Source organism: Hoplias malabaricus, chromosome 8 (assembly GCF_029633855.1).
Source record: "Hoplias malabaricus isolate fHopMal1 chromosome 8, fHopMal1.hap1, whole genome shotgun sequence".
Lineage (NCBI taxonomy): Eukaryota > Metazoa > Chordata > Actinopteri > Characiformes > Erythrinidae > Hoplias > Hoplias malabaricus.
The window spans coordinates 43508040-43613039 of NC_089807.1; the positions used below are offsets into that span (position 1 = coordinate 43508040).

At 42.6% G+C, this 105000-nt stretch overlaps 2 protein-coding genes and 1 long non-coding RNA gene across 4 annotated transcripts; all 3 read right to left on the reverse strand.

The window, feature by feature from the left end:
• Window positions 1-3114: 3114 nt before the first annotated feature.
• Window positions 3115-16434, reverse strand: LOC136705263 (ATP-binding cassette sub-family E member 1). Of its 2 annotated transcripts, none has more exons than XM_066678677.1 (18): window positions 16278-16434; window positions 13534-13696; window positions 13282-13367; window positions 13064-13161; window positions 12870-12987; window positions 12344-12481; window positions 12160-12229; window positions 10858-10954; window positions 10383-10472; window positions 9834-9955; window positions 7673-7894; window positions 7311-7370; window positions 7156-7214; window positions 6959-7069; window positions 6713-6855; window positions 6498-6620; window positions 5167-5278; window positions 3115-3518 (listed from the first exon to the last, which is right to left on the reverse strand). In XM_066678677.1, the coding sequence occupies exons 2-18, from the start codon at window positions 13634-13636 to the stop codon at window positions 3471-3473; spliced, it is 1800 nt and encodes a 599-aa protein (XP_066534774.1). In that variant the 5' UTR covers window positions 13637-13696; window positions 16278-16434; the 3' UTR covers window positions 3115-3470. The 2 variants fall into 2 exon arrangements, with proteins under 2 accessions (XP_066534774.1, XP_066534775.1); XM_066678678.1 differs by lacking the exon at window positions 16278-16434 and adding an exon at window positions 16178-16269.
• A 6723-nt stretch (window positions 16435-23157) lies between these two features.
• LOC136705099 (uncharacterized) lies at window positions 23158-25058 on the reverse strand. The gene is made up of 3 exons (XR_010804005.1): window positions 24962-25058; window positions 24742-24816; window positions 23158-23621 (listed from the first exon to the last, which is right to left on the reverse strand). It is a non-coding gene; the product is annotated as an uncharacterized lncRNA (long non-coding RNA).
• Window positions 25059-45092: 20034 nt separating this feature from the next.
• On the reverse strand, window positions 45093-85899 carry hhip (hedgehog interacting protein). Its single transcript, XM_066679073.1, has 13 exons — window positions 85272-85899; window positions 79518-79710; window positions 73373-73517; window positions 70449-70650; window positions 62323-62474; window positions 61059-61232; window positions 60613-60756; window positions 60313-60434; window positions 58028-58151; window positions 57352-57482; window positions 55795-55879; window positions 48498-48646; window positions 45093-48346 (listed from the first exon to the last, which is right to left on the reverse strand). The coding sequence occupies exons 1-13, from the start codon at window positions 85530-85532 to the stop codon at window positions 48150-48152; spliced, it is 2079 nt and encodes a 692-aa protein (XP_066535170.1). The 5' UTR covers window positions 85533-85899; the 3' UTR covers window positions 45093-48149.
• Window positions 85900-105000: the final 19101 nt, after the last annotated feature.

Below are 105000 nucleotides of genomic sequence, written 5' to 3' on the forward strand. Positions count from 1 at the left end.
TGGTTTCCTCCGGGGTGACTGTCTGTGAGGAGTGTGGTGTGTTCTCTCTGTGTCTGTGTGGGTTTCCTCCGGGTGACTGTCTGTGAGGAGTGTGGTGTGTTCTCTCTGTGTCTGTGTGGGTTTCCTCCGGGTGACTGTCTGTGAGGAGTGTGGTGTGTTCTCTCTGTGTCTGTGTGGGTTTCCTCCGGGTGACTGTCTGTGAGGAGTGTGGTGTGTTCTCTCTGTGTCTGTGTGGGTTTCCTCCGGGTGCTCCGGTTTCCTCCCACAGCCAAAAACACACGTTGGTAGGTGGAATGGCGACTCAAAAGTATCCGTGATTGTGTGAGCATGTCTGTGTTGCCCTGTGAAGGACTGGCGCCCCCTCAGGGTGTTTTCCTGCTTCGCACACAATGATTCCAGGTAGGCTCTGGACCCACCGCGACCCTGAAGTGGATAAGGGTTACAGATAATGAATGAAAGTATGAATGAAAGATTTGGAATTTGTTTTGCTCATGAGCTCCCCCTACAGTTGCTGTAGAGAAATTCACTTTTACCAGCACTGTCCTGAAATCAAGGGGGAAAGGGGAAGGGAATGAGGTGGAGTTTCACTAGGATTTTAAAGCTGTTAGAAACACTACCTAGCAATAAATGAAATATTGAAAAATGAATAAAAACAACATTGTTACACTGTTCAATGCATGAGATTTTTTTTTAAAATAGAGATTAAATGAAGATGTATTTATTTATTGCACATGCACTCTATGTCCAAAAGTCTGTAGACACCACCTATCATCGAATTCATTTAAAGTGCATCTGTTGTGGACACATTGTTCATGCACAGCTCGTGTAATCACCAGGATTATTTACAATGACTGGAGAAGCCACAAACGAGAGTAAGTTCACCCGTGGGTTGTGGGATGGAGGGGTACACATTCCTCCAGCATTGGGCTGTGTACGAGTGGAACTACGTTCTCTGGAAAGTAATACGTTTCAGTATCTTTGGATGAACTGAGGTGGTGTTTGTGATCAGAGCTCATCCTCCAGAATCAGTACCTGTCCTTTCTAATGTTCTTTGTGTGCTGTGTGCAGTCAAATATTCACAGCAGTGTTCCAAACTGTAACATGACGCCTTTTCATAAGGGTAGAAGCTGTTACTACTTACCCTCTACTGCATCCAGAGAGCTATGATGTCACCCTCCATTGATCCCTCCACTGCCATCACAGTCACCATAGCGCGGTAACTATAGCAGCAGAGGTCGGAGGTCATGCAGATACGACAGTAAACTGCCTTAATCGAAGGGCTTGTTTCTGAGAGGGCTTGTGAGTATCAGGTTTACCCACAATCCCCCTCCCTCTCTCCTCCTCTGTCCTGCCCTCCTCCCCTCATTCTCTATGTCTCTAGTAGAGGAGAGCCATCGATCAGCGCCAATTAACCATGGCTCTCTGAGGACACTGAGACAGGCCTCACACACTTGCGCACACACACACACCGCCACTGACCAGATACTGGCCTGTGATAACCTCCCCCTATTATGGATGTCACTTTGTAGCAGTCTGGTGGTGATTGGTTATGTGCTCAGCATGCTAACTGCTCATGGTTTTTTATGCTGTACATTGCATTGTGGTTCCTATACGCAGTCATGAAAGAAGCTAGTGTGCAGAGATATCTGTGCTCAGCAAAACACAACTAGGCAAATGTACTATAAAATACACTCTCTCGAGGTCCATATTGAAAATAATATAAAAAGCCTAGGGGCAATACAGGGGTAACGTCACTGTATCGCTAAAAATGGATTGTGAAATCATGTTCTTTAATGGGTACTGAATACTCACCCTTGTGTGAACTATGGGTAATGTTTTTTCTCTGAGACTATGTAGAACGTTGCTACATTCCTGGTTCTTTCAACAGCTTTTAATCTCATAATATTTTCCTAAAAATTAGCATGCGTTTCCAGTTAGCGCCATTGCTCCATGTAGTCTACAGACAACAGTGTAATCTACCCATAACAAAACAGGTTACTGAGTCACTCTGGTTTTGTACAGTGATTAAATCAGTCATCATTTCCATTCGGCAGAAGTTAAACAAGTAATAATGCTCAATGAGGAGAAAGTAAAAGCTAGCACAGCTAGCTGGCATAGCTAGCAAACATGCTAAAACATCTACCAAAAAAATTAAACCAACTGAAAAGAAAAAAATCACCTGCCAAATGCGGTTTACTGTTTAATAGTTTAAGTAAGAGTTTATTAAATAATATTTTAATCACTATCCCAATCCCAGAACACACAATCTGGCAACAAGAAGCAGCAAGATGCTACGTCTGTTCAAAAGATAAACAGACAGGAAATAGTGTACAGAAATTGTGGGCACTGTGTTTGAAACAGTGGAAGAAAGGCTAATTGAGAACACTCATTTATGTTGCATCCAGCCCTGGCATCAGTGTAATGTAATCTCCACCTACAAACAGAACTGTGTCTTAAACGAACTGGACACAGAAGACCCATCCGGTCCACTTTAAAACAGCTCAATAAATGACCATCTACAAAACCAAGCCGAGGACTGACAAAACTTAACACAACTAGAATAAGGTGTATGTAGATGGACAATTAAGGAACTGAAGACAATTCTGGTTTGGTACATATTTGGATTTAGCCTTTCTTTTAATAAACCAACTCCTAACATTTACATTAGCACATGCTCTTAACCAGGGTCCTGAGCGGTACAAAGGTAGGCTATGTTTCACCTTATTAGGAGTCTTGCCCGAGGACTCTTCCTGGTTTAGGAACTCAACAAGGACACGTTGTTGATACTAATCACTTCAAAGTCACATATGTGTTACATGTCTGCTGTTAAGAAATATTTATTCGGTATTTATCCCCAAGTTGCAATGGGAAATAGCTTCTAGCTTCTGTAGAGAAAACACTTCTAAACTCACGAAGAATCTTCACTTCTTTAGTCGCATTATATTTTCCATATTGTTAACTGAATAATTAATTAATAAAACATATATATATATATATATAGTTAGAACAAAAAAGGTGATGCTGTTTTGCTACATAAATTATTATAAATGTATAATTCAATACTCTACAGAAAAGAAACCACAAAAAAAACAAAAAAACAACGCAGGTTCCCATCCATACAACTTTTATTATGACAAGTTAAGAGCCATATTTATGTAAATGTAATGCCATTACATGTAGTCAGTCACCCCCTGGTGGTCAAACACTGAAACTGCATCAACAAGAAAACCATGCAGAGGAGATGAGTACACTGAATGAGTTTCCAATAAAATACCATGAGATATATAATGAATCTTTATGAATGATGGTGAAAGGCTATGTCCGAGTAACAGCAGAGAGGCAGAAACAGCTTTAAGCAGCAGGTCCTGGGTCCATACGGAGGACTTCATAAGCAGCAAACCTATTTAATATTTTTCCTCACTGAAATACATGACTCTGGGGATGGACGGTGGGCATTGAGAGATACGACGCTAGTCATCAAGGAAGAAGTAGTTGCCGCCTTTCTTCTGCTCTACGTCCTGTGAATTATAAATGAAACAAAACACCAGAGCATTCAAAACTGAGAGACACGAGGTTTAAATAAATCTAACGAGGGGGCCTTCCAATTGTGGACCTTTAACTGATGATGTATTGCTAGCTTCTGCTGCTAGCTGATGATATTCAGCGGCTCCCAACTTACACTTATCTTCATCTCTAATATAATAACATTATCACCCCTGCCCTGTAACACTTCAGAAGTTAGATTTCTCTATAAATGTGTTCTGTTAGTTATTTTCTGCCTAAAATACTGTTTATATCTTTACAGTTCGGCTCCGATGGACCACTGGCTGTTTCAGACTTGTAATTGTCACATTCCCTGCTTCATAAGTTTCATATTTTATAAGCTATACTCATGACGAAGGTGTCATATGAAAGCCATTGGAGTAGTGTAATTTAATGAGTAATCTGCCTCAGGCAAACCATCTTCTGTATTAAGGGGAAATGCACAATAACATTTATTATTACCCCAATTTTTCAAAAAGGACCAATAGTTACACTCCTACTAAGTCCATTATTGTTTGTTAGCAACTGCCCAGTACGGCTTTTCATTGTCCAAACATAAACCACGCAATGTATATTTGTATTAATTCATAATACAAGCATTATTATTATTATTATTTTTTTTTTTAAATCAAAAATGCCCCCCCAAAAAAACAGTCACTGCAAACGATCCTGGATTTAGACTTGAATTAAATACATTGGGAACACACTACAGTTCTACATGAGTCCACATCTGTGGATCCCAGCTGATGTCACTGAACTCATTTCTAGTGTATTATTAATAAATATATAAATAAAACAAAACAAAACACAGCGGGCATCAAATTGTTTGTCATTTAGAAGTCAGTTGGAAGTATATGCAAACTTTCTTAGGGTCAAACCCCACATTTTTTACTTTATTTCATTCATTTTTTACCTATATTAATTTATTCCATACACAGGGGTTAGACAGTGAAACTCAAACACACCTGTCATTGTAGTGTGGGAGGTGTCATGGCTAAATTGGAGCAGCCTGGTGGACAATCTTCATTAACTCCACACTGCACCAGTAAGACCATGTGCATCCAATGGTTCAAACACTGTGTCCTGAAGGCGGTGCCGTGTCTCAGGACGACGATGCACCAATACACACAGCGAGACTGGTGAAAGACTGGTTTGATGAACATGAAAGTGAAGTTGAACATCTCCCATGGCCTGCACCGTCACCAGATCTAAATATTATTGAGACACTTTGGGGTGTTGTGGAGGAGCGAGTCAGGACACGTTTTCCTCCACCAGCATCACGTAGAGACCTGGCCACTATCCTGCAAGAAGAATGGCTTCAAATCCCTCTGACCACTGTGCAGGACTTGTGTATGTCATTCCCAAGACCAACTGACGCTGTATCGGCCGCAAAAGGAGGCCCTACATCACACTAATACATTACTGTGGTCTAAAACCAGGTGTTTCACTTTCATTGTCCAACCCCTGTATACAGGAAGTAATATTCATTCAAATTTGACCATGTGATTTCAGATGGAAATTAACTAACAGGTTAAAAGTCATATGGAATGTTTTTAAGTAAACAACGCTTTAATTAAACATATATATCATTGTATATCTATCTGTAACTGATTAGAACCTCACCTTAATGGAATTCAGTTTGTTGATTCTTGGTCTGAAGTTGTTGGGGTCTCTCCTGAATGTGATCTCCAGCAATGAAAGGAACTTGTTCATTCCAGCAAGCAGAGTCTGTGGCCTGGGAGGATTAAGAAATGCTTATGAGGACACTGCCAGGGTAATCTCCAGCAGAGAAAGACACATTCTACTACAAGCCATGTTTGAATTAGACGCCCATTATTTATTCATTCATTCATCCGTCATCTGTAACCCTTATCCAATTCAGGGTCGCGGTGGGTCCAGAGCCTACCTGGAATCATTGGGCGCAAGGCGGGAATACACCCTGGAGGGGGCGCCAGTCCTTCACAGGGCAACACACACACACATTCACTCACACACTCACACCTACGGACACTTTTGAGCTGCCAATCCACCTACCAAAGTGTGTTTTTGGACTGTGGGAGGAAACCGGAGCGACCGGAGGAAACCCATGCAGACACAGAGAGAACACACCACACTCCTCACAGACAGACACCCGGAGGAAACCCACACAGACACAGGGAGAACACACCACACTCCTCACAGACAGTCACCCGGAGGAAACCCATGTGGACACAGAGAGAATACACCACACTCCTCACAGACAGACACCCGGAGGAAACCCACACAGACACAGGGAGAACACACCACACTCCTCACAGACAGTCACCCGGAGGAAACCCACACAGACACAGGGAGAACACACCACACTCCTCACAGACAGTCACCCGGAGGAAACCCATGTGGACACAGAGAGAATACACCACACTCCTCACAGACAGTCACCCGGAGGAAACCCACACAGACACAGAGAGAACACACCACACTCCTCACAGACAGTCACCCGGAGGAAACCCATGCAGACACAGAGAGAACACACCACACTCCTCACAGACAGTCACCCGGAGGAAACCCACGCAGACACAGAGAGAACACACCACACTCCTCACAGACAGTCACACGGAGGAAACCCACACAGACACAGGGAGAACACACCACACTCCTCACAGACAGTCACCCGGAGGAAACCCACGCAGACACAGAGAACACACCACACTCCTCACAGACAGTCATCTGGAGGAAACCCACACAGACACAGAGAGAACACACCACACTCCTCACAGACAGTCACCCGGAGGAAACCCACACAGACACAGGGAGAACACACCACACTCCTCACAGACCGTCAACCGGAGCGGGAATCGAACCCACAACCTCCAGGTCCCTGGAGCTGTGTGACTGCGACACCTACCTGCTGCGCCACCGTGCCGCCCCCTAGACGCCCATTATAATCATGATATTTCCTCTCGTGTACTCACGTGTTCGCAGTGGTCTTTTTCGACGGAAGACCATCGAACACAATAACGCGGTCCGCCAGGTACGTGGCCATGATGAAGTCATGCTCAACAACGAAGGCTGTCTTCTTCGCGTGGAGGATGAATCTGATGAAGCAGATAGAGAACCGAGTGGATATTCACTTTATCCTGTGGAATGAGTAAAACTACAATACTAAGGCTTTAAATGGTAGAGCTACCGTTTGATGACTCTAGCAGCCATTAGACGCTGCTCTGAGTCCAAATACGCCGAGGGCTCATCTATCAGATACACATCAGCTGGTTTCCCCAAACACAGAGCCAGTGCCACTCTCTGAAGCTCTCCTCCAGACAAGTTCTGAACCTATAAAACACACGGAAGCCCCGGGAAGGTCATATTTCTTAAATATTCTTAAATGTGCTTTCCGTATCTTTTTTTTAATACTTTGTATGTTGACAACACCCACGTCCTGATCGATGATGCTGTCGATCTGCATGGGCTTCATGACGTCCGTGACGAACTGTGGGTGTGTGTAGGCGTCCCTGATCTTCTCGTGAAGCAGAGCACGCACGCTACCCTGCGGAAACACACAGCCAGCTTTAGGGGGTCATTACGAGAAGCACAAAAAAAACAGTCAAGGTCTGGAGTATCACAGCAGCGTACTTTGAATTTGGGGCTGATCTTTTGAGGCTTGTAGCTGACGTTGAGGATGGGCACCTCTCCTGAAAATGAAATGGAAGAGGTACAGTTTTACACTGTAAAATAATACAAGTGTTAACTCACCATCAGTCGGGTACTAAAATAAATAAATCACTCACCTCCATCATCTGGTTTCAGTCGTCCTGCAAGCATCCGGATAAAAGTGGTTTTGCCGGTCCCTGAAATTATATTATTATTTATTAATTACATGATTCCACCTGAGAAGCTTCAGCAGAAAGAATAAGACTAAAATATGCATCAAATTTGCTTTAATCTGAAAGAAATGCTGTTTATTTCCAGGTTTAAGTGAAAAAAATAAATAAAATAAAGTTTTAAATGTGCTCTTAGAGCTCTGGACCGCAGTGTTTTAGTAATAATTCAGGTTGATCACCCTAACGTTCCAGCATTAAGCAACGGAATCATTTTCACTCGAGTCCCTGAGCCGTACAAGTCCCATCGAAAGACCCCAGGAGTGTCTCACCGTTCTCTCCGAGCATGACCATGATCTCAGAGTCTGTGAACTCGCCCTCCACGATCCGCAGCTCAAAGTCCCCCATGACCTTCTTCATGTTGGGATACTGGTAACGACACATCTTCTTCACCTCCTCCTCGTTGGCCGTTTCTGCCACTTTAAACACCAGGGAGGTCTCGCGGAAACGGAGGTTCTCCGTAGGCACGTATCCGTCCAGAAAAATGTTGATGCCTGAGAACAACAGTAGGTTTAGGTTTGTTTCTGGGCCTGTACCTAGCCCTCACAGGACGGAAAACTAGAGCCACTAAGTGCTACTGTCTCCTATTATTTCTGCTAAACTCATTGACATTTCATCTTGTTAATTCCTATATTAAACCTAAAGCTAAAGCTAAAGCAGGATCAAAAAAATGTTAAGCGACTGCTCTTACAAAATTTAAGATGAGGTTAAACTAATAGTCACATCCATCCATTGGTTCCCAACTGGAACCCTTATCCAGTTCAGGGTCGCGGGGGGTCCAGAGCCTACCTGGAATCATTGGGCGCAAGGCAGGAATACACCCTGGAGGGGGCGCCAGTCCTTCACAGGGCAACACACACACCTACAGTCACTTTTTGAGTCGCCAATCAACCTACCAACGTGTGTTTTTGGAATGTGGGAGGAAACCGGAGCACCCGGAGGAAACCCACGCAGACACAGGGAGAAGAACTATTAGGCAACTTAATAAAAACCAAATTTGTACCCATCTCACTTGTTTACTTTCTCCAGGTAATCCAATATAACAACACCAACATTTAGAAATAAACATTTCTGACATCCAAAAACAAATCAGTGACCAGTAAAGCCACCTTTCTTTACGATGACACTCCAAAGTTAGTTAGTTAGTTATAGTTATCGTTACAATTATATAGCACCTTTGTAGATACCCAAGGACGCGTTACAATTTACACTGATCACAACGCTCAATTCACACACACACACACACTGGCGAGAAGCAGCAGCCAAACGCGCACAGTGTACTCTCAACCAGGAACGACCGTCCACCTGGAGGACTGCATCAGGCACTAGGGTTACACCCAGGACAGAGCGCCAATCCATATCTGGGCACACACACATTCACTCACAAACCAGGACAGTTATTACAGAAGCCTATTCACCTACCCTCCATGGACTGTGGGAGGAAACCCACGCAGACACGGGGAGAACATGGAAACCCCACCCAGATTGGACTTGAACCCAAGATCCCAGCGCTGGGAGGCGAACGTGCTCACCACCAAGCCACCGTGACGCCCACAGAAAAGCCTTCCATCCATAGATTCTGTCAGTTGCTTGATCTGTTTACGATCAACTTTGCGTGCAGCAGCCACCACAGCCTCCCACAGACTGTTCAGAGAGGGGCACTGTTTTCCCTCCCTGTAGATCTCAGATTTTATGAAGGACCACAGCTTCTCTATGGGGTTCAGATCAGGTGAACAAAGGGGCTTGTTACTGGCCAGCCACGCTGTGGAGTACTTGGATGCATGTGATGGAGCATTGTCCTGCATGAAAATCATGTTTTTCTTGAACGATAGCGACTTCTTACTGTACCACTGCTTGAAGAAGGTGTCTTCCAGAAACTGGCAGTAGGTCTGAGAGTTGAGCTTCACTCCATTCTCAACCTGAAAAGGTCCCACAAGTCCATCTCTGATGATACCAGCCCATACCAGTACCCCACCGCCACCTTGCTGGCGTCTGAGTCGGAGTGGAGCTCTCTGCCCTTCACTGATCCAGCCTCTCGCCCATCAAGAGTCACTCTCACTTCATCAGTCCATAACCATAACCCTAACCCTAGTTGCCTAATAATTACGCACACCCCATATAGGGTGTTGATGTCATTAGACCACACCCCTTCTCATTACAGCGAGGCACATCACCTGATTTACTTCATCGGTAGTCGGCTTTCAAGCCTATTACAGCTTGGAGTAGGACAACGTGTATAAAAAGGATGATGTGATCAAAATACTCAGTTGCCTAATAATTCTGCACACACTGTGTATAAATGACTTCACATCACGTGTCACGCATTGTTTCCTTCTGTGTGTCACTGGTATTACTGGTAAAACCATGTCTTTAAGCATCACAAACAAACCATGTTCACAATGAGGAATCTTTTCATGTGAAAGAGCCGGGTACCTTCTCGCACGCTGAAAGGCATGGTGACGACGCCATACGCACTGGGCACTCCATACAGACAGCAGATGAAATCTGACAGGTAGTCCAGAACACTCAGGTCATGCTCCACAACGATAATGTACCTGGAAACATGACACCGATGTAAGACTGAGGACAATAATGTAGAACATTATAATAACATTTGTAGAATAATAACAGTAAAAACTACAATTAAAATTGGGTTCAGAGCTGAGAATCCTTCTGTACACTTTTACATTTAATTACGTCACATTAAGACAGCTCCCCCGCTTCCCTCCTTTTGGTCTAAATTAACCAGGCTTCCCATTAAGAACATATTCTAATGTGGCAAACAGCAGGAGACACTTGAGGGAAAGGAAATGCCCAACACTCCACAACTTTACACAGTAACAACTGAATCACAAGTCATTTTGAAGCCTTGGTCACTATCTTCAGTCATAAAGCACTAGGAGAGGGCCTTTAAAGGACGACACAAGGCAGCAGCGATGACTGGAAGGGTAGTGATATGCGGCTAAACTAGGCCCCACCCACCTGTCTGGAGTGATAAGGGAGCGAATGGTGATGGCAGCTTTCAACCGCTGCTTCACGTCCAGGTAACTGGAGGGCTCATCAAACATGAAGCTAACACCAAACACACAGTAAGAATGTGATTAATGAGCACAACAAAGGAACTACATTCCCAAAACGTTCACTGTTAATTACAAGTACGTTTTAAACGTTTAGTCTAAATCTATCATGAGATGAAGCTCTAAACATGCATCACACACAGAAACGCTCCTCCAGGACAAACCAGGAACACAGAGCTGTGTCGACAGTGTAGTAACTAGCAGCTTGGGTCTGTGTTTCTGACAGTTAAGTGACTTGAAAGTAGGATTTACCTGAAACTTTTCAAGGTGATTTATATGCACTTATTGATGATGTGTAGCCAACACCTACTACTTAAGTTACCCACTGAAGCAGAAACGAGCAAACAAACAAATGAACAACAGCCACGCTAGGACCTTACATGTCTGCCCTCTGGATGCACACCACAGCACAAGCGAAACGCTGCAATTCTCCTCCTGACAGATCCTCGACGTTCCTGTCCCTGAGATGAGTCAGGTCTGTTTCAGCACAAACACACACACGTCAAATAGGCGCAAAATCATTTACATCCTTATAGCATTAATCTGGCAAAAATGTACGCACATTTATTTATTTATTTATTTACCCCAAAAATGGAGATCAGCAAAATCAGGTTCAATGAAGGAAATTGGCTTTTTTTGTTGAACTAGAACTACAAGGTTAATGTAACTTACATGCAAATGGAAAAGTATTCATTCATTCGTTCATTATCTGTAACCCTTATCCAGTTCAGGGTCGCGGTGTGTCCAGAGCCTACCTGGAATCATTGGGTGCAAGGTGGGAATACACCCTGGAGGGGGCCAGTCCTTCACAGGGCAACACACACACACACTCACACTCACACCTACGGACACATTTGAGTCGCCAATCTACCTATGGAAAATTATATTCCACTAAATCTAAACCAGGGGTCGGCAACCCACGGCTCTTTGATCCCTCTGATGCGGCTCAGCTTTTGAAAATAATTAATAAGTATTTAATTAAAAGGTATTTTGTTTTAGTTTGTTCATTTTCAAAATGTAATTCTCTAAAGATTATGGTGATCTTGTGCGACAGCCGTCAGTGAGCAGTTTCTTGAACTTTTTGACAGCTGACGGCGCCAGTAAAATAATGACGGCACGCAGAGAGAGGACAGCATTTTTGTTTGCTGCCAGTGGATAATTTAAGTTCTGCGTTTTTTTCCCCCCCATTACCACAAGGACTCAAATAGACGTTGAGTATTTCACTTAACCGTCAACACAACGTCTTTTTTTCGGAGTTAAAAATGTTTTGTTGCCTGCGGAATTATTATTTTATTTTCTCTGCAGTCGTTCATTGATTTCATAAATGTATCACAGTGTAGTTTGTTTGCAAAAACCCCTGTTATGCGCAGTGTTATTCCATTTAGAATTTCCAAAGGGTTTTGTGACTCCCAGTGTTTTCTTTACTGTGTGAAACGGGTCCAAACGGCTCTAAACTACCCCATTGAGCTGTAAACTATCTGAATCACATTATCTTACGTGGTATGTGAAAATGTAAGGCATACAGTTATCATTTAAAGTGGGCAAACGTAATTGATGTAGCTTAAAACATTAGTAAAAGCTTATAATGCACATTTATACAGCGCTAATGTATTTTTGCACATTACTGTGAGAAAACTGTGCTAACATGCTAACTAAGTGCATGAACTGCCTTCTGAACATACCCAGCTGCTCACAGACCACTGTCTCTGTTTTAGTGTCGTCCTTTCTGCTCAGAATAGAGCCCACACTGCCCTAAAAAAACAGTTACAGATCAATAAACAACATTGATACCAAAACCAGAAAATATAAAACCAGCAGAAACAGGCACTGGATAAAACATGCATTTTCAAAACCTCTGCTACTGACCTTTACAGTTTTGGGGATCTGATCTACGTACTGAGGCTTCACAATGGCCTTCAGGTCGTCCTCCAGAATTTTGGTGAAATAGTTCTGCAGCTCAGACCCTCTGAAGTAGGCCAGGATCTCCTGCCAGTCCGGAGGAGCCTGTCAAAAATAACAGGCGTCAACATCATCATCTCATCAATTTTATAACAGGTAGTGACTTCTGTTTCTGAACAAACATCGTTTCAAACAACTACTTCCTGTAAAGAGGAGCGTTGACACTATGTATTATATGGTGGCGGCAAAACATCTCATAGAACTAGCTTCTCTCTGTGTATCAGATAAACACTGAGATGTAGCAGGAGTTATTATCAGTCGCAACAACGCAGTGCTTCACACTGATGAGTGTGTTATTGTTTCTGTGAGTAACTCGTGTCTCTGTGATCATGAACAAATCGCACCAACCTTAAATAACGCCTGTGAAATTAACCTTAAAACCAAAAGCCTAAAATGATTACTCCCCAGACGTCCTCTCCTCTCAGTGACTCACATCATATTTCCCCAAGTTTGGCTTCTGTTTTCCTGCTAGGATCTTAAGTGCAGTCGATTTCCCAATTCCATTTGTACCGACTAGTCCTAAAACCTCTCCTGGTCTGGGGATAGGTAACCTGTTTTGACGAAAACAAGGCAGTTTTAGTTTAAGCATTCGTGCGATTTTACTGCAATCGCATGCAGTCATCGTACCTGTGTAGTTTGAAAGAGTTGGCACAGTATCTGTGAGTAGTCTCTTTCTCCAGGTTGCTGGGCAGATTGACAATGGCCAAGGCCCCAAATGGACATTTCTACAGAAAGCAGTACAAACAATATTTTGTAAAAGCGTTAATTTGATAATTACAATCACCATCCGATATTAATTTGATAAAAGAGTGGTGAAAAACAAAGCTTTAAAAACAAACACATACCTTAATGCAGATACCACATCCTATACAAAGTGATTCTGAGATCCAAACAATTTTGCTTTGTGGCGTGACCTCTATACACAGTTTGCCTGCGATCAGAAATTACAATTAGACAAAGTGGCTACCACAAGGCATCACAGAAATAACAAAAATACAAAAATATGAATAAAAGTTGTTGCTTAAATTGCACTTGGAATACAACGAAATGTCTACAAATGACACCCTGAGAGCGGTAGACGCTCCCTCTGTTCTTACCCATTCGAACCACTGGGCAGCTCTTCTTGCATTCCTGCCTGCATTTCTTTGGCTTGCACTTGTCGTGGTTGACTATAGCAATGCGAGTTGGTTTTTCAGACATCTTGTCTGACTCTCATTAGAACGGGCTGAACAGCCCCTTTCTGGATCGTAGTTGAACACTCTGCAGAGACAACGTACGTTTCAACCACAGGACAACATCCCACCATCCTCCTTAAACTGTACACCATCTTCCTGACTTTTCCCAAACACTCTCTGCTTTCTAAACAATGAAGCAGCAGTAAATCACTTTCTCATGCAATTAACGTGGGTGATGTGTACAGCAGTTTTGAGCGTGCTGTTTTTGACTGTATATTAAGAAGTCCATTACTGTACAGCGGGAAAAAAAACAACAACAAACAAAAGTTTACCATAATTATTATTTAGAATTTATTCAATTATGACTTTCATTCATTATTCATTAAATATCTGTAACCCTTATCCAGTTCAGGGTCGCAGTGAGTCCAGAGCCTACCTGGAATCACCTGGGCGACACACACTCAGACATTCACACCTACGGACACTTTTGAGTCGCCAATCCACCTACCAACGTGTGTTTTTGGACTGTGGGAGGAAACCGGAGCCCCCGGAGGAAACCCACGCAGACACAGGGAGAACACACCACACTCCTCACAGACAGTCACCCGGAGGAAACCCACGCAGACACAAGGAGAACACACCACACTCCTCACAGACAGTCACCCGAAGGAAACCCACGCAGACACAGAGAGAACACACCACGCTCCTCACAGACAGTCACCCGGAGGAAACCCACGCAGACACAGAGAGAACACACCACACTCCTCACAGACAGTCACCCGAAGGAAACCCACGCAGACACAGAGAGAACACACCACGCTCCTCACAGACAGTCACCCGGAGGAATCCCATGCAGACACAGAGAGAACACACCACACTCCTCACAGACAGTCACCCGGAGGAAACCCACACACAGACACGTGGAGAACACACCACACTCCTCACAGACAGTCACCTGGAGGAAACCCACACAGACACAGAGAGAACACACCACACTCCTCACAGACAGTCACCTGGAGGAAACCCACGCAGACACAGAGAGAACACACCACACTCCTCACAGACAGTCACCCGGAGGAAACCCACGCAGACACAGAGAGAACACACCACACTCCTCACAGACAGTCACCCGGAGGAAACCCATGCAGACACAGAGAGAACACACCACACTCCTCACAGACAGTCACCCGGAGGAAACCCACACACAGACACGTGGAGAACACACCACACTCCTCACAGACAGTCACCTGGAGGAAACCCACACAGACACAGAGAGAACACACCACACTCCTCACAGACAGTCACCTGGAGGAAACCCACACAGACACAGGGAGAACACACCACACTCCTCACAGACAGTCACCTGGAGGAAACCCACGCAGACACAGAGAGAACACATCACACTCCTCACAGACAGTCACCCGGAGGAAACCCACGCAGACACAGAGAGAACACACCACACTCCTCACAGACAATCACCTGGAGGAAACCCACGCAGACACAGGGAGAACACACCACACTCCTCACAGACAGTCACCCGGAGGAAACCCACGCAGACACAGGGAGAACACACCACACTCCTCACAGACAGTCACCTGGAGGAAACCCACGCAGACACGGGGAGAACACACCACACTCCTCACAGACAGTCACCCGGAGGAAACCCACGCAGACACAGGGAGAACACACCACACTCCTCACAGACAATCACCTGGAGGAAACCCACGCAGACACAGGGAGAACACACCACACTCCTCACAGACAGTCACCCGGAGGAAACCCACGCAGACACAGGGAGAACACACCACACTCCTCACAGACAGTCACCCGGAGGAAACCCACGCAGACACGGGGAGAACACACCACACTCCTCACAGACAGTCACCCGGAGGAAACCCACGCAGACACAGAGAGAACACACCACACTCCTCACAGACAGTCACCCGGAGCAGGAATGGAACCCACAACCTCCAGGCCCCTCTATTTCTCACTATTACAAGGTGCTATAGTATTATTATGATGTACACAATCACATTTCCCCTGCAAATCTTATTTGGAAAATAAATAATTTAAAACGATCAGATACGAGATTTAAGGGGTTTTCAACGACCACCAGCAGGGGACAAACACGGTCAGTATATTTTCTGGGGGAAAGAATCATTAGTTACATTTCAGCCGTTCCACCTTAAAATGGTGCAGACAGTAACGTGCGCTACAATGTAACTGCAGCACCATTTAAGGTGGAACGGAACATTTTTAACAAGAAGACTCGTCTCCACTGAGCTGTCACTAAACTAAACTTTAAGCACTTGCTTAAAACATCTTAAGTATGTTTCTAGAGACATTTATCTACTTTCAAACGTCTCATCTGTCCACTGTCACTGAGTACTGGGTGTGTTTTAGAGACAACAGAGCTCTATAAATTGACAGAAAACAAGATAAGACCGAGACGGGAACGGTTTCAACTCACATCACAAACTAAATGCTCTTAAAGAAGTTATAAACTCTGAAAAAACAACCTCTTTCACAGTTACTAACAGCTGGGAGTCTGAAGCTAAAAGCTAACCTAGCTCACAGCCACACGTCACTCCCGCTGAAAAAAAACCAGAACTCAACATCGTTCCCACGAAAAGCTCTCTGTGCGACCCACATCCGAACACACTGACCTCCTCGGTACGAGTCCTTCTCGCTTTAAACGTCTTTCTGATTTTCTCTTCTGCAACGTGGATCCACCATAGACTGGATGGGAATATGGTGGTATGGAAAGCCTACAAGGCCAAAAGTGATCACAAACCAACTTCGCGGTCCTTCAGGGTAGCAAATGATGTCACGGCAACAAGGAAAATGGCGTTACATCTTCAGCAATTTCCATATACAAGACACAAGAAGATGCTCAAACTTTCTGCTATTAACTATGGATTATTAATTGTGCATAAAAACAGTCTGTTACTAGACAATGACACAGCACATTACAGAGCCACCAACCAAAATAGAGACACGTACACTGGGTCATTGTTACATTTTGCAAGATTTCTACAGTAAGTCCTCTTACATAATTAAACTTGCAAGATGTAAGAGTCCTTGTGTTTAACTGGTGTTTAAATAAAAGCCATTCATGAAGGAATACAATGTTGCTGTCCCATCTATTACAAAAATAAGCCACTAACCAGACACTCCAAAAACTCGTGTATTAACGTGAGTCCTGCAATAATTTGACATCTATTGTAGAGAACAAATTGTATAGCAGTCAAAATTGTCACTGTGCAAACAAATAATCTGTATCTCCAAAATAGTAACTTTATAGGAGAAGGAAAAAACCTTCTTCACATTCAAAGGAAGTCAATATTAAATATATAAATAAATAAATTTCAAGTTATATTGGGACTATTGCTCCCAACAGAAACAGAATTTTTTTTTTTTTTTGGGGGGGGGGGGGGGGGGGATAAATTAGACTTCAATTGGCATACATCACAAAATAAAAAAAAAAAATATATATATATATATATATATATTAAAATTAAAGAACTATATCACTATATAATTTGCAGTGACTGAAATTTGTTTTTCAGTGCTTAGGTTTAAAAAATTTACTTTTATAAATTGATTATGTTTACAGGGGGTCCTCGACTTACGACGTTGATCCGTTCCTACGTCGCGTCGTAAACCGATTTTTGGTGTAAGTTGGAACATACTTGTACGTAAATAACACAGTGTATTCTTCCACCACGCCGCGCACACCAAACACGAAGTTCACGTTATGACGTTTACGACACAAAACCACTTTTTTTTTCAGTATTGTGACCAGTGCTACTAGCAATCATCTGACTGCTGTTAATAATAGATCCGGATGGATTTCTTGAAGATAATACTACATTCTGATCTAACTACAATGTTGATATAATACATTTGACAAAAAACTGTTTAAATGTAAACATTTCAAGCTTTTAGTGAAGTTTGATTATTCTCAATTTTATAATCACATTGAAAACAATGTCTGTAAACAAATATGAACAATGTCACTTTTTTCCATTCTATTTGTCTACCATTTTCAATCCATTTTGTGGATGTCATTTGTTTCTCCGTCCACTAGAGGGCGACATGTGCTAACTGTCATTTGTAGCCTCAAGCATGTATTTGTTTTATTTTTTATTTTTAGACATTTTGCTATTACATTTACTGTGGAAACTTGTGTTTTTCGACTAAGACCTGAACAAATTCCATTAAATGATTTGCATTAATAAAGTCAGCATGTTGCAGTAGAAAGAATAAACGAGTCTCAGGATTTTAAGACATTCAGGGTTTAGCTGTGTACAGTGATAAAGCTGTTGTGGGCTGGGAAAGGAGTGGCTGCAGACCGAGGTGTTCTTGAATATTCCTCACAGGCAAACTCTAGTTTTAGTGTTTAAACCTTTAACCCATGTACCGCTCACTTAATTACATCAATGTTCCCCTGCGATTTTACATATTGCTCAATGCTAAAATATAACAGTACTTTATTTTGCAGCCCAGGATTATATTATTGGACATGTTTAAATGTTTCTGTTCATAACTGTGTATAATCTCAGGACCAGAATGCTACTTCTGTTTTTATGCGGGTGTCTGGAGCCTGTTGACCCTGGTTCTTCAGATATATTTAAGAGGAAGCTGAAGCGCTATTGTGCATTGTTTGTGGGCAAAGAGAATTCGAGTGGAGAGTGGTATCTCAGTAAACATTGGAAATGGAGTGTGGACTGATGCTTTTTACTGAAACATTCCCTTTATCCCTGCGTTTGTGTATGAATACTGTAATTGCACTTTACAGATTTAATAAGGTATAAAATAAATGGCAGTGTTATAAGCTTCCCAGAGCTTCAAGCCCATGCACACCTGAGCTTTGCATGCAGTCAGAGGGCTCCAGGGCAAAAGAGGCTTAGATCTTTAACAGAAAATGGGGATTGAGTAATACGGCCTGCCAGCCAGCCAACCATCCAGACTTACGTTGCAGCTGTTCCATCTTGCTCCACAACGCTTCCACTGTTTCACTTCCAATACAGCACTAATTAAAGCTTCGCCTATCGCAGCTACTGCCAGATCCCCCCCCCCCCACCACCACCACCCACTCTCTGAGAGCCTACCCAACCTTCCCAACAACAGCTGCCCAGGATCGCACATTTCAATTGAGTTATTGACCGGCTCTTTTCTAAACTAAATTTACTGCGTTCACCCTTTTCCCTCCCCTGCCTTTTAATTTAATCTGGGCGTAATTGATCTCTTCACTAAGGCCGCCCCCCCCCTTTTTTTTGTCATCTACCCCATCCCACCCCCTCCTCTGTTTTTCCACCAAGGGCACCATTTAAAGCAGAACTTGCGCAGGGCGGCAGCGACGCGGGGAGGGCGAGGGCCCGAAAGAGAGATCCTCTGCTCTGCTGAGGCATCTTCTCTATGGACGCCCATTGAAACCCAGATGGGCCACCAACACGGATGTTTCAAATGCTCTGAATTGTGATTCAAATTCCTCCACTCCTCTCTGGCAGTGAATGACTCGCCTTTACATTAGTGCGAGTCTCCTTCGGTGATCCAGGCAGAAACGGGCAGGCGGTATCAAAAGCAGGAATCGTCTGGTCTGATCTGGACAAATCACTGCACAAAAGAAAACGGTTCCAACTGTGGCTCCTCTCTTGGCCACTTCCTTTCCCCTTAAAAGCGAATTCCCGTCCAAGGAGCATACCGTTATAGATTAGGTTTGAAAACCTTTCCTGTTTTTGGTGGGATAATCCCCAGGGCCCAGCTGCTTTGGGCACGTCGTTCTGGTTTCCGGTCAGCACGGCCACCCCTCGTGTCGGGCTTTTGGGTGTTCCACTCACTCCCTGCTTTGTGGGAGCGAGCCGGCTTTTGTGGCAGGAAATTCAGAGGTTGTTGGTACTAACCCACAAGGAGATCAAAACCGTGGCTTTGACATGAGTGATTCATACAGGGGTTTCTGTTAAAAACAATGCATGGGCCTATTTTGGGTTTGTGGCTTTAGAGTCGGTCTCCCCATGGACCTGCACATAACATAATGTGGTACTAGAAAAAGACAGCCTTAGACATACATTTAAACATCTTTCTCCAGGCTCCAGGGGCTTTCTTCCCATGCCACCCACAGTTTAACTATACATTGCTGGTAATGGCTGAAATTGTACCAGAGGAAAAGTGAACTTGCATTCCAGTACAACTCTCATGGTGCAGACCAAATGCATCGGAGCAAATGATTACTCAAAAAATATAAGTTTTAAGTAAAATTTATTTAGAAATAATGAAATATGCAGGGCGGCACGGTGGAGCAGCAGGTAGTATGTCGCAGTCACACAGCTCCAGGGGCCTGGAGGTTGTGAGTTTGATTCCCGCTCCGGGTGACTGTCTGTGAGGAGTGTGGTGTGTTCTCTCTGTGTCTGCGTGGGTTTCCTCCGGGTGACTGTCTGTGAGGAGTGTGGTGTGTTCTCTCTGTGTCTGCGTGGGTTTCCTCCGGGTGACTGTCTGTGAGGAGTGTGGTGTGTTCTCCCTGTGTCTGCGTGGGTTTCCTCCGGGTGACTGTCTGTGAGGAGTGCGGTGTGTTCTCTCTGTGTCTGCGTGGGTTTCCTCCGTGTGACTGTCTGTGAGGAGTGTGGTGTGTTCTCCCTGTGTCTACGTGGGTTTCCTCCGGGTGACTGTCTGTGAGGAGTGCGGTGTGTTCTCTCTGTGTCTGTGTGGGTTTCCTCCGGGTGACTGTCTGTGAGGAGTGCGGTGTGTTCTCTCTGTGTCTGCGTGGGTTTCCTCCGGGTGACTGTCTGTGAGGAGTGTGGTGTGTTCTCCCTGTGTCTGCGTGGGTTTCCTCCGGGTGACTGTCTGTGAGGAGTGCGGTGTGTTCTGTGTCTGCGTGGGTTTCCTCCGTGTGACTGTCTGTGAGGAGTGTGGTGTTTTCTCCTTGTGTCTGTGAGGGTTTCCTCCGGGTGACTGTCTGTGAGGAGTGTGGTGTGTTCTCTCTGTGTCTGCGTGGGTTTCCTCCGGGTGACTGTTTGTGAGGAGTGTGATGTGTTCTCCCTGTGTCTGCGTGGGTTTCCTCCGGGTGACTGTCTGTGAGGAGTGTGGTGTGTTCTCTCTGTGTCTGCGTGGGTTTCCTCCGGGTGACTGTCTGTGAGGAGTGTGGTGTGTTCTCCCTGTGTCTGTGTGGGTTTCCTCCGGGTGACTGTCTGTGAGGAGTGTGGTGTGTTCTCCCTGTGTCTGTGTGGGTTTCCTCCGGGTGACTGTCTGTGAGGAGTGTGGTGTGTTCTCTCTGTGTCTGCGTGGGTTTCTTCCGGGTGACTGTCTGTGAGGAGTGTGGTGTGTTCTCCCTGTGTCTGTGTGGGTTTCCTCCGGGTGACTGTCTGTGAGGAGTGTGGTGTGTTCTCTCTGTGTCTGCGTGGGTTTCCTCCGGGTGACTGTCTGTGAGGAGTGTGGTGTGTTCTCCCTGTGTCTGTGAGGGTTTCCTCCGGGTGACTGTCTGTGAGGAGTGTGGTGTGTTCTCTCTGTGTCTGCGTGGGTTTCCTCCGGGTGACTGTTTGTGAGGAGTGTGATGTGTTCTCCCTGTGTCTGCGTGGGTTTCCTCCGGGTGACTGTCTGTGAGGAGTGTGGTGTGTTCTCTCTGTGTCTGCGTGGGTTTCCTCCGGGTGACTGTCTGTGAGGAGTGTGGTGTGTTCTCCCTGTGTCTGTGTGGGTTTCCTCCGGGTGACTGTCTGTGAGGAGTGTGGTGTGTTCTCCCTGTGTCTGTGTGGGTTTCCTCCGGGTGACTGTCTGTGAGGAGTGTGGTGTGTTCTCTCTGTGTCTGCGTGGGTTTCTTCCGGGTGACTGTCTGTGAGGAGTGTGGTGTGTTCTCCCTGTGTCTGTGTGGGTTTCCTCCGGGTGACTGTCTGTGAGGAGTGTGGTGTGTTCTCTCTGTGTCTGCGTGGGTTTCCTCCGGGTGACTGTCTGTGAGGAGTGTGGTGTGTTCTCCCTGTGTCTGTGTGGGTTTCCTCCGGGTGACTGTCTGTGAGGAGTGTGGTGTGTTCTCTCTGTGTCTGCGTGGGTTTCCTCCGGGTGACTGTCTGTGAGGAGTGTGGTGTGTTCTCTCTGTGTCTGCGTGGGTTTCCTCCGGGTGACTGTCTGTGAGGAGTGTGGTGTGTTCTCTCTGTGTCTGCGTGGGTTTCCTCCGGGTGCTCCGGTTTCCTCCCACAGTCCAAAAACACACGTTGGTAGGTGATTTGGCGACTCAAAAGTGTCCTTAGGTGTGAGTGTGTGAGTGAATGTGTGTGTGTCTGTGTTGCCCTGTGAAGGCCTGGCGCCCCCTCCAGGGTGTATTCCTGCCTTGCACCCAATGATTCCAGGTAGGCTCTGGACCCACCGCAACCCTGAACTGGATAAGGGTTACAGATAATGAATGAATGAATGAAATATGCCGCTGAGCTGTAACAGGGAGAACAGAGCCTCTGCCACTACTACTCGGGGCTCAGCACTGCAGGAACTGCACTATGTAACTTTCAAAGGAGGGTAGAGACCCAGTGCGTGCTGACCAATCACGTTCATCCCCAATAGGCAGCCAGTTACAAACCATTTTGAGTAGCTAGCAAGTTTTGCTAGCAAAGTCCCTGGCTTTGCTCACTCTGCGAGCTAACTCGGTGTGATTAAAACTTGACTGGCCCCCTCTGTGTGCTACAGTGGTGTGATCACAACTCAATCAGCCGACTCAGGGGCGCGATTTAAACGTTAGTTACAATTTCCTAGTTTAACTGTAGCTCCTGTTAGTTCTGTTATTAAATTTGAGCTTCATTGATAGGAGCAGTGAACCTGGTAAATGGTGGTTAGATTTGTGTTTGAGGAGACACTCTTCCTGTGAAGTGCCTGCTTTTACAAGAAGCTCTGTATCATCATCACCATCTCTCTCTCTCTCTGGGTTTGGCTGTCGGAAACACTGCTATGCGTCCTATGGAATGGATGCTGAAGGACCTGCTTTACATCCATTTTAGTGAAAGGGGCAGTCTGGGTAATGCTGGAGGTTTCTGTGGTTTTACACTTCACTACCTGTGTTTTCATCGCGCACTCTTTGCAGCAACGTGGGTGGCAGGTTATACTACCATGACACACACTCCCTCCTCTGTGTGTGTGTGTGTGTGTGTGTGTGTGTGTGAGCGCACAGTTCCGTATTGTGGTTGGCTCTCTGCACCCCTCCGAGTCATCGCTCAGCTCTGTGCTCGGAAAATAGGGAGTTTGTTTCATGATGAAAGCCCAGTTCCTAAAGAGGCAGAGGTCTAAATTAGATTTACATATTGATTGTTTTCCCTCCTGCATGGTGCATCACAGCGATGCTGCTCGGGCGGTCTGTCCCGGGACCCCTCGCCCGACTTCCCATAAAAAAAACGAGAAAACAACTGAGTACAAAGTAAGGAACACAACGTGGACAAAGTTTCCATTTCTGTTAGTTTTCTTTCTCACTCGACACTCTGCACTCTCCACGTTCACTCACACACACATATTATGTCCTTTTTTTTCTACTTTCCCTCTCTCCCTCCCTCCCTCTTGTTCCCTTTATTTGCAGTGCAGTCAGTGCTTGGCATTAAATCTTATTATTTTTCAGTAAATAAACTGGTTTCTGGTAGGAATTACACCAAGCTTAGTGTGAGGTCCGTTTCATAAAAGGGCCTGGAAGCTTTTATGCGTGATGTTTTCTGTGCTTTCTGTTTGTGCTTTAGCAGAGAGACACTTTCTGACAGCTTAGAAAAGAAAGAGTCCAGGTTTTTCTCGCGGTGAGTTTGGGTTCTTGTTTTTTTTCTTTTCCCTTCCACTCCAGGCAGCATTGTGGTGAGGGTTATTCGAAGGGGCTGCATTTTTTCTTGATTTCACTCTTTTGTTCTTGACTGTTCTGTAAGTAGTTCCAGGGTTCCAGGGTGTGTGTGTGTGTGTGTGACTATGTGAGTGGGCCCGGTGTGACACCTGCTGTGGTGAGAATGAATGGGGGGTCAGGGACGGGCTCTAGCTGCAGCTGCTCCTTCCCACTGCTGTCTCTAGAGGGGCACATACACACACACACACACACACACACACACACACACATATACACACAAGCATGCAAGCAGTCATTCAGAAATACTTGAATAATATCAGTCAAACTCAGACTGGAAATTTATAGATATTCTCGTTTCATTTACACTACCCCAGTAAACAATTAGCCGTTGATTCAACGTTGAAATAACGTAATGACTGCCGTCTAATCAACGTTCTCTTAAGGTTGAAAATGAAAGTTGAAAAGACGTCCAAACACAGACATTGAAAAGACGACTATTAGACGTATTTTGGACGTTCATTGACGTTATTAATTGGTCCCGAAATAAATTAATTGTATAAAACACGTTTTAGACGTCCACTGACGTTATCGATTGGTCACCACTTAACTAAATTATTAAGATGGATTTTGGACGTCCATTGACGTGTAAAATATGTCCTTGACGGACAGACTACTTTTAGACCTATTTTGAACGTCCAGGAACGTTCCTTGTTTACTGGGTAAGGCCTTGTTAAATATTAACATTTTGTGGCCAACACACTACACCGACTCCCTTCCTGGTGTAAAAATTCTGATAAATAAATAATCAACAAAGCCACACTTTCAATGCACATACTTTCCTAATATTTCCTGAATATTGACAGCAATCAACCAACGTATCCTTTAGACATTAACTGAATTGAGAGCATTTTTTACAGCTTAAATAATCAAGATCCACGTGTTTACGTCACTCATCTCCACCTATTCAAATAAGAAATTAATACTGTACTCTAGACCCAGTGAACAAGGGACGTCCCTGGACGTTCAAAATAGGTCTAAAAGTGGTCTGTCCGTCAAGGACATCTTTTAAACGTCAGTGGACGTCCAAAAACCATCTTAATACGTTAGTTAAGTGGTCACCAATTAATAAAGTCAATGGACGTCCAAAATACGTCTAATAGTCGTCATTTCAATGTCTGTGTTTGGACGTCTTTTCAACTTTCATTTTCAACCTTAAGAGAACGTTAATTAGACGGCAGTCATTACGTTATTTCAACGTTGAATCAACGGCTAATTGTTTGCTGTGGAATGTTTAATACAAAACTGGTCTTGAATATTTGAACAAATGTATTAAATCTCACCCTAAAATGTCACCAGTAAAGGCTGGTATCATGAGAACACCGATGGTGTTTTGCAGAGTGGAGGTATCTTCAAAACTAAAGTCAGGAGGAGGTGACGGGACACGACATTGTCTTAAGTGGCCACCAGAGGGCAGTGTTTTATAAATATATCATTTAATCGTATCTCCAAAATCATTTTATAATATTTTTTTTTGTATGTATAGAGTTGAGAAATACGTACGTACGAAGCCATTCGCAGCACGCTCCTCCAGTCACAGAATGCTTGTGTTGTGATGTAGGCGACACAAAGAACAGTTCATGTGGAGTCCGCTGTTGACGCTCGGAGGAAGTGACGACAGTGTTTGTACATTATTATATACAGCACTGTGTTAACATCTTAGGCGCCTAAGATAATGATATATATTTAAACTAATGCCTTCTGAGTGAGTGTGGGGCTGGTATAAAGTTATTTATAATCACAGTAAATACAAACAAACAAAAACAAATAATAAATATAAGATCATTTTTCTTTCTATAAAGCAGCAGTTGGGAGTGAGTTTGAAGAACAATGTTTTTGCTCAGATTCTCCTTCATTTGCATGAACTTGTTAGACCCACAGCACTCATTATTTAAAGTCATTATTTATTAACCATTAAAACTAGGTACTGGATGATAACCTCAAATAATACAGACTCCACGAGGAGAGATTTGGACAAAGTTAAACACATTCACACACAGAGGATCACACGGCTGAGATAAAGAGCTGTTTAAATCTCCTAAAACCTTTGCACAGTACTGTACACCGGAAGATTTTATTAATATCCACAATTACCTCTGCCATATTATTAATGAGAAAGGCACCAGCGTGTCAAACCAGCACGTGTTCATAGAGGCATTATACGGTAACTTTTTGAATTATTAATTTTTTCACTACACTGAAATTATCCTTAATGTTTGTGTTGAGTTTGGAATCTCAATAAAAATCCAACAGAGGCTTAATATTAACCACAGTTGCTGAGTTCACGAGGAGTGTTTACAAACACTCCAATAATGTGGTAGTAAAAATAATAAAGTAATAATGTAAAAAGACAATAAAAATATTTAAAAATACACGTTTGCTCCTTTCATGGCTTTGTCTCTCATTCTTCTTTGTTCTGAGAGTTTATTCTGGACGTACGCAGCGATCTGTGGTCTTCCTCTTGTCCTCTTCCAGCAGTGAAGGCCATCTCCATCGTAGTCATCTTCACAGCGGCAGGTGTATGAGCCTATGGTGTTGACACATTGTGAATGGCGGCTGCAGTGGTGAAGGCCTGTCACACACTCGTCTTCATCTGTAGAGAGGAGAGCACCAGGTAAGAGACAGAGATTCAGCAGATATTTAGAGGTATGTTCTCAATAAAGTCATGACAGCAGAGGTGCTCATTAGGCTGATGCTGCCTTTACTATTTTAGCTGTAAAGGTTTTATTCATTCATTATCTGTAACCCTTATCCAGTTCAGGGTCACGGTGGGTCCAGAGCCAACCTGGAATCATTGGGTCCTTGGGACCAGTCCTTCACAGGGCAACACAGACACACACACACACATTCACTCACACACTCACACCTACGGACACTTTTGAGTCGCCAATCCACCTAACAACGTGTGTTTTTGGACTGTGGGAGGAAACCGGAGCACCCGGAGGAAACCCACGCAGACACAGGGAGAACACACCACACTCCTCACAGACAGTCACCCGAAGGAAACCCACGCAGACACAGAGAGAACACACCACACTCCTCACAGACAGTCACCTGGAGGAAACCCACGCAGACACAGGGAGAACACACCACATCCCTCACAGACAGTCACCCGGAGGAAACCCACGCAGACACAGAGAGAACACACCACACTCCTCAAAGACAGTCACCCTGAGGAAACCCACGCAGACACAGAGAGAACACACCACGCTCCTCACAGACAGTCACCTGGAGGAAACCCACGCAGACACAGAGAGAACACACCACACTCCTCAAAGACAGTCACCCTGAGGAAACCCACGCAGACACAGGGAGAACACACCACATCCCTCACAGACAGTCACCCGGAGGAAACCCACGCAGACACAGAGAGAACACACCACACTCCTCAAAGACAGTCACCCTGAGGAAACCCACGCAGACACAGGGAGAACACACCACACTCCTCACAGGCAGTCACCCGGTGTGGGACTCGAACCCACAACCTCCAGGACCGTGGAGCTGTCAGACTGCGACACCTACCTGCTGCACCACCGTGCCGCCCCAGGTTTTATTCAAAGTTACCGAAATAAACTGAAAGTGTGTGCTGTGTGGTTTTATGGAGTGTGATTAAAAAAATGTACTGAGAAAATTCTCAAAGGTAAATTAATTTTGTGGCTGTCTCCTCCAGAAAAGCATAAGTGGATCTTCAGAAGTACATTAGGCCCTTAACTAGTATTTTGAGAGATCATTTGCTGTTCATAGAGTCGTTACATTGGAAAGAATTGTTCAAGGTGATGTTTTCTAGCAAACGCTGATGTTATTAGTGAGTGTGTAAGCAGTGCATGATTTCACACTGCTGTAGAAACGATTTATAGCTTGTAACCAATCTAAGGTCTAAGTGGGGCTTGGGGGGCGGTCTCTTGGTGGGAGGTCCGACTCGGAGGTGACCTACATATTTATGAATACTGTTTTCAGAATATATTTTTGTGAGGTTCACCACTGCCATTTCCCCCCAGGAATTACTAGGTAGGAGTCTTTAAACATATTTACAAAAATAAAATTTTACATTATTACTGGACTGTAAATGACCTCACAACAGTTTTTTTTAAATTATTATTTACTCAAATTAAAAAAGGAGGTATTTCTCATTTCTTCAAAGAAGTCTACGCTGAAAAGTTGCCTTACATTTTCTGTGACGTGGACTGAAGAGAATAGGGTGATTATGGGTATTCTGGCACTTTATTTTGATTATATACTTTTTCTATCTGAAAGAAGTGAGCACAGTGCTGCCCTCTGGGTTTTTACAAATGAAGGTCCATTTTGTATGTACCTTTGAATGTGATTCAGAAATGTACCTAAAGTCTTTTTTTTCCCCATAATACCATGTGATTTAACGACATCACTGCTTCATCCTCATGATTCGGAATGCGTGAGTTGTGCTAAAAGGTGTTCAGCAACTGGTATGGCAAAAAAAAACTTGGTATCCTCGCTGCTGATCTCCAAAGATTGTTAACATTATTAAAGAAATATTCTGTAATCAAGGACCTTTAGTACCTCGGCATGTGATAGAATTCCTAAAGGTTCCCAGCACAAAACCGGACCTGCACACACACGTATAGCTCCCAAAGGTGTTCCTGCAGGCCTGGCGTTCGGAGCAGACGCGGGAAGGACCCTCACATTCATTGATGTCTAAAAAATAAAGAAATGAACAGTTTACTTAGAGTTTCACTTGCAATTTAAACGTGTTTCTTTAAAACAAAATAACTTGCTGTTGAATGGATAATAATTGATATATTTGCTCAGAGTAATACACATCTACCAACGTCTGTAGGAAGAAACTAATTCTTACTAGGAGATAATAAAATGTTACACAATGTGCACCTGGATACACTCGCCAAGACATGTGCATATAAACACAGCGTCTTGTTCTGCCCCTCTTTAGTGATCAAACGAACACAGAATTGAGGTTAATGACCCCTTTGTCACTCCTTTGAAATGTACACCACTGTAAAGGACAAGGAAAATATATATAGTCTAGTCTCCCTCTCTCTCTCTCTCTCTCTCTCTCTCTCTCTCTCTCTCTCTCTCTCTCTCTCTCTCTCTCTCTCTCTCTCTCTCTCTCTCCCTCTCTCTCTCTCTCTCTCTCTCTCTCTCTATATCTCTCTCTCTATCTCACTCCCTCTCTCTCTTTTGTCTTTGTCTTCACACAGAAAAGATTACAGACCTGCAGCATGTTAACTGCTAGTATGAATTTCCTTACCCTAAAGCTTGTCTTTTTCCAAAGTAATTTGTGACTTCTTGCAGTTAACTGCCACGTCATAAGCCCTAATTTTCCACGTGAGAGGATATGAATACACAGGCTTGGAGCTTCTTGACAAAAACAGCTTGTCTCCCATGACAGCAAATAGTTTTGAAAGATGTCAGATCTTATAATCAGCCATTGTTTAAAAGGCCAGCCGAGTTATTACTCTGAAGGCCAAAAGAGTTTTACTGATGTCTTTATCGGTGACACGGTGACGCAGCAGGTAGTGTCACAGTCACACAGCTCCAGGGACCGGCAGGTTGTGGCTCCGGGTGACTGTCTGTGAGGAGTGTGGTGTGTTCTCTCTGTGTCTGCGTGGGTTTCCTCCGGGTGACTGTCTGTGAGGAGTGTGGTGTGTTCTCTCTGTGTCTGCGTGGGTTTCCTCCGGGTGACTGTCTGTGAGGAGTGTGGTGTGTTCTCTCTGTGTCTGCGTGGGTTTCCTCCGGGTGACTGTCTTCGAGGAGTGTGGTGTGTTCTCTCTGTGTCTGCGTGGGTTTCCTCCGGGTGACTGTCTGTGAGGAGTGTGGTGTGTTCTCTCTGTGTCTGCGTGGGTTTCCTCCGGGTGACTGTCTGTGAGGAGTGTGGTGTGTTCTCTCTGTGTCTGCGTGGGTTTCCTCCGGGTGACTGTCTGTGAGGAGTGTGGTGTGTTCTCCCTGTGTCTGCGTGGGTTTCCTCCGGGTGACTGTCTGTGATGAGTGTGGTGTGTTCTCTCTGTGTCTGCGTGGGTTTCCTCCGGGTGACTGTCTGTGAGGAGTGTGGTGTGTTCTCCCTGTGTCTGCGTGGGTTTCCTCCGGGTGACTGTCTGTGAGGAGTGTGGTGTGTTCTCTCTGTGTCTGCGTGGGTTTCCTCCGGGTGACTGTCTGTGAGGAGTGTGGTGTGTTCTCTCTGTGTCTGCGTGGGTTTCCTCCGGGTGACTGTCTGTGAGGAGTGTGGTGTGTTCTCTCTGTGTCTGCGTGGGTTTCCTCCGGGTGACTGTCTGTGAGGAGTGTGGTGTGTTCTCTCTGTGTCTGCGTGGGTTTCCTCCGGGTGACTGTCTGTGATGAGTGTGGTGTGTTCTCTCTGTGTCTGCGTGGGTTTGCTCCGGGTGACTGTCTGTGAGGAGTGTGGTGTGTTCTCCCTGTGTCTGCGTGGGTTTCCTCCGGGTGACTGTCTGTGAGGAGTGTGGTGTGTTCTCTCTGTGTCTGCGTGGGTTTCCTCCGGGTGACTGTCTGTGAGGAGTGTGGTGTGTTCTCCCCGTGTCTGCATGGGTTTCCTCCGGGTGCTCCGGTTTCTTCCCACAGTGCAAGAACACACGTTGGTAGGTGGATAGGCGACTCAAAAGTGTCCGTGAGTGTGTGTGTGTTGCCCTGTTCTGGCGCCCCCTCCAGGGTGTATTCCCGCATTGCCCCCAATGATTCCAGGTAGGCTTTGGGCCCACCGCGACCCTCAACTGGGTTACAGACAATGAATGAAGGAATGAATGATGTCTTTGTCGAGATATGTTTAGTGTCTAGTGTTTAATGGCTTTTGTAGTTTTGCACTGATGAGGCTATGAGGCTCATATAGGTGAAACTTAATGAAACCGAGGCCAACACTCTGCATCAAATAAATCCCAAATAAATTTGGTAAGAGTAGGTGAGTAGTCTTGCACTTACTGAAGAGGATTCTGACATTGTATGACATTGTATTAACACTGATCTCTGTTAGATAACTATTGATAAATCTAGATAAGTGAGTAATGAGTTTCAACCGATCACTAGCCGACGTGTGTGGAATCATGAAAAACCTGTCCCCACTGGAAATGATTTTGTTTTCCAGACACTTCTGCACACATAGCCAGCATGCTTTAAATCATCACCTATTTCACCTTCCAGTGACCCTCAGTGCTTTCTTTTGAGCAACATGAACATTTCTGTACATACAGGTGGTGCTACCATGATGTGTCATCACTATCATTATTAACTGTGTAAATGTACCCCAAATCCTGCTAAAACAATTTGTTCACGCATCCACGACTAAAGTCTGTGGGACCACCTTTACATGTTCTGTTATCTAGTGCCAGCTGGAACCCAGGGGGGCGCTGGCAGGCTGGCGCTCCATTCCTCCCAATCTGGCAACCCAGCTGGCAACAAAGGCCACTGCAGTCAGGCTGCTCTATGAAGTTATGAAAAAAAAATAGAAAGTTAAAAGAGTTACTAACAAAATATGTTTTTCCTTTTTTTTGCACACACAGATGTTACTCTATGAAGGTATTAAGTCACGATAAGAATTTTAGGACTAAATATATTTTCTGGAACAAAGAAAGTTTCAAAGTTCACCGCATTCCATTTTTTAAAAATGTTGCTTAAGATTGTTTTAAACAAATAGAGAGTAAACTAATAATACTAGTCATTAATAATAGATAGTGAACTAATAATACTAGTCATTAATAATAGATAGTGAACTAATAATACTAGTCATTAATAATAGATAGTGAACTAATAATACTAGTCATTAATAATAGATAGTGAACTAATAATACTAGTCATTAATAATAGATAGTAAACTAATAATACTAGTCATTAATAATAGATAGTAAACTAATAATACTAGTCATTAATAATAGATAGTGAACTAATAATACTAGTCATTAATAATAGATAGTGAACTAATAATACTAGTCATTAATAACAGATAGTGAACTAATAATACTAGTCATTAATAATAGATAGTGAACTAATAATACTAGTCATTAATAATAGATAGTGAACTAATAATACTAGTCATTAATAATAGATAGTAAACTAATAATACTAGTCATTAATAATAGATAGTGAACTAATAATACTAGTCATTAATAATAGATAGTGAACTAATAATACTAGTTATTAATAATAGATAGTAAACTAATAATACTAGTTATTAATAATAGATAGTGAACTAATAATACTAGTCATTAATAATAGATAGTGAACTAATAATACTAGTCATTAATAATAGATAGTGAACTAATAATACTAGTCATTAATACTAGATAGTGAACTAATAATACTAGTCATTAATAATAGATAGTGAACTAATAATACTAGTCATTAATAATAGATAGTAAACTAATAATACTAGTCATTAATAATAGATAGTGAACTAATAATACTAGTCATTAATAATAGATAGTAAACTAATAATACTAGTTATTAATAATAGATAGTGAACTAATAATACTAGTCATTAATAATAGATAGTGAACTAATAATACTAGTCATTAATAATAGATAGTGAACTAATAATACTAGTCATTAATAATAGATAGTGAACTAATAATACTAGTCATTAATAATAGATAGTGAACTAATAATACTAGTCATTAATAATAGATAGTGAACTAATAATACTAGTCATTAATAATAGATAGTGAACTAATAATACTAGTCATTAATAATAGATAGTGAACTAATAATACTAGTCATTAATAATAGATAGTGAACTAATAATACTAGTCATTAATAATAGATAGTAAACTAATAATACTAGTCATTAATAATAGATAGTGAACTAATAATACTAGTCATTAATAATAGATAGTAAACTAATAATACTAGTTATTAATAATAGATAGTGAACTAATAATACTAGTTATTAATAATAGATAGTGAACTATTAATACTAGTCATTAATAATAGATAGTGAACTAATAATACTAGTCATTAATAATAGATAGTGAACTAATAATACTAGTCATTAATAATAGATAGTGAACTAATAATACTAGTCATTAATAATAGATAGTGAACTAATAATACTAGTCATTAATAATAGATAGTGAACTAATAATACTAGTCATTAATAATAGATAGTAAACTAATAATACTAGTCATTAATAATAGATAGTAAACTAATAATACTAGTCATTAATAATAGATAGTAAACTAATAATACTAGTTATTAATAATAGATAGTGAACTAATAATACTAGTTATTAATAATAGATAGTGAACTATTAATACTAGTCATTAATAATAGATAGTGAACTAATAATACTAGTCATTAATAATAGATAGTGAACTAATAATACTAGTCATTAATAATAGATAGTGAACTAATAATACTAGTCATTAATAATAGATAGTGAACTAATAATACTAGTCATTAATAATAGATAGTGAACTAATAATACTAGTCATTAATAATAGATAGTAAACTAATAATACTAGTCATTAATAATAGATAGTGAACTAATAATACTAGTCATTAATAATAGATAGTGAACTAATAATACTAGTCATTAATAATAGATAGTGAACTAATAATACTAGTCATTAATAATAGATAGTAAACTAATATTACTCTCTGACAGAGCCATAACACTTTGTTTTAAATGGGTCTGTTTTTGATAAAGCACTATTTCACAGTCTTAACTATGCTTTAACTGTCAAAAACATCTATTAATCAAATGGCTCCTTACTAACAAGGTATGACTGGATTGTTTTCGTCTTTAAGGAATGGGTAAATTGTGTGAATTTGACTGCTCTGAATATGACACACACACAGAAAATGAAATATGTTTTAAAGTTGCTGTCCAGTACTGAAGTTTGACATCCTCGTCTCCAGGATTAAATGTCTCCTTAGTGTTGTCTGTTTTTATTTATGCATTTTATAATCTATCATCCTTATGTATATCTTAATATTAAAATATTCCTAAATACTTACTGATGCAGGAGTTGCCGTCAGCATCCAGTATGTAGCCAGTGTCACAGAAACAGAGGAAACTCCCTGCAGTGTTCATACAGCTGTGGGAGCAGGGCCTGCTGTGTAGCCCACACTCGTTTATATCTGGCATTAAAAACAGATATATTCAGCACAGCTGGGATAATTATAAAATATGTTTTTACTACTAAAACAAACTCTAACTATTAGTTACTGCATGATATTAAATTACTATTGAAGGTTTCTTTATGACACATTATTTTAGACCAAATATGGAGAAGCCTCCAATGCTTCTCCAATCCAAATGAGTCTTGGTTACTGTACATGTTCCTTACTGCCTGCTCTATCGTTCTTAGTCCTTTAAAAAGGAAATATCTACCTTACCTTCACTGCATTGTCTCCCCTTGTAGCCTTTGTGGCAGAAGCAGTGGTCTGGAGCAACACAGACACCATTTATACATGGCTTTTTACACACAGCTGTGAAACACCACAAAGATAATTGAGGGAATAAAAAGGCATTTTTAATGAATTTAGGATTAATATTTTTATTAAGAATCAAACTTAGGGAAGTGGATTGTTGCAGGAGCAGTTTTTGTCTTCATTTTTATTGTTATTTGTTTGCAGTATTGTCCCAAAGGAATAATTTTAATAAAACTGACAAATGGGAATTTATATAATAATTTTGCAGTATATTTCTGTGTAGAAATTGTGGCCAGTGCATCATCTCTCATATCAGTATATTACTACACTGTAAACAATTGCTGTAAATTTACAGCAAGTCTGCTACAGTATTTTATTGTAAATCACAGTATTTACAGTAAATTATTGTAATATTCTATTACAGTAATATGCTGTAAATTTGAAATACAGTAGTGTTCCTGTAAAAATACAGTAAATGCCTGGGAACTCTACTGCTAGTGTTTTACTGTAAAATTTACAATACATTTTTTACAGTGTATATATCACTCACGCTGGCAATCTCCATTCACACGTTTCCAACCATAAGAACTGGAACGAAGGTGGCCAAATCTGCAGATCCCTGGCCCCCTACGCTGCATGAACATGTCCTTCTCATTTCTGTGAAGTTATAAAATACCATCAGTAAGTTCTGTTCAATATAATGCTAATAAAAATTAAGAGTATATTGTATATTTAATTACACAATATACACAACAGAAAGGGTTTCAGGTTCTCTGGTCTAATGATCATTGGATAAGTTACAAACTGTTAAAAACTGAAACACTTATTTCCTACAGCTCCAGAAAGTGTATCTGAAACAGTGACAGCCATCGGTTTACTACCGCATTGCATATTATACCTTCATTCATTCACAGTCTGTAAGCGCATATCCAGTTCAGGGTCATGGTGGGTCTGGAGCCTACCCGGAATAATATAGCGCCAGGCACTTAAGACAGTATTGAAAAGAGTCTTGTCTGTTTCAAACCCTTCAAACTGTAAAGTGTGTTAACCTTTAAACATAAGACGTTTATGGAAACTTTCAAGGCCAGGTATAAACACCATTGCAACACAAACCTGGTCTGACACACTGTTGTTTCCTCTTAAATGTCGTTATTTGGACAAACCACAACAATTCTGAGGACTTGCACATACCTGTTTGGGAGAGAGTCCGTGCAGAATCCGTGTAAGTATCTTTGGACAAAAACGAATTCCATAAGTGCCATTAACGCAGCTCATCTGGAGTACTGTCGAGGCAAACACGTTTTTCTCTGAACTCCATGTCCTTTTGGTTATTCTCGTCGGTTTGATGGAAACGGCCCAAGGTCTATAGGATGCTGGATAGTGTCATTGGTGGATAGAAAGCCTAGTTGTTGTCAGGATTGCATTTGCTTTGGAGGTCACCTGTGAGTAGGTGTGTGTTTAAGAAAGAGAGGAAGAGGTGGAGAGAGAGGAGGACAGAAGTGGAAGGATGGAACCTGTTATTACGGACTTCAGCTGCATACTGTCGACACAGAGTGGGCTCCAGAAGTCTAAGACCACCAGCGAAAATGCTTCTTTTAAGATAGGTATGTGATAGATTGTGAATCAAATTCTGCAAATATTCAAACACTCAAACACTATAAACACTGATCATTATGAAAAGTCGAGTTGACAGTGGTGATGGAGTTGAGAGCGCTCCTTGTGGGTGAAGTATGGCCAAGGCTAAAAGGAATATCTCTCATATTTAGCGCACAATTTGAATATCTGTTATATTTAACACATTTTTAGCCCATGACTCAGAGAGGTCTCTGACCAGTTCTGAATCACTGTGATGTAAATGTAGCACAGTGTCTGTGTAAGCAGTTGGCAACTCAAGTGTTAATTTATGTAATCCTGTGATGTCAAGCAAGGAAATCATTCCTGACAGTTCAAATGAATTCATATGACTTTGAACTATGAAGCCATGAGCATTTTATACATCTTCTTTTTCTCTTGAGGAAAGATCAGCGAGCAAATCAGTTTGTGTTAGCCTCAAGACCTGAGTGCGTGCCTCGGCGCTGCGCAATTCATCCAGCGTTCAAAGGTGGGCTGGAGGAAACATGGTTTGTGTCCTTGGAGCACATCATGTTCTTTCGATGCCCAGCTGGTCTAAATGAGCTGCATCCCTTTCATGTTGTACTTTAAAGTGTTTATCTTTAATATCTTAATGTGGAATGACTGATTTTCATGCAGAAATCTCATAACATTAGGTTATTTACTACGAATAAACTACTGTGAATTTTTAAGCACAGGAGATAAGTGGAGGTTATTAACGGCTAAATCTTTGTTCGTCCAGAGATATTGTCAGATATCGGATGGGTGTTTTTAATTGCCACAAATATATCAATTTAATAAATACATATTCTTCTACATACTCTTACTGAACTTCGCTCAAGCATTAGGTTTAATTTGGTACCCAAATAACAGACGGATTTGGACCTAATCTGTGGCCAACTGTATTGAGCCAGGTTTGACTTATGTTACGGCACATGTTGTGTGGGCCACACATGGGCCAACTATTGATTTGGCCCAGATTTGGTCCAAAACACACCTGATATCGGGCAAGTATGAGGTGGAGCTGTGGCTGGGTCGAGGCAACGAGACTCACTCTTCAGTCAACACCTTCATTCAAGATCAAATGTGTGCCATGAGGACGGCACATGTGCCACAATTCGGCCAAACATTCATTGCTTTCTGGGTAGCGGGTATGGATTAGTTTTTGACGTACTGTTTATGAGTAACATTTTAAAATGAGTCCGCGTAAGTATTTACAGTGTTCACTTAATGTGGAAAATATGTGTTGTGGGAGGCACGGTGGCGCAGCAGATTAGTGTCGCAGTCACACAGCTCCAGGGACCTGGAGGTTGTGGGTTCGATTCCCGCTCCGGGTGACTGTCTGTGAGGAGTGTGGTGTGTTCTCCCTGTGTCTGCGTGGGTTTCCTCCGGGTGACTGTCTGTGAGGAGTGTGGTGTGTTCTCTCTGTGTCTGCGTGGGTTTCCTCCGGGTGACTGTCTGTGAGGAGTGTGGTGTGTTCTCCCTGTGTCTGCGTGGGTTTCCTCCGGGTGACTGTCTGTGAGGAGTGTGGTGTGTTCTCCCTGTGTCTGCGTGGGTTTCCTCCGGGTGACTGTCTGTGAGGAGTGTGGTGTGTTCTCTCTGTGTCTGCGTGGGTTTCCTCCGGGCGACTGTCTGTGAGGAGTGTGGTGTGTTCTCTCTGTGTCTGTGTGGGTTTCCTCCGGGTGACTGTCTGTGAGGAGTGTGGTGTGTTCTCTCCGTGTCAGCGTGGGTTTCCTCCGGGTGACTGTCTGTGAGGAGTGTGGTGTGTTCTCTCTGTGTCTGCGTGGGTTTCCTCCGGGTGACTGTCTGTGAGGAGTGTGGTGTGTTCTCTCTGTGTCTGTGTGGGTTTCCTCCGGGTGACTGTCTGTGAGGAGTGTGGTGTGTTCTCTCCGTGTCAGCGTGGGTTTCCTCCGGGTGCTCCACTTTCCTCTCAAAATCCAAAATACACGTTGGTAGGTGGATTGGTGACTCAAAAAGTGTCCGAAGGTGTGAGTGTGTGAGTGAATGTGTGTGTTGCCCTGTGAAGGACTAGTGCCCCCACCAGGGTGTATTCCTGCCTTGCGCTAGGTAGGTTCTGGACCCACCGTGACCCTGAATTGGATAAGCGGTTACAAATAATGGATGGATGGATGGATTTTATGATATAAATACTTCCATCAGGTTTAGGATGTGCTGGACTGCAAGCTTCAAGGATTCAGCAAATGGAGAAGCCCTTCTTTGTTAAGGCTTTAAGCTCACGTATGCTTTTCAGGTTTAAACATTAAGGAGAACACCATGCCTTGGACATGTGTGAAACTGTGCTGCTGCGTTCATCAGCTGTGGAAGTATGTGTACAAATTCATTCTGTCAATCCAGCACTATATCAACAGTGATTTGTTGGATCCTGGAATGGGTAAAAGCCTTCATCAAATTAGGTCATTTTGGCAGCGCTGGCCAGAGTTAGACACATGCTAATTACGAGATTAGTACGGCAGATCGTGGAGTGACAGTCAAATCGCAGTCCTCCAGCGAAGAATAATAGAACATGTGATTTATTTCAGGCCTCGAAACCACAGCACCTTTCCTGCGGCTGAATCAGCTGAAGAGCTCTTGGGCAGATTTCTCTGGGCAAGGCCAGTGTGGTTTTGTCAAGTGCAGTGTTGCACATCTCCAAGTGGGCCGAAACCACAGTTTTGCATGATCTACCGTTGACTCCTTGCCAAGCCTCAGACCTTCATCATCATGATAATACAATTAAACATTATCCAGGCTGCCAGGAGAAAAGAGGGAGGCTAGAGAGAATGATCAAGTAGAAGACAACCGAGGCTAGGCTCCATAGCTTTCTCAGTGTGTGGCATTCAGACTGATGGGCTTCTTGAGTGGGTTTCTGTGTCATGGGGAATCGGAAGGTTAAACTCCTTGCCCCCCCCCCCACCCCGTGAGCCACTTCATCTGTAAAGCGAGACGCTCTGAAGTTCATTCATCTCATCAGATGACACTACTGTTCTGCTTAGAAGAATGTGAGGTTAAAATGGTTGGTTTTGAGGTTTTCAGGGAAAAAAAAAAAAGAAGGAGGCCTGGTGGTGCAGATGACTTTGTTTTTCATTTCACTGAAATGGGACAAGACAAAATGTACTGAGTTGGGATGGGATACACGGGACTGTTACATGCTGAAACAGCCCTGGAACGCGGCTCTGTCTAGTCCAGCAGTGTGGATGGACTGCCACCTTCTGTCAGCCCTGAGAAGCCTGTGGATTTAAAACCACATGGTAGAGTCATTTTAGACCAGGACACTGTATGTGCTGGGCCTTAGTTTTCTTAGATACGTAAATATTTTGATGTAAGTTTTGGAAGCACAGGTTTAATGCCAGAGTATTTTTAGGTGGTGGTGGTGTGGGGGTTGTTTTATCTTTAGCTGTCCTTTGAGCTCACTCTGCAGGAGAATGGCCTGCCACTATGATATATATGTGTAACAGGTGCATGGGAGTGATGGACTATCTTGGGTCAAAAGTCATGGAGCAGCAGGCTAACTCCCAAGTGCTGGAGGTCAGTGACTGGACCACAATGGTGTGTGATGAACACCTGCATGGACACTGATAAGTATAAGAGGAATGACATGCTTGCAGGAACTGGGCTGTGTTCGTATGCGATCTATTTTATAACACAAGTTAAATCAGCACATTTACCATAATGGACCCATATGAATCTTTGAAAGCTGGTACTGGTTCTTTATATTCAACTACAATGCACAGTAAGCTCTTATGGGCTACTATTTAGATGGAACCTAGTTTACAAAGAAGGACAATGCTTGTAAGCGCTGTGGTTTTGTAACCTGTCACAAAACTCTGCAGATATATTTGCCTCATTAAGAAGTCACTGTGTTGTTGGAATGAGCCAAGCTCCCATTTCTGACTTCAGCAGAGGGAGACTTTATCCTTTATTTTTTTGTGACAGCATGTTTTCTATGAAGTGTTGACCTCCCAACTGACTCCTTTAAAACAGGCACTTCATTGCAGAGACATCATTTGGATTAGATTAAAGCTCCGAGGGGGTTGAGGACGATTTTGGAAAACGGATATTATGCGCAGCCTTGCGTGGGGGATCATAGCACAGCGCATGTGTATGAAAACCAGAGCACCAGGCTTTTTAAAGAAATGGAAAATAAACGTGTACATTTTGCCAAATACGCACAAATTATGTGAAACAAGAGGGAAGAATAATATCAAAGGCTGTAGCAAGCTCCATTAGCAATACAAGAAAAATACGATACTCTTAGGTATTCATTGTTGTTGGAATGATTAATTGATCTGGAACATAAGGCAACCCAAGCTTCAATTGGAATAAAGCTCATGACAGCGGTGTGATCAGATCAGGATGTTTTCCATTAAGCGAGTGTGTGTGTGCACGCAGGCCTGTGTGTGGGCTGCCATGAGTAAACGCTCACCGTTCTGATTCACTGTGAATGCAGTTTGTAAACAGCACATTCTTTTCTCACGCCTCGAGCCGGGAGAGACGACAGACAGGCAGGCCACAGTAACGGCCAACACAAGCACAAGCCCTCAGCGCACACACCCGGGCACCAGCCTCATGGACTGACAGGACCCACACAAACCAGTTGAATGATCATGAATGAAAGCCAATGCCCACTGAACAAATTATTGCTCTTCATCATGTCTGATAATGAGGAGCTTCGCTTGACAAAACAATTGGCAACTAAATATAAACATAGCTGAGGAAAAGGTAGATTCCTTCACCTTTAAAAGTCTGTACTTCTGTAGAAGTATTAATAACGTGCCTAAAAAAATCCACCAAGGAAAGTACTTGAGAGTAAAGGTGCTTTTCCACTGCATGGTGCCTACTAAGCTTGGCTTTACTTTGCTCTTTTGCTTTTCCATTTTTCAGCCCCTGTTTGCTCTTTGTCCCAGAGAGACTTGTCAATCACAAAGAACTGCAGACAAGTTCTTCACACTACAGTAGTGTTCACCTTTGCTTTATCTGTCTCACAGCATTAGCTCCTAAACTTACACTGGAGTCTTTTGAAGAGCTGATTGAAAGACGTTGATTGAAAGACTCTAATGAGCTGGATGGTGCAACAAGGAAAGAAAAAACTGTGCTGAATCTAACTGGACTTTCGAGGTCTAATCACAGTGGTATGACCTGTTACGCCACATTGACCCCCAGTTCTTCACTCTGAAATCTCAGTGTTTTCAAGATGAATTTGTTCATTTGTACCCTAAACTCTATCTGCAGGATAAATACATTCATTCATTCATTATCTGTAACCCTTATCCAATTCAGGGTCGCGGTGGGTACAAAGCCTACCTGGAATCACTGGGCGCAAGGCAGGAACACATCCTGGAGGGGGCGCCAGTCATTCACAGGGCAACACACACACACACACACACACACACACACATTCACTCACACACTCACACCTATGGACACTTTTGAGTCACCAATCCACCTACCAACGTGTGTTTTTGGACTGTGGGAGGAAACCGGAGCACCCGGAGGAAACCCACGCAGACACAGGGAGAACACACCACACTCCTCACAGACAGTCACCCGGAGGAAACCCACGCAGACACAGAGAGAACACACCACACTCCTCACAGACAGTCACCCGGAGGAAACCCACGCAGACACAGGGAGAACACACCACACTCCTCACAGACAGTCACCCGGAGGAAACCCACGCAGACACAGAGAGAAATACAGTTGGTTAGAAATATACTTCTCCCGTAGTGGATAAACTGTTACTGCACCGTAGTTGAGTTTCATGCTCACGCTGACGTATCTGATTTGAGTCGTGAAGAACCTGGTACTTGGCTTCACTCTTGGCGCTGAGGTGCTATGGTGAATTCACTGATCTGCTTTTACAGATCACCTCACAAGGGGTCTTTGGTGTGCCCCCTGAAGTGTAAACTCATCTTCTTTGATCAGGCTGCAGAGGTTCCATGCTGTTCACTTTGATGTAGCCGTGTCGGCTTTTCGAGTGAAGTAATGCGCAAAGGGGAAAAGGCCTCGCAGCTCGAAAAACAGAAATGCTGCAAGAATCCAAGACAAACGACTGTGTGTACAGGTTAATACAACACTGCCCTACACAAGTACCACCATAAAACATTTGCATAGCTTGTTTTAATGTGTTTGGGAAATTTTGCAGCCTGTGGTTTGCAAAGATACCTCAACATGGAAACTTTTACCTAGGTGGTCCCTTTCCGCCGATACCAATTGTTTACCAGGGCCTTCTAGGGATCACAGCTGAGACAAACAGACAAAAAAAAAAGAAGTGTCTGGTTTCACAACCTCACACAATGATGTTGACAGGCTCATGTTATATATATAACATACGTACCTCCCAACTGAATGGGTGCTTTTAATACCAATTATAATCAACAACAGGTCACCGATGGGTTGCAGAGCATGATCTCATTCCTCTACACCCTTCCCCCTGTCCTCGTTCCCTGTCATCTACCTGTCTTCCCCTGCCAATCTCTTCTCTCTGGCCATTGGATTGGGCTTGGTGTGTGTTTACATGACAGATTGGGCCCCAGTGGGAACCTTAATTGCATCATTTCATGGATGCGAGTCAGCATACTGGCTTACAGGCAGTAAACAGGAGTAAAGGATCAAGGCTTTGGACACAGCTTCTATTTTAGCAAACATATAAAAAAAAAACATGGGGTGAGCTAGTGTGGGTTGGGTCATCCTTTGGCTGTTCAGGGGCCTGGATAAGGGATGCCTATTGCACTAGAAAGAGACATGAACCAGCTGAAGTGTTAGGACCACAAATTCTGGTTCTTGAAACAATGATTTTCATGTTGGTTCTAAAAGAAGAAATAAAACAGGTTCTGTACGTGTCTTAAGAAAAGTGCCTCCCTATTTTTACATTCACTGTCCATTCTCTCAGCTTCACTGATACTTTATTAGCCCAATTTCATCCTGTTCTTCAGGAGGATCCCTGCAGGACCCCCACAGAGCAGGTGTGATGTGGTGGTGGATCATTCTCAGCGCTGCAGTGACACTGATGTGGTGGTGGTGGTGTGTTACTGTGTGTGGATCAGACACAGCAGTAGCTGCTGGAGTTTTCAAACCCTTCAGGGTCACTTGTCCACTCATAAAGGACTAGAGGATGACCAACACAAACTGTCTTTGACTTTACATCTACAAGGTGGACCAACAAGGCAGGTGTGTCGAACAGAGCGGACAGTGATTGCGTAGTGTTTCAAAACTCCAGCAGCACTGCTGTGTCTGAGCCAATCATACCAGCGCAACACACACTAACACTAGTCACTGCAGCTGAGAGGATGATCCATCACCCAAATCATACCTGAGCATTGAGGAACAGTGGGAAAGAGGCAGAACAAATATATATAGAACTACAAAGTGCTTCTGAATGGTCAGTGGAGATGTGAAAATGGACAATGACTGTAGAAGTAACTTTTATAGCTGAATGATGTAGATGTAGCTGACTGTTAGGGTGTTTCTCGGTTCAGATAATTGTTGAGAACACACTTGTGCACATTCAAATGCACAATTTTACTTGTAAGAAAAATATTAAAACTTACATTGTGGCAAGTTCTAACACATTAAATGCCATATTAAAGAACGTTGTCTGTATTTTCTCTTAGAAAATATGTAAAACATTGACCATGGGATGGTAAAACTTGGTTTTGTTTTTAACCCTTAGCAGAAACAGATATTCTTTCCCAATAATTCAGAAAAATCTCGCAATTTCCCCCTTTTCAGCCGAGGTTAAAAGTCCAGTGCTAAAAGTCTACTTCATTCTACAGCTTCATCAGCGAGTGTGTACTGAAGGGAATATCAGAATTCCTCATCCACGGCCACACACACTGCAGCAGTAGTCCTCAATGACTCAGTCGTGTAAACACATGAGGTAACAGAATACGCTGCACAGTCAAGGGCGTGACAAGACCAGATATAAAACCAAGCGACTGTCATGTTTGGAAACTTCATCAAGCGTTTACACAGTTAACAATCAGTGCTTTCACATGAACCGGTGCAGTTAGACACACTGCAGTCATTCAGAATGGTTTCACCTTGTATCTCCAAACGTAGACATAATGAGAGTCTTCTTGAGAGGAGGATAAATGTGTGTAATTAACGAATCTATAGCACAAATTGCTTGTTTTATTCCTCCCTTGTCTTTCTCTTCGATCTACGTCCATTATCTGTAAGAATAACTCTTTGGGCCAAGTACACAATATTATAACATACTTCTCCAACCATCAGAAATATTTAGTATACAGGCTCGTCATGTTTACTCAGTACAGGGTTACACTGTTTATGAAAGATAGCCAGGCAAGGGCCCTTCGGGGGAGAAAAAGAAAACCATTCCAAATGAAAACGAAATGATTCATGCCACAGATAGCATATAAACTAAAATATACCCCATCCCCTCCAGCTCCCCCTTAATGCCATTTTGATTGGCTCCAAACAGCGACGAGACAACCTAACACTGCCATTCTCTGAATACACTGCAGTGACTTGGGAGATGTGGGTGGTCCTCATTCGTTATTATAACGAGCACTGACTGATATTTGGACACAGAATTTAATTAAAAGTTGCTAACCTGCACCGTCTTTGGCACACTGCACTCTCCATGCTTTTTTTTCTGCATCCTATAGAACTGTGGATAGAGCAGGTTTGGATAAATGTGCTTTCAATATCAAGATGCAGGTCAGATCTTAAGGTCAATTTCAACAGACTACAGTCTCTTCATTGCAAAGTCTTTGCTGTGAACGGTAGCCGGCTTTTTTATTCATGTTAAAACAATAGAGAAGTGAGGAAAATAGGGATACATGATTAGAAACATAGTTCCACAATAGTTTGTGGAACTTTTATCACACCAAAGAACACAGTTCCTCTGTTCTTTAGGCCAGTCCTGGAAGGCGATATACTCCTCCAGTCTACACTTGGCATCAACTGCTTCTATGATTGATCTCACCTCTGAATTTGGAGATCTAGTATTTTATTTTAGTTTAAAAAAAAAACATGCCTAAAGAGAATCAACGCACATGAACTTGGTGATAGACGCCGGATGGATTAAGACGTTCCATTGCATCAACGGTAAACTCCCACTGGGCCTCTTCTCGACATTGTTCTGTTGACTGTACCTTGCCGGGTGGGGGGTGGCAATGGGACACGTCTCTGGAAATTTGGCCGGTGACATACAAGAAATGAGACACTTCCCAGCACTGAGCCACAACAGAAACCAGGGGCACCAACGTTGAGCTATTGTTTATTTGCACTGAGAAGTACTCTGATTTATTTTCTATTTGCGGTGGTACGCTAAAATATTTCTAGGTCCTGGACGGCACAGAAACCCCATCAACCCTCATTATTCCATTATACCTGCTATGGACGTTTCCATTTAATCACTGTTTACTCCCGCTTCCAAGCAGCCAAGGCATTGTATGTGCTTTTGTCCAATAAATGTTCTGTTATGTTCTAAAATGTGAAAGCCCACAACTGTTATTCATTCCTTTTGGGTACAAGGAGTACCGAGTAATTAATCCTTGGACGCGTCCTGCACATTTGAATAACTAACGCTGAAATTTATCTCGGGGAAAAAAAAAAAGAAATTTGTCTTGCACAATGTTTTCAAACATGCTATACACTTTAATAAACATAATGATATTTCTGGGAAGAAACTGAGATAGCCCTAGCTTTATTTACAGTACATGATCAAATTCTTCACATGAAAAAGTACAAACACTGTAGACAACTTAAATAACTTTATGGTGTAACTACTTAAATAATAATAATAATTAAAAAAACAAACAAACAAACAAAAGAAACCCAAAGACAAAAAAAAAAAAAAAAAAAGGTTACACTATTCACACAACACCTTCCCAGCAGCTCCGATGCAAGTTTCACATTAAGTGCTAATATTACAGAATATACTTACAGCATAGATTCCTTACACTTATTGAAACCACGACAATCAGTTTCTTAGCGAAGACAAGATATTTGTTTTTTCCTGTAATTTCTTAAAAGTACGTAACATAAAGTGTGACTCTTGATGACACCCAAATTGTTGAGTTGTGTGTTACTGTAAGAACATAACGTTTGAAAACAAATGACCATGAAAAGGAACACAAATTAGAAGTATGTTTCATACTTTTACAACTGTGATTTTTATCACTCTTTGGATGCAAGTGGAATCCATTTGACGAGGATTGGCCGTTCATCTATATGTGAAGGGTCTGTACACGGTAAATCACCAGTGTTAAATCAGCACGGTTAGTGCAATAATTCAACACTCTCAGAGTTAAGTTAACACTAATAGTGTTGACTTAACACTCCTGAATCTACTGTGTACAATATGTTCCCAATGAACCGCCTTCGTATCGCTGCATTATTTTCTCTCTCTGTTGTAAAATAGTTTGTCAGTTTGTGCTGGAGGTGATCTAACATTGTAATTCTCTTAATATCAGTCTTTCGTAGCTTGTAAGGTTCTATTGGCAGCATCGTTCATGATTTTTTACGACTCAGAGGAACAGGCTAAAATATATACGATTATAAATTCCTTGTCTCTAGGACTCTGTAAAAAATATGATACCCCTCTCACTCACTGAACCGTATAAAAAAGTACAACATTTGCATCTTTTGCTCACTTTTAAATTACTGACTCATATAGAGCAAATATATCTCAGATCTGTTTTATGATTAAACCTGGAAAGTAATTGCAGATGCACAGTTATCTAACAGTCTAATGGGTAATGAGATGCAAACAGCCGTTTAACCACACCATTAGGGAACTGTGTAAGTGTATGCATAAGGGAAAACATACAATATGCATTAATTCATAGGCTTAATGTAAAACTGCTTTCTATTAACACTCTTCTCAGCCATATATTATTAGACTTAAAAAAATAAACCCTCCTCTATCAAAACAATAGTAATACTATATTATTTTTGCAAAGCTAAGTAGTACGTATCTTAGTACAGTACTATGAGAAATGTACAACACTATGCTCGTTCCCTTTTGATTTTGCGAACTGAATGCCACTCAGTTATCAGAAGTAAGTGAACTATTGATTATGGAAAAGGCAGAGACGCTGATGGTGACCTATTTCCATTAATAATAATAATAATAATATAAAAAATTAAAATAACTCTTTGTTCTTGTGGCAGTGTTACTAGCACAAAACATGTGAAATGGTTTTCCATGCCTTACAAACAATATTCATAAAAACTAGCTTGTTTCTGTGTAGATTTTTTCTTTTTTTTAACATAAAGATACATAAGCATAATGAAACATACTATAATACATTATTTGTACTGAAAGCAGCGTGCATGGTCATGAAGAATATTGGAAAATAGCATGGTTTATGCCCTAATGCCGAAACCAAAGTAGTTATAGCTCGAGGGCATTTTTCTCAGCGTACCAGTTATAAACCATCTTCAAATTAACAGTGTAAGAAATGGAATAAAAGTGACTGTCTAAACATTCTTGATTTGCAACTCAACATATCATTTTTATATAAAATACACACTGAATACAACCAATCTTCAGGTTTTAGGATCCCCCCCCAAATGTCTTGTTAAACTCCCGAGATCATTTCACAAACTGCGAGTATAGACTGGCGTCAAGTCCCATCTTAGTGATAACACAAGTTTCGATGAGGGTGGAATAACATTGTGGACTGTGGACTGTGAGCGTCTTTCTTCAGTTCTCCGGAATAAAGATTCCTTCCTTTTCTTTTTTTTTTTTGCATTCGCATCACAGTGGTGTACAATACGTGAGAATGACCAAACGAGTGGATACAAAAAAGTTCTGTTCATTTTAATTATTGCCATGCTGGTTATAAGGCTAACGCTTTACTCAGGGCTAGTGAATCCAAGCCCCTCATAACTTCCCATGGTACGTTACATTTCAGTCACATTGACTGTCCACTTGAATTCCTGAAGTGAGCCTTTTCCTGGTTGCACGTCTCTTTTCTTAAACTTGTCTTCCATTTTTCCGCACCTCTGGTGTCCCAACGAGTGCCCTGCCCGGGGCCTGAACATCCCAACTGAGCTCAAACGGTGAGTCCCGTGATTTGTGTCATCTGAAGGTTTCTTTTCACTGGAGAACTTTAATTTGGACCTGACCCTAGTGGAAGTCGGACATATGGCCGTTAGGTAGCTTTAAGATTTAAGCTGTAAGCGTTAACCTTTGCGACATAACAAGCATTTCCTACAGTGTACACAGAGTAAACATGGTCACTCCATGAGTGGTGCCCCTACAGCTGTGGAAGGGATTTTTCTGGACACACAGTTGTATTACTACGTATGTATGAGTGTATATGAGGTGTATGGGACAGTGTTTGAATATTCAAAGCAAGTAGCTTATGGAAGGGTCTCCTTGGGAAAATATGGGTTGTATATTACTCTAAATACACATCTATGAACCAGTGCTACTTATCAGTGAATTTGAAATGGCACTTATTATTATTTTAAGACAAAAAATATGTTGAAGATGGAAAAACAGGACAAACCAGATAATAAGAACATGATGTTATTTGCCTGTAAATCTAATTTTTAATGCATATGCCAAATATATAGTAATTACCAACATGAACTAAAAAACCCTGTTGGTTTGCAGGTGATTCAGATGTTAGCATGTAGTTGGAGGTTGGTAGTGGGGGTGTTCTGAAGGCAAACCCTTGAATGCATCCTTAAAATTCAGTCTTTGGGCTGGAGTGGATGGCGTCTTTCCCTGACCTTCTACACAATGTAACTGGTGAGGTCCAGCAGATAAGACGTCATGTCAATGATGTGATCCAAGATGCCATCTTTATCCTCGTCTTCTTGTACGCCACGCTCTCCCTTCTCACACTGGGCCCCGGAGAAGCCTTCCTTGCAGAAGCATTTGTTGGGTTTGATGCAGACCCCACCGTTTCGGCAAGCAGGTTCACACTTGGCTGTGAAGGAAGCAAAAAGATAATAACCCATAATGCTCTGGTAACTGCTGCTACAGAGAGACAGTAAAGACATATGAAGTATTACCCTCTAAGTATTATTTAACACAAGTATTAATTTTACAGTCTATAATCATAAATATATGTGCCGTACCTCGTATGCAGAAGGGACCCTCCCATCCATTGTTGCAGCAGCATTTGCCTGTGGGTGTACAGTGCCCATTCCTGCACTCGCGTGAACAGGAGCTACTTAACATCTCCGGAGCCTCCACAGGCCGCCGGCATTCCTTTGGGACCTGGGGCCTGTTGGAACACACCTCACGGTTAAATGGGGCCTTCTTCGGTATTTGTCACAAACTACTATCACACTGGTTACAAGGAGGAATCTTCTGTGTGAGGTAGTTAATCCAGGGCAGCCATGGCTTCCCATTGTATATTTCAGCTCTGTGCTTCACCCATTATGCTAGATTAGCTAATGCTATTGTACACCAGGCACACTGCATGCCTGGTGTACAACAGCATTAGCTAATCTAGCATCTAGCGTTTCCGTGATATGCTAATAGGTATCTGCGGTATGATGTAAAACGATGGATCCATCTCATGCTATCTCCCTTTCTCGTTTTCTCAAACATAAAACACACACGTGGACACGGAAAGCAAATTATTATTAGTAGCAAATGAGCCTTCGTATGATGGATGACGCCATTTTTTTTTTGGCCAGGCAACATCTGGAAGCGGATACAATAGCGTTTTGTGTGTAATGCGACTCGAATGTGAAAGTTCGCCATCTTAGTGAGTGGCTGCTGATGAAACTGTGAGAGCTTCGGCTCTTCAAACATCCTAATGCCTCACTCTGCTAAGCACATGGGCTAATGAGCCAGGCAAATCTCTTCAAGGCTGTCTATTACTAAGCAGCAGGGCTGTTGACATACCCAACAGACACACGCACACACACACACACTGTAATTGGACCCCGCTGAAGTAGTAACTGTATGGGGAACAGGCTGGAGAGCACTTAGTTCACATCCTGTGTGTCTCACTGGGAGTGGTGCATGGGAAAGCAAGCGGGTGTGTGCTAAGAATGGTGAGGGGAGTGGAAAATGCGTTACAAGCCGCTATTTAGGCCTTTTTTTTATAATTGAATGCTCCACTGAGTTCTTAAGTGACAGAATGCTGCATAAACTCAGCTACAAACCTCATATATTTTAGATGTTATCCCCTTGCTGTGTTGTCAACCCTCAAACCTTTCAGGTGTTAAAACGTCTCTGTGTTTTACGGTGTTCCTTTGACAATTGGTAATAAAATGGTCAATGGTTTGAATAAAACACTACCCTAAATATTTGGGTTTTGGTGTTTTGGTTTCTGATGGATTAGGCAGGGGATGAAATATGCTTCAGTTTCTTTAAGAGACGTAAATGTATGTGTTTTGTCTTGTGTATCATTAGTGCCTGGATGATTGTACAGATTAAAGGGTTTGAAGCAGGGGTCTAATGCTCATGTTACTTGGTTGCTACAAGACAAGTGGTTTTTTCAATGGGGGACCGACTGAAATATGTGCCATGTACAATAAAAAAAAAAACATAGACAGCTTAGACAGATGTTGTAGGGTGAATGTGATTATCTGGCAGGTAGATTTAGACTCGTGTATGGGTATTCATGTTTGTGTGTGTGTGTGTGTGTGTATGAGTGAGTGAGTGAGAGTTAGAGTGAGAGAGAGAGAGAGAGAGAGAGAGAGAGAGAGAGAGAGAGAGATAGTGGAGGTCTGAGTCCCCATGACAGACTCAGTGACTGATGGCTAGAGTAGGGTGGTAACAAGGGGATTCTGGCAGCCTGTCCTGGGGCTATGAGTTTGTGGGGATCTGTGTTGGTGGGGGATTAGTTCCCATGCTCCCCATTGCTGCTTTCACCACCCGCATCAACTCTCCTCTTTCTCTCATCCTCACTCGGACTCTTTTTTTTGTGCTGTTGTGACAGGCTGTATGTTGTTTAAACAAAAAAGTACGGAGAGAAAGAAATAGAAATGGAGGGTGGAAAAGAGAATGTGTGTGTGTGTAAGTGTGTGTGTGTGTGTGACAGAGAGAGAGAGAGAGAGAGAGAGGGAGGGAGTGAGGGAGGCGCTCCCCAGAGGATTGGGCTAACACTGTTAATGACGCGGGGGTCAGTGCAGCTACTAAACAGTTTGCATTACTGGCAGGGTGGCCGTGAAAACAACACCTGCTGCTACGGCCCTTGACAAAGGCAGCTGGGTCAACAGGCACTGTGGGAATGTATCAACTCTGGGAGGCCACTTGCATAAAAAACAGACTGATAAATTAAAGGAGGGCTCAGGCTTATTAGTTTAAGACTGTCCCGGAGTTTGCCATTTCTGTCTGAATGGGAGGCTGAACGCCTCAGCTGCCAGCCTACTCTTTGTTCCACCGGAGTTCTATGTTTCGACTCTTTTCGCCATCCTGGTACTAGATGCAATCCACCAGTGTAGCTGCACTACGTGTCCAGAAGTATGTGGACACTCCTGCTTTACTAATGAGTAAAAACTCACTCACAGCTGACACAGGCCAGAGTTTGTCCCATTTATAAAACACCACACAGGAACCTATTCAAGTCACCAGGCCAAAGTTCATACATTTGGATGATCAGCTGTGAAACTGCCCTCTGGATTGGTCAAGATTGGCATGCGTTAAGAGTGGTGGCTGGAGTCCAGAACAAATCCTCCAATATCAGAACCCGATTTCACTAATGCCCTTGTGGCTGAATGCAATCAAATCCTCACAGTAATTTTCCAATATGTAGTATCAAGCCTGGCTAGAAGAAACTCTTTTATTGTTTTATGCTAACTGTTCAGTAGTGTTAAAGATGACCATGTTTAATGTATGTAAACAAACAAACAAACAAACAAACAAACAGTCTTAACCAAAACTCGCACATATTTTTCTATACATTATTAGACCCTTCTCACTTGATGGTGGTGATAACAAAATCTGGGACGAACAAATTCTTCTTGCTTTTGATTTTCAAACTACATTTTTTTTGTGATTTTTTGTTAAATACAATGAGAATAGTCATTTTTAATACTATGCAACATTTAACTTAAAATTACGATTATACATTACACAAAAAGCTTTAAAACCTATTTGTTCACTTAATATAAACCACAATGAAAACCTTGTTTGATCTTTGTAAACAATAATCATCACTATTACACCACTATTAATATTTTAATAAACACAAAATACAGGTCCCACTAACTGACCACAGCAGGGGTTAAAATCCAAATCCAATGCTGAATATCAGATTCTAGCCCATGTTATTAGTCAACACTGGCCTAAATGTGGTGCATCGCCAGATAAAGGAGTAACAGCCACTGCAATTTGTTTAAATAAGATTTTTAACCAATAATCTCTATTGTTAATTTCAATAAAAAAAAAAAAAGTAAGATAAACTCAAACTCAAACACGACCGGGATGTAAATGAATAATATCCACATGTAGTAACTTAAGAGTCCAAAGTCTTTCTTGTTTTACTTTTTTGCTCCTGAGATTTAACTTATATTACAAGGTTCAACAAAGAGTTTTGTACATTACGATAGCATAAAGAGCTTTATCATGCAGCTCACCATGACTCCTCCATCCTCTTTGTCATTTTTCTCCATTGTCAGGCACTCTTTGTGGTTACATTGTCCCTGAAAAATTTACTGTGTATTGTAACTGACGGCTATTCAGTGATGCTGTGGTGGGCCTTTGTCAAGGGGAGGAACGTGGTTGAGAGCAAGTTAGATTTAGGGGGGAAACGTCAAATAAAAAGGCACTATGGCTAAGAACTGGGTTATATAGGAAACACTTTTTGGAGAAATTTGTAACCTCCACTTAATCCATGCATGCATTGTTCTCCTTACTCACTCACTCATTCATGTGCGCAACCACACACACCGACACTCTGAATCACACACATCCAGGTTCCTAGAGAAAGGCCTGGACTGATTTGTAGCTCACTTCAAAAGAAGCCATTCAGAACACAGTAGCTCAGGTGTTGAAATTCACTTAGCTGAGCTTACTCACGGTTTGCTACAGTTAACCTTTACAAAATATGGGTCCTCAAACAACGTGAGCTGTAAAATGCACGTTCTTAAACAAAACATCATTCAGCCGAAGCTGGAAAGTACTGACCATGCTAATGCTAGCTGGGAATGCTGGTACTATCCCAGTAAACAAGGGACGTCCCTGGACGTTCAAAATAGGTCTAAAAGTAGTCTGTCCGTCAAGGACATATTTTAAACGTCAATGGACGTCCAAAATCCATCTTAATAAGTTAGTTAAGTGGTGACCAATCGATAACGTCAGTGGACGTCCAAAATGCGTTTTATACAAGTAATTTATTTCGGGACCAATTAATAACGTCAACGGACGTCCAAAATACGTCTAACAGTCGTCTTTTCAATGTCTGCGTTTGGACGTCTTTTCAACTTTCATTTTCAACCTTAAGAGAACGTTGATTAGACGGCAGTCATTACGTTATTTCAACGTTAAATCAACGGCTAAATGTTTACTAGGATGGATGCTTTATGACTTTTTTCAAAACACAAACAGTCTACTACCTCTTTGGCAAAACAACTGCCCAAAGCTTTGCTTTACTTTTTGTCACTATTTTGCAGGAAACAATCTGCAACCATTTCAACTGTAATTTTATTCACAACAACACACTCCCTCTTGTGTTCTGTTGCTTAAATAGAAGTAGACAGTCTTGTAAAGCAACCGACACATATCTCCAAAATCTTCCTCAAAAGCACCAAGTAAAAGACTTGGTGTGACTACAGTTTCTAAGTAGAATTCTGTCTTTGTCTCTGGACCCCACAGAAAAGGAGCGATATATTTTTATTTCAAAAATACAGGTTGAAATGCATCAAGGACTACTTTGACGCAAAAAAAGGTCTAGATTTAGTAACGCTGAAACGTTACGGTAACCATCATTTTATAATTAGCGAGTGTAGAACTTTGGGGAGCAGAAGTCAATTGCTCAACTGAAACCAATCTGTGAGATCATAACGTTTTTCGACAGTTCCATCTTCTCCATCATTTCCACTGGCCAATAAACAATCCCACAATGCTCCACTGTTCACATGGGACACACACATGTATATGTTTCAGCATGCGGTGGCCTATTTATTATTCCACGTTAGCATACTGACAAACAAAGGCGAGTGTGAGCGGTCACCCTGGCGCGACATGTTTATCGAAACATCTCAGACATTTGACTTGAAGTGATACAATCCCCGCTGTTCAAGCCCTGACGCCTGAATAAAACAGTATGGTGGATCGAAATCAAAACATGATGTGAGTGTTTTGAAGGCCTCAAATTCTGCCAGCACACAAGAATAAAACATCCAACCACATTAATGACAATAGACCCAGGGGGTCTCAGGTACCTCAGTGCAAGACCACCCCTCATGGTGGTGCAAATGAGGTCAGGGGTGTTATCCCCATCTCCTCAGTTTGGTAATGAGATCCCACAAACTGACAGGGTGTGTAAAACAGCACACCCAACACTGCAGGTCCTACAGACTAAACAACCCCAATCGATGGTGGAAAGAATTGTTCCTCGGAAAAATGCAGCAATGCCAGAAAACATAAATAAGTAGTGAGTCTGAGGGGCCTGGGCTGGGAGGCCCATGGAAACATCTGTTGCATAATTAATTGATTTAGACTTGGGTGGCACTGTCATCGCCTAGGAATAATTAGAAAGGCATCAATTGTATTTCCTACACACACACACACACACACCAAAAAACAAAAAACAAATAAAACAAAACAGTCCAAGAATACACGAGGTTGGTTTTTGGGGTACGGTCGAATCGAGACATGACATGACGTATTTCCACCACTGTAGTATTTGGAGTAATCTCATCTACTATGTAGAAGCCAAGAGGTTAAAATCCCCATTGGGGAGAATGGAAGACGAAGGAAGAACAGAGAAACATAAAAAAAAAAAGTTTAACATGCAATTGGTTTGAATTAGAGACCTGACTGATCTGGCCTCGCCTGCTGTAATGTCTTTTTGTTGAGATGATACTTCAGCTGTGTTACAAGTGCATACATCTCACAGTTTGGCAGTGGTTTTGTGGGAATGTGTACGGTCGGTGCGTTCCCGACAGACAAAATGTCTTTCATATGCACTTGGCTTGACATGAACTACGTTTTTTTTTTTTTAAATCTGTCATTGTCAAAAAAGCTTTTTAATGGTGCAAAACACATGGGATAAATTACACTATACAGCAGAAGGCACACACACTTATATATGCAAAAATGATTAAGCCCTGTGCCAGGGAATCTGTTCACATCTGTTGTGTTTGTCGCCATGAACTCTGAACACACCGACCCGAGAGGAGCGAGGCCCGCGACTCTGTGTGAGGTGGAATTTTGGACGGATTCGGCTCCGAACGCTCAGCGACGAACAAACGTGCCCCGCTGTCTTAAGGAAAACATTTGCGCTGTTGACGACAGGTGTGCAAGTCTCGTCAAAACTCGGAAAATATCCCAGCGGACCACACATGCATCCCAGTTAACCAGTGACGCCTGAACTGCCCTGACAGTGTTGGTGTTAGAAACACGTTACACTAACATTTGGAAATGGTATGCTTACTCTCCAATTATGGCTGAGGTTTGTGTTGGCTGAGACCGGCAGTTGTGTGATGATTTGTTTAAAGGGTTACAGTCCCAGTGTGTGGGTACAAGAGAGAGAAAGAGAGAGAGAGTAATGTATTTAGAAAGAAAGAATTTAGAAAGTCCGTACTAATTCCAAGCTTTTACTCTCAGCAAATCCACTCTTGTTGTAAGCTCACCACCCAGATGATCGGACTGAGCCAAACCAGCAGAAGGAGAGGGCTTTGTTTAATATGACTGAATTAGTTAGGATTAATAATGCTTCTTCCAGCACTGATATTAGTGATGGGTCTCGTATTGACCAGGCTGATACCATATCCGATAAAACTTAATCTTTCATTGTTTTACACTGAAACTACTTCAATACACACTTGGAAATCTACTGTTAAGGCAGAGTCTGTTTCTTTAAGCCTGCACTATTTAAATTTAATCAAAGTACGACCCGTCTAGAGAAAAACATCTACATTTTTGTCACATTTTGTATCTTTAACACAGCAGCTGTCCTTTAAGAATTCAAGCTGAATTACATTGCAGTACACTTCTATTTAACTTTTTTCCATCCGCTGTAGAGTTTTTCTTCAAACAGCGATGATATTTAATTATGTAATCCATTTTTTACGTAAGGAAATGATGAGGAAAGCTTGGCAAACCTAAAAGATGTGCTTCCCGTGGTTAACGGGTCGCTCCCTAATGTCTTGATCATCTGGATGTAATGTGTTACATAAGGTTTGGAAATAAACTGGATCTTTAGAATCAAGAGGGGGAAGCGCTTTATCATATGAACTAAATCCACGATACCTTTTAGGGTCCACCAGTTTGTAGAGTCTCCCGCTATGCGACTGTATGGCCAAGCTTTTGCTGGATGCCAAGATGTAGACCTCCCCTGATAAAAAAAGAAAGATTGAGATGAATGTGAGAATGTGAGAAAGGTCAGTGTAAGAATCCAAGTCAAAGTTCAATGCAGCCATATATCTGTTGCCATCTTGCCTGCCACCTTCCTGGAACGCTGCACTTGATACAGTAATGTGGATGTTTTGAAAGGGGGAGGAGGGGGACTGACTGGATCCTCATGACTGGGACTCTTTGAGTAATCTAATGAGCAGCAAGCTTGCAGTGCAGCATGTTACGAATGGAAATTGTAAACATGTGTCGAGAGGACTGCCATTTGGGCCTGTAGCCCAGCTTCAAAATGCATCCCTGTCACAAATCAGCAACCAAATGCTATCTCACCCTCTCAGAGCCCCTGGGGTTGGCAGGTGAATAGTTATGCTATGCTGCTCTGCTTGTTCTCGGTGCTTGGAATGAGGACTTCACGTAACCCTATGATATTAGGAAGAGGGATGGTAAAATGTCAAAGAACACAGGCTCGCTGCAAATCACCAAAAATCAGGCCCGATTTCCAGCAAGCTCTGCAACCTGACTCCAGGGTTTTCTGACAGGGAGTAACTTCATCACCAAACTTGGCACACACTCCACATTAATGACCATTCCAGAGAAGGAGAGAGGCTGTTACCAATGACTGAGATGTTAAATGTGCGGTTTATTTGAAGGAAGTGACTGCAAATGGAAAGCGTATATGCTGACAAATCTTTATGACCTTTGAATCCTAGTCCTATCATCTATCAGCAGCAAGACAGAGGGGAAGTAATCTGTCAGGAAGCAAAAGAATTTGTGTGTCATAATGGAATTTGCCATGGAGGAAAGGTATTTTGTAGTGGGAGTTGGAGGAGGGATTGGTTTTCCATAGTGACCCCCACTTTGGCGGCCTCTGTTCTGTATCAGTTGGATGTCTTCTTGAATTTGACGTTTTTTCCTGGAAGCCACCTCCAGATTCCTTGTGTCAGGATCGCTCCCACAACAGCAAGGAAAATATACAAGAACGTATGCTTAATATCGTCGCTGTCCAGTGAAAAACACGTACGGTTTTACTCCAAATCATTTGGGAGCATTTCTATTAGTCTATCATCGTGGAATTTTCACACAATATAAGAACACCGTTCTGGAACGAATGAGTTGATGAATAGAAATGTGCTAAACTCCTAATCATTGTGTTGTTTTTTTTCAATCACGGACAGTGATTGATCCACTTGACGCCTTGTGGTAAATGGGTTCTATTTAGCCCTTTCCTTTTGAAGTATACTGGTGTATTTATGTGTTTCTTTATCATCAGCACAAAGGGTATAAATGCCTATTTAGCAAGCTCTACAATACATATGATCCCCATTATGCCTTAGCACTAAATGTAATGAGCGAGAGCAAACAATCACCAATAGTTTGTAACTCTAGTTTTCATAATTCCAAAGAAAACAGTGATTTAAAATCATATTTAAGAGTGTAAATGGAGGTCTCACTGACCTAGTTCATCTTCACCAAACCCAAGGATGTGGCCTAACAACGAGGAACCGCATGAAATGCTACTTCCAAGACAGAGTGGCTTCTCCTGCCACGGTCGGTCCTCTGTAGGCTTCTGAAGGATCCTCAGGTTCCTGAAACACCAAAAAGGCAGTGGTTCCATAAATGAGTCATTGGTAACATATATGGCCATCTACAACCTGACCTCTACAAACATCTTGTTTTTTTTACTTTAAGCAAATTCCTTTTGTCTACCGCAACTCACTATTGTTACACATGACTGGAGGATTTTGGATGAAGATCCATCCCAATCCAACTTCATGTGTGAACGATACAAGGCCATTACTTATGACATTTCAGGAAACCTAATCTCAATTTACACACACACAAAAATCCTTTTCCTCAGCAGGGCAGGAGAACATGTGTATATTGGCACAGACATAACCAACGGAAATATGTCAGTTGGCATTTGTAATTGTAAAGATTAGCACTAACTCCACAAAGCTGGGTTACAAGCACGTCAGGCTAAATGGATAAAGAAGATCTGTAAGGATTTCTATAAGTCTGTTCTGTTTGTTTAAAAGTTGAAATGGTTTTAGACTTTTACTGTGTTTGCATGCAGCTAAGAGTGGTTCTTGTGATGCTGAACAGAACCCATTTAAGAATGCTATTAACATACCCATTTTTGTCACCAAATACATAACTGCCGTAAAGCCTTCTTGACTGACAGCCCCTGTAGATGAATCCACCCACTGGGACTGCACCACCAGTAGAAGCCAAGTCAAAGATTGATGGTTCATTTTCTAGGGAAACAACCGTGTGAAAACAGTACACTTAAATTCTAGATCAAAACAGAAGTGACATAGCATGTCTCTCTCTCTATATATATATATATATATATATATATATATATATATATATATATATATATATATATATATTACTGGCTGCAAGTCGTATGAAAGGAACCCTAGCTAAAACTTGACATTTTTGCTCCTAGGGCTCCCCCTGCAGTTGCGGAGTGTAATTCACTTTTGCAGGACTGTTCTGAAATCAGTGGGGGAGGGGAGAGGGAGGTGGTTTCATTTCCTAGCCTCCTCCAAAAGTTACATAGTGCTGTTTCTGCGGTGCTGATCCCAGAGTAGCAATGACAGAGGCTCTATTCTCCCCTTTTCAATGAAGTATCACAATGATTTTGAAGCTGTAATTTTAAGGTAAAAATACTACCTAGCATTCATTTAAGAAGTCAAATACACTTAAAAGAAAGTTGTCAGATGTTTAAACTCCATTGTTTCACTTTACATACTTACGCATGTGCTATGTTTGGAAGAGTACTGCCTCACAATATGTTGTCTTTCTTAAATAGGTAGTTTCTAGAGTTAGAAAATATATTTAAAAATAACTTCTGCAAAGAATCATTTTTCTTATTTACAACCTAATAGTATATCCATGTTCACTGCAGTCGGTCAGGACTTTGGAGTTTGTGTTTCTAATGAACTAGAAGTGGTGTTGTTAAAACAGTTTAAACTTGATTTAAAAAGAAGCTGACTGTGAAAATTAAACTGATTAATGTCCAATTTCTAAGTGGACATTTCTAAAAGATTAAAAGTATAGAAATACTAATTTCTAATGAGCATATGTGTACTGTATATATGTGTGTGTATATATATATATATATATATATATATATATATATATATATATATATATATATATAGCAACATAATTTATGGTAGCTAGAGGAATGGCTACCATTATAGTGTTACAGTCATTGCCCCATAAAACTATAGTGTGCAGTTTAACAAAGTACCTTGTTCAGCATGGTGATACTTTAATAGCGTAAATGAGCCAGTAATTGGTCTCTCTCAGCAGGCTTTCTTACTGGGGCATGTATAAAAGTATTGGTGGAGTGTATGACAGCGTGTAGCCACACTTAAGGGTGACTGTAGGGGTCGAGGACAGTATACCATAATGGTCCAAACCAAATAATTCCTTGCTTTAAAGGAAACAGCCTTTCTTAAAACCTCTGGTATTGATTAGACGCTGAGCCATTGAGAGATCACCAACGTATTGGTGGTCGTGCTTAAACTATGCTAAAGCACTTTCTACATGCTCATTGTATCTGACAGCGATAAATCATATTCATGGACACAAGCTTGCATTCCCCTGGCAATGTTGTGCAAGCAGGAATCCTTTTGAACCATAGCAAGTATTTATATAAAGCCTTTCTCCTGCTTCGCTATGTTCTGCAGACACAGTTGGAGTTATCCCAAAGAACATGTTCTCACATTCTGAAAGAATTCACAGTTGTATCCCTGATCGCTGCAGCCATTTGGTTCTCAGGAGACGTACTGCAATGTGTTCATTTATTTTCACCACATAGGAATATTGCCCACTGCTTTTTTTGTTTGTTTTATTGGTGAAAGCATATAAAGGTTGTGCATCACATTTTTTTTTCTTGAGGTTCATACTGTTCCAGTTTTTTTTTAAAGGCTACGCTACGTTCATGTGAGCTGGCAAACTTCAACTTTGATGTGTAGAGACAGAAATTTATTTTGTGATCATTTATCCATGTACTTCTATAGTTCAGGGTACTAAGCAATTGCAACCGTCACTGGAGGCCCATCTTCATGCTTTAAAATAGATGTGATTCTGAATGGTAATATTTTTACCTTAAAAATACAGCTTCAGAATCATTATGATGCTTCACTGACTTGTAATTTGGAGAATAGAGGCCCTGTCAGTGCTACTCTGTTCTCAACACTGCAGAAGCAGCACTATGTAACATTTGTGCGTGGGCAGGAAATCTCCCTCCTCCCTCCTTGATTAAGGACAGTGTTGTAAAAGTCAATTACACTCTGTAACTGTAGGGGGAACCTAGGAGCAAAATTACCAAATCTTAACTAGTGTTGTTTTATATGTTCCCAGGGTCTGGGACTTTGCTATCAGTCTGTGTAGGCATACCATAGTCTCTCCCTTTACTGATCTGCAGGATCCTCCCTGTTGTTGTATTTCTTCCTGTGGAGTCAGTGCACAAGATCAGGAGGCTCCCATTGGTGTCCAAGCGAACCTTATCCACTGCACACCTAGGAAATGATATGGATTTTATTTGTCATTTTACTACACCTGATATAAACAAGCAGGTAACGATCAAGTGTGTGATTCAGATTTAATACACAGTTAAAATATACTGTGTGTTTTTTTTTTTGGAGTGTCATAAGCTCTGAAACGCTGTGATGGATCTTCCCGCTGTGTATCACCCACCTGCCTGGATCATGCAGCCCATGGGCGAAAATTTCAGGCGGTTGGTTGGTGCTGTTGAAATATGGGTTGTTCCTGGGTATGACGTATGGTGTGGAACAGCATTCTGTGTCCACATCCACTCTCAGCACTGATCCAGTGAAGTCACTGCAGCAGAAAATATTTTTCTTTCAGCAAGAGGGCACATATATATATATATATGTCTTTATATAAAAATGACTTGATCCTGGAAAGCCTTTCACATTTTTTTCCATGTTCCTACATTCAATTCCAATTGCACATTCTTTTTCACCGTAATCTCTCATTCATCACCTTTTGTAACCCACATAATGGTATCATCATAGTTACCGAATCACGTATAATGTGCGCTTTTGTTTGCTGAGTGCTTTGCATCAACAAAAACATTAAATTCCCCAAAGAGCTTCTAAAGCAGTGTTCAAATGAATCACCTCAGACCGTCCATCTCTTCCATATCATCCAGTGTGATCATGCCGTCACCGAGGAAGATGTGTAGGAGGCCATCAGGGCCAAAAAGCAGCTGCCCTCCTAGATGTTTCCTGTGGAGCTCTGCCACTTCCATTAAGAGCCGGGTGGTCCTCATGTCCACTTGGTTTGGGTTTTTCCTAGAGAGAAACATTAGATATAAAATTAACCACTAAAATTAGTCTGCACTGAGGGCCATGGAATTGTTTAACTATGCCAAATATCCTGGCTGTAATTGTTTTTCACAGTAAACTCCAGTTTGTGGAAGTTGCATTTCCAAAAGAAAAGAAAAATCTGGAAGGAGAATGTTACCGAGTTTTTTTTTTTTTTGTTTTTCTAAGAATTTTGAGCAATTAATTTAAATGAAATATGGATGTTTGTGGCTTAAATAATCCTAAGCTTGGCAAAATTTTTCTAAGAAAGAACATAACCGTTAAAATACACCACTCAAGTGATTCTTACGGCTCCAGATATGTTTTTCGTTTGGAATTAACAACAGGTTAAAAGTACAACAACAACCACATGCCACTTTAAGAATGAAGTCTTTAAACTGAGTGGCTAGTGCCATAAAATGCTTTAATGAACCAAGTCTAAATTTGATTTAAAAAGTTAGTTTAATATGGATTTTAAGAAATGTTTTTTAAATATATATAGTTTTTTAAATCCATCATGTGAGCATTAATGCATTTTACGTTTTTAGAATTGTAACTATACTTAAGGACAACAACTGATGAAGTATTTGTATCAGATGTATTTGGGGACATGTCATATATTGAAATTGTGGTTTTCCCTTATTGCTTATAGTATTTTAATTCTAGTAGATTTTGGTATATTTTATATGTTTACCTGCCCAGTGACAACAGGTGGAAAGTAGATTATTAATTAACGCTGGTGCAAAGCATATTTTGGCTTTTTGTGCATGGTCTCCGCTTAAAATAAATACATTAAAATCAATACATAAACATGCATTTTATTAGCTGCTGAGTTTTAATGAAATAAGAACTAGTGCTGAAACTGACCCTATACGATGATTGGGCAGACCATATCAGGCAGCATGAGTGGAGTTTTATTTACCTTACTGCAGTAAGTTTGCATTCACAAAATCATATTCACATGACTACGTCTGCAAGTTTATTTTTTGGAACGCTTAATGAGAGTTTAAAATGTTCATTCTGTCTCCTAAATAACTCAGTCTGAGTCAACCAAAACATGTGGGTGGTTCTCTGTTACCTGGACACTGTGTACTCGATCACACGGAGAATATGGTCGTGAGGGCCGATGGCCCAGCGCTCCTGGTTAGTTGTATAGGAGATGTAGAGCTTTCCGTTTTTCTTGTAATTGGGATGGAATGCCAGGCTTAGCAAGCCCCTTTCATCTCCTCCCTGCAAGTCAAATGGAGAACACAAAAAATCCAGAAGTTAATTATGTCCCCTTTTTTTTAAACCAGCATAGGGCCAGGCCTAAAGCCAGGCCCCCTGTGTCCCTTTCTGTCCCTTCCTTTTTTATTTCCCCTTTTTCTATCCTGCCAGTTAGCCCCATGGCCTAATGTGTTCTTTTTTTCTCCCCAACCCCATCCCCCCGACCCTGCCTCTCCTTGACTACTGCATCACAAACGATTATAAAACATTTGACTCCCAGAACCCACCCCCCACTCCTACCCTCCCTTTTGGGCCACCCCCATCCTGGTTATGTGCAGCCTGTCTTTTGGGCCCTCCCTGCAGCTTCCACTGCACAAGTGATTTGTGGGTGTAATCTTTGGGGGATATCCGTGAACGCAACGCCGAGTGGCTGAAAGAATTTATTAGCTCACTGGCAGTTCATAGAGAGCACAAAAGTCCAGGAGTCAATCAACCCCAATCCTTCAGCCTCCACCTCCTTCTCTCTCTCTCCCTCTCTCTCTCTCTCTCTCTCTCTCTCTCTCTTTCTCTCTCTCTCTCTCTCCCAATCCCACCCCCCACCCTCCCTCTCTTTCTCTCTGTTTTTTAATCCGTGCAAAATCTGCAAGAGGAATGGAGGGAAAAAGGCAATAGAAATAGGGAAAAAAAGACTAAACAAAGAGGTGACTGCCAACTCCCACTGTCTTGGCAACATGTTTAGAAAACACTGAAATTGCTTGTGTAATAGGTAAACCTTTGTCTCACCCTGGAGGCAGCTACATCACTTGTCACAACTCTGGTGGTCCACTCATCATAGTCAGCTGTATTAAGCGGCTGTATCATTTCAGGCCCTGGGCAAAGCAATCAAGCCGGCCTTTCCTCTTTCTCTTGTTCTCTCACTAGCTTTTCTTTGTAACAAAAAAATAAAGAGGCTTATCTGGAGTAAGAGAGCGAAAGTGTTTCAAGTAAGACCCCTTGTCCGTTACAGATTGAGAATGGATGTAATCTGCCATTTTGAGACAGGGTTGGAGCACTGGTGGAGCATTTTCGTGCCACAATGAGTTGAGAGCTGGTCGTCCATAAACAAATATGTGCATGGAATGAATCCATTAATGTCAGTCCTGTGGCATTCCTTCCCAATATCTCACAGGAATTAAGTAAAGAGAGGTCTTCTGTTGACTGCTTGATTTAACTGTGTGGTTCAGCACCCAGAGCAAGCCAAAACACACAGATCATAAACTGGTCAGAGAGGCTCTGTTAGGCTGCATCGAACTAATCCAAGTTGGACGGATCTGTGGCACAAATGTGAGCGCGAGGTCCACGCCCTCTCTGAAATGCTCTGAAGGCGAGCGTAAAAGATCTTTCGAGATTTGAATAATCACACACCGGAGCCTTTTAATCTGACCACAAAAGCAGTAGAGAGTTGTGAAAGTTGACAAATGAACAATGACTTGTGTGTTCAATAAGTTTGAGAGTTTTTATTATTAAACGCTTGTTTTGAGGGAAGCGAGTGTGGGACGGCTGGTGGCATATACGCATGTGTGAAAATGGCTTCGAGCCTGAGAGTTCCTAGAGCGGCTGTAAAACACTTGACCCATATATTGTAGTGCCGACGCACTGACCCGAATCACAAAACAATCATTAGCGAGGTCAGGATGGAAATTCCACCGAGTCGTATGATCTCCAGCCACAGACCACCAAAGTATGGTGGTATTTAAGTGAAATATAACTGTTGATTGTGATTCGATCTGTAAAATGTACACTCTAGTGATTGATGAAAAAACAAACGCTAGTTAAAATCTCTTCTCCTGCATCTAAGCTAACAGCTGAATAGTTGCTGAGTTATAACAAATCCTACATCTCATCTCCATTCATCGTTAGTGTAATGCAGGAATAACAGCGGAGGTGGGTTACTGGCAGCTTCATGTTCAGAAAGGAGGTCTGCTTAATTGAAACGCTGGCCCAAGTTGGTGCCCTCATCTACAGCCAGAACGGTTTAACCACATATTTGCAAGCCCCTCTGGAATTCATGGTTTGGCAATCCTGTGAGACATCTTTCTAACCATTACGGGAGACTAGGCTTGGCAAGAAATGGCCAGGGCCAGATACATTTCTGCCTATTCATTTTAGCTCTGGTTAGATTGAATTGAACTTTGTAGGAATTAAAGTGCAGTGCAATTCTTCAACACCAACATGTCTTTACTACTGTGGCTTCATAACGGTGATGTTAACTGGACCAAAAAATGGTGCAGTGGTGTGTATATTTATTTTACAATATTTCTTGCAAGAAGAGTAGTGGAACTAAAGACAGTAACTAGAGAAGACTATATGCTGCTGGAATGGCTTCATTTGCACATTGTTACAGAGCACGTTGTGCTCCTTATAAAAGTGATTTTTATAAAATTCATAAAACATTTCCTCTGAGATTTCGCTCAATAAATGGGAAATAAACTAAGTGGCTCAACCTGGAAGACTCAGATGTTCTCTCTGTGTGTTTCTGGCTTAGGCACGGCCGAGAACTGGCATCTGGATACGTTTGGACAATGGAGAGACCTCAGAACAATGAAAAGGGATGAATGTGGCTCTATTCCTGCTCCATAGATGGGAAGTATTGACTTATTTTTGCTGTTTCTTATGTATTACTTAATGCAAAGTGGGAACAGATTCCAAACACTAACTTTCCGTGAAAGTAAACACAGACCAAAAGTTAGAAAATGTAACAGCTCGAGTTAAAAGTGAGTCGCTGTGGCGTGTCAAATTAAATAAAAACATACAGAGAAGTTACATTTTAACCACAAATCAGGTACGGTCAGCTCCTTACTCAAACAGCTGAATCAAAGCTCCCACCTTAAAAGATGTGGAGCTTCTGAATGAAAACAAACTGGACAGGGAGCTTGATTTGCTGTGAGAACAGCAGTTCCCCAGAATCGTCTACGTTCCCTTTAAGCACTCCAGCAGTTCTACATAAAGAAACGTTGCCTTTCAGTTGATTGGAGAAAAGAAAACAGTGTGTGTGCCTACCTCACAAGATTCAGGTTATTAACACAGTCATTCAGACCCCAATCACCCTCTCCATCTCACCCACAAAATACACCCATAGACTTGTCATTTCACATTACTTATGTCTCAGTGTTGGAATAGTGGCAGAAACCTGCTCTTTAGATTGGACTTTAGATTGGACTAGTCTGGAAAAGACCACCATCTTCCTAATGCCTTTGGCTGCCCATAGGTTATCGTTCCTCAGGTCAATCCTCAGACTCATCTAAACGTTTCTCTAGAGCTTAATACAATGTGGGAGAATTGAAGTGGGATGACAGCAAAGGCAGTGGTCGTTTCCTGAAGTGATCTGTTAAAAAAAGGGGGGATGGGGGGGAGGAAGGAGGCCATTTGTCAAAGCTGGGGTACTTATCTGAGACAAGGCTGAGAGCCCTTGTGCACATCTGACTGAAAGAGCTCAACAGCTGTGTGTGTAGTGTGACAGAGAGCATGACATGCCGTGAACTATTTGTTTCAGCGAGACGTACTTTATTGCAGCTGGCTGCCCTTGCACTGGCTAGTATACTACAATAGAGTTGCAATCACATTGCCTACAGATGTCTTCATCGACCTAGCAGGTCTCTCAGACACAACAGCATAGTAATTCTGGGCTTTTGTTTCTAACAGTTCAACGTGCAACAAATCAAGGCTAATCACCATTTCCCTTGCACAAATCTTTTATAAGATCAACACATGCTTTGGATTTTTTTACGCTACAGAGAGCAACAGAGTTCAGCATCTGGAAGAGGCCGACTTGACGCGAGCCCAAAATGAGTTAATTGGTGAAGCCCCGACGGTTAATGGCACTCGCGCTCTGCTCAATCCGTAGCCTGTTAGTGGTTTGCAAACCTGGTAAACACCCCGCACAGCTGCGATAGCGTGCATCCTTAAAGCGAGCGAGATCATTATCCTGCTGTGGCGCTCGTAACCATGCCACAGTGGTGAGTATAATGCACAGCTGAAGCATGCACATGAAGATGCACAGGGCCAAGCCTTTCCTCAAATGCTACTTCGAGGAAGCGCAAACAATCCTGCCGAAATCGACTGACAGTTGGCTCAGTTTTCAGATGACACTGTCTCATTTCAGGAGCATGATTATAATATATATAGTGAGAGAAAACAATGCCATAACGGTCAATGAGATTAATGATTATGAGGAGGTAGAAATGGACAAGCTTGAGGTTGTTATCGAAGGTGGACAGTAACAGTTATGTCACTTCAAATTAGTATCTAGATCAGTGGTACTCAGAGAGTCACTGTTAGCCCTTTTCCACCAACATGAAACGGGTTCGGTTCATGTTCATAAACTTAATTTGGAAATGTTCAATGCATTTCTGCTAACATGAACAGAGTCTGGAACCAGCTGGAATCAAAAATACCATAATCCTGTGGTGCGTCCAGAAAAGACACAGAGCCTCAAATAAATTGTCATTGCTCAGTGGAGCTGGACAGGGTCAGTTGCAACATGTTATTTTGTCCTCAATGGTGCACTGGGTAAAAGACCAGTGAACCAAATAGGTCTGTTGACCTTTTCATATTGAAATGGGAAAATGGAAAACAGGAAACTGAATTGTGAAGTAAATCACAAGGAAAGAAAAAGAGGAAAGCTGGTTTCTTGGGCTTTGGCCAGCACGACTCAAGGCACTTTGGCTACTTTTCTCTGCTGTTCTCACTGTTCACAAGCTCAGCAGGATGGCCCCAAACTAAAGTAATAAAGTAGTACTTTTCCTTAAAAATCTAATTAAAATCATCCTTAGTGTAGTCCTGAGACACTACATAGAGTAAATGCACTGTTTAGAGGCTGAAACTGACATGTCACAAATCTGAATCTCAGTCGAGTCCTGAGTCAGCATACAGACCTCTGGTGGTCCATGTTCCAGGTGCTGGAATATTCCTACCCTGAATATTTCATTGTTTTCCTTGCTCTAACAGCCCCCACCCCGACCACAAACTCATTTCAGGAGTGGTTATTAATTTGCTGATTAGCTAGATCAGGTGTGTTACAGCCAGGAAACTACCAAAATAGCTGGGTGCTAGGAGCCACTAGAATATGTGAACTATGCCAGCAATTTGAAAAACATAACATTGCAGCCTAAGAGATGATGACAGGGGGAAATGTGCGTGTGTGAAGAGAGACAGGAGATAGGGTTTCATCAGAGAACACCCACGGTGCACAGGGAACCTCCCTCCGGCAGACGGTGCATTGTTTCCGAGCAGGTCGGGTTAATTGGCAGTGGGGGAATCGAGAGCCCAAGGAGACATAGAACATTAGAATCAAAGTCGTGATAAAACACTATCGACCTCCTAGTGCCCAAACCAGGTCCCTGAGGGGGCCGGGGCCCAACCACGGACACAAAGGGAGTAATGTCCTGTTGATGCTTCGCGTAAACACGCAAGCTCCGTGCAGCTCTGTCGATAACGGCCAAAACTTCACAGAATAGGGCTCCTGGGATCGAGACTCCCTAAATTGTCATAATGTTTGTTTTATCTGCAGCCAATTATGTTTCATTTTGATAAGGCCCCCAAGGCCTCCCCGATGGAGCTTTTGCATGTCTGAAACAAGGAACTTTGTAATCGCTACTTCTGCCTAGGACAAATTTAAAAATACAACAACAACAACAACAAAAAAGAATCCTGCAAAGTACGTAAACTTCCTGCACAATGCAGACATCTTCAGACACTTTCCCAAATAAACTCTTACGAACACAAATATGCTGCATTTGCCAAGTGGATGGATAAACATCCGCAATGGCACACGCCATCGCTGCCACCGACACATGTGCACAGGCTAATTCAACAGCTGGAAATGTACAGGAGGATTTTTTCACAAACATGTGGGTCCATTTCAGGCTCATACGTCCGACTCTGCACAAACAAGCAGATAAAGTTGCCTGGACTGGCAGTGCGCATGACTGCACGAAACCACATGTCATGTTTATAGAGCACAACTACACATTGCTGCACCTCTGTAGTGTACATCCAAGCTCAGATATCCTTCTCAATTAGGGCCTCGGGAAAGGTGCAAGGTAAAAAGGTGCAGGGGATCTGTGCGTGTAGCGATTGTGTTTCTTTAAGGTTCATTTCTGTGGGAGACCTTCTGTGCTCTTCTGTGGAAGTGCCAAAGCAAACTGAAAAAAGCAGCATATCTTTCAGGGTGAGTGGTGGCCTCCTGTTTTCTGGAAGTCAGACTTCCCTGATGGTGGGAGGCCGGGCTGGATGGATGTCAGATAGGTGCTAATTCCCCCTCAGAAGTACAGACATGTCCACGGCTTCCTGTCTGGAGTGAAACTACATGTGTGTGTGTGTGTGTGTAAGAGGCAGCTCTTCCCTCCACTCTCCTCAAACCGTTCATTATGACTGTGCCTGACACTCAATACGTGTGTTTACTTCTACCACAAAGGCTCTGCTGGCAACACCAAGCAACAGCCAGAGGAATGTCCTTTCACCAGAGACAGACAGATATAAAAATCTGCACTGGCCACTCAGGCCGGCAAGCTAATGAGTCATCATCATATCACAAAAAACAAGCCTGCTCCAGTCTGCAAACCATCCCAGTGTCAAACAATGATTACAAACTTTATGTTAATCTAATTGTTCTACTGGCTGCAAATCTGCTCTGCCCTGTCCTCAATCAGTCTAGACTGTCTTTAGAAATCGTTCATTACTGCAGTGATAGCCTCTCTGTGTAAAGTCTCTTGATGCACTTGTTATTTGTTTAATTAATATAAGTGAACCTTGACTAAGGGTGTTTATACTTGTCAGCTTTGGTTTGATTAAAACAAACCCTGTTGTGATTACTGTCCTAAGTTTGGTATCAGCACTGACTAGATTTTCCTTCTAGGTTTGAGCACTGATTAGATTGTGTTGTATTTCACCTACTATGTTTAGTTCTTTCTAGGTATCGGCATTGGCCCTAGTCAGAACAAGCACAGAGGGAATTTGTACTAGGTAGGATACACATTCTCTCTGAACACTAAGTGTTCACTAGTCGCTTTGGATATGAGCATCTGCTAAATGCTATAAATGTAAAGTTTTAAACTCTGGTGTGCACCAAACAAGTGGACCAAGACCACCTTATCGGGTGGGTCTCGGTCCATTTCTAAACAAACTCTGGTGCGATTTGTTTGAAGTATGAACACCATACCAACCAAAGGCTTCTAAATGAACGAAAACAATGCAACACTCAACATGCTGGGAGAGACAGCAAACAATGAGCAGAGGACAACAAACAATGATCAGAGGACAAACCTGGAGCCAAGAGAATATGGTGCTGTTTTAATTGCTCAATCCACTTTATTTCTTGTTGTGTTTCCAGTTACCACCAGGTATACACAACCCCAGTAAGTGCATTAAGCCCGGTGTGGTGCATTGTTCTGCCTATATATAATTTTGTTTTGAATATAAAACTTTCAGTGTGAACGTTAAGCAAACAAGGTCTAAAATGTAATGCATCCATTTTATTGTTTGGTTTGGACCCAGGGAACATGAATAATCAAATAAATACACCCTTACATTTCTATCTGTGTGTTTGCCTTGCTTTCTCATATCACATTTGTTACATATAACTATATTTATTTATAACAAACAGCCATGGCCAAAAGTGTTGGCACCCTTGAAAAGTATTTCTCCTGGAAAATGATTGCAATTAAACATGTTTTTTCCTTTGTGTGTATTGGATTAACAGAAAAAAAACAGAGAAAAGCCCAAATTGATATATATTTTATGAAAATGTCCAAAAATGGGCCAGAAAAAATTATTGGCACCCTCAAATTACCATTTGGTTGCACACCCTTTTGGAACCAATAACTGAAATCAATCGCTTCCTATAACCATCATCCAGCTTCTTACACCTCTTAACAATCTGGACCACACGGTTTCAGGGGTGCCAACACTTTAGGCCATGACCGTATACTCTGTATTTCACCCAGAATTACAAGGCCTTACCTTGATCCCCGTCTGCACCAGTTTATGGATGTCCAGAAAAGGCTCCTTGAGGAGCTCCATATCGTGGGTGAGAATGCGGATGAAACCTTCCTTTTCCAGGATGAAAAGCCGCTGCGATCCATCACCGCAGTTTACAACAGCCACAGGGTGTCGGAGCCCACTCACAATCTCCTGAGCACAGTAGCAATTATGCTTGTGCTTCCTGATGAGGAAAGTACTCCAATTAGCATTTGTTCCCAACAAAGGATTTAAAAATGAAAAATAAAAGAGTGGCAATATCTAATTGAAATAAAATTTGAAAAATCTAACTTAAATAAACAAAAAAACATCTGCTGCAAGATTAACTGCTATGTAACGCTGGTAAATACACTGTATTTATTTACATATTTAAGTAGAGCATGACTGGGTGTTTAGGAAGGACACTGAAAATCAGAGTGCTAAAGTTTGTTTAGGGCTGACATTGGGCAGCGCTCAAACTGTGCAATGAATGCTCCATTAACCACAAGTCATACTTGACATAGATGAAAAAAGGACACCATAAATATAACACTTTGTGTAGTCATCAGTAGCACAGGTGCTGTTTGAAGGTTTTGGCAGACTCTGAAATGTTTTCTAGTGAGAGCAGATGGATATGGGATGCTGAATGATTCGTTTTGGGTGTCAAATGACACTCCAACTCATTTCAGAGATATTGGATGGAGCTCCATCACTTCATTGATCTTCAACTTGGAAGCCTAACCCTCTAGCTGACGCTTGGCATTGAGCGTTAAGTTTATGTGTGGCTGGTCCAAAGCGTGTCATTCTGTTGGCAAGACTTTTCTACAGAGATTATACAGAGTCTGTGCTTATTTTAACATCTGTGGCAGCAACTGGTGCACCTTACGGTAGAACAATAATCACACTTTTGAAGAGTTGTCTATAAACCTGTGGACGTATAATGTATCGGTTCTTTGCTAACTACGACACACAGCAGGTCTGCACTCTGGTGTGCCTAATTGGAAGTTATAATAAATAGCTTAAAATGGCTGAGGGCCCAGGACCTTTTTTCGAATGCACAGCAGAATCTTGAAGGCAGTTGGGCCTGTCAAATGCAAGTCTAAATGTGTTATTGCACCTGCTGAAACTTCCTTTATGTAACTATCCCATGCAAGGCTTAACATATTAGAGAAAATAACTAAACATCTGCCATAAAATACTGGTTCTACAGCCTGTTATATTGGAATAACATATTTTATTGGCTACTTCATATGAGTAACCAAATCATTGCATCGTTATTTGAAAAAACCCATCCGCAGATTACTTGCGCAACATTGTTTAGGCATTCAGAAACCAACAGAACCTGTGGAGCTCAGTGCACCAACGTCCCCACTGAACCGACAGGGTCTTTACCCTCTGGCTGTTTCAAAGCCTTGTTCTAAAGACAAACACGGTGAGTGTCGCTCCTCTGGTTGTATCAGCTGAGGCAGCTGATTCCAAAGAGCGTCCCTGATCATGTCTTTTCACAAAAGCTTAAAGTCAACTGGTCTAGATCAGAGCAGCAGCAGTATAAGCAGTTTCTTTGTGCCCTTAAACCTGGCTGAACCCACACTGGACAAACACACGGAACTCAGCCATGGGAAGGGGGGCAGTGGGCCAGGCCACAAGCACATGCAGGAATATTCTGACGCATAAGGTCATTCATGCATGTCATGTCTCTAGTGACCTCTGCTTTCGTCCAGAAGCAGCCATCGATGGCTTTTCGAAAGGACACATTTAAAACGTCCGTGCTGAATTAATGGCTGTATGAGTACTGTAAGGGGTTGTTCAGTCCTCAGTCAAGAGGGAAGACTGTCAAAATTCATTTAGCATTGGTGTATTTTTTTTTGTATAGCCATAACCTGATGATATAAGTATTTTTTTTTAAAAAACATAGAAACATAGGATTTTGTAAAATTATACAGCAGTTAAGATTGAGCTACTGGTTTAATGTTGGAGTGTTGGAATATAGCACATTACCTGCTGTTACACACCACTGACTGGGACTGAATTTTGGAAATGATAGATTCCACATACTAAGCTTATCAAACTAAATTTTATATGTAATAATTACGCTACGCTCACATTACAGGTTTCATTTAGAAGCACACACCTGAGGGCGAAAATAGGGACCCCTTATGAACACAAGAGAAAGGGTGGAGACGAGGTGGAGCTGGGAGTGAGATCCTGAGGGGAGAAGTTTGGGCGCAAACTTCTTACATAACACCAATAACCAATTCCTAATTTTGAGCTGTGTCTGTAATGTGAATCAATCTGTCATTGATTCGTTTGTGCAACTACATCCCAAATGGGTCCCTAAGCCCTGTGTAGTGCACAACGTAGGCCGTTAAAACACTGGCCTCCACGCCCAAGTACTGCACACTATGTCTAACACACGTCCATTTATATTCAGCACAATCGCACTGACCAATCATTTTCTATCAATCAGTGCATTATTTTGGTGCCAAAGCCATAGTTTTATCACTCGCACTGTGCACTATGTAGGACGCATGGGGCCATTTGAGCCTGTATGTTGCTGCCAGTGAAAATGCGTAAAAACTAATCTGACCATTCACATTCATATCACACGCCCACAAATACATATCTGATATAGGACCCGATATTAATGTGACTCCAATCTGAATTGAAAATACTGGATTTCACATAAAGGCAACAATCTGATTTCAATTAACTGAGACTAATAATGTAAATGTACTTTAGGTTCTCATAATGAGAACAAATCTGAGCAGAGAAATCACACACATGTCCCCACAAGACCAGAGAGGAACAGCATTTACAGATTTTAACAAACAACTGCTAAATATAGGAATTTTTCACATTTAGCTGTTTTTGTTCGCCACTGAAAAAGGGAAACCATATGTCAAAGCAATGAAAAAGCATACACATACCTGTTGAGTGCTTCTATTCTCTCATCTCCCAGGTAGTTGGAGTCCTGGGCCCGGGGGAGCTTTTGGTGGAAATCGGGAAAGCACAGCCCCCCGTCCCTCCTCCCGTAGTACTGGCAGAACTCGTCCACGTCGGCTTGGAACAGCTCTATCAAAACACAGACAGACAGACAACTGTGCTCAGCCTGATATAAACACACACACACACACACACACACACACAAACACACACACCACAAGAGGATGATGTAATCGCCTCCAAACCCAGCTGAATCTCCCGTAGTTAAAGCTGTTCCCCAGGCAAGCTCACACAACTCCAGACACTTCACCACAGGCTTGAGCTAAAGCCCATCTGTGGTTATGGTGCATCGGTGGGACACTATGAAATGTTGTTGTTGCTCACTTTACAAATGAGAACCAAACTGCTCTCCGTAATCCCCTGAACCTATGACCTCTGAGCAGTAGGTTGATGGCCATCACAGATAGAAAAGATCTGTTCTGGACTCAGAAAATAACCCCAGCTGTGTGATTATGTGACACCCTTCAGTTGTGCGTTCTTTGTGTGGAAATGTTATTGTGAGAGTTGTTGTTATGGTGCGTTTTATCAAACGTGAGCATGCGTGCCAAACACTCCAGCACATTTTTTCAGCTGGAACGTGTAGGTCAAGCCCAAATAAATGATGAATGCACACCCAGGTTTGATTGATTATCGCAGATTAGATTTGTTTTGAGGGAAAACACCCTTATTTGTTTCTCTATTAACAGCCAGCATAAATCTCCCCAGATGTTAAAAGGCCCAGAATGTGGGGCAATAAGGAGGTGTGAATAATAAAAACTGTCAGTGTGGTGCTTGGTAAAGCTAACTGTGATCTGAACAGAGCACTGTGAGCCAAATTAAATATCATGTCCAAATGTTTGTAGACACAGTTTTCAATTAGTGAATTCTGTAGTTTGTACGGTGCACCTATTGTGGACCTAAATGATCTGCTGCCAACAAATGTAAGCACGTATCAGGGTGGCATCCAGACACATTCGGTACACTGCTAACACTTCAATAATAAACAGAGGACCTCAATGTTAAAAGACTCAGATCAAGATGTGGGGGGGAAAACACACTGTAACTCTACTAACAGGCTTTTGTGGCAATGGCCCGCATTATGAGGGCTGCTTGCAAGGCAGCGGATGGACTTCTGGGAGAAAATGGCCCTGCATGAGTATTGTTAGCAGCCCCACAGTGGCCTAAAAACAACCAGGCTGATATGGTTTCCTCTAAGCTAAACCCTCCTGGGGGGGACAGCAAACACAGCAGTGATAGAAACACAAACACACTTCTCTCCTTGCTTTCATCTTCGCCAAGGCCCTCCACACAGCCTGAGGAGCGGGTGTGTGTGTGTGTGCTGGTGGTGGGGGTGACCACACCAACAACAGAGGTGATAGGATATCCCCAAACATCTAAACACAACAGAGAGATCAAACACACACACCCCTACACAGCCATGCCACCCACGCACAAGCCATAGTGGTTATCTTGGGCCTGCTGCTGGTGTGTGAGTGGAGAATAAGGTCTCAAATTTAATGTGCGTCATAGGGGTGTGAGGGGAGTGAAGCAAGAAATGCCTTTTGAGTGTTGGTCAAAGGTTTGGGGACACAACAAAGCTGTCCTTAATCTGTATATATATAAAAACTAGGGTGAGGAGTGGCGTAGCAGGTAGTGTCTCAGTCACACAGCTCCAGGGACCTGTAGGTTCGAGTCCTGCTCCGGGTGACTGTCTGTGAGGAGTGTGGTGTGTTCTCTCTGTGTCTGCGTGGGTTTCCTCCAGGTGACTGTCTGTGAGGAGTGTGGTGTGTTCTCCTTGTGTCTGCGTGGGTTTCCTCCAGGTGACTGTCTGTGAGGAGTGTGGTGTGTTCTCTCTGTGTCTGCTTGGGTTTCCTCCGGGTGACTGTCTGTGAGGAGTGTGGTGTGTTCTCCCTGTGTCTGCGTGGGTTTCCTCCGGGTGACTGTCTGTGAGGAGTGTGGTGTGTTCTCTCTGTGTCTGCGTGGGTTTCCTCCGGGTGACTGTCTGTGAGGAGTGTGGTGTGTTCTCTCTGTGTCTGCGTGGGTTTCCTCCGGGTGACTGTCTGTGAGGAGTGTGGTGTGTTCTCTCTGTGTCTGCGTGGGTTTCCTCCGGGTGACTGTCTGTGAGGAGTGTGGTGTGTTCTCCCTGTGTCTGCGTGGGTTTCCTCTGGGTGCCCCGGTTTCCTCCCACAGTCCAAACACACATGTTGGTAGGTAGATTGGCGACTTAAATGTGTCCGTAGGTGTGAGTGTGTGAGTGAATGTGTGAGTGTGTGTGTTGCCCTGTGAAGGACTGGCGCCCCCTCCAGGGTGTATTCCCGCCTTGTGCCCAATGATTCCAGGTAGACTCTGGACCCACCGTGACCCTGAACTGGATAAGGGTTACAGATAATGAATGAATGTATGAACTATGAAATTTGAAAATATGGCTTTGCTGATAGATAGATAGGTACTTTTTGAAAGCTACAACGTTTTCTTTTACAACTTTAAAAAGCCCTTGCTGCATTTATTGTTGGACGCATTTTAGATTTTTGTTTTATTACAGATCATTTTTATACTGAGTATATGAGACACTTTAGTGTGTAAGAGTATATGAAACATTATTGACAAGTGTATGCGTTGAGATCTGAGATTAAAATAAACGATAATTAGTTGTTTGAATTGTTAATAAACTGGTCATATTACAAAACCATAGTCTTTAACTCCTCCTAATCTGATCATTAATGTGGGGATATTGAAGTAATAAATGGTAAACCTCTGCGAGACTAAAGCTGTAGTAAAAATAAAGTTGTATACAAAGGTTTGAATGATATTACAACTTTATTTCAAAAGCAGGAGCAGCCTCTGTAGCAAAAAGGGTTTAAAACTGTGTTAATAGTGAGAACAGTTTTGTTTTGGTTTCTTGAATAAGGGCCGTAACTTTAGAAACATTCAAAAACATTTAAATACATGAAAAATGTCATATTCTGGGCAAATTATGGTAAAGAACATATCTAAATATATGGCAAAATTGCCTGTGTGTCTCTCCACAATACATTGTGGTGTTATTGTGTTCCACAGGGAGGGGGGGGGAGAGAGAGAGAGAGAGAGAGAGAGAGAGAGAGAGAGAGAGAGAGAGAGAGAGAGAGAGAGAGACTGTCCACATCCCCAGCGCTATGGTTATACTTCCATCTGGTTATCTTCCAAAGCAACCTGGGTGGCCACCCAAAGTACTTGACATCTTGATGCACTTCAGCAGTTTTACATATACACAACCTTTGTAGAAAAATAAATGTGTCATTCGTCACCACATATGCTGATTTTGGAGGCGGGGGAGAGGTGGTGGGGTGGTGGAGAAGGAAAGCTGAGGCTTTTTGGCCTGGAATCCTGTTCTCTCATGAATGCTTTCAGGCATCTCTCTCTCTTTCTCTCTCTTATTCAGTCTCATCCTCCAGGTCTCTCCTTATCACTCCCTCTTTTACTGTTATTATTTATTTATTTTTTCTTTCCTTCTTTTTTAATCACTAATTCTCCTACACTCTCTTTTCCGCATGCTCTCTGTTCTGTCCTTTTTCATCCACCCCCCCACTCCTTTTCTCATTTCTCTTTCTCTTTCTCTTGCTCTCTCATCCTCTCCTGTACTCTTTGGTCCTCTTCCTCCCCCCCTCCATCCTCTCTTTTCTCTTTTACCTTTCCTTTCTGATCATTCTTCAGTTTGTTTTCTGCAGAAGTCAGGTTTAGAGGGAGACTTGAGACGTTGTGTAGATTGTATGTTTGGGGTGTTTGATTTACTTGTGCGTGTGTGGCCTGGGTTCTGGAGACTGTTGCCTGTTTGCATATCTCCTCCATCTAATCTGTTATGCCTACACAGATAGGAAGAGGTTTTGGCCCGGCAGCCGGCTCGCGCATACCATTCCATCTGATGGAATGCACCAAACAGTGACAGTTGTGGCCCTGTGCAGTGACCCGCCCAGGCAAACAGAGGAAGTTTGTTCCTGATGTCATTCATGCTATGGAGAAAACATAAACCCACGATATAACCCCCACCTCCCACCCCGCTTCTTCCTTAGTGACTTTTTTCCATTGCTGCCCAGCAGCAGGTCTGTGTTGTTTGTGTTTTTTTGAATGTACCACCAAGAAAAACAAACTGATGATGTGAGCAGGCCTTAAACAGCTGGCATTTTCCGCTGCATCACTCAGGGAGAGAGAGAGAGAGTGTGTGTGTGTGTGTGTGTGTGTGTGTGTTCTCCTGGTGGGGCAAGGTGTCAGTGTCCGTCATGTCTAGACCATACACACACACACGTACACACAAACACGTACAAACACACACACACAAACACATCATGGTGAGCGCCACTGACGTAAACCCTGAGACTTGCCAAAGAAGCATGGGGAAGAAACTGGTCATGAAACCATTCATTCACAGCTCCAGATTGTGGAGCTTTGTTTGGGGTGTGTCCACTCATATGTGTTGAGGTGTGTGTCTGACAGCTGGGATGTGAGGGTGTGTGTGTGTGAGCGCCACTTGGTTTAGCTCAAAGTGGCAAGATAAAAGTGCGCCCCCCATCGAATTTGCGGTTCCACTATTAGGTTTGCGCAATAGTACTTTGTGTATTAATCTGTGGTTTGGTCTATTCCGTCGTTCCCAGTGAAATATACAGTACATCTGGATTTTTTGAGCATGGGCTTATGTCAAACCTTAAAATGTTTAAAGATGTTTCCTCACAATTCGCTGTTCTCCAGTCTCGAGTGAAACAAAATACTGTCATTCTCTCATGGCACGGAAAAGGCATCTGGGTTTTTTTAGACAATGTACAGAACTCCAAACGTTGAAAAGCATGAATCGAGATGAGGATATGGCTCTATTCCTTCTCCGTTCGTTGGATAATATTGATTTATTTTGGCTCTTGGCGACTCAAAAGTGCCCATAGGTGTGAGTGAATGTGTGAGTGACTGATGCCCCATCCAGGGTGTGTTCATGAGGCCCTGAACTGAAGATGTTACATTTCCCTCATCTATAAATGCACTCAGTGGTTTATAAAAGCAACATGGTGGCAAAATAATTGAATTCTTATGAGGCATGTGTCAAGCATTTTAAAGCTCAGCCAAACCAACGTATGTTTGAATTTGAATATATATTTGATGCTGCCTTTTTTGTATTTTATTTATATTTATATAATTGAATTGAATGCATAATTATATATTTATATTTATATTCGACACATCTTTTCTCAAATCTTAGGACTGGTTAAGAGGCTTTCACCACATTTAAAGTTGTACCAAAATTCCACTAATCCTTCCAGCACAGCGGCTGAACTGCAGTGTGCCTGGTGCTGGAGGAGCGCAGAGAACGTTTCCAATAGCATTGTGTGGGATGGTATTGTAGGGAGGGGTGGGGGGCAGGGGCAAGCAATAGGCCCTGAATGCCAGAGCTTAACTGTTGACTAATTAATCACTCAGCTTTGTTAATGTTTGCCAAAAGCCTCCAGCTCCATATTTGTGTGAGAGTGTGTGCGTAGTGTGAGTCATGACCCATAAACAGCAGTGGCCGGTACTACGGGATAAGGCAATAAGGCAACACCATGGCACAGTGTCTTTTGCGTAGCATCTCTGGAATGGTAATCCCTGTATTGTAACCTTTACTACGGTTTTAATCAAACATTTGCAAAGGGCTTGGATCTGACGTCTTTTCCCCAAGGCTTTGGACTGAGAAATGATGCTATAAATGTACATGTATTCACTGTGAGGAAAAGGCTGGCTTCTGTAATACACTTTGCATTCTTAACTGTTCATTACACAAGTATAAACATGGAAATCTGGTTTTGGGAAGTGGTTACAAAAGACTGATTCCAAAATAAATTTGCAGCGTCAGATCTCACACGGCTCTCAGGAACAGGTTGTTAAGGGAAATTTAGGCAAAAACCTGCTATTTATACTAAAAAAAAGACTACTCTCAGGAAACCAGGGAGGATTATATTATTGAAAAAGTCCAGTGAAAACGAAAAGTAATGTGTTTTTGATAGTTACTTAAGGGTACTTAAAACAACACTCTCAAATATGACACAGTCTTTAAACCGCATGTGTGTGTTTGTGTGCCTACACACTGTTTGTTACCTGGTACGTGTCCCCTGCAGGTGTAGTAGAAATCTCGGCAGTAGTCGGGACAGAAGCGAGGCAGATCGGGCTCACGGTGTCGAGCGGACTCCTCTTCTGGAGAACGGAAGAGCATCTGGGCGTTAGGAGAGCAGCGAGCACACTTTATCTCCTGCAGCATCCTGGAACACTCTGTATTATTGCTGGAAAATATCTGAGGAGAACAGGCAGGAAGAGGTTAATATAATCGCAGTGGTATTGCCAAAGAAACTTCACTCCTGAGTTCATTTTGGGTTTATTGGTTCAGACTTGGTTTGACAGACTGTGTGTAAACTGTATTCCTCTACACTGGACTAACGCAGTGCTATGGTTTAAATAGTGCATTCACTTCACTCCGGAGCATGAAACCAGGGTTTTGCGGGATTTGCCGGTTTTGCTGAACTAAGGGAAGAGAAGATTTTACTGCTCAGTGAGAGGTATAGTTCACGTTAGGGCTGCAACAATTAAACCACTATCAAACTGGATGATGTCCCTTGGGGGAAGCAAAACTCAGACGAGGTATAAAGAAACGTGTAATGTCCGTACGTCATGACAAGTCAAAATTGTAATACACTCCAGGAACTGAAGGGGGCGATATAGCTTTTTTGTAATACTATAAATGTATAAGTAATTTATTGTACATTTTGAATATTAAACAGTAGCAGCAGAAAACAAGAGGAACAAATAAATAAATAAATAAAAATAGATATAATACGTTGATTAATCAAATTAGTTAATATAAAAAAAACATTATTACTGCCAGTTGCCGCCCTTATTCCCAATAGTGAATCCCTCTTCGCTTTTCCTGGCTAGATTTGAGGGTTGATTTGCTACACTGAAATGACTAATACATTTGGAAGAGAACAAGGATTTGCAGGTGCGGTTTGGGAGTTTTAATGTTTACATTAATTCTGGGGCCGTACAGCATTTAAACATCTTACGCCAGTTGAGCTGATTTGACTTCAAGATTCATTAGTAGAGATTCACAAACAGTTAACCTGCAATTACACCTCAAATGCTGCCTTCGTTCCGTGCCAAAAAATTAACGAAGCAGACTGAAATGGAGCAAAGCGAGCATAAGCGAAACGTTACCAAACAAATGTAAGCAAACAGATCTGGGCTGAGAAAATTAGCAGGCTTATTTACGTAACAAATTAGCTGTAATAAAACAAGGGTGTAATGGGCCTCCCCCCGGCAGGCGTGCGCCTGTGGCCCAGCAGCAGCCGCCTGGTACACACTCGCCAGCTCTGTGTGAGGTCCGTGTGTAAACATCAATTTAGAGATAGACAGGCACATCATTCCACCGCTGGTATCAACAAATTAGCAGTCTGTCCAAGCCAATTACAGCAGTGGGGTCTGTGGACTACCCCCAACAGGAATCTATAGACCCAGGATCACGGAGAGTTTTACTTTAGAGAACGGGCGAAAATAAGTCACATATCTGAAATCAGTAGTAACAGCCAAATGGAAGCTTCGATTTCTCCTTAATTTTATTCCGTCCTGATTGGAAAACTAGTGTAAATAACTGAAAATGCACCCGCAACACAAACCAAATACTGGATGAAGTGCGTGTGGATTCATACCTTTACTTTTGTCACACAACACACAAATTAATTCTACCTGGCATTAGATCAAAATGTGGCTGTCTGTGAGGAGTGTGGTGTGTTCTCTCTGTGTCTGCGTCGGTTTCCTCCGGGTGACTGTCTGTGAGGAGTGTGGTGTGTTCTCCCTGTGTCTGCGTGGGTTTCCTCTGGGTGACTGTCTGTGAGGAGTGTGTTGTGTTCTCTCTGTGTCTGCGTGGGTTTCCTCCGGGTGACTGTCTGTGAGGAGTGTGGTGTGTTCTCCCTGTGTCCGCATGGGTTTCCTCCGGGTGACTGTCTGTGAGGAGTGTGGTGTGTTCTCCCTGTGTCTGCATGGGTTTCCTCCAGGTGCTCTGGCTTCCTCCCACTGTCCAAAAACAAACCTTGGTAGGTGGCTTGGTGACTCAAAAGTATCCATAGGTGTGAGTGTGTGAGTGAATGTGTGTGTTGCCCTCTGAATGACTGGCGCCCCCTCCAGGGTGTGTTCCTTGTACCTAATTATCCCGGGACCCACCGCGACCCTGAGAAGGCGTTACAGACAATGAATGAATTACTAAATGTTTGCTAAAAGACAATTAAGACCTTTTGTAAACTTTTGATCACACATTCATGAACGTAATTGTAGTCCACTTGGTTAAAACTATGATGATGGGTCATTTACTTTAATATATGATTCACAGTCCATATAAGGGACACTTTTGAATATGTAATAAACACATTATTCAGTTAATGTAGTGCACAGATGTATGGAAATTTATGTATAACTCCATTTCCCAGTTTTCAAAGTAGTCCCTGTATCTCCTTAAAAATAAGCTTGACACTTTCATGAGCTTGGTATTTTAAGTGGTGAAACTGTTACTGCTAATGAGAAAAGTCAGGCCCAAAGCCAATCCAAAACCCAATAGGATCAGACTTTTACTAAGAAGCCTTTCGAGTACTCCTCCCTTCAGTTTGATGCTCTCGGTTGGTTCTCCACCCTTTCTGAGTGCCTACCCTCCTGCCCTAAATTGCCCATTGGTTTAGCAAGCCATGGACTGGCACATGGTCCACGGAGAGGAGCATTTGTGTGCTCTCAACCATGCCCTGTGCCCATATGCTGCTGGGATGGGCTCCAGTGATGCCATCACCCACACCACAAACAAGAGGACTTTTGTTTGTTGCGTTAGAGGGAAAAAACCCCGAGGACTGTATATGTTTCAGCGGATCCCAAAAAGTGGTGCAAAACCTTTAGTACACAGAGCTTTTTGAAGTCGTACATAACTCCAGGAGACGTATGATGCATAAACGTTATTAACTCCATTACCCAAAGGAGACTAAAGCCAGCTCACATACGTTGGTATGAACATTAATATTAAAACATACTTGTTTATGACAAGGAGAACAAGATGCATTTAAGGTACACTCTTTACCAACACCCATTGCTACACAGCGCCAAAAACAAATGCTGTGAAGAGCCATATACAAGAGTTTGAGTCCACAGAGGACCTTGAAGTTGTCATGTTTCTATGTGTAACCAAACACGATGCTGAATTCTTCCATTAGATCAAGAATTCCTCAATGACGTAAATTTATTAATTAACACATGGCCTACATTTGGAGACACAGCTGTTTATCATTGCATTCCCTTACATTTTTGTCTCTCACTTTCTTTTTTTAATCAAGACTCACCGTCACTGATCAGTGGGATATGTGTTAGCAGCTGGTAGCTTGACTTATTTAGACTTGCGCAATTCCCTTTGTCAGTGAAATTGCCAGAACAAACATATAAACGCACAAAGACACACTTGAAAACAATTGCTTGTCATTCACCCTCAGACAATGGAGATCGTCGAAGCCTCACAAGGTCACGCCATAAGACTCAACCAGGAGGGTGGGAGTCGCATTGCGTCATGCCATGCTTGGATAAGCAGGAGTGTGGAAACTGTGGATCCATGACTATAGCATTAGTACAACGTTAATAAGATACAGTCGCAGAACAAATCAGGGTCTTGTAGTGGAATCCCAATTTAACCTGGAAACTACACCATCACCCCTCAATCCCCACCCCTCCAAAGGAACCAACACGACTCAAGCGAGTGTTTAACAGCTTAAGCAAAACACTCCTGGCCCTCTGGGAATAAGTGTAAGTTTTGGAAGGGGGTGGGGGAACAGGACACACACTCTCACCACGACATTAACACTTGGACAGGGCCGAGGACTTGGGAGAGTGATGTTCTCCAGCTTCACCCATTAGTGAAACTAACAAACACAATGGTGTTGTTGTTATTCTTTTGCCATAAGTTAAAAAGACTCCGTGTGTGGGCAGTGTAGCAGGGAGGAGGAGACGTCGACTCCTTTTTTGTTCCATTCAGACTCGCTCCCATTTGCATGACTTGAGCAAATTAAATGATGCAATATGGCTTTTTGTCACAATCCAAAGCGCAATGCCACCCAGCCACATATGTTGATGGCCGAGGCAGTTTACATGAGAAAAGAGGCACCTCTGGCATTCACTATAGGGGCTGTTTTTATTTGCTCGACGTGTGAATCTTACAGGGCTGGGAAATATGAAGAATATATATTGCGATGTTTTTCAAGACAGTTTCCAAGTCGGCAATACACGATATAACACACATTGACTTTCACATAACTATGTTGTTTTTGTTTGTTTTGAAACACGTAACAAACACTGACATTGTTCACACCCATAAAAGCGTACTGTTTATTCACAACTGCAAAATGTATCACAATATCGAAAAAATATCATTATATCACCCACCTGTACCTTCACCCAGAGTGTGCTTCAATCCAAACTTAATATGCACTCTTTAAACAGCTCGTATAGTAACATAATAACAGCTCACGTGTAGACTACACGTAGTAACGGCCAGTAACTTGACCATCCCTTTCACTGTGCACTTTGACCTGATGCCGCAGACATTATCAAAGTGTTGAAACGTTTCATTCATTGGCATCTCTGTGCATTTGTGCGGCTCTATTATGCAATCGCCGTGCACGAGCACGTTGCTGTGAGAGAGTGAACCAACAGCAGCAAGGTCAACACGTTACATGCGCGTGAGCAAAGGTACCAAATCCAAGCCACCTCGAGCAATTCAAAGAGGCTTCTTGGCTTCCATGCACGAGGGCAAAACTTCGCTGTACGCTCTTTGAAACGCGGAGGGCTGCCCCCACCATGCATTCGCCCACCACGCGGACTTGTAGTAGTACGACTACTACTACTGCTACTACTACAATACTTCCATCCATAAACAGACAACAGTACAGCACGTGAAAACGCCTGGTCACTATGAACGACAGTAAAAAGCTCATTCAATTCAACACGGCTACACCATAGCGCACGATTGCACGAGCAGCTAACAGGAGGCTTGGCCACCACGCAGCTCTGTTTACATCCGTGCACACGGTCGAAGGCAAAAGTTTGGGCACCCCCCCCCCCCCCCGCTTTGATTGTCTACGTGGGTTTTAACGCATCCTCGTTAAACACAAGGAACACACTCATACATGCCGTTTCTAAACGTTTTAGAGCACTATGGCCATGCTTTTATGATACAACTGTCCATGCAGTGTAACTCTTCTACGTGTGTTTGTATCGCATCATCATCGTCATCAGGGCGATCAAGCAAACTTTTACACGCGACTCTGTAGCGTACATTCACGCCTGTAAACAAACTAGCGTTACAGTAAGGCACGTGCAAGAAATGATCGGCCACCATGCACGCGACGAAACAGGCTAGCCCACTGGACTCGGCGAACTTCGTGATACCGCGTGCTTTCAAAGAGGAGGCTCAGCTGCCATTTGTTTATCTCCACGAGCACGAGCGAAGTTACGTACAGCTCATATGTGGTCAACAAGTTTGACCACGCATTGTAGTCTACTGCTATGAGGTCCAGTAACAGTGGATCACCCGTCCCCCCAGAACCTGCTTATCTAGAGCCTTAGGTTCTGTAGAACCAATACTAATGAGAAAACTCGTATCTCCATTTTTCGTGAGTGTTAAACGCTTCTTTAGAGAAGAATGAGCGCATGGAAAAGGTGTAAATGACATGGAGTGATTTCCATTGGTTCTGATAACCTGAGGGTTTCTGACATAACACACGTTCCCTGATCTGTGTAGTGCGACCCCCTAGAACCCCCGAGTGTATGTTAAGGGCGTACCGGGGTGTCTCTCCGGTGGAGGCTCTGGAAGGGCGCTCTGCGGATAGGGCAGCAGGACACTCGCGGGTAAAGCCTTGCGCACACGACGCCGTCCTCCACGGCCACTTTGCGCTCTTTCTTCTTCAGGCGGCGGGGCAAACTGCCGTCGTAGCATCTCCTCCTCCTCGGGCTCAGCTCTCCCTTCTCCCCCAGTCGGGCCTCGCCGCACTCCCACAGGTTCGCGGCCACTGCCAGAACCAGGACGAACTTCACATGCCTCATGGTGAAAAAAAAATCTTAGACCTCTTCAGAATAAGTTCAGAACAGCTGCCGAGCAGTCTCTCTCTCTCTCTCTCTCTCTCTCTCTCTGTTTTTTTTTTCCAAATCGCAAATGCCAGTAATGTTTAGGAAAAAAAACAGACTTTTTTTTTTTTTTATTCCAGTCCTGTGGGCTCAAATATCAGCCACGTGAAGCTGCAAAAGGCGCAAAAAAAGTGACCCGAGCTTATCAGGATGGCACGCCACAAGCGAAAACGTGCTCGCTCATAATGATTCAGGCCTAAAGATAAGCGAAAAACAGCGAAAAACAGAAGGGTCGGTGCTTTCCTCGCGCAGATACAATCCCCCCAGGTTCAGCGCTCACGGGACTCGCGGCAGCAGCAGCAGCGTGTTTGCCTCCTGCAGCGCTTTCAGTGCGCTCACATGGTGCTCGCACTTTCCACCTTCTTTTTAACCAGCGCGCGAGAAGCGTGCGCAGGCGTGAGAGAGAGAGAGAGAGAGAGAGAGAGAGAGAGAGAGAGAGAGAGAGAGAGAGAGAGAGAGAGAGCACAAGAGGGAGAGAGGGAGGCTACCTGTTGGGGCAGGATGATGAGTCGAGGTAGCCTAGGGCTTCCCAATCCCCATCTTGCCTCCAACTCTGTGGTGTTTTCTCTGCTCTAACACACACAGTTGAAGCTGGGGAATGAGCTGATGAGCTGAGTCAGGTGTGCAATAAAATGTGAAGTCTGTAGAACCCATTAAAGTTCGCAGCCTCTTATAATTTGTTATTACTGCCACAGGCACACAGTTTGCATACAAAATCATGATATGATATGGGAGCTGAATGTGGCTAAGAAGCAGCTGCACATGAGGTTCTGGTCACTGTGTCCAATACCTACCACTGACCCTCCAGCATTGGGCTGTGAAACAGTGGGATGGCACTTTCTGGACTGATGGAACTCCATCCAGCACCTTTAGGATGATTTAGAGTGGTGTGTGTGTGTGTGATCCAGATTTATCCAGCATCAATAAAACCCTCACAACAATGTTTCAACGACTAATTAACAATTTTTAGAAGAGCAGATGCCGTTACTGAAGCCAACAGAGACAAGCCCCCTATTATTACCTTTAAACTCCGAATGATGTTTAAGTCAGCAGGTGTCCACAAACTTTTGGCCACATCTATCCTGGAACAAGTATGTTCAGATCAATTCCCCAGGGACAGAACTAGGAACAGCTGATACATTCAGAGCCATTTGTCCTTGCTGGGCATGGTGTAAGAGGATGTGTAGTTATACTCATTTCTCCTAAATTGGTCACTGAGTGATGAGGTATGTGATGGTATCTGTTTCTCCTTGTCTCACAAGCCGGACTCTTGCCTAATGAGGGGGAGACGACTCCAAAAGTCAGGGAATCAGAGCCAGCTCTTGGCCAATAACTGTTAAAGATGCAATGCTTGGAGCCTGCTCTACGACCGTATCAGATTTGTGTTTCTTTCACTGGCTTACACTTGCTCAAGGGATATTTTGAAGAATGCATGTGTAAAGCAGGGAAGAGTTTGGAGTTTGAGTGCCATTAAGCCCCTTTTTCATGCATGAACTCCACAGCAACGCTAGAGAAAGTCTGGAGTATCAGGTCAGGAGATGTCCCAGAGTGCTCCTTTCCCACATGTAGGGCATAGTAGGGGTTTACGGGGAGGAGCTGTGAGATGCATTGGCAGCGGGAACGATTTAGGCGTGAGGCGTAGCCTGTGCAATGCATGCAGGAGATTACAATTCTCCAGAACATCGGCATCTCTGTTTACACATGCGTCGACTCAGACCTGGTGCCTTTCTTAGGAGGATAAAGTCAGCGTAAAGTCCGGGACTAATGCTCCTCTGGGTAAACTCCAGAGTATTCCTGGGGTACTGTTCATGTGTAAAAGCGGCTTTTGTTTGTAATCTTTTGAAATCTGGACTATTGATATTAATTGTTTTAGATGCAAATCACCTCTTCTTTGAAATTCTTTGAAAGGAAAAGACAGTTTCTCTTTGAATGACATGCAAAATAACCAGACAGTTGCTGTAGCATGTCATGAAAAGGCAGGCGACCTTCAAAAGGGTGCTAAAGACAGATAAATCCAGACGTATGTGTGAGGATTACTCATTAAAATCATCAAATTATAGCCTCGCAATCATTGTGATGCTTAACTCACCTACAGTATGGACTACAGAACGTCTGTCATCGCTACTCAGGGCCCAGCACTGTTGAAACTGCACTATGTAACATTTGTAGGAGGGCAGGAAACACCCCTTCCCACCTCTCTCCTCCTTGATTTCAGGGCAGTGTTGTAAAAGTGAATTACCCTCTTACTGGGTCTTCTTTAACAGCTAATAAATGCTTCACATAAAACTCTTAAAGACATGTTTCAATTAACTTTAAATAGTTTTTCACCCCAGAAGGTATCTGCTTCAGAAGGCTCAGTAAAAGTGTGTAGAGTTAGCAGCTGCTGCATTTCCGTGGATTCCCTCAAATGTGCAGGTAACAGATGAGTAGACTGAGCTGACATCTGAGTGTCTAAAGCTAAGACCGTGTTTTCTCTAAATGGGTGTAGTTGATGGGATGTGAAGTCCTATTACTTGACATGTTGAGGCTATGCTAATTGCCTTGTCTCCTTGGAAATGCAGTGTCAGTCACCATGCAGTCTGTTTCCTCAGTGATTAGTTGGTTGCTCTTTATCCCACATTAGCAGAACCACTGCGATTAAACAAAATAGCTCAGCATTAGCTTAGTAGCGAAGTAATGCTCTTTAGTGTAGAGTAAGGTTTATGTATGTGAGTAAAAAAATAAGAACTGACATCTGGTCAGTTTCCCTCCTGTGAAATATGCATGGTGTCATAGACCGTTTTGTTTCCTGCAAACTCATTGAAACATTTTTTTTGCTGATTTAGATGCTGGAACAAGGCCTGTGTCTAGCATACCCAAGGGAGTGAGATAATGGAATTCTTTATCTGCCCTTTAACGTTTTTGGTCATTAAGTGCAAACAAACTCTTCCAGGGCTAATCAGGGGGCCACAGCAGGACAGTCTCAGTTGATTAAAACATGCTACGCTATTACGCTAGTGGGATGTTAGAATGCCTGGTATTTCTGTTCTTCAGAAGGCTCCTGATAAGACAGAGCCAAACGTGGGACAAGTCCTCTTTTCTTCTCGTCTTCAGAGAGATCTCACGATTGCTGGTCCATAGGGGAATGTCCTCGACAATTAAAAAAATGAGAGAGAGCGAGAGGGAGAGCAGACCTCAGATCAGCTCCATTACCACACCTGCTCTTCCTTGGGGGTCTAACCCTGACCAGAACTCTGACTGCTTATCTCCAGAGATCAGGAGCTGAAGGAATCCACACTGATTGGCCTGCTGGGCAACGATGGAAACAGCGCACAGCTGGTAGCACCTCCATGGTGAAAAGGGCGCTGACACTGAGGGAAAAAAATACTCAAAACTTAAGCACTGTTAAATCAGCATTAATGTTTTTTAGGATGAAACTAAACTTTTACTCATGATGTGAGAGGGAGATATCAAATGTTATTGGAACAAAAATTCTGATTTGACTTTTCTCATACTCTTCAATTGGCCTGTCCATCTGTTTCAAAACATTAAAAAAACGTGATTAAAAAACATATATTACAATTCTTAATTAATTAAAAAAAGCTGTAAAACTGTTATTCCCTCATTCTCCTCTCAGATGGAATTGGCAGTGGTTCGTTAGCTCTAGAGCACAGATATGAAAGCTAAAGGTCTTTGTAAGATGCACCTCAGCCAGGTCTGAGATCAGCTCTGTATCGGCTGACTGGGATGGAAACATGTGGGATGCAGCTGTAGACGGAGAGGAGAGAACACAACAGGAGATGAGAAGAAAGAACAAAAAAGAACAGAAGATGAAAAGGAGAAGAGAAAAGAAGAGAAGAGGGATAAAGTGAGGAAAAACCAGAGTGAGTACAGTACAGTTTTATTCAGTGTCTTCTATCCAGACCGAGACACTCTGGAGCATCAGAAGATAAGCCTAAGGTCACCGTATCCAGTCCCAACCATTGGTTGTGGAACAGTGTGGAATTATCTCGAGTGATTGTAGTCCGTCCACTACCTTTGAGGTGAGGTGGAGTGGTTCCGGAGAGGTGATCGAGAACTAATCATAATCTAATATCATTACAAGACCTCACTATATTTCATGGGGTTAAATGCAATGAACTCCACGTATAAACCAATAGCCTTCTAAGAGAAATAGAGGCTATTAATGCAGTAAAAAATAGACAAACCACCAGAACAAAACATTGTGCAAGAGGGTGTTTAAAAGTGTTTGGCCATATGGTGTATAACTTGTGATTTATTAATTACTGGACATAATGAATACGTATTTTATTTTCCAGTAAAACAGCACAAGTACAGGCCGTTTCATTGCTGAAATGCTGAATCACAAAGCCCGAGGACAGGACGTAACTTAAAGCACGCAACCTATTTACCATTGTTTGTTTTTACTTCGGTTTTCATATAAAATACACATCAGCATTTAGGAAGCCAAGCTTGTACACCAACGAAGGTGGCCCTTTCCAGAATATTTCTTGCTTCGTCATTTGGGAAAGTCCCTGGGCGTAAAGCTGGATGTCTAGCTCGGAGAAGACAGAGTGTAGCTTCGGTCGTTTAGCTCCTTAAGAAAACCACATATCGTTCTGAAGCCTGGACAATCCCTGACCACACAAAGACCACCAACACTCTGCAAGTCAAAGACTAGAAGTGGCAGAACTCACTCATGTGATCATATAAAGAGGCATTAGAGGATGTAATAAGGCCCTGTCAGCACTCACCGTTCTTTGCATCCCCTTTACACACACACAATTATGCTGCTACAGGTGTGAAATAACTGTGTTTGTCTGTAGTGTGTTCAGTAATTTCAGTCATTAATCACTAGGGTGATTACTACTAGGCCCTAATCACTGCAACCTATTTGCATGAGTGCAAACACATTTGATGCTAATGTGTTGCCATACTTTCTCCATGCAGCTCTTTTTCTACACACTAGAACACAGAAATTCACTTAAATCCCACCTGTCGAGCAGTGCTGCCCGAGTTTTTAAACACTGAGCCCATTCACTGTCCACTCCTTAGACACACCTACCTTGTTGGTCTGAGCTCATTCAAAGAGAGTTAGCTACACAGCTTGTGTTTAAAAAACTCCAGCAGCACTACTCTGTCTGATCCACTCAAACCAGTGCAACACACAATAACACACCACCACCACCACGTCAGTGCAACTGAGTTCACAAATTATACCTTGGGATCCGCAGAAGGACGGTTTGACAATTCGGCTACAGAGCAACAGAATGATCAGTGAAGCTGATGAAATGACAGCGACAGTGAATGTAGAAAACACAAGGTCACTTTAATGTTATGGCTAATCCCGGTATAGAACCATTACAGCTGGATTATGGGCGCTACCTGTGCTGATTAAATCATTTTTATATGGTTGCATTTGAACAAATGGCTCTGCAATCACAATCTATTATTACATATATCTGGAACCTATTTGAGGATTACTTTTTTGGGCGCTATTTTAATAGAATTATGCTGTTCTAGTTCTAGCTGTTTAATCTTACATAAATATTTCTGTTCCTTAAACAGTGCTTGGTGCTGTCTGCATATCATAGTTATCTGAGCTTCACACTTAACCTACGCTAGGCTGCAGGTCTGACTCAGTTGATCATGGCGGCTTGTACCTGTTGTGTTTGGGGGAATCTCAATTCACAGAATGTCTCTGTACTTCTCTTGCGGAGAAGTACGAAGTACGCGTACAGAGAGGAAGAGTGGCCAGGCAAGCAGGCGTACACGCATGGAGACATGCCAGAGCAACTTCTCTCTGCAGGCTTGTAATTATGAGCGTTAGCGAGTGTTCATGGCGAGCGAGCAGAGATCACTCTGAATTTAACTCATTGTAATTACGTGTGTGAGGCGTAGTGGAATAAACGCTTGGATCCTGGGTGACGAATTGCACTGGTGCACTCATTCATATTTGGCTGGAGCGTCACGTACTACTGTGGGTGGGGTGAGTTTAGTGTTTTGTTTAATAACCTTTTTAAGTATAGACTAATTATTCAGTGATCACAAATAATATTTAGTTACTGCACTAACCCCATGGGCGCCCTCAAGGCCGTATGATTGCTGTGATAAATATATAATGGTTGTACAAATAGGTTTTAAAGCATTTTTTGAGCTAGACGTTAGTGTTAGGGTGTTGCTTAGACCTTCAGGAGCTGAACCGAAGGACTGACATATCAGATTAACCATGAACATACAGGCACTAACAGCAGAATTAACCATTTACATTTTGATTTACATGAACTGCCATTAATTATTACTGGAATCACATAGAGCACAAACAGGAATGGGTATTTTATTAGAGCTTTTTCCCCCTCCTATTTTTGACCTTGTTTTGACATTTATGACCCACTCTAACCCCTAGCTCACCACAGTACGAACTTAACATAGCTTCTGAGGACTTTATATGAGGCACATAGTGTATATCCACCCTAGCACATATGTCCCCCATGCATTGGTTTTAAATGGATTAAAAATCACTGCAAATTATGTATAATTAGCTACGCAGGGTGTCAGGAAAATAGCCTTCGACCTTAATGCTGTTCTGTTGACCTCTGGCTACACGATATTGAAAGTGCAGGCTTTAATCTAGCAGTTAATGGCCCTGTGTTCTAGTATCTGACAGTAATGGTAACAGTAATGACCCGGCGTTTCATACACGCACTCTCAGATTCCAAGAGCATGGAAAGTGTTCTTGGTGTTCTCAGTAGTTGTGACATGTCTAATGAGGTCCTGCCATCTGTTTATGAATGCTTTAGAGAAAGGAGGGAGGGATGGAGGGATGCAGTAGCCCTTTTTTTCAGCAGCGTGTGCAGGCCCCAATTTCCACTTCAATAGCTCTAAACACATAAGGACGTTTTAAGTGTGGTGACTTATGCGAAGAGCTGGCCTCCACCGAGGCGAGGCGGTGTGTCAGTGGCGGCAGTTGTAGCACTGGGATGACTGCCCAAGATCAACAACCTCTAAATCAGTGGCTCCAGCCATCGGACCACACTGAGTTTTCCCTCCGTCCTGTCCTCGGTCTTCGTTTTCCCTCCTCATTACTCTCTTTGCTTTCTGCTTCATTCTTGCCCACTCATCTCCTTCACTCCATCACTCTGGGGCTTTGTTTTTCACTATGTATCCTTCTGTCGTGCTCTCTCCCACTGTTTTCTTTTGTATTGTTTTTAGACAGTTACTCATACCCTGGGTCTAAGTACACACTCACAGCTTGAGTAAATGAAGCCACCCAGAACTTTCTCCCTCCAGCTCCAGCACCTTATAATGATGTGCATGAGGCAAAGTGGAAGAAATGCCCAGATCATGGGAGTCCACTGCTACATTCGCTTGAATAAGTGCTGTACACTGTCTAAAGATTTGTAGAAACCCACTTGCTCAGTATTACTCCTGACGTCAACATAGTCGACTCCCTCTTTTCATAATGTTCTAGAAAGTTCACTTTTACCATTCACACTGGTTAAATTGGGTAATCATTTTTAGAATACAGGAAATCTCTAGAATATTTTCCTCCACTCCTACAGTTCTAGGATGCTCCTACACATTTAGAATGCGTTCATATGGTTCTAGTTCATTCTCTTTCACATCTATACTTCTAGAGTTTTCTCCACATATATAGCTGTGGAATGTTCTTCTCCACTTACAGAGTTATAGGATATTCTCCTAGTGAATTCTCCTTTGCTTTTACAGTTACAGAATACATTCATATGGTTCTAGTGTATCCTTCTACACATATTTAATTCTAGAATATTCAGCCCCATTCATATGGTCCTACAGTCCATTCATATGGTTCTAGTATAATCTTCTACATGTATACACTAATAGGATCTTCTCCTTCACTCCTACCATTCTAGAATCTTCTAGAGTGCTCTCCCCATTCACACGGTTCTAGAATATTCCCCACCAGTAAAACGTGCACCACTTCATTTCACATCCAGGCTGTATTATAGTCACAGTAGATGACAGAGGCTCAGATGCTGGTGCTGAATCCTGGAGACCATGTTCTTCTGACCGGAAACATTGATCATGGACTTGACCAAACCAGGCGTCTCAGGAGACGCCACCAAACCAAGTCTTAGGGCTGTTGTGTGACCCTCAGGCCACGCTGGCGTTTTGTTGTGGAGGCGTTTTCTCCTTACACCCCTTTCATCATCTCCATATCTCCCCCCTCTCTGATTTCTCCACAGACCACAGGGAACCTGCAGCTGCTCGCTAAGAGGTCTAGCAGATTGGCTAATGTCGAACAAACCACATCATTTACGTCTATTTTATGCTTGGCCTCCCGAACCTCGTCCTGATCACAAGATGCTTCGCATCTCGAAAGGGCTAGTAAAGGGCTAGCACACAGATGGATGTCTTTTATTCTCCCCCCATCCCCTTTCGCACCCCCACCTCTTTCTCCTTGCTGTAATTATTTGTAAATGGTGCCAGTAGGGGCCAACAGAGCGACCCATAGCAGGCCTGTAGATGTGCTGCCCATATGTGTGTGCAAATTGTGGGGAGGCATCATTAGCCCTGTGCATCATGCTAACGAGTGGGAGGAGAAGAGTGGACTGGGGCTGTGGGCAGCAGCGGCATTGATGGTGGTCCTTCCCCATGATCCTAGCAGTGCCCCACGTTCGGCCCATCTGTTCCCACTCGGCCCGTTTGGCTCTCTATCAGCAAAGGCCTCCACCGTGGAGGGTTTCTACAGCCTTCTGGTGGCCAACTAAAGTGGGACGTTCTAGCAGCCCTGGCCTCAGCCATGCCAAGTGCTCAGAGCAAATGTATGGGCAGCAAGATTCTTCAGTGTAGACCCTTATCTGCAACTGAGAACAATTTCTGAACTTGACGTTATTAAGATTCATTTCCGCACTCTCAGACCTACGTACCTTAGATATACATTTTATTTATGTATTTTTTTTTTTTACAATATTTTGTGGTTGGTTCTGGATACATCTTAAATTAAGGAGTCAAATGAATCGTTGACTCATTCTTAAGAATGAGAATCAGCATTGTACAGGAATCAGAGACCAACATTTTATGTATTTCAGGTCCAGTCCAAAACTCTATTATAACTAATTGATTTTGGTTCTCATTCTCAGCACTGCAGTGACACACACTGATATTGTTGTGGCTTGCTGATGTGTGATGTAATAGTGTGAGTGGATCAGACACAGCAGCGCTGGGCCGAGAGCAGTCTACCAATCAAACCAGTCAAAAAATATGTATTAATTTATTAACCTAATGACTGGAAACCAATGAAGGATGGTCTATTGACTGTTGCACAGGAACCCTTGATACATTTGTGAATGTGAAAGTTCTAGCAGATGTAGTTTAAATGCAGGGCATATCATGTCTAACGGAGTGTAACAATTCTTGGACAGCTTAGCCCAGTGTTTCAGGTTAAAAAGGAGTGAAAATATTTTTAAAGCATGAGATTTATGATATACGGTAGGTCAGAATTACATCATCATCTGTGTATATTTAAAAAAAGACGGATATGAGCTAAAGCTAAAAGTGATGAACAGTGTGTGTGTTTATATTACGGAAAGTGGGTCATATTTTATTTTCCTATTACCCTGATGTTATTTCTTCCAGGTACTTTGGGAAGGGTGGCACTGGCTATAAAGCAGGCCAGTATCGCATCCCTCTTAGGTTTTACCGACTCCTGATCTGACCACTGAATTTTGTTTGACTTCAAAGTGTGAGTTCCTTGTGCCTGTGACACCGGACTTGAAATTCATATCAGGTAACGTGAACTTTGATGAATATGTCCCAGATGTTATGCTCATGAATATACCATTATTTGTCTGTGTGCCTGATCCAAAGTAGACAGTTTGCCATTGAACTGCTTCACCAACGTCTATACAACGTTGATGTACAGCGTGTGTGGGAATCGGAAATGTGACATGGATATGCTGTTGATTCAGTGTGTGGGTTTTTTTTTTTCCACTTGCAGTTTGTGTCCATATCTGATCTGAAAAGAGCGGTTGTCCGGCGGAAGTCGCGGACGGAGATGTGGTACTCTAACGGGCGTTCTCTTGCTTTCATCTGCATGTGAGAGGTCATGGGTTTGCAAAAACCTCTTAGTTTTATTGTCCCAGGGAAGTGGTTGAGGTCTTGTTCAACGAGACACAAGTACTTTTTTCCTCTCTCTCTCTCTCTCTCTCTCTCTCTCGTTCTCTCTCTCTCTCTCTCTCTCTTGTTCTCTCTCTCTCTCTCTCGTTCTCTCTCTCTCTCTCTCTCTCTCTCTCTCTCTCTGTTCTCTCTCTCTCTCTCTCGTTCTCTCTCTCTCTCTCTCTCTCTCTCTCTCTCTCTCTCTCTCTCTCTCTCTCTCTCTCCCTCTCTAATACCCTCATTAATATCAAAAAATCCAAAGTGAAATTGTACCTTTGTCTTGGATCTGATTAACCCAAATGACTCATGCTTAACAGGCTCTGTTTCCCATGCCAGGAAGTTTTTGTTGCAGTATTTTCCTCCCTTAGGGGAAAGGTACAGTAGGTCTAGCAGAAACCATGACACGGTGGCTGCTCTGTGTATTTTCCCTTACCACCCTGAACCTAACACAAACTGCAGGCCAGCTCTGTGTTTGCTGATCCAGGCAGTGGAAGGTATTCGCTTGTTTTTGCGATGCCACACAGATAGCACCGAGATAGTGGCTCCGGAGCAAGTGCCTGTACACTTGCACTGAGCTGGTGCCCTCTGGCTCAACCTGCCGCTCTCTCCGCACTGTTGCTCTGAATTCCTCTGCGCCTCCAAAGAAGCACCGCCGCCAGAGAACTCATGTCTGTTATTCATATCATTTTACCAGCATTTTAACAGCATCCATCAGTTAGTCATGCACATGTGGGTGTTAGTCAGCTCATGGGCCTTAAGGTTCTCATTAGCCTCCGGGCGAGGCGGGTGTCAGGGTGTTCCTCCGCGAGGCAGAGAGTGGCAATTTGGAGTCCGTGTGATTGAGCAGGCGAGACCTCAGGCTTAAGACCTTTCCCAGTGGGCCTTCACCCTGGCAAGGATCAGGTCACTGCCCTGTAAGCATCATACCCCCCCCCCCACCCCACTCCACCCCTCCACCCCCAGCCCTCATTCCTCAACGGAATCACTGAGCCAGAGGGGTGACGGAGAAACGGAGCTGAGCTCAGAGAGGCAGATCCTGACCTCCCTCTCCACTCACTCACACTCTAGCACTAATGCAGTTTGTATACAAATATATATAAACCAGACCACCGTTCAAGCATTGGGGAAAAAAAATCTGAAAGCTATTGAAATACATTTAGTGAAACATTACCCAGAATCCGAGACAACTCAGTTTATAACATTTTAAGATTTAGTTTCTCGATTGTTTGCATTTATCACTGATTACATTTTTTCTTTTTTACTAAAGACCTGTTTTCAGTTTTCTAAAAAAATCCAGACATGTGTCACTCCTCTAAAGCTCAATGTAAATAGCTAACTCCAGAGTCAGCCATTTAAGATATACATAAGAAAGGAATTACAAAGCAGCTGAGGTGTGTTTGGGTAGTTGCTGGTGTGAAAAATTAGCATCTCCTTCCAGGGGAACATTTTTGACACCTTTGGGGAAAGCTATTGTTTGAAGAACACAGCTGTAACCTGGAGAGGACCAATTGAATTCTAGTTAATTTGATTTTACAGTGGCTTATGTACCTGTAAAGTACACACTTCTGACCCTGATAAATAAATGAATTAAAGGATAGCAGTTTTTGCTGGAGATGAAATAAATGCTGCTTTTTGACTCTACGTTCATCCAGTGTGGGACCACAGAGAAAAACCCAGGACACAAAACAAGTCCTGGCAAATCAACTGCATATGGTGAGAGGGGAAATGTGTAAATTGGGTTTTAGCTTTAAACATAAGATGTACACACATATGCGCAGACGCAGACACAGACATGACCCTCATATACAGACAAATAAACACAGGCATATGTACACACACAAACACGCAGGAATGCCCACACTAACACGTAGAGGCATGCAATATCCTCTCTCTCTCTCTCTCTCTCTCTCTCTCTCTCTCTCTCTCTCTCTCTCTCTCACACACACACACACACACACATACTGTCTCTACCAACAAACATCATCCCCTCAAAAGGCCTATGACCATGCTTCAGCCAGGCAACAAATTAAGTAGCGCCAATTACTATAAACAGACTCCACATTCTGCTGCTTTTGTGTGGGAAAACTCATTTTGTAAATATTTCAGAGAACAAAGTATAAATCAGGACAGTGCAAAACCTCAAGTTTATCTTGGGCTAATTGCAGCGATGCAGCCATGGGGACTTGTCTTGCTTGCGGTCCTCTCTGCATTTGCATTCCAGATGCTGATAGTGAAGAGAGGACCACCAAAGACTCTAAGTACGCTTTATTGACTTAAGATGTATAAAGAACCTGATAAAGAGCTTCCCTCTCTCGACCATACGTCTGCAGGCTGACAGTAGACTGGCTCTCAGTTCTCAGAGAGAGACGGAGGGCTGCTACTGCTTCCAGCTCTTCTCTACACACACTGACTCAATGCATAGGAACCCAGTGCACACAGACTTCATTCACACACACACTTAGTGCAAATGAATCAAATGCATACATTTAGTTTCCACACTGACTCACTGCAAATTAATCTAATGCATGCACTCTTTTCACACACGGAATCACTGCATATGAACCCAGTGCCCACAGACTCAATTCACTCATTAATTCACCCACAACCAGGAAATTAGTTATGTTGAAAATAAATGTATCCCTCTTCTTCTTGCAGAACGGCCACTAGGGGGCCTGCATAAAATGTTAAGTCTACAGCTACACGAGGCGGGGAGTAGTCGTCAGCTTGTGTATCAGACTTGTAGATGTGTGTATTTGTATGTTTATGTTTATCTTGCAGAATGCCACGAGTGCCAATCCCAGGATGAGTATCACATTTTCAGATGTAGGCTTTATTTACTTTAGGATCGAGGGGCTGTATATCATTTCACGAGCCAAGCTACACGATCATGCTGTGTGTTTTGTATTAAAATCCTAAATGGAACGCGATGTTACGTTCATGCGCGCCCATTCCACTGAGACGCCTGAACTTTCGCCGGAGCTCAGTCTGGCTGAGTCCAAACTGACCTGCATCAGACGCAGCAAAGCAGCCGATTGATCGTAAATCACCGGCCTGTAGGGAAGTTCTCGCCGAGGCCTTTCAGCACTTGTCTTTCCTTTGGGAGGGCTCCTTTTTTCCTGTCCTTCTTAACCTGCGGTTTCCACACCGCTTTGAGGGTGAGTCGACTGCCAAATATGAGCACTTTACAGACTACAAATATTTGTATGGTCAATTGGACAGTGCACTGTTGTGGTTGAAGCCCCACGACTCACATCTAAACACCCTTGGGTCTTTCTGCTGGTTTAACTCTTCCACCACGCGCCCGTGTTTGTTTCAGTGTCTCGATCAAGTTTCATACCGTACACTTTCTCCTGCAGGACTTATGGTACGATCAGAGTATAACGTGATTAAGAGACTTCAGGTATCAGTTCCACATTAAAAAAAGAATACATCTGCTTAGAGGATCATATATTTTAAAGTATGACTCTTTGGCTGGATTTTGAAAGAGTATTTGCAGATATTTTGTGGTCAGTGCTACTTTAGATGGATGGATAGAGTGTGTATGTGCATGTATACTGGCATTAGGGTCGACATCTGTCACATCGACTGGGTTTGAATGTTATTTTACTTGTTTTTGTAACAGTTTCTAGAATTGTGGGGAATAAACAAGCAAATTATTATTTTTCATGCCTTTATGCATGCACCTTAATATTTCTGGTTGCAGAGTATGATCCACATTCAACTGTTGGTTTGATTGACATGTAAAACCACCAATTATTCATTCATTCATTCATTCATTCATTCATTCATTCATTCATTGTCTGTAACTGCTTATCCAATTCAGGGTCGCGGTTGGTTCCCGAATCACTGGGCACAAGGCGGGGACACATCCTCAAGGGTGCGCCCGTCCTTCGCAGGATGACACACACTCACACATTCACCACACACTCAAACCTATAAACATTTTTGAGTCACTTATCCACTCAGTAATGTGTGTGTTTGTGTGTGGGAGGAAACCTGAGCAAAACCACCAATCATGTTTTACTATTTTAGTGTGTTGTGCAAAGGTAAACAAGGCAATACAAACAAAAGAAAAGAAACACAAAAAAAAAACAAACACAAAAAATGAACAAAAAAGAGAAACAAACCACATGAACTTAAAACAGTTTTTCATATATTTATTATTATCATTATTATTAGTGAGGCACTCCACTGACTGTAGCCCACTGCTGGTCCACCATCGGACCACTCAGATTACTGTCCTGTACAGGATAGAACTCATTTATAAACAGATTTTACATTCACAGGGACTTTTATTCTGGAAAACACACTAATACAAATATTACCAACAACTATGAGAGATATAATAATGAGTATAAGACTGATATAAAATCACTGTCACACCACTGACTATAGACCACTGCTGGTCCACCATCGGACCACTCAGATTACTGTGCTGGATTTTAAATTCACAGAGACTTTTATTCTGGAAAACAATCTAAAACAAATATTACCAACAACTATGAGAGATATAATAATGAGTATAAACCTGATATAAAATGATCACCAACCATGGCCTGCCCTCTCCTTGCTATCATTGATTTCTTCTTTTTTTAACCAGAAGTGATGTTTACACGTCAGTCAAATGAACATCTTGACGTTAAATGTCGTTGGGGCATAGGGGTGTTTGGTTTTGGCTTGTTGAAGAGGTGGCAACTCTATGGCACTAGATTAATACCTGGGAGTTGTTAGTGAAATAGTTTACGTTACACTAAGTCAGAGTTTGTTGGATTTTTTCAGCCTAGTGAAAGTAATTTGAGACGTGATCAAACTTCTAAAAAGGGTCACTCAAGCTAGGAACAGATCCAGGTGATACTCTTACCTACAGGGCACTGAAACACTGCTGAATGCTCCATCTGCTGCCCACCAACGAAGCCCGTCACCACACACCGCTTTAAAATATGTGTTTGCTCTCGTTGTATAGGTTGCACGTCAAGCCTGGAGCACGGTTACAGGCCTCATTCACATTCATTTTGTGTGCCTTTGTAATTTCAAGTAGATTTGACTGCTAGCGAGCTGCTTAACAATACAAGGGCCCAGGGCTTCGAGTTTCAAATATTATTTTCAGCATTGGCCACAAACAGGCAGGATGGTATACAGATCATGTCTCGATAATTGTTTAGCGAATTGTTTGGACTACCAGTGTGTCACGTCATCTGAAACCTGAGTAAATATTTATCAGTGGAGAGAAGGACTTTTTGTGGTGGTGGGGGCGAGTGTGTGTCTGGTCCTGGAGGGTGAGGGCTCAGGACGTCCCAGCTCTGGAGCTGACGTTGACCCTGTTTACCATTTAGGGGCCCTGAGACTGATAGGATTGTTATTGACCCAGGGGCCATGTTTGGGATCTGCTGAGTATATCCCTAGCGTTAATCTATACAACAGGGCCAATTATAGCCTTGCAAGGCCAAACAATTCAATCCATCAGTCACGGCCAAAGGGGTGCACGGGTAAACAAGGATGGGGCAACTGCTGGGCTGGGTGTAAACCTGGACACGGCAAGGGTCAACGGCAGTGTTTAATTGTCTTATTTGGGGGGGTTGGTTTGTATGTATCACTTGAGCACAAAAGGCCAAACGAACGATTGTTTGTTCTTTCTGCCTCCGCACTCTATACACCTCTGTTTATTTGAACGTGGATTGTGTGTCTTGCCGACTTCAACTCCCCGTCCGTGTTTGCGCTGGTGTCTGAGACGATGCGCTGCTCCCGATTTCCTTTTCTGGATGTTTTCTGACAGAAATCAAGTGGACGAACGTAAAGAAGGAGGCTTGGCTGCAGTAAGAGGTGCGCCAGCAAAAAGCAGCTTCTCAATTACTTCAAGCTTGGATGACTATTGCACTTCTTTAGCCAAAGAATCAAACTAACACTTTTTTCCCATGCACTAAAAGTATTAGGGAAGAACAGGGTCGCTTTTTAAAGCAAATTAAACATTTTACCAGCCATTACTTTTTGTTAACAAGTCTGCCCAAGCAGCAAAAGCACATGTTTTATTACTTACCTCATGGGTAGAATTTAATAAAACTGATAAAGCTGCTACTAAAGTATCTGGTCATTCAATGAAAACGGAAGTTAATACCTTTAAATGCACAAAAAAACACTGTATTGCTTTTGCAGCAAATTATATATTTTCATTTAAATGTTTTAAAAGAATTGAATAATGCTGTTAACACTGAAAATCTATCAAATATGACACAAATATTTATACAAGTGGAAGAACTAATTCAAGCACAGGAAAACTGATATTTTGATTGATATTTTTTACTTGACAGAAATATATTTATTATTGTGGTATTAGCTCTTCCACTTGAAGAGAGAGAAAGAAAGAGAGAGCGAGAGAGGGAGAGACAGAGAGAGGGAGATACTGGTCGTTAGTAGTGTGTGCGTGGACGGATGGGGGTCAGTAGCAGCCAGTGCACAGAGGCTGTGGGAGTTCAACTTTTTCTTGGGACCACCGTGATGGGGTTCTTCCCCTCGATTGCCCCTCTCGTCCATCAGCCTCTACAGCTCCCTCAGCCACTCTTATCTCTCCAATTAGAGTCCTCCTCACATCCACAGCCATGACTCCTCCAAAAACAGAAACAAACAGTGCTGTAATCAGTACACAGTATACAAACACACACACACACACACACACACACACATTATTTTTAAATAGGTACAGTGTTATTTTGTGATTTAAGAAGACGTGAACTGTCAGAAATGTAGGTTGTAAACTGTAGACCCAGCTCAGATTTGTTGGAAGCTTTATTTAGAAGCTTTAGATATTGGTTCAGGGTTGAAACCAAAGCAGTCTTCTTCCAAAACAAGTTTCAGACGCTGAAAATTAATATTCCGTTTCTCTGTAATATTGTTTTGTGTTAATTTTGTTTTACAATGGTTTCACATCACCCAACACTGTATGTTATCAGAACGTGTGACTCTCTCTCTCTCTCTCTCTCTCTCTCTCTCTCTCTCTCTCTCTCTCTCTCTCTCACACACACACACACACACACACACAGTATTTCTTCCTCCATATTGCTGGCTAGCTGGTGCCATGGCAGCACTCAATAATGGTTGTGTGCTCCCCCCCTCTCACACTCAGTTGTCTGAAACACTCTACTTCAGTTCAAGGTCTTGTTGCCCACCCAACGAGGTTATAGGCCTTCCCCACTGCATCTTCTCTCTCTCCTAAGTGGGTGGTCCAATGGGGTACGGCTTAGGCACAGGTGGGGCATTGTAGGGGTGCTCACAAATATGGCCCCCCCACCAACAACCAACCCCTCCTACACACACACACACACTGCCCTCCCCCTCAGAAAGGTGGACCACGTTTTCAAGAACTCTCCATCAGACCGTTAAAGCACTAAAGGTACACAGTGGAACGACATAAACAAACTGGTGCGACAGCTGAAAAGGCTACACACAGAACACCAATTGTAACCCAACTGTCCTCTTCCACATCAACACATATCCGCCTGTCTAGCCATTGTCATATTATTTGGTAACTTGTCACTGAAGATGGTTTTGCCAGTACAATCAGTTTGGGTCCACCCAATCACCAAGACACAAGACAATCAACAAAACCCAAATTGCCTTTTAAAAAGTAGAAAAAGTCAGATTCCTATGCGCCAGGCTTTGTAAATAATTACAGTTCTGCTGAATGCGTTGTCCAAAGTTTACAGGGCAGGTTCACTGCACCCTATCTGTTGTTTGGACGTTGAGGAACCACCAGCAAGATGTTGACATATGGCGGATCTGGTGCAGTGCACGAGGCATGGCCCAGTCTCGAGCATAATAAACAGTAGCATAAAGAGAGATCTGTGCAACAGAGACCCCCACCACACCCCACTAAACTTTCCCACCAGCCTTGTCTCTGCAGATAGTGGACCACCGAGCTTCACTCTCAGATGTTGTCTTGATTGAAATAGCTTTCCTATTGATTTACATTTACAAACACTGCAACACCTTGTTCAGTTACGTGTGTTTGGTTCTGCGTGCCATCGATCATTAATCCTCCCAAAGAATTAATGATCGAGATGCGTCTGAGTAAAGTATGATTTGTAGGACATGACCGTTCAGAAATCTGAAATGGTATGAGGTTAAAATAATCAGTAGAAAGCTGTGGAATATTGTACAATTTTAGATTTTTGTTTTTACCTTTTTGTTTTGATGAAAATGTCAAGAATGTATTTTCATCATAAATTATTGAGTACACAATTACAAACAGAATATTGTAAATGTGCTTCCTCCTTATCGTTCCCCAGATACTCTCAAACATCTAGAATCTAAAATGTTATTTGTTCAAAGTTAACCTTTAGTTTTGGAAAAAAAATAAAAATTAAAAAAATGAAACAAACAACTGTTTGTAAATGTTCCTACCAACTCTGATGACATCCCTTTTATTGGCATTAATTGCTGCAAATTCCTTCTAGAGGTGTGTGTTCAAGGGATACATGGGTGCACTCATTATGGCCAATCAAATTGTTGTGTGGGCCAGAGCCACCTCAACCTCCTCTTGCCACTGACCGATCAACAGGATCAAAATAATGAGAATAATGAAAAACACCAGACAAAATGAAATTAAACCTATTGTACAATGCATAATTGACCATTATATACTGTACATTTAAATACGCAATTATGCTACTGCAACTTTAAAGATCCCCTCTTTAAGATAAATATATTTGCTCTGTAGCATTTACATCTACGGACTCTTTGAAACCTTCAGGTTCTGATCTGATAAGCAGAAACAAAGCTCACGGTTTTCCTTCTTGATGTGAGCTCTTTGACAGAGCTGTGTAGAGGCCACCTGTGGTGTTTCACCTTTAGGGATCAGCCGTTCGCACTTGACACCGATACCATCTCTAAATAATGGCCTCTCTCTCCTCCTCGGGCCCAATCAAAGCCACGGGCCATGACTGCGCGAAAGAAGGGCAGGGCCCAGGCACCTAATACCTGCCCTGTGGTGGAGGGGGTTAGAGGTCATAGTAAAAGGTTTGGCCCTTTGGGTCAAGAGGCAGTGTGGCCTCCTCTAATGGTGAGGATAGGATTACCTCTTTTCTCCTTTCTCTCTCTCTCCCTTCGTCCTGTTTTCACTCTGGTCCTGCTCTAGCCGTTTCTCACCCTGACATGCGTGACAGCACTGTTCTCTTCGTCCAGGTGGACTTTGTGGGATTGGGGCATAGCATTTGCAGGATTGCAGGATATATAAAGGGATATAGAAATATAAAACACAATGAACTTTACACACATCGTC

Coding starts and splice junctions, on each gene's coding strand:
- LOC136705263 (XM_066678677.1), bottom strand. CDS start 13,636: ATGTCTGAAAAACCAACTCGCATTGCTATAGTCAACCACGACAAGTGC. Junction 12,230..12,343: donor AGATCCCCAAAACTGTAAAG/GTCAGTAGCAGA, acceptor CTGTTTTTTTAG/GGCAGTGTGGGCTCTATTCT. Junction 7,371..7,672: donor GGTCATGCTCGGAGAGAACG/GTGAGACACTCC, acceptor ATATAATTTCAG/GGACCGGCAAAACCACTTTT.
- hhip (XM_066679073.1), bottom strand. CDS start 85,532: ATGAGGCATGTGAAGTTCGTCCTGGTTCTGGCAGTGGCCGCGAACCTG. Junction 62,475..70,448: donor TGGTGCAGACGGGGATCAAG/GTAAGGCCTTGT, acceptor TTTGACTTGCAG/GGAGGAGATGAAAGGGGCTT. Junction 57,483..58,027: donor GTATTTGGTGACAAAAATGG/GTATGTTAATAG, acceptor TTGGTGTTTCAG/GAACCTGAGGATCCTTCAGA.